This window comes from Pygocentrus nattereri, chromosome 28, assembly GCF_015220715.1.
Source record: "Pygocentrus nattereri isolate fPygNat1 chromosome 28, fPygNat1.pri, whole genome shotgun sequence".
Lineage (NCBI taxonomy): Eukaryota > Metazoa > Chordata > Actinopteri > Characiformes > Serrasalmidae > Pygocentrus > Pygocentrus nattereri.
The window spans coordinates 3,050,706-3,194,884 of NC_051238.1; the positions used below are offsets into that span (position 1 = coordinate 3,050,706).

Sequence of the window (144,179 nt, forward strand, 5' to 3'; positions counted from 1 at the left end):
CCTCCCAGGTGGACTCGCCTGTGACACCTCCCAAGGGAGGCGTCCAGGAGGCATCCTAACCAGATGCCCGAACCACCTCAGCTGGCTCCTCTCGACGTGAAGAAGCAGCGGCTCTACTCCGAGTCCCTCCCGGATGACTGAACTTCTCACCCTATCTCTAAGGGAGAGTCCAGACACCCTGCGGAGGAAACTCATTTCAGCCGCTTGTATTCACGATCTCGTTCTTTCGGTCATTACCCAAAGCTCATGACCATAGGTGAGGGTGGGAACGTAGATCGACCGGTAAATCGAGAGCCTTGCCTTATGGCTCAGCTCTTTCTTTACCACAACAGACCGGTAAAGAGGCCGCATCACTGCTGACCCAGCACCAATCCGTCTGTCAATCTCCCGCTCCCTTGTACCATCACTCGTGAACAAGACCCCGAGATACTTGAACTCCTCCACTTGAGGCAAGAGCCTATCCCCGACCCAGAGAGGGCTCTCCACCCTTTTCCGCCTGAGAACCATGGTCTCGGATTTAGAGGTACTGATTCTCATCCCAGCCGCTTCACACTCGGCTGCAAACCGATCCAGCGAAAGCTGAAGTTCGCGGCCTGATGTCCCCAATAGGACCACATCATCTGCAAACAGCAGCGATGTGACCCTGAGGTGACCAAACCGGACACCCTCCATCCCTTGACTGCGCCTAGAAATTCTATCCATAAAAATTATGAATAGAATTGGTGACAAAGGGCAGCCCTGACGGAGTCCAACTCTCACTGGGAAAGAGTCTCATCCACCCCTGGAGCCTTGCCACCAAGGAGCTTCTTAACTACCTTAGCGACTTCGGCCTCAGTAATGGACAAGCCTATTCCCATGTCCCCAGACTCAGCCTCCTCACTGGAGAACGTGTCGGTGGGATTGAGAAGGTCCTCAAAGTATTGAAATTGGAAATATGTAAACAGGATTTTTGCCTTACAGACAGTCAAAGCCTCAAAAATAGTGGTGTTCAAATGACTTCAGCTCACAATGGAAGGCTGCACCTTTGTAATGGTTGCCAAGACGAACATTCGAGGATGTGTCCAGAATTGTTGGAGATCTCCAAATGCACAACAAGGCAGAAGACCAAGCTGAATAAAAGATATAAATTGTTCATGGAAGAAATTCCTTTACAGCTGTCAGAGTACGATAATGCCAGGTGACGTCTACAGAGTGATGAATCGATGGAGGTGAAAATGACTATAAAAACCTAGATTAGTCATGAAATCTGGAGATGTTGAAACGGCTCACTAACAAACTTTTTGGCAAATGAAAACGCACACATGCCAGCAGTCATGGTCCACAACCACCAGGTCCAGTGAACGAACTTTCACTGGACTTTCTGATGAGCCCCTGTCCTCATAAAGGCCGACAGCTTTTAAGGTGGAATGAAAACCGTTCCACTGAAAGCGGCTGTAGTACCAACTTTAAAGTGCTAGCTGCTTTCAGCATAACGTTGGTCAGCACTAACCCAATTGGACAAATCCATTTTTTGCTCTGCTCATCGTCAGCGAGACGCCTTCGAAACTGATATAAGGTTGTTTTTGCTTTGACCCTGAATGCTTAGATTCATTCTTAAAGTTCTTATTGGTGAACTCAGCTATCGGTTTTATTCGTGGAAGAGGCATAACCCAGCAATGGGTACTTCCATTAGAAAAAAACATCAACTTTAATTGTGGTAATTAATCGTCTGATTGCCTGAAGACGTTTGTCTGAGGCTGTGGATTCGGTGGCCATTTGCTCCAATTTTCTATTGTACAGGAGCTGAGAGATAACAGCATTTTCCCAATAGCAAATCCATTTGCTCTGAGAAACGGTGAAATTGTATTTAATGAATAAAACCTGAAGCTTTGCATTGTACATTTGAAGCTTGGAAGATATTCAGGTGACTTATTTTTTACTTTTTACGTTACACTTTTACATTGAATCATTCAGGAAACGCCTCGATTTTCAGCCGAACACTGAATATCACTATTCTGTGTTGACAATGTTGGCAGTATTTCTGCATTCCAACAATAAAGATTATTTACATTTGTGTTTATTCTCACATTTCAGTCACTTTAAGATGTTATTAGCATGTAATGGTGTTTGTTTGTTTTGCCCAGAATGTGAGGCTATCCAATCAAAGTGTAGGAAGCACATTTTAATAGAGGGAATGTCTCTTATACCAAACAACTTTTCAAGCGATTTCACTGCCACAAACAAATTTCCAATGTCAGAATAAAATCATGAGAGTCTTGCTAAAGTTGTGTCGCACTCAGGTCATCTCAATCGTTTACTGTGAGGTGGTCAGGATGGCGGTCTTAGGTCAGTCTTTTTCTCGTCTTGATGCTATAAAACAAGAATCATATTAACTTAAAATCAAAAGTGGCTGTTTTAGCATCTCAGGTTCACTGAACCTGTAACAGTGAAAGCGTTTGGCATGTAAAGATCTGGGGCTGACCTGTAAGATGTGCAGTTACTTTTTGAAAACATTGATGGTTATTTAATAATGCCTCTGCACATTTCCTTACATCGCCCGCAAGCACTCTTGCACCACTGGCGCATCACTATTTGCATGAGCCAAGACCTAAACCTTACAATGTATTAAACATGGTTGATTATATTTCAGCTTCAAGACAACAAAAAGACCCCGTTAAGACAGTCCGTCCTGACCACCTCACACTAAACGATCAAGAGCTCTAGCGAGACTCTCATGGTTTTATTCCGACATTGGATATTTGTCTGCAACAGTGAAATCACAGGGTCAATTCGAGAACATCTATCATGAACCGCTTTGGTCCCATGTGACGAAAACTTTCACAAAAACTTCAATTTCCCAATGTCCCACACAGGCTCTCCCGTACGTGTGTCTGCTCATTGCCATGCTGTTCTTCATCTACGCTATTATTGGGATGCAGGTAACCCCCTCTGGAAACATTTACTGTATTCATTTTATGGAGCAGCTCTTTTGGAGATTTTCTTTTCTCAATGTTTTTGACTGTCTGAAGGTCTTCGGGAATATAAAGCTAAATGAAGAAACTCACATTAATCAACACAACAACTTCAAGACCTTCTTTGGAGCCCTGATGTTACTGTTCAGGTAACACGGCTTTTCTGAAACTCACTCGCTCACCGTGTTGGCCTGCAGGCGTATGTGTACCGATGGACTGTTGAATATTTCAATTTTTTTTAACATCTGTCGAACATTTTCTCAAATATTCAAGTGTTCTATACAACTAAGAACAGCTCAAGGCGTATTTCACTTCAAGCAAATGGAAAAAAATGTGTTCTTGTTGCATTTATTGATACTATTATTATTAGATGATATGAATATTGTAAACAATTAACATATTAATTCATATCATCTTGCACTATTGCCTGTTATATATTTAAACAAATTCGGTGGACTTATTTAAGTAAAATGTAATTCAAATTCTGCAATGTAATGAACAGACGTCACTGAAAAAATAGATGAATTTAATTGCAAGTTAAAACTAAAACCAGGAGTCCAATGTGGCAAACCTGGACAGGTTGCTGACTCTGAGGCAGTGAGCAACAGTGTCTTCAACCATCTGAAAAAATTAATTTTTGTGAACTCTCGTCAGTGAATTTTTAAGGTGTTTAAGCTGCTCAAAACTGCTTTATGTGTGGCAGGTGATCTCAGTTGGTTACAGCGCGGTGCTAATAATGGCAAGGTTGCAGGTTCGATCCCCATACGGGTCACTGCCTTGTTTTTAGGGGCAGTCATGGGCTGGAGGTTAGGGAACCAGCCTTGCGACCGGAAGGTCAACGGTTCGATCCTCTGAGCTGACAGTCTGTAACTGAGGTGCCCTTGAGCAAGACACCTTACCCCCAGCTGCTCCCCAGGGGCTGTGCATAGGGCTGCCCACTGCTCAGGGCAAGTGTGCTCATTGAGCCCTAGTGTGTGTCTTCACTAGTGTGAATGTGGTACTTCACTGCACCCTATGGGTTAGACTGCAAAGGTGAAATTTCCCCATTGTGGCACTAATAAGGGTCACTTCATGTAATGTAATACTAGAGCACATGCTAAACTCTTTGGCTTTAACGGCCAATAATTTAAAAATGTAATCATTTTCTAGCTAGCTGGCTCATCCTCAGTTACTCTCAGTAATAAATGCAGCTGAATACTAACTACTGATGAGCAAACATTTATTCCAGACAGAAAAAGTGGTAAATATGTCGTATTGAGTGGCTTTGATATTTGGAATATTTTAATAGTCAATTTTATTGAATATTATTGAATCTTAGTTACAGCTGTAATCCATTGTTGTCCAGCCTTTGTGTGTATTTATTATGTGGATTTGTGTGTGTAGGAGTGCGACGGGTGAGTCGTGGCAGGAGATCATGCTGTCATGTTTAGGGGGGAAGAAGTGCGAGGCTGACCCCTCTCTGACCCCCACAGCCGAGCCTGAGGGGGGCTGTGGCACTGAATTTGCCTATTTCTATTTCGTCTCCTTCATCTTCTTCAGCTCTTTCCTGGTAAGAGACATGAACATACGTGCTGTCAGTTCCGGCCACGCAAGCTGATTGGTTGAGAAGCGTCTAACTGTGCTGTTATTTCACCACAACATCACATTTTTTTTTCACAAACACTGTCTCTGAGATAATACTTATCTGGAGAAACTGACCAAACTGAGCTGAACCTGATATTGGGTCAGTTTTATGGCTCAGTCTGTACTTCAGAAGGCAAAGCTTACAGCAGACTGAACAGCGAGTGGGTGGAACTCGTTACTCTGACGTAGCAACAAGCTGCTCGTTAAGGAGCTATAATTTGATGAAGGAACCCAACATTAAAATATTAAACGCTGCGTTGACGGCCTGGTTTATTCTTTTCTTACTGTATTTATTTAACTGTTGTCTAAAAGCAGTGGAACATTCAAGGAGTGTGTTATCGCCATTAACATCACAGTTGTGATGATGTATGACGACCAAACCACAGCCACGATGTTATTTCGCCTGAGGCAGATAAATAAATGAGATGCAGGTACGCAGGAGACAGAATATTGATATAGAAATCTTCCAGATAATACACAGTTTGAATAGAAAATGTACAAGATGTGAATCTATATGTGTAAGTATATATTTGCTAGATTTAAGGTGCAGTATGATCAGAATGAGTCTAATGAGGTGTGGATGAGGTGTGGATTGTCCATGGCGATCATCATGATGAGGACTCAGAGGTGCTGTGAAAGGCCTATAGACTGATGCTCCAGCACTACTGGCTGTTCACCAGCCTGATGGCCCAGGGGAAGAAACTGTCTTGGAGCTGGCCGGTTCTGGACTTTATAAGTATACGTGCTCAATATCTATGATTAATTAGGGTCCGTGCCGTCACCTGTATCATCAGGAGGGTGAGGCTCTCAGTTAATCTGCCGCCTAAGCGCAACTAAGTTGCATTTCTCTGAACAGGAGCTTTCACTTAGCTGAGCAACATTTTTTACAGAGTAACTAACTGGTAGCTTAGCTTGCTCTGTTGTTTAAACAACTTGGCTAACACTGCGCATTGCACATTCACAACTGTGCCTATACACACAGATCAGTCCATGTTCTTCTCTCTCTCTCTCTCTCTCTCTCTCTCTCTCTCTCTCTCTCTCTCTCTCTCTCTCTCTCTCTCTCTCTCTCTCTCTCTCTCTCCCTCCCTCCCTCCCTCCCTCCCTCCCTCTTTCTCTCTCTCTCTCTCTCTCTCTCTCTCTCTCTCTCTCCCTCCCTCCCTCCCTCCCTCCCTCTCTCTCTCTCTCCCTCTCTCCCTCTCTCCCCAGATGCTGAATCTGTTTGTTGCTGTTATAATGGATAATTTTGAGTACCTGACACGTGACTCCTCCATTCTGGGTCCCCATCACCTGGATGAATTTGTCCGGATGTGGGGGCAGTATGATCGAGCTGCCTGGTGAGATGTGGGTCTGGACCAAGTTGGCACATTCCTGTTAAAATACAAAACCTCACAGTTTTAACACGCTGAATTCACCTGGGAACCATCACCTTTCTGGGGGTGACACACTATTCTGAGCTTTGTGTTTTTCTTTTGCTAAAAAAGAACATAAATTCCATTGATGAGCAAATATTTTTGGCCCAGTAACTAATGAACATTGTTTTTCTTAAGCTGCTGGATTTTATTTTATTATAATTAATATAAATGCTAAATAAGACCTCTTGAATATGCCAACTTGACTGAATGTACTCCTCTGCAGTGAACAAATGAATGACAGTTCCATAGCTGCGAACTGCACACAGAAATTAAACCCTGTATGTTAGGAAGACGTCACATTTGTTTCACTTGAAAAGGTCGTAAATATGCTTTTTATGCCTTAAATGATGGAATGAATGTTTTTTTTTAGGTACTGGGGCAAAGGTCAGTTGGATTATATCTGTAAAATTACTGTGGCATACAGTCACAGTTTTGGTGTTGTTTGTTTTTAGTTAGCTCCTATTTCTCCAACACTTCTATTCACATAAGTTCATTATGCTATTTTGATTGTTATTGTGATTTATGTACCAGCTCTGCACAGTGTTGTAAAAAAGTGAGAAGTTGGTAAAGAGTCTGTGTAAAGAGTGACAAAAGGGCAAGAAAGTGTTTGAAAATTCATTGGTGCAGTACACTGGTGTCAGAAGTGGGATTGATAGACATTTTGGTGAAGGTAAAAAGCACTTGCATCATCTGGAATGAGAAATTGTGGCACTCCAAGATTGGCCTGTTTAAAGGGGTTTGCCACTGAATAGTACTCCATAGAGATAGCTTTATTGGACATGAGGCAGCCCTGAGAACGCTTCCTAGAATGCATAAATAACCTGTGAATGGAGCAGTTTTTCTTGACGCTCCTGATGCCCTGACAGGCTAGATACCCCTGCCATCTTTTTCTGGTCCAGCTGTGTATAGGCAGGTTAAAATGGCCCATTATAGTAACTCTAGATCAGCCTTACCTTTGCTCAGATTCAGAAGGTTGCCTGGCAAAAATAGCAGAGTCTGGAAGAGATGGCAGTTCAATTTCCTCATGCTCTGGAAGATGGTGCCTTGCTGCCCCAAGTGGATCTGGGCCCAAAGGAAAGAGACACTCCTAGTTATTGACAGCAGCATTGCAACAGTGGTTTGGACGCAGAAAACATAGATCTACACATCAGCAGAGGAGTGATGATCTGCCAGCACCGAGTACTCTGAGAACCGGGAGTCAGTGAGGCAGACAAGGTAGAGAATGTGCTGGGATTGACATACAATGAGGACCCACGTCGTATCTTGGCCAGCTTGGAAACACCCAGGGCCTTTACTTTACCTTTTGGATCTTGATAGTGGAGTATGCTGCTCTGTCAGATATTAGATTGACAATCTCCGTTCTTCAGCCTACAGAAGATCTTGCTCGTGGAAATTCAAAATGCCTGGTCAAGATAGCAGCAGGAGGTGTGAGCTTACCTTGAATGTATGCTCAGTCAGCCACTGAGGGCAAAGAACTCAGCACAAGGCCAACTATGCACAAGGGCCACAGCAACAAACAATATCAGTAGAAGTCGATTCCACCTTAAACTCAGCCAGGAGCAGGGGCATCCTCACCAGAACACTGTCATAGATCAGTTGTGTCTACAGAGCAAGAGAGGATTTACCCTGAACAGCATTTGACAACTCTCATTCATGGGTTTGATGCCCCTTTGTCTTCCATTGGCCAGGAGGGAAACTGTGGAGCAAAAGAGCAAGAATATGGTTGCCACTGAGGTGGTTGAGCATTCAGACTATTTAGGTCTCACCTGTGATTCAAGGAAAAAAGATGGAAGCTATCACTTCTGAAAAACTTCAGAAGTGGTTTTGCTCCGTTGATCTCTGCAGTGCATACTTGCAGGTAGAGGTGTCTCCAGAAGCCTACCCAAATTGACTTTGATCTCAGGACATCCCCCAAAAGTAAATACATGATATCTGGTGATATTGTGGTCAACTCTCCTACCTGAGCTCACTAGAACCTGGGTGAAGTGTTAACAGTAATCTATTGTACATGCCTGATGCAATGCGAGATCATCTTCCTGAGACTGTCTGTGGGATGTCAGCCAAGGTGAAGAGCTTTAGGGGTCTGGAGTCCTAATACCAGAGATTCGTGAAGACCTGCTCAACTGCTGTCAAACTCCTCAGCAAGGAGTGAATAGTCTCCAGTCCTTACCTACCCAGACCCTCACTAATCATTCATCATTGGCATCATTGCCAAACTGAGTAGATAATTTTTATGTTAAGACTGCTCATATGAGGAATACTAGGCGGCTTGCGTCAACAAGTCACTGGAGAGCAACTACAGCATCTCTCTGCATGAGCCACTAATAGTTATAAGGGGCCCTTCACCTATTTTCTTTGGCACATAGTTTCTCTAGAGGACACCCCATGCTTCCTATACCTGGTTGCTTCACCAAATGACCTCAGGCCTCTGCAATATCAGAGCAGAGTACCACTACTGTAGCGAAGACGTTTCAGGTAGAAATGTTTTTTTAGGACAAGATGTCCTAGAGCAGGGTTGCTCAATCCTGGTCCTGGAGATCTACCATCCTGGAGAGTTCAGATCCAACACACCTGGCTCTTTTTGTCAGATGCCCCTGAAGGTCTTTATTACCTGAATAGAGTGTGTTATATTAGGGTTGGAGCTAAACTCCAGGATTGGGCACCCCTTTCCTAGAGGCAATCCATCATGACCATGCAATATTTTGAAGGCAAGGTTTCCCAGGTGGACTTAAGACTGGAGTTATGCAAGACATATATGTTTGTTTCTTTTGCACCCCTTACAGTGGCAGTTTGGGTATAATGGTTTAATTGTTGTTTTCTCATATAACCAGAATAATTGGGATCAGCACCTCCCCCAAGAGCTATGGGCCCCTGTGCCTACCACCAAACCCTTTGTTAGTGACTTTGTTGTAACAGCTTATGAGGGCAGAAGGTAGTGCCAGGATGAAACCTATAAGCATTTTTTGTTTTCTTTTTATTGTTTTCTTTTAATTAGCTTTATTTTACCTCCAGCTTTTCCAGCTGTTCCATTTGAATATAGAATGTCATCTTCATGCTGCAAGTAGCTTAGTAGCTACTTGGAAGCTCAAGTGCTACATTATACTTTGTTTATGTTGTGATAGTTATCATTAGAGAAATAAGTGTTTAAGGTGTTCAGCAGCTAGGTCTGTTCTCCATGTTCATAGTCACTGAAGGCCTGCTCATCTGATTGGTTGATGAAGGAAGTGGAATGTGTCTCGCTCCACTTACTCCATCTTGCCTGACTGTGTGGTTAAACGTTTTAACCAACAGCACTGAACGTGTCTCTCCCATTGAAAATGTTTAGAAAAAATGTGGTCAGCAATAATCATACAGTGTGTACCAAGCCATTGCAACTGACATACAACTTCTGCTATGCAAATGTGTTGGTCTGAAAACAAATATATTGGTTGTGGACAAAGTCTTATGGCAAAGTATAACTTTATTATAGGACATGATTACAGTGCAGGACTTCACTACTATTATCTACCAGTTGCCAAAAAGTTAGCTAACTGAATTAAAGAGCACTTTGTAGCTAGTTAGCATCATTGACTTGCATTAGTTTAACACTCCCTATAGGCTAGCCATCCTCTTATTGTTGTGTAGATGCAGTCTTCCCCAGTCCTTACAGCAGATTCCATGAAGTAGCTAAACATGCATCCACAACATTCTTCAGCCAATGACTGTTTTTGTATGCTCCCACCTTTCCAGACTAAAGACAGATTAACTGATTAATTTATAATTAATTATCAGATTAATTGGGGCTCCCGAGTGGCGCAACCGTCTAAGCGTTGGCCCTATCATCAGGAGATCTCAAGTTCGATCCCTGGTGATGCTACAGCCGTCTGTAGCCGGGAGTCCTAGAGAGCATGACTGGCTTCTCTCTCTCTGGGTGGGAAGGATGGCCCCCCTCTCCCAGCGTTTGGCTGTCCCGTGACGTTGTGTGAGCAGCAGTTAAAAAAAAAATGCGGTGGCTGGTTTCACAGGTCAGGTTAGCCTTCGCCCTCCTAGCATTGGTAGTATTGTGTGATCTGGGGAGTCCTAACTAGTGGGTGGAATTGGAGACGACTAAATCGGAGAGAAGATTGGGTCAAAATAAAAAAAAAAAAATCAGATTTATTGGCTGCTGAAGCTAAAATTGAAGGAATGAGTATTTGAATCTATTGACAAATCCCTCCATCGCACAGTCTGTTCAGTGATGTCCAGGTTGTGCCTCTGTGACAGCTAACAGCCTGTGTTTCCTCTTCCAGTGGAAGGATACACTATAAGGAGATGTACAAAGTAGTGCGCACTATATCGCCCCCTCTGGGCTTTGGGAAGAATTGCCCCTACAGGGTGGCATGCAAGGTTTGGCTCACCCACAGTTTACCCCACAACTTACTTCCCGTCCTCTTTTCATTCTTTCTGATTGCTTTTGGAAAACCCCCATCCCCACGCTCTACCCACCTACCCCGCCCCCACCCCCCCACCCTTCGGCCAAAGACAAAGTCAAAGCCTCCAGGCACGCAGTGCATGTCCTATTGGCCTTGGCCTCTTCAGTACTGAGGGACTGGGGCAGTTACTGAGTCTGTGGATCTGAGGTTTATATCATGCATGGCTGTAGAAGAGCTCCCTGTGTGATTAAATACTTTAACCACAGTGTTGTTTGTTTTCTCTATTGGTACGATTTCAAGCCTCTACATAAACCCCAAATCCTAGAAGCTGCCTCCTCTCTTTGGCCGTCCTAGTGATTTCTCTCCTCTGATGTTTCTATGCTGAAGGGGCATAGAAAGAGCTTAAGCTGGGTTTTCCTCTGTTACATCCTTTCCTTTTCAATCTGTTCTTCCTTGTGACCTGAGACACATAAAAATGACGTGCCTCTTTTTTCCCCCTTTGTCTTTGTTTTCTTGCTTCTCTCCATATTGTTCCTTTCCTTTCCTCGTGGAAATGCTTCCTCCTGTTGCTCCTCCCCTCCTTCATCACATTGCCCTCGGTGATGCCCCCCACTCAGTGGCCGTATTCACTACACTGATATGTACGAGATGCTGACCTACATGTCTCCGCCGCTTGGCCTGGGCAAGAAATGCCCCTCCAAAGTGGCTTATAAGGTAGTCTGAAGTGTGATATACTACTCCATCACGCTAAAGGCCTGTCCTTGGCTCCGTTTACAGCAGATGCGCACTTTCCATTGCATTAGCAAGGCTGTGATTACAGTCTGGTTGCAGTCCTGATCCAGAGTGCACTGATACCTGCTGTAAAATGAGACCAAACGAGCAAGAAATTCATATATTGTGTTAACGTGGTGGTTGTTCATCATCTCAATTACATAGTATTATTTAATCTGGGCATATTTCTGTGTTCATTTTTGGAATGTTTGTTAGCAGCGTGTACTTGCGTATGATGCTAGGACCTGTTCCCTCAGCTTAAAAACAGCTAACCTTAATATTAGATCATATTACAGCTTGTGGGAGGTAGATTCAGTGATGTCGATCCTCACCATCATCTCTCCGCCATCCTTCTGCATCCTGCTGTCTGCTATACTGTTAAGCTGCGGTCACACCTTACTGTGGTTGAAATTGTACTCAAGTAGAAGTGGACGTAGGGAAGAACGGGGCGCAACCTATCACATCTCGTTTTTAGTTAGTCTTTAAAAATATTTGACCCGAAATGTTTTTATACAAGCAACATGAACATCTCTGAAACAAACAAACAAGCTTTTTTCCAGCTCCTGCCGTTCTGTACAGTTCCACCCAAAATGTGGGGAAGTGCTGTGTTACACTTGAGCCCATGGGTGGGTTCACTGTAACAGAGGGTCAGTTTAACACCGGCTAGAAAAGTCTGATCAATCAGTGTAAACAAAGTTAATTCAGCATAATTCTATGTTGTAAGGAATTTTCCAACCAAACTGCATTATATATTATCATCTATAAGACAATCAGCTCAGTCGATAGTTACACACACAACCTGATCATATATGAACGCTGACATGAGACTGAGTGTCAAACAATGACAGATTTATTGTTTAATAGCAAAATAAAAACATCAAACATCAGTAAAACTACAGCTTTACCAACTGATGATGTCAATCTCATTAATAAACGTATTTAAAACCATTTACATTTATGGCATTTGGCATTACAATTTGACCATTTTTTACACAGGTAGGCAAAGGCCGTGTTAGGAGTCTTGCCCAAGGACTCTTATTGGTGTAGTGTAGGGCGCTGACCCAGGCAGGGGAGTGAACCCCAGTCTCCAGAGTAGAAGGCAGAGGTGTTACCCACTACACTAACCAACCAAACTGAAATGCTAACGTGAAAGACACTAATAAAGTAGAAGTTTCTCTTTTTCAGCTTAAATTCTGTGTAAACATGGAACAAAAAGACAAAATGTGCTTTTTTTAGTCTTTGTTTATTAAAGGTGTCTGAGCTGTAACGCTGTGTAATAACTAACCCTACTGTACGGAGGCTGAACTTAAGCCCAGCTGCACGTGCTGTGAGCTTGTCAGCTGCTTAAAATGATGCTATGCTGTAGGAAACAAGATGGTGATTACAGTAATATAAGGTCAGATTTTGTTATTTATACAAACAGCTCAGTAACCAAAAAACTTTTATTGAAAAAAATGACTTACATGCCCTAAAAACACTTTTTGGCTCAGATCTCTTTAAAACGCTGACGAATCATTCTGAATTTTGGTGGGAGGCCACGGCTTGGAACTGCAATAATGTGGCCAGAAGCTCACACTGCTTGACCTTCTGTAACAACCAAAAAAGCCAGTGTTAATTTCTGCCCCTTGTTAGGTTGTTCCCCATGCTCCCCTACTTTCTACCCTGCCCTCTCGTTTTCTGCTGGCTCACACTTCCAACACTTAAGAATTTGTGGAGTTTAAAGTTCACTAGTGAAAATTAGTTGGAAGCAAGTCTCTCTTTTGTGTGTTCCCACATCCTTTCCATTAAAATTGGGTTTTTCATAATTGCAAGTTTAATTCTGGTGTCTGACCACAGCTTTGAAGTGACATGTTCAAATACAGTGGCCTGCTTTGTTTGGACGTGTCCACCTTTGCAGTGCTCTCATGGTGTCTAGTGCAGCCTTGCAGATGAAGTCCCCCTGCTGTATGTCTTCTGTGAGCATGAGTGTGTGCTTCTGTCTCCATGGTGACCTGCTGTTCTCTGTCTCCGTGGTCACCTGCTGTTCTCTGTCTCTGTGGTGACCTGCTATCCTCTGTCTCCGTGGTGACCTGCTGTTCTCTGTCTCCGTGGTGATGTGCCCATATTTAGAGGCTGATTCTGATGAACATGCCAGTGGATGAAGAGATGACGGTGCACTTCACCTCCACCCTCATGGCCCTGATTCGCACGGCGCTGGAGATCAAAATCGCTCGAGGTTAGAACTTTTCTTTCATGCTTTTTTTGGTGAGAGCTTGTTTGATAAGATTAAGGAGTCCAGAACACGCACGGAAAAACAAGTGTTAGCCCCATCAGTCCTATCAAATTAATAATATAAACATTATCAATATACACACACACCTTCCAAGCCACTTATCTGTCTGGGCCATGGGGGGTTCTGGAGCCTATCCCAGCAGCCACTGGGTGGAAGGTAGAATACACCCAGGACAGGTCGCCAGTCCATTGCAGGGCAGATAGACAGACATATACATTCATGAGGTGACAGCGCTACGCCACCATGCTGCCCAATATTATCAATAAAAAAAGCTAAAAAAATCTTTACACTATAGGACATTTACAAGTATTGCACATGGAAAATTGCACAACAAGTCCTGCTCATGAGGTATGATTATATTTTACGTGAGTATGGTGATGAAATTCAGTTTCGTTATCCATGTCCAGGAGTCACTTAATTGACATAAAATGTTCAGAAGAACAAAGGAACATTCAGCACACAGAGGAGAACATCTGAAACTTTTGCTTTCAGAAATAAACTGGCTTTACAAGATGTTCAGTGCAGACATTCATACACTATATTGCCAAAAGTGTTCAGTCACCCATCCAAATCATTGAATTCAGGTGCTCCAGTCACTTCCATGGCCACAGGTGTATAAAGCCGAGCCCCTAGGCCTGCAGACTGCTTCTACAGACATTAGTGAAAGAATGGGTCGCTCTCAGGAGCTCAGTGAATTCCAGCGTGGTACCGTGATCGGACGCCACCTGTGCAGCAAGTCCAGTCGTGAAATTTCCTCCCTACTAAATATTCCACAGTCCACTGTCAGTGGGATTATAACAAAGTGGAAGCGATTGGGAACGACAGCAGCTCAGCCACGAAGTGGTCGGCCACGTAAAATGACAGAGCGGTCAGCGGATGCTGAGGGTCATAGTGCGCAGAGGTCACCGACTTTCTGCAGAGTCAATCACTACAGACCTCCAAACTTCATGTGGCCTTCAGATCAGCTCAAGAACAGCGTAGAGAGCTTCATGGAATGGGTTTCCATGGCTGAGCAGCTGCATCCAAGCCTTACATCACCAAGCGCAATGCAAAGCGTGGAATGCAGTGGTGTAAAGCGCTGTGGTGTGGGGTTGTTTTTCAGGAGTTGGGCTCGGCCCCTTAGTTCCAGTAAAAGGAACTCTTAAAGCTTCAGCACCAAGAGATTTTGGACAATTTCACGCTCCCAACTTTGTGGGAACAGTTTGGGGACGGCCCCTTCCTGCTCCAACATGACTGACCACCAGTGCACAAAGCAGGTCCATAAAGACACGGATGAGCCAGTCTGGTGTGGAAGAACTTGACTGGCCTGCACAGAGTCCTGACCTCAACCCCATAGAACACCTTTGGGATGAATCAGAGTGGAGACTGTGAGCCAGGCCTTCTCGTCCAACATCAGTGTCTGACCTCACAAATGTGCTTCTGGAAGAACGGTCAGAAATTCCCATGAACACTCCTAACCCTTGTGGAAAGCCTTCCCAGAAGAGCTGAAGCTGTTGTAGCTGCAAAGGGTGGGCCGACATCATACTAAACCCTATGGATTAAGAATGGGATGTCACTCAAGTTCATATGTGTGTGAAGGCAGACGACCGAATACTTTTGCCAATATAATGTATTTGAGAACTGACACAAATGCACAAAGGTCATATCAAAGCAGAAGGTTCTCACTTCATTATGAGGACATTATTGCAAAGGAAACTACCCATTCTGGTAAACTAATGCTAAAGCACTAGACACTAGAGCGAGTCAGAGCTGTGTTAGGTGCTGAGGACTCGTCATCTTGTAAGATCTCTCCACAAACTTTAACAAAACAGTATAAAAAAATGATGCGTTTAATGCATTAATATTCATATCGGAGGAGGCTTGTACTCGCCTTCTTCCTCCCAGCTTTGGTAGCATCGTATGATAGAGGGAACTTGTGGGAACTGGAAAAGTTTTTAAGAACACTGGGGGGAAAATTAAACACAAAATTGTAATCTGTGAATGAGCATATTTAGAAGTTAAATATGTCCTATAATTAATTATTGGAGAAATTTTGTATTGGTGCTGTTTTGTACATTCTGAGCCAAGTCCTAACTGTATCTGTACGTTATGCAGGCGGTGAGGACAGGGGTCAGATGGACATTGAACTTCAGAAGGAAATCAGCATCATCTGGCCTCACCTGTCCCAAAAATCACTGGACCTGCTTGTGCCCATTCACAAAGGTGAGAGGTCAGGAACCTGAACGTGAGCCTGAGGAGCAGGTTTCAGTCACAAGACTTTATTCTTGCAGTGGCCACAAAATTAGTTTTTATTCTGTATGGGGTTCCTGGTAGTTACTGTTTGAAAATCTTTAATAGCATCGCGGTTAACACGAAACGTAAGAGACCAGGGCATGAATCTCCATTCAGGTAGGAACGCCAGTGAAAGCGTCTGCCAAGTCTGCAAATGTAACGTTTACCAACATCATATCATTCAGTATGCAGTCCGTTCCTGTTCACAGGAGAAACCGTTTCTGCCTGTATGTAAAAAGAAAAAAAGGAAAGATTATTAAATATGAGACGCATGTAAAATACAGTGTCTTTTAAGAGGAGGAATAAAACATAAGGGTTGTTTGTGTCTCTCCTGCAGCCAGTGATATGACTATAGGGAAAATCTATGCAGCCATGATGATCATGGACTACTACAAACAGAGCAAAGCCAAGAAGCTCCGGCAGCAGCTGGAAGAGCAGGTGGGGTTACATATCTCACACACACACACACACACACACACACACACACACACACACACACACTATCCATATATATATATATATATATATATATATTGCTGTTGTCAAAACAAAACCTTTCATCTCTTGTTGATTTTCAGTTTTTGACATAATATGAAAATACATGTTGGCTTTTGTATTGTGTGTAAATTTCATGAATGATGGACCAAAATAAACAGCCAAAAATGACTTAGAAAAAATTCTGGTTCCATTGACTAACATTAAAAGTAAAGTATGTTTGGTCCTTCTCCTGTAAAGTTACCATTTTCGAGATACAAGGTTTTGTTCCAACAGCAGTGTTACAAGATATATATATATATATGTGTGTGTGTGTGTGTGTGTGTGTGTGTGTGTGTGTGTGTGTGTGTGTGTGTGTGTGTGAGTGAGTGTGTGTGTGTGTGTATATACACACACAAACACAGTGTTAGTGGTACATAAGAATCATCGGTATTCTCAGTGCTGTATTAGTAGTACATAAGTATTATCTGTGATATGTTAATGCCATATTAGCATTGTCAGTGTTATATTAGTGATGAGTGTTGTAATAGCGTTAGTTTGTTATTATTAGTGTTACATATTATTGCATTAGTATTATCAGTGTTGCATTAGTGTTATAGCAATATTATATAGTCCATTAGTGTTGTTAATGTTGTATTAGTCTTATTATCAGTGTATTTGTGTTATTTCTATGTTACTCGTGTTGTCCCTGTGTTATCTTTATCTGTTATTTCAGTGTTACACATGTATTTCAGGGTTTTTTCCATTGTGTCTTTTTCCTGTAGAAACACGCGCCGATGTTCCAGAGGATGGATGCTTCCTCGCTGCCGCAGGAGATCCTCTCCAGTGCTAAGGCTCTGCCGTTCCTCGCACACAGCGCAGGATCTGCACTGTAATTACCTGCCAAGCTAGCCTGTAAACTTACATATCACTGTGTGAACGCTTCAAAGCCTCCTTTGTGATTTTCTAAACGTGTTATTGAGCTCATTCAAAGCTCGGCTCAGATCAGTATAGTTAACTCTGTGACTGACGTGATTTACGTTCTTATTTATGCGAATCTTCTGGATCTAAACAGTAATTTGGGAAACAAAATAGAAGTCAGATGTACCAGCGGCGTTGAGAAGTCACGTGATTAGCCGAGAACAATGGAGTACACGGCCTTAAAGGGTTAAGATGCGTGTACATGGCATGTGTTTTCTGTGCAGGACGAGAGGAGGTTTTGTAGCTCTGAGTCCCATCTCCCCTCAGGAGCTCTTCATGCAGCCCCCGAGTCCGGAGCTCGAGGAGGAAAACTACCGTCTTCAGTACCACCCACAGCAAGACACGGTACCACACACCCACACACCACACCTCCGTCCCCCAGTCTGTGACCATTACGCTCATAATACTGTGTCCTCTACAGTTATTACCTTCAGTTCATCTGAACAGAGAACGCTAAATAAACACACAAATATTGTTTACAAACTGTTAATAAGCACAGTTACACACACACACACACACACACATAGATATATAGGTGTGTGTGTGTGTGTGTGTGTGTGTGTGTGTGTGTGTGTGGTCTCCATTTTTCAGTTTTTGACCTAATTTGAAAATGCCTGTTACCGTTTACATTGTATGTTAATTTCATGATAAATAGAGCAAAATAAATGGGCCAAAATGATTTGGAAAAATTCTGGATCCACTGACTTACATTAAAAGTTATTTATATATATGCATATCGCTGTTGTCAATAGACAGATGTGCACGCATTGTTATTAAATAGTATTTAAATTTAATATTTTTATTTGTTTGTTTATTCATTTAGTGTGTGTCATAACACATTCATTAAAAACCTCCAACTAATTGTAGATTAAGACAATTTAATGAGATGCAATCTAACAGGGTAGATATTGTCTATGAACTGTTAATAAGCACATCTACATACTGTATATTAACATAACTAACTACTACATAGATAGATAGATAGATAGATAGATAGATAGATAGATAGATAGATAGATAGATAGATAGATAGATAGGGGAAAAAAGTATTTAGTCAGTCACCAATTGTGCAAGTTCTCCCACTTAAAAAGATGAGAGAGGCCTGTAATTGACATCATAGTTATACCTCAACTATGAGAGACAAAATGAGGAAAAAAAATTCAGAAAATCACATCGTCTGATTTTTAAAGAATTTATTTGCAAATAATGGTGGAAAATAAGTATTTGGTCAATAACAAAAGTTCATCTCAATACTTTGTTATATATCCTTTGTTGGCAATGACAGAGGTCAAACGTTTTCTGTAAGTCTTTACAAGGTTGGCACACACCGTTGCTGGTATGTTGGCCCATTCCTCCATGCAGAGCAGTGATGTTTTGGGGCTGTCGGCGGGCAACACGGACTTCCACCTCCCTCCAAAGGTTTTCTATGGGGTTGAGATCTGGAGACTGGCTAGGCCACTCCAGGACCTTGAAATGGTCCTTACGAAGCCACTCCTTTGTTGCCCTGGCAGTGTGCTAGGGATCATTGTCATGCTGAAAGACCCAGCCACGTTTCATCTTCAATGCCCTTGCCGATGGAAGGAGGTTTGCACTCAAGATCTCACAAATCATGGCCCCATTCATTCTTTCATGTGCACGGACTAGTCGTCCTGGTCCCTTTGCAGAGAAACAGCCCCAAAACCTGATGTTGCCACCCCCATGCTTCACAGTTGGTCTGGTGTTCTTTGGATGCAACTCAGCATTCACTCTCCTCCAAACACCACGAGTTGAGTTTGTACCAAACAGTTCTACTTTGATTTCATCTGACCATATGACATTCTCCAAATACTCTTCCGGAACATCCAAATGCTCTCTAGCAAACTTCAGACCGGATATGTACTGGCTTAAGCAGGGGGACACGTCTGGCACTGCAAGATCTGAGTCCCTGGCAGCGTAGTGTGTTACTGACAGTAGCCTTTGTAACGTTGGTCCCAGCTCTCTGCAGGTCATTCATCAGGTCCCCCCTTGTGGTTCTGGGATTTCTGCTCACTGTTCTTGTGATCATTTTGACCCCACGGGCTGAGATCTTGCGTGGAGCCCCTGATCGAGGCAGATTAGCAGTGGTCTTGTAGGTCTTCCATTTTCGGATTATTGCTCCCACAGTAGATTTCTTCACACCAAGCTGCTTGCCTATTGCAGATTCAGTCTTCCCAGCCTGGTGCAGGTCTACAGTCTTGTTTCTGGTGTCCTTCAACAGCTCTTTGGTCTTCACCATAGTGGAGTTTGGAGTCTGACTGTTTGAGGCTGTGGACAGGTGTCTTTTATACAGATAACGAGGTCAAACAGGTGCCATTAATACAGGTAATGAGTGGAGGACAGAGGAGCCTCTTAAAGAAGAAGTTACAGGACTGTGACAGCCAGAAATCTTGCTTGTTTGTAGGTGACCAAATACTTATTTTCCACTATTATTTGCAAATAAATTCTTTAAAAATCAGACGATGTGATTTCCTGGATTTTTTTTTCCTTGTTTTGTCTCTCATAGTTGAGGTCTACCTATGATGTCAATTACAGGCTCTCTCATCTTTTTAAGTGGGAGAACTTGCACAATTGGTGACAGACAGACAGACAGACAGACAGACAGACAGACAGACAGACAGACAGACAGACCAATAATATTGTAACAATCTCAAAATGAGGAGCACTAGATATATCGGCTGTTTAAATTGATTTTATTGGTGAGGACAGTTGAAGTGTAGTGGCCGCCTAAAATAAAGTGTCCCTGTCCAGAGATTTGAGGCTGTTGCTGCTAGCAGGTTGTCTGTTTTTCCCTTCTTCATTCCCTTCTTCATGATGTCAAGCTGTCAGATCTGTCAGAAGCTGCATTGTGAGTTTTCTGTTTATTGTTTATTTGTAATGACAGCTCTTTGTCAAAAAAAAGTCATTCCAAGCTCTGAAGTTTCACCACTACTCCTGATTTGTGTCAAACGCTGGCATCGAAAGAAGGCCGTACTTCAGAGACTCTCGGAGCATTTTACACACGAGCGCAAAGAGTGAAGAGCTGGAGTGAGTGCTTAAGAAACGGAAGGTCCAAAAAGGCTTTACAGCTCAGCGCATTCACTGGGAGCTGAAACAGCCCTCTTTATATGACTTCAGCTCTGTGCTCCAAACTCATCTGCTCTCTCAGGATGTTTTGCTGTTGGGGTTTGTTGTAGCGGTCATTACATGTCATCACACATTACATCATTAAAAAGCAGCTTCAGGAGGAGAAGTGCAGTATGCAACTGAGACGATTCCTTCAGTTGTGAAGGAAAAGCCACTGTTTACAGAAAGTGTGATACAGACTCTCAGACCACAAGATACGAACCAAAGGAAAAGGTCTTGAAAACCTTTTATTAAGTTGCTCTTAATAAAACAGCTTTTTAATTTGGGATTAATTTTATGTATTATTTTTATGTATAAAACTTTTTAAAATACAATGTGTTTTTTATTTTTTATTTTAATGTATTAAAACACTTTTTATACATGTAAAATGTCTAAGGGCGCCACAAGTTCAGGGAACAGCCCTTGGGCTGATTAGGCCCAACCTAGCACACCTGTGGGCTCCTCTACGTAAGGCTGTGGCAAACAGCAGCCCTTTGTCACACCTTTGTAGAGGGGTGACCAGTACGGTACTTAGCCCAGGTGGGTATTTAAACAGAAAGAAAAGAAAAGAAAAGTGGGCTGGAAAAATGAGAGTTGTCCCAAAACTACTTGAAAGCCGAAAAGATGGCTTCAACAAGAAACGACTCCTAGCCATTCAAAGGGTGTTTGCTCCACATAGAGCAAACAGGTGAAACACAAAGCTGACCTTCCTCTCAGAATCAGAGAGGAAGTGTTTTTTGTTTACTGATTATCTTTTATTTCACTTTTCTATCTCAGCCCTTGTTTGAGCAAGCTGCTGTCAGCGTCCCCTTTGTTTGCCTTTTCGCGCCGTTTTTTATTTCCCATTCGTTGAGGTGTTCTTCCCATTTTTGGGAAAAACAATCAGTACAATCAGTACATCGGTGGCTCAAGCCTGGCTCTGTGTGCCGAATCACCAAATATCACATATCGCATAATTTAAGACCCTTTCTCACCGGTTTTCCTCTCTGCTCTTGGGTCCACCTTCCTGCCATCCCATAACAAAATGCAGTTTAAAGTGTTTTAAAAAGATGTGATAAAATCTCTTTAGGCAGTCGTGGGCTGGAGATTACGGAACCAGCCCTGTGACCGGAAGGTCACCGGTTCAGTCCCCAGAGCTGCTAGTATCTGAGGTGTCATTGAGTAAGACACCTAACCCCCAACTGCTCCCTGGGTGCTGCGGATTGGGCTGCCCACTGCTATGGGCAAGTGTGCCCACTGCCCTCTAGTGTGTATGTTCACTAGAGTGTATGTGGTGTTTCACTGCATGGATGAGTTAAATGTGGAGGTGAAATTTCCCTGTTGTGGGACTAATAAGGGTCACTTAATCTTACTATTCATGATTGTTCCTGATAAGTAATAAAAAATAGGCCCTTTTCACAAGAAGCGGAAATGCGTAAATGCCCTCCGGAGAGTTGCTAACCTCAGAAATACAGGCGCTTACAGCGCAACACTGAAAGGTGTCTCACTTCATCTTTTATCTTTGCCAAGATTCGAGGATGTATCCAGAACTGGAGAACCAAACACACACAACAACGTGGGAGTCCAAGCTAAATAAAGGACATGAATGCTTAACGGAAAAATTCCTTCACAGCTTTGAGTCCAGTAATGTCAGCTAATGTCTACAGAGTGATGAAACGATGGATGGTGAAAATAACTATAACCAAAACAATAGATTAGCCTTGTTAGCTGGAGATGTTGAAACAGCTTGCTAACAATAAACTAGTTGGCAAAGAGCTACACATACATACATGCCAGCAGGGGGCGTGCTGAGTCATCAGGCTCCGAAAAGCCACTGTAGATGTTGTAGATGTTTGCTCATCTCCTGCCGCTGAGCACTCGCTCTCTCAGATTCCGACAGCGTTTGAGGGAGAGAATGAAAACCTCTGAAAGCGGCTGCGGCAGCAACTTAGCACAACCTGCACGTTAATGTTAGGGAGCAGTGCTGAGATCCTGGTTCTTTTACTCTGAATGACAGTTTATTCCCTTATTAACTGCACAAACTCATTTATCCTCTGCACATTGTCAGCTGACCAACCACTGAAAGTGAGATGAGGCTGTTTTCACTTCAGTCTCGAACACTTCAGTGCGCTGGACCCACCCTGCTCATCGTTGTTGTAATTGTCGTTGCTTTAGTGCAAGCCGCTTTGCCCTGCACCGATTCGTCTGGCAGAAAAAATGCAGAAATGTGAAAAGGGCCTATCAAAACAGATATATATATATATATACACTATATAGCCAAAGGCATGTGGGCTCTTAACTAGTATTTGAAGTATTGGAAATGTCCCTTGAATATTGTAAGGAATCTAAAGATCCATAAATAGTGCACTGCAATACTATGGGAGATCTTTCCAATAGGTTTGTCAGATTATGGATAAGAAAACTTTGAAAAATTTAAGCTGACACTTATTATGAACTGTAACCATCATAGTTAATCTGTCAATTAAAATCTAAACTGCTGGAGGGCTTCTGAGCTAAACGTGTGACTTTTAATTTGTTGCAGAACATTTGTTAAATATTCTTCCACGTGGCGGGATGTGGAGGGATGGTTGAAAGGCCCAGAGCTGGTTTCCACTGCATGCGTTCTGCTTATGTTCACTGCTTTCTGCTGCTTTCTTCACTTTCATTTCTGATCTTCTGCCACCTCTGCATTCGGTATATGTATACAGTATATGGTCATCATGGGGTTTAAGCACTGACAGGTTTTTATGGTGAAGGCAGAAACATGAAGATGTGGAAAGGCAGCAGCTCCTGCCTGGCCACCGAGCAGTGTTGTAAAGAGCTCTACAGATTAGAGTACATGCTATGAGTCTGTCCTTAAAGAATTAAGCGGGTACAAAAATCCAAAATGTTGTTTTTTATTGTCCAACCAGTCATCCAACTCAGTCAGCTGCTCCACAGTGATTTGTCAGAGCTGATGGAATCACAGATACATGATGTCGCACTCACTGCAGTCAAAACGATTCCATAATCATCATAACTGTCATAATTGTCAGGTGTCTGTGATGTCACTAGTTTGCAGATGAACCAAATATTTTAAGAATTTATGAAAATGTCCTCATTCCTAAGCTGGCTTTCATTGGTGAAACCTTCATGCAACTAGTTGCATATTGTGAGTTGCATGCGACGTGATTTCCATGCAACTTGATAATTATGCAAAGCAATTAAAAAGCAAAGTTGCCCACAACAAAAGGCATCACCAGTTAGTCAAAAATGTCATGTTTTATCATTCTCACTATAAAACATTTACAAAATGTTTTACCTTTGTATATTTGTAGCATTCTTATTGTCTTAATTTTCAGCTGTCTATCTATATATCTCTTTGTCTATCCATCTATCATTTGTAACTAGCAAAGATACTTTCTGTAAGTAGACAAAAAAATATTTTTGTGAGTCACTCTGGATAAAAGCTTTTGTTAAATGCTGTTAAATGTAAATCACTGCTGTCGGAACAAAAGCTTGTATCTCCATTTTTGTCGATTTTCTGTTTTTGGCATATTTTGAAAATGCATATTGGCCTTTACATTGTGTGTAAATTTTATGAAGGATGGCCCAAAATAAACCACCAAAAATGATTTGGAAAGACGTCTCGTTCCATTGACTTGCATTAAAGTAATGTAGGTTTTTTCCTTCTCCTGTAAAGTTACCATTTTGGAGATACGAGGTTTTGTTCCGACAGCAGTGAAATGTATCTGTGTATCTATATATATATATATATATATATATATATATATATATATATGTGTGTGTTCTGTGTGTATTAGGCCCTTGAACTAAATGTTTTATGTTGTTCCCTCAGAAACAGTAGCACAAGCAGCTGTTCAAACAGCTGTTAACATTAAGATGATGAGTTAAGACATCTGGTTACAGAAATATTAGCGTTGATAAACTAATGCATGTTTGTTGTCTTGCCTCAGGTAACTGGAAAAATAAAAAACAACCTTGTATACGATCAATCAGGAGGATCTGCATCTCTGTTTTAGATTCTTGTCCATTGATTGGGTGAAATCATTTGGAATGTTTGATGTGATCATGTGATGCACTATCAGCACTTCCATTGACCATTTCATGAAACTTGTTGCAGAGACGGTTGCAACCGAGTTGCACAGGAGTTGTAGGGTGCTTTACGGTACATTATGCAACTTGAGGGAAATTATATCATGAAAGTTTCCAGCAACTAAGGTTGCATGAAAGTTCCACCATATAAAGCCAGCCTTAAAATAACATTAGCTACTTTTGGAACTGTAAGAAAAACAAAGCCCGTCTCAGTCTGGACAGTTGCTGTGAGCAGAGGTACGTCTGAGTGCCGGAATCTCTTTGCGTTCTCTCTCTTTTCTTTCTTTTTCGTGTGGACTAGGTTGGTTGGCCTAAGTGGACACTTTTGCATGTTCTTGTGATTTTCGCACTTGCTCTTAGTTGCTTATCCTTTATTGCAAGCTTTGGCCTTCTGTGCTGGTGGTGCTTTTTGTTTTCCGCCCTGCTGTGGTAGACCTGCTTTCCCTTCCCCAACTTTCTTTTACTTCCATCTAATCCTGACTGGGAGTGAGCCTAAAAGTTTCTGACTGCAATCGAGGTTCCAGGTGTACAAGTGGTTGGTATTACAGGGCAGTCTGAATATCTGTGGCCCCCTGCTGGACTCTTACTGTAATGTCATTGCCCATTTTCTTTCTGGTTCAGACTGTCTCCCTCCCTGCCTTTTCTCTCTCTAACTGAATAGGTGCCAGAGCACAGAGACTTTAGCCGCATGCTGCAGGTGCCAGAGAGAGCCGTGTCTATCCGAGCCTCCTCCATGCCTCGGCTGGCTGTAGAGCCACAGGTACTGCGGTCCAGATTGGTCTGTATTAGTCTAGTCTAGCCTACCGACGGCTTCTCTCTCTCTCATTCTGTTCCTGTGTCTGGACCGGCCTGAGTTGGATTTGAAGTTGGAGTGAGGAGAGAAATCGAAGCGTTATAGTCTCTATATAAAAAGCTGAGTCTCCTGAAGTTTGATCTAATGGTGTCTGCAAGATGGACAGTGCCGGTGAGTGGAAATTGTGACCGGAGTCGGGTTATTCAGCAGCTGGGAGAGAGGAGTGCTGTGGTCAGTGTCAGGGATTACTAGGCCATCTGACAAACTGTGTGTTTGTTTGTGTGCGTCTCTGTGTGTTTGTTCATTAAATGGAGATGCAGTCAGTTGGTTTTCTCTGCATATTTACTCTCCGTTTCTTGCGTACATGTTTTGCAGGCGAGCTCAGAGAGCAAGCTTATGAAGCGTTCTTTCTCCACCATTGGCGATCAGTGTGTGAACGGCGTTTGGCAGGAGGAGTTTTCCCTGGAGAGGGTCAGTCCTGACCGGCTGGAGAGACCCAGACAAAGAAGCTTCAGAGGTCAGCCTTCATAGCCCTGCTTTATAAAGGTTTATGTCTGTCCTGTGACAAATTAACTAAATGTGTCTTTATTCCTATGGGGGTTTTTTTAGCCCAGAATCTCTACAAAAGAATAAAATGCACAAAATAGACTTGACTTATAAAGTTTCATTGACATACATGAGTAAAGCCCAAGTCCCATTTCTTCTTTTTACCCCTATCCCTTGTTTTCAAGTGTCACCCCCTGGAAGTGAGCTACAGGGTAGAGGTTGAGATCTTCCCTCTGGGAAATGAGGCCCTCAAATAAAGAGCATCACTTCATTAACAGCTACCAGCGCCGCTCTGTAGGCGACCCTGCCCGTCTGCAGGGACAGCAGAGGAGGGGAAAGTTCAGCTCCTCACTGCTGGGCTTTAGTTACATTTAGGGGGTCATACGCCTTCAAAGAGGGGGGCAGTTATTTATTATCACCCCCCCTAATTCTTCAGTGATATGAAGCTGAATATTCACCAGACTCTCATTCAAATTCCCCGTTCCACCTTAAATGGTGCAGCAAATACATTCTTGTGCTTCAGGCATCAGGACTGGCGGACTATTTAAGGTGGAACAGGAAAATTAGCTAGTCAGTTACCGAGACATTAGCATGCTATTAGCGATTTTTTTTATGCTTGTTATGAAGAGAAAGACCAAAATACACTGAAACCACATTAAACTAAGATAAAACGGCGGTTATCATATTTTTTTTTTTGCAGAGAAAATTCTCACATTTATGGGTTTCTTTGGTCTCTTGTTCTCCATCTCGCCGGTTTCTTCTTTTTCCTCATATCTCTCTGTTTGGAGTCTCTAAAAAACCTCCATTTGGAGAGCCATGTAGCCCCAACCCTTCGCCCTACCCCTCTATCTCAACAAGACTTAGGACACCCCACCTCTAGACGTGAACACGCATTATGCTAAGGGCTCAGTGGTAGGGGCGAGGGGTGAAATGGGGTTGGGCCTAAAAGTCCTATGCAGTGTTTGCCAGGTCTTGTATGTCTTCTCTTGAGTAAACGTGCCTGCAGATGTGCAGCAGAGGTGTGGAGTCTAGTCATATGCCTCGGACTCGAGTCTGACTCGAGTCACGAATCTGAGACTCGACTTTGACTTGAACACCAGTGACTTGGACTTTGACCTCGACTTCAGCCTCACGACTCTGAAAGGCTCGAGACCCAAAGTAGAGGAAACGGGAGAGTCTGACTGCCGACGGGACTCTACACAGTCGATTACTTTAGTTTCCTGCCGTACCCTGATATACAGCAATGTCGACAGATTCTGTCACTGTGCTTGTGTGGGTTTATTTTGTTTCAGAAGACGAGTGAGTTCAAGCTCGCCCCCATAATCTGGAAACACGTGAAGCATCAATAGCATCATTTCATCATAATCCACTGGAATGATCTGTTCTAAGCTGGACTGACTCCACACACCCCGCCTCGCCTCCAGGCTTTTATTCTACTGCTCTGTTTTAAAACATTCGGTTATGAAAAGGAGCAAATACCAACTTTTCACCTGGAGGAACTGATTTAAGCTTCACAATCAGACATTAAACCCACTGCTGGAGCTTTGAGGGAACATTTACATTGTTTGTACCTGGATGAGTGAAAAATGGACCTAAACAGAACCTTCATTTCTAACCATGTAAGTTAGATCTTGTAAAGACTCTCTAGCGTCCTTTCTGCTGACTCTTGGCTCTCTGTCTTGGCTCATGCTGGAGAGAGCCAGCCTTCATGCTGTAAATCCTCTGTCTCTAATTGGCTGCAGCTGACGGCGATCTGGGGGCAGATTTAAATATGTTTAAGGGGTAAATTCTCAGAACGGGCCGCCGGCGAGATGCGTGGTTCGACAGGGTTAATTGAACATAAATAATGTACTAACGTGTGGATGTGTGTGTGTGTGTGTAGGTGTCAGGTCTAACCTGAGGGAGGCAGCAGGGAGAGAGAGGGGGCGATCGAAGGAGAGGAAGCGGCTGCTCTCTCCAGATCCGTCTCGCTGTAACTCGGAGGACCGGAGCCAAACACGAGACACACACACACGCTCACCCAGCCAGGGGAGAACACACACACCACACACACAGGTAAACACTCACCCAACACACAAACTCTGACTCAAAATCGCTGGTTGACATGTAAACAGAGAGGTTCAGAGGGTTTGGTGTGAAATGGTTCAGATGTCTTTACAGTGGTGGTGATGGGAACCAGGCGTCGCCATGACTACAGATATAGACATTTTATTTACCATTCAGAACCACCAGAGAACCTACACGAGTCTTCTGAGTTTATATGGAATGTTGATGGGAAAATAGCGAAAAATCTGGAATAATGTTTTCTTTGGGGACTACTTTCTTTTTCCTCACAGTGCTTTGCATGTATCTCTCTGCCCTGAATGGATTTTTTTAAATGGTAAATTTTATACCTTATGGTAAATTTATTGCAAAATAATGTCTCACATATTGTCATAACTTTCTGTCAGGGAGCTTTTAGAGGCAATAAACTCTTCAGATGGCTGTTTGTAAACAATTCTGTCTCAATAAGATTCTGTAGAACAGAAAATCTTACATCAAACCGTGCTGAAGGACTTTATTACATCTTAACAGTTTAATTCTGCAGTTCTCTTTCGAATATATCATCATACACGGTTCACTGATCAGCGGGTGCCATTTATTTTACACTGCTGCTACTCATTTCTAGTAGATTTTAGTCTCTGACTGTGTCTCTTTTTCTGTTTTTTAGGGTGAATCTTCAGCCAGCCCGCTGCACTCAGACACTGGGACCCCTAGGGGGCGGCGTCAGCTCCCTCAAACGCCTTCTCGGCCCCGCCCACACATCTCCTATTCGCCGTTAGTGTGCCGCGCCCATCCGTCTACAGAGGACGGACAATCACGGACCCAACCCTCAGGAGAAGGGGAGGAGCCTCGGTGGGCAGAGGATCCTCTGCCCCGTGGGGCAGGGCCAGGGGCTATAAGCCACGCCTCCCCTCAGCGCTACATCTCAGAGCCGTACCTGCCGCTGCATGAGGACTTTAACAGCCCGGACTCCAGCTGCCCTGAGGAGACACTCACCTTTGAGGTTGCCATAGCAACCAGCCTGGGCCGCAGCAACGCCATAAGCTCCGCCCCCCAGCTGCGGCACACCTGGCAGGTGCCCAATGGCCATTTCCGCAAGCGTCTGGCGCAGGCGACGGGGGGCACGTCGGGGTGCGAGCTGCTGAGCGACACCGACGAGGACGACCGCTGCTAGAGACGGAAAAAATCTAAAATAGACACTGAGCTGAACGAGCTGGGGTCTGGACTCAAGACTGGACTTCAACTCTGACCCCCGGCCTGACTGACCATGTGTTCAGTGTGTCTGTATATGTGAATGACAGGAGAAACCAGACGTTTCTCCCCTGCGCTGTCCGGCCAGAAACTAAGCAGCAGAGATCATAGTGGCACTCCCAGCTTTGTTTCAGAGCTTTTCCTCACAGTTAGCAGGGCTGTGTCCCGGTGGGCACTGCTGACCACTTGAAAAGTGCTTAAACAAGCTTAGCCAACTATATAAAAATGTCCAGTGTTCTAAGTTCTAACCCATTCATGTCCAGCTACTAAATTTAATATGTTAAGGAAAGAAGAATTCACCCCGTGTTCAATGTGATGCCCGCACTACCATTTGAGAACCAACTTTGTCCTAAGTTGCTTTCAGGGAACCCACTCTTAACTGACGATGACATGATTAACTAGCTAGGTGCCCCTCTATCACACAGTGTTTATGAGCTGGGAGAGTGAAGGCTAGCACACGCTTCCTCTGAGACGAGTGGAGCTCCATCACAACTTTTTAAAGTGCTGCTAATGCAGCATCAGCAGACACCTCAACACGCTTGGAGGAGAACACTAACAGACACCCACATTGACTAGCATAGCACTGAGTGATGGGGGAGCAAGGACTCAGAGGAACAGATGGCTGTGGCAACTTTGGGGATCAAACTCACAACCTCCTGACAATAACGCCAGTGCGTTATTAACGCCAGTGCTTACCATACATTCACATTAGCAGACGACTGAGCAACAGGCAACCAGTCATTTCCAATGGAAATAGCAACAAGTTGCAAGCGAGTCAGCATCAGAGCAACTTTAGCTTTAAAATTTATTTCAGTTTTTGCAATGGTGAAATTATTTTCATACTTTTATTCAAATTTAGATTGTCTGTTGTTCAATTCAGTAGTCTTGAACCACTTCATTTATATTTATATTTAATTTTTGAAGCCTTGTGATTTGAGAATTTTAATGGAATTTTAGTTCAGGCACCCTCAGAGGACATAGACCAATCAGGCATAACATTATGAGCACCTCCTCGTTTCTACACTCATTGTCCACTTTATCAGCTCCACTTACTGTATAGCTGCACTCTGTAGTTCTACAGTTACAGACTGTAGTCCATCTGTTTCTCTGATACTCTGTTACCCTGTTCTTCAGTGGTCAGGACCCCCATGGACCCTCACAGAGCAGGTACTATTTGGGTGGTGGATCATTCTCAGCACTTCCGTAACACTGATGTGGTGGTGGTGTGTTAGTGTGCGTTGTGCTGGTACAAGTGGATCAGATGCAGCAGTGCTGCTGGAGTTTTTAAACAGTGTGTCCACTCACTGTCCACTCTATTACCTTGTCGGTCCACCTTGTAGATGTAAAGTCAGAGACGACAGCTCATCTGCTGCTGCACAGCTTGTGGTGGTCATCCTCTAGTCCTTCATCAGTGGTCACAGGATGCTGCCCACAGGATGCTGCCCACACGATGCTGCCCACAGGACGTTGCTGGCTGGATATTTTTGGTTGGTGGACTATTCTCAGTCCAGCAGCAACACTGAGATGTTTAGAAACACCAGCAGCACTGCTGTGTCTGATCCACTCAGACCAGTGCAACACACACTAACACACTACCACCACATCAGTGTTACTGCAGTGCTGAGAATGACCCACCACCCCAGTAGTACCTGGTCTGTGAGGGTCTATGATGGGGGTCCTGACCACTGAAGAACAGGGTAACAGAGTATCAGAGAAACAGATGGACTACAGTCTGTAACTGTAGAACTACAGAGAGCAGCTATACAGTAAGTGGAGCTGATAAAATGGGCAGTGAGCGTAGAAACAAGAAGGTGGATGTTATGAATGTTATGCTTGTTTGGTGTATGTATCAATATAGTTTCAGATATAGACATGAATGGGTTAACGTAAACTTGTGCAGGTGAAAGATGGGCTATAACAAAAGCCCTTTTTTATCCACAAATCAGTAGAACGCTGTACTCCCTCTGCAGACCCCCAAACACAGAGAAGTGAAAACTTTAAAAATACGAAAATCTCTGATGTCTTTTTCAGTTCTGCAGCTGTTTGGAGGACCACAGAAACTCACTCAGGTGATATAGCTTCTCCAAAGACGTGGAGAAGTTCCCTCAGCTGCAACAGTGTCCAGTGCTGAAAAGAGTATGTCCAGTTCTGAGAGAGTGTGTGTGTGTGTGTGCTGCTTCTCAGTGGTGTGTTGTGGGGTCTGTGGGGAGCAGGTTTTATTTAATATGGTTAATTGACCTTTCCAGGCCCTGCCCACAAGTACGTTCTTTTGTAACTACTATTTTGAGGTTAGACAAGCTTAAGAGAACACTGGTAAAACCCCCATTCAGCCTAACGAGAAACTGTAGAACAGACTCGGTTTATATCACAATACCTACATTTAGAGTCGGTTATTCATTCAGTCTAATGAGAAACTGTAGAACAGACTCGGTTTATATCACAATACCTACATTTAGAGTCGGTTATTCATTCAGTCTAATGAGAAACTGTAGAACGGACTCGGTTTATATCACAATACCTACATTTAGAGTCGGTTATTCATTCAGTCTAATGAGAAACTGTAGAACGGACTCGGTTTATATCACAATACCTACATTTAGAGCCGGTTATTCATTCAGTCTAATGAGAAACTGTAGAACGGACTCGGTTTATATCACAATACCTACATTTAGAGTCGGCTATTCATTCAGCCTAATGAGAAACTGTAGAACAGACTCGGTTTATATCACAATACCTACATTTAGAGTCGGTTATTCATTCAGTCTAATGAGAAACTGTAGAACGGACTCGGTTTATATCACAATACCTACATTTAGAGCCGGTTATTCATTCAGTCTAATGAGAAACTGTAGAACGGACTCGGTTTATATCACAATACCTACATTTAGAGTCGGCTATTCATTCAGCCTAATGAGAAACTGTAGAACAGACTCGGTTTATATCACAATACCTACATTTAGAGCCGGTTATTCATTCAGTCTAATGAGAAACTGTAGAACAGACTCGGTTTATATCACAATACCTACATTTAGAGCCGGTTATTCATTCAGTCTAATGAGAAACTGTAGAACAGACTCGGTTTATATCACAATACCTACATTTAGAGTCGGCTATTCATTCAGTCTAATGAGAAACTGTAGAACGGACTCGGTTTATATCACAATACCTACATTTAGAGTCGGTTATTCATTCAGCCTAATGAGAAACTGTAGAACAGACTCGGTTTATATCACAATACCTACATTTAGAGTCGGTTATTCATTCAGTCTAACGAGAAACTGTAGAACAGACTCGGTTTATATCACAATACCTACATTTAGAGTCGGTTATTCATTCAGTCTAATGAGAAACTGTAGAACAGACTCGGTTTATATCACAATACCTACATTTAGAGTCGGTTATTCATTCAGTCTAACGAGAAACTGTAGAACGGACTCGGTTTATATCACAATACCTACATTTAGAGACGGTTATTCATTCAGCCTAATGAGAAACTGTAGAACGGACTCGGTTTATATCACAATACCTACATTTAGAGACGGTTATTCATTCAGTCTAATGAGAAACTGTAGAACGGACTCGGTTTATATCACAATACCTACATTTAGAGTCGGTTATTCATTCAGTCTAATGAGAAACTGTAGAACGGACTCGGTTTATATCACAATACCTACATTTAGAGTCGGTTATTCATTCAGTCTAATGAGAAACTGTAGAACAGACTCGGTTTATATCACAATACCTACATTTAGAGTCGGTTATTCATTCAGTCTAATGAGAAACTGTAGAACGGACTCGGTTTATATCACAATACCTACATTTAGAGTCGGTTATTCATTCAGCCTAATGAGAAACTGTAGAACGGACTCGGTTTATATCACAATACCTACATTTAGAGACGGTTATTCATTCAGCCTAATGAGAAACTGTAGAACGGACTCGGTTTATATCACAATACCTACATTTAGAGACGGTTATTCATTCAGCCTAATGAGAAACTGTAGAACAGACTCGGTTTATATCACAATACCTACATTTAGAGTCGGTTATTCATTCAGTCTAATGAGAAACTGTAGAACGGACTCGGTTTATATCACAATACCTACATTTAGAGTCGGTTATTCATTCAGCCTAATGAGAAACTGTAGAACGGACTCGGTTTATATCACAATACCTACATTTAGAGTCGGTTATTCATTCAGTCTAATGAGAAACTGTAGAACGGACTCGGTTTATATCACAATACCTACATTTAGAGTCGGTTATTCATTCAGTCTAATGAGAAACTGTAGAACAGACTCGGTTTATATCACAATACCTACATTTAGAGTCGGTTATTCATTCAGCCTAACGAGAAACTGTAGAACAGACTCGGTTTATATCACAATACCTACATTTAGAGCCGGTTATTCATTCAGTCTAACGAGAAACTGTAGAACAGACTCGGTTTATATCACAATACCTACATTTAGAGCCGGTTATTCATTCAGTCTAACGAGAAACTGTAGAACAGACTCGGTTTATATCACAATACCTACATTTAGAGTCGGTTATTCATTCAGTCTAATGAGAAACTGTAGAACAGACTCGGTTTATATCACAATACCTACATTTAGAGCCGGTTATTCATTCAGTCTAATGAGAAACTGTAGAACAGACTCGGTTTATATCACAATACCTACATTTAGAGTCGGTTATTCATTCAGTCTAATGAGAAACTGTAGAACAGACTCGGTTTATATCACAATACCTACATTTATGATATTGAAAACGAAAATCAACAATGGAATCATCTGTTAATTATCTGGAATTATTGTCAACGTAATCAATAATGTTATCCACATGAACGTCCAGTCAACATACAAAATAAACGTCACTTAAACTTAATACTGCAAATTGTACATATTTCAACAGAAACGGAGTTGAGAGTGGGTAGCTACCAAACAACGAATATGTGGGTGGAGCATAGAGAGGTCAATCGATGATCAAGTCGCTAGAGAGGTTTGGTAAAACACCCCTTTAACTACAGATGTAACTTTGCTTGCTGGGAATCATGTGCTGCACAGTGCATGATAATCTGCCCTTGAACAAAGTGAAGCAGAAGACTTTAAACTTATTTTATGTACTGAAAAGTCTACAAGCCATGTTCTGCTGTAAATAAGATAAATTGTCTTAAACATGCGCTATCTTTTGTGAAAATCTCAATCTATCTTTATACATGTAATAGCGTCTTTATACAAGGAATGCCAAGCAGGTATTTCTAAGAGGTGTAATGGTTCATATGCATGGTAAAATCACCAGTGTTGAATCTTGCCGTATTCATGTGAGTCCAATATAACCCTGCATGGCGAGTGAGAGCAACACTGCTGGTTCTACTGCGTCCTCCTCCAGCTTGCGTTCAGTTGCGCTCATTTTTTCCTAATTTCTCTTCCCGAAGTTCTGGGCATGACGAGATGTTTTCCTTCCGTCTCCATCTGTGCCGTGGTAGAATAATGCTGAAGATGCCTCAGTGCCCTAATTCTGGACTTCTGGGATCTTAATGTAGTCTCTGGCTGTTACATGACATGGTGGCCGTTAGAGGAGATGGTGAGTGTTATACGCACTGGAGGGTTTTCAGCAAAAAAATGCAGGGGGTTCTACGTCTTCAGAGTTGGGTAGGATTGTAAGTTGTAGGCAAAACAAAAATTGAAGTGAAGTATGATGGCTGAAGTATCATCTTCAGCCGCTGATAGGAGAGTTTGTCTTATAATAGTTTGCAACAAAGTGCCATGTACAATTTTCCCCAGCGTTTTTCATGTTGTGTTAGAATCAGGTGCTGTGAGGGAGACATGTAATACTAGTTTAAATTTTCTGTAATATTAGGCTTAAGCACTGTAGGAAGTAGGCCTCAGATCAGCCTCCCCGCTGCCCAACTGTAGGCCATGTTTTGATGTCCATTTCAGTTGCAAAAGGAAGAAAACAAAAATATTATGTAGGGTAAAAGATTTCCGAATGAATTACTATTGAATCACTTCCCCCCGAAGGCAAATTTCTGATGTTGTGTTGTACCTTGTTCCCATGGTGTGCCTCGGGCGTATTCAGTACATGTTCTGTGGGGCCACTACTGTGTGAAATGTGAAATTTACAAAGGTTCCTGTCGCACCTGATACTGTGGTATAGAAAAGCTAATTGGCTTAAGAATACATAGGACGTGTATGAATAAAAGAAGAGTTGCCAAATGTGTTGAACAATTTGTACTACCAGGTTGATGTGTGTCTAGCAATTTTTCAACTGTATTGTGAAGCGATTCTGTTTTGAATTTTTGCACTTAAAACCCATCAAATCATTATTGCTATTTAATAAAACAACTCAGGCTTCCCTGACATTTTGTAGTTTTTCAAATGCTTGAAAAACCAATAACATCTGTTTGCATTCAGCTTTTGCTTTTTAAGTGATCATAAACTTGTCACCTTGTCTGTAGAGCAGTGGTCACCAGCTCTCCCCCTGCTGAGTTTAGTTCTAACCTGCATCTGGGATGCTTTGCTTATTTTCCTAAAACTACTGCCTCTTATTCAGCAAATTAAGGACTTCAAGGTGAGGCAGACTGTGGTTGGAGCTAGATTTCTCAGGAGGGTAGATCTCCAGGACGAGGGTAATCTCGATTTCTATAACTTCTAGAAATTAAGAGGGGGATTGTATGTACTGTGTGGGTGTCCAGCATCAGCTTTGTAGAAAAGGTTAAAAGAATGTTCAACATGAACATCATCAGAAGCCATGATATGAGAATTCACTTGCTTAATGCGGCCAAAACTGAGCTTTTCCACCATCAAACTAAACCCAAACTCTAATCTGAGTTTGGAAAGCCCACAGGAAGAAGGTACGTCTCTGCTTGTGAAGACAGGAGATTATGCAGGAAAATCTGGTGGAGAAGATGCAGGAATTCTGTTTTATAATGTGCATTAGAATTGTTCCATTCTTCTGAATCTTCTTCTTTTATTAAAGACTCATCTGAGGTTACACTGTGTGCATTTATGGGAAATCACTTTTTAAACAATCATGTAGGAGACAGAAGCCTCCACCTGCAAGGGATTTATAATGTAGTGTTCCACAGTCTTTGAGTAAAAGTGGGAGCACTGCCTTTAGGAAAGACAAAGATGGTTTTCGTCAGGCCGAGGAAAAGCCTTTGGATGTGCAGAGGTTGTTCTCGAGAACAGACAGGAGTCTAAGACATAAGAAGGAATTATATTCTTCTAGGCAAAGTTTCCTTAATGATTTGGAAAAAAATTGAAGATATTGCAGCCACTGGTTAGCTCACAGCCAAGCTCCCTGGTGTGCACCTGCACGTTCCCTGCCCATGGCCACTTAGGTTTCTTAGGCTTCCAGCTGAGGATGCTGCACTGCCTCAGTGCTCTATGCTGCATGCCTCAGACTTTGCCCTTCTTTACCCTGCTTTATAACCTTCAAACAAAAGGGTTCTCCCTGAAGATTAAACCTCTGTTGTGCCTCCTGGGATCCATGTATTAATTACACAAGACCCAGCTGTTCAGGTCTTGCCCCTTCGTGATCCAGGCCTGCTGCTCAAGGTTACTTTACTTAGAGTTCCCTGTGACGTCTGCTTGTTTCGTATGTGACCTCCAACATTTATACCCTAACGTACGTGAAATCGACCTTACAGTGTTTACAGCCTTCTACCCAATGACCACTGGGATAGGCTCCCACACCCACTCCATGACCCAGGAGGATAAGTGGCTCAGAAGATGGATAGATGGATAGTAAGTGAAATTATGCATCACACTTTTTGCACAATGCACACCTTAGATGCTGTTCTTGATTTCCTGTAGTAACCATTCCAAAGCCATTCAAGCCTCACCTTTTGGAGCCCCTTTGGGTCTGTCCTAACATACCCTTCATGCAGATCCAGCCCATTAGACCTTCATAGTAGATCTAGCTTCTTGTTCCCTGTGACTGCGTCTTCCAGTCCCTGTCATGGTCCCTGTCACTCTCATTGTTTTTTTGTCCATCTCTCTTTTTGCCTCTGATCTGGTCTCCGTCTCTGTCCTAGTCCCAGTTCCTGAGGCTGTATCTATGCCCAGTCCTGTTATCATGTTTTGGTGGATCTGGCCCATTGAGTCTAATTCCTATTGCCTGTCTCTGTATCTGACTCTGTCCCTGTCCAAGTGCAAGTCCCAGTCACTGTCTCTTGGTCCAAATCCTTGGTCAATGGATAATGTTTCTGTCTCTGTCCCCCTTCATGTCACTGTCTATGTCTCTGTCCTGGTCCTTGTCTCTGCTGCTGTTATCTCTGTACTGCTGTCAGTGTCCCAGACCTTGTTCCTCTTGCTGTCTTAGTTCCAGTCCTTGCCATTGTCTTTGTCCCAGTTCTGGTATTGTCTGTCCTGGTCCCTGTAGGTCCTGGTTACTGTGGTTTAACCTTTCACAGTCTTAGTCCTGCTCCCACTGGCTGTTTCTGTCCCCACTCCTATCACTTGTCCTGATCCTTGTCCCTTTCACTGTTTCACTAGCGCAAGACACGGTGAGACGGACGGAACATGCAGAAAACCCTTTTTACGGCACTCGGCTCATTCTCATGTGCCACTGCAAGCTTCCTATAGCTCAACTGAGCCTTGGGAGCAGCCAAGTGGGATCTTTCTCTGCTTGTTTCTCCAGGTTGTTGCCGCAGTCTGTTCCTGCCATTGTGGATGCCGCCTGAGTTCCTCATCCTGTGGCTGCTATCCGCGGCACACCTGTTCCCGTGGCCCTCGCCTCCGGACCCACCGCCTGTCACCACACCTCCGGCCCGACACCTGGGCCTCCTGTTCTGCCTGTGTCTGCTTCTGTGTCCCCTTTTTTCTGTTCCTGTTTTTGCCCTCCTCCTGGTTCCTGGTATTGTTTTGTTCCCTACTGTTGGGTCTGTGCCCGTGCCTGTTCCTGTTGTGGTTCCTGTCTCTCCTTCTGTTTCTGTCCTGGTGTCTGTTTCTGTGTCCATTTCTGTGCCTGTCTGTTTTGGTTCTGGTTCCCTTGTCTTTTGCATGGTCTGTGTTGCATTCTTGTTTTCCTCGTCCTGTTGTGCCTTCTGTCATCCCTCATTCTGTGTCGTTTTCTGTTGTGCCTCCTCGTCCTCCCTCCTGGCCCTTATTTCATCCTTGATCTGTTCATGTTTCCTTTGTTCCCTGTTCTGCACTAGTTTCCTCTTCTACTTCTGTTTTTATTCCTGTGCCTTTGGCTCCTGTTCTGCATTATCCTCCTGCCTGTGCTCTGGTGTCTGTGTCTGTGCCTTCGGCTCCTGTTCCGTGTTCTCTATTTCTGTGTCTGTGCCTTCGGCTCCTGTGGTTCCATGCTCTCCCGTGTCTACTGGTTGTCCTGCCTTGTCTCCTGTCTTGGTCTCTGCTCCTCTGTCTTTGTCTGCCCTGTTTCCTATGCCTGTTCCTTCTTCTGTTCCTCGTGCCCTGTGTCCTGTCCCTGTCCCTGTCTAGTTCTGTCTCTGATTTTGGTCCCTTGTGTTTGCTTTTTTTTTTTTTTGGTACGTTTGGGGGAGGGTACTGTCACGATTGGCCCATCCTCCATGTGCTTTTGTTTACCTTTTGTTTTGGTCTGGTCCATGTGTTTCTTTGTTTTTCTTTCTGGTCCTGCCCCCCTTGCTTCAGGACCCTGCCCTTGATTGTATCCACCGGTGTTCATCACCTGTGTCTTATTAAGCCCCTCGTTGACTCTGCATTTAAGCCCTGTGTTTTTCCCTAGTTGTTTGCTGGTCTTTATATTGTTTAATATATTGTTTGGATTGTTTGAAGTGTATTGTTTGGAGTTCTGTGTTTCTGTTCATCGTATCTGTTCCCCGTTCTCTACGTGTTGGCTCTGTGACCCTGGACTGTCTTGACCCTGATTTTGGATTTGCCGATAATAAATCTCACTTCTCTCAGCATTTGCTTCTGCCTCCTCAATGCTTCCCAACGTTACACCAGGTCTCTGTCTCCATCCTAGTTCCAGCTGCTGTCTTAGTTCCAGTCCCAGTCCATGACCAAGTACCCATTCCTGTCTCTGTCCCAGTCACTGGTATGCCACTGTCTCAGTCCCAGTCCCTGTATCAGGGCAGGACCAATCCAGCTCCAGCTCCTCTTCAGGGGATTCTGTTTCCACTTCTTAGGAGCTGCATGTTGGAGTTCTGACAGGTAAATTTGGCTCCTCCCTTTTCAGGTTCTACTCCTGCCATGGCTTCATTCTTTATCCCTTGCTCTTTCCTCCCAGTCTCTGCTAAATAACAAACAAACTAAAATTTCTACTTTAATCACAGCAGTATAAGGGTCCAGCTGGCCCCGCCTCATGCCAGCAGAGGGTGAAGGCTGCGAGGAACCATGGACTAATCAGGCTAACTGGACACACCTGTGGCTTTCCCTACATAAAGCTGTGGCAAACGGCAGTGTTGGTCACACCTTTGTAGAGGGGTGACTGATATGGTACGTAGTTCCAGAACAGAACAAACTGCCCCAAAACCACAAAGAGGGCTCAGAAGAGAGTAATTGCCCCCAAATTATTCACAAAAGGGAAAAAAATTAAAAATACAAAATTGGTCTAAGAGCAAGCAAGTGAAGGGAAGCATAAAGCCTTCCTGTCATAATCACATCTTTTGTGTTCTCGTTATCTTTTTTTCCATTCTAACTCAGCCTTTTTGTTCTACATTCCTGCCTTTTTCATTCTCCCTTCCTTGAAGGGCTTCACCCAAGGTTGCTTCTGCATCCTGGTGGCGCAGCGGTAACATCACGGACCGTCGATCTGTACAGCAGCGGTTCAGACCCCACTCGGGGACACACTATTTTTCTACATCTAGCACACACACTCTTGCCCCCATCTGTGTCTAGTTTTATTTTATTTTTTTTGCTGGGTTTCAGTTCAGCACTTGGGTCCGCCGTCCCGTAACAAGCAGCCCTTTGCAGGGTTTGGTGAGCCCTAATTTAAGGTGTGGGTTGAACTGATCTTTTTTTTTCTGCTCAAAATGGCATTAAATCTTATGACAGGACAGGGATTCCTCATACCACAATAGGTCATGCTTTTTTCCATTTTTTTACCATGGTTTATGTTTTCTTCCTCCTTGAGTTGATAAAATGTTCGACTTAAGCGAATAACTGCCACTGAAAACGTGTACTTTTTCACAAGATTGCAGCTTAAAAAGTGGGTGGTGAGCATGCAAATACTACACTGTTAGAAATAAATACTGTGCAGGGTTCGTCAAGGTAAAACAGTGTAAATGTTCCCTCAAAGGTACAGCAGTGGTTTAAGGTCTGATTGTGAACCTCAAATAAGTTTTTCCAGGCGAAAAGTACATAATTTCATCTTTTCATAGCCTAATATTTTAAAACAGAACAATATAACAAAAAGCCAGGTGGCGAGACGGGGTGAGTGAAGTCAGTACAGCTTAGAACATATAATTTCAGTGGATTACGGTTGTTATGTTCCCTGACCAAAGGTACTGAGATGTACCCTTGAGGGTTCCACCCCAGTCACAGTTTAATACCTTTATTTCTGAGAGTGTAATTCACTAGAATATGCATCATTTTCTACATTATCATTAAGTGTTGCTAAAACCTTGAGAAATCAATGACAAGTGCACCCTTCAAAAAATACGGCTCTTCAAGGATTCTTTAGAATTAAAATGATTTCTATATAAAACCGTGAACACACAAACAACTCTTTGCATGATTAAAATGTTCTATATATTGTAAAGGGACACATTCTCCAGCATATTCTCCATCAATCCAAAGAACAAAATCATTTTCTTCACTGAAGAACCCTTGAGGAACCCCCGTTTTTAAGGTTGTGCTCATCTATTGTGTCACTTTGCTTGGTTGTGGCGTTCAAGGCCCTTGCTAGCGTACTAATGTATGAAACCTTTTCCCTTTTTCCTGCTACAAAAAGAGGTGCAATAAGCATGGGTTTCACATTTAGGGTGATGCATGATGTGCTTTCAAGCTACCCTGTAAAACTGGCCAGATTTCTTGCAGTTCAGACATTGTGCTCTGCTGTCTGAATGTACCTTTACACCTGGTAGATGCCAGTTGTCTCATGCTGTCAGGTTTCTGGTAAATTTTTTGCTAGCTTGTGAAGTGTTTACAATTCATCACACACGCTTTGCCCAAATTTCTCTGGTTTGTATTCAGTTAATTTTGTTTTTTTTATTAGGAAAAACCTGGAATGATTGACTTTGCCTTTCTTCTTAATGTTTGTTGGATATCACGCCTTTGGGTGTGTAAGTTTGTTGGTTACACTTTGTGGTGATCTTGTATATTTGCAGCTTTTCAATTGTGTGTTTCTTTCTGGCACAGGATTAAATGCAGTGTCTTGTTCACACTGTTATTTGGGCCTGATTGGTGTGTCAGGTGGAGATTCACAAACATTCTTACAATCGCGGTTTGAAATTAGCTAAAAAGTAGCTAAAAAGTGGGCACTACACTTTCTGGAAAAGTAGCTAAATTGTACCTAGCTACAAATTTTGGGAAAGCAGCTACAAAGTAGCTAACTATAAATTTTTCAGTAGCCATCCCAGCCCTGAGAATAGCGTACAACAGAAACACTAAAAGAACATCAAACTGTGCAGGACAGGTGAAGCCTCCAGGGTTGGAGCTGGAGAACACTCAGGTGAAGCTTCATTGTGCAGTGTGATTTATTACCAACACTGTCCGTCTGAAATTCCAAGGTGGTCCAGCGTGACCTGGATTCATAGACCCACCACTGTGGTTTCAGTCTCTTTGTCAGGGGACTTCTGATATTTATTTTTTAAGTAAATCACAGCCAAATAGGTTATGATGAAACACAAGGCAAGGATTCAAACAGGGATTGATTTGCGTGAGCAAAGTGGTTCTAAAGTGCACAAGCAACTGATCATAACACGAGCACAGAGCAGGCCTCCTGTCAAACGTTCCCCTTAAACCCATGAGCAAGCATGTCAAGCACATCTTGTAAAAGAGCAGTATTCACCAGAAGCCACTGAATCCAGTTTATAGAGTTACTCAGATGAATCTGACGAACACTCTTAGAAATAAAGGTGTGGAGAAAGTTTTTAGAGCAGTGCCACAGAAGAACCCACTTTGGTTTCAATGGCTGTTTCCATGAAGTACTATTTCAGTGAATTAGATGTGCAGAACCGTTTCAGAGATGAAAGAACCTCCACAACATGCCATGACGGTCCTACGTCAGTGTTAACTAACCAAAACCCAACATCTGCTAAACGTCACAGCGCTAAAGCCCTTCTGATGTGGGGTCCAGACGACTTTAGGCCTGGGTATTCTGTGGGATGTCATTTGTGGTGTTGGGTAAACAAAATCCAATGTCTGTCAAAACGTCTCATAACAACTTCATATACATTCATATGCTGTTCAAAAATAATGCATTAATATAAACATAAATATGCTTCAAATATGTCATACCAAGAAACTGTGAGGTTACAGCTCTTTAATAAATTTGTCTAAAGTATCTTCCTGTTGTTTGACACACATTCACACAAGCACAGGATACGGATTTTGGGCGACAGCACTGCAGAACAACAGAGCGGCCTGTTTTGACTGACTGGTCACTCCAAATTCAAGAGGCAAAATAGTGGCAGGTGATTGGGTGAGGAGGACGAGAAGGGCGGGGCACCTTTAGAAAAACGGCAGACAAGATTCAAACCGAGGCAGACGGAGACAAACCAGGTGAGCATTAAGTGATGATAATTGATTTGTATTGTGCAGAAATGCACACTGGACTGAAGTTTAGTTGAGCTAATAAGCTGCAAGGTTAAACTGGCCAACCTGAAGAAGCCAGGCTTCTGTAGCAGCTAATGCTGCCAGATGTGGTTTATGAGGAGCCTGGCCGCTTCCTATTCTCCCCATTATATCAAAAACAGGACTGCTTAACAACAGAAGGCGCCCATAAGGGAGTCCTCAATGCAATGGAGTGAATGCAGCTCAACAGCTAAAAACGGAGGGTCAAAATAGTTTCTAATCTCCCAGAACTTTCCTTTAGTTTCAGAAAGCAGAAGGATGTATTTCACTAAAGATACAAAGAAATCTTGCCTATATTTTTCCTTTTTGCTACAGCAAACGACATTGATCATAAGAAGCGGGCTTTGCTGCTAGAGGGTGATGATTGATCGGCGAGTGGAGCAGCTCTTTGGCTGTTCCTGCTCACCGACGTGATGAACGTACATGAGGTGCCGTTTTAAACTCCTATAGCTTGAGTTTAAAAGCTCTTAAAAATATAACAGCAGTGTTAAAGTGTTTATGCTGTTCTGTGTTCAGGAAATCACTGCATTCTTTTACATTAAAAATGTTTCAGCATTTATAAACTATGATTTTGCTCAAATGCTCCATATCAACCCATTCATTTTGGGCTCGGACGAGAGCGACCTCTAGCGTTTGAGAAACCCAGAAGACATGGCAGAGAGAGCATTTTCTGGTGGTTGGGATAGTGTAGTGGTTGATGCCTCTGCCTTCTAGACTGTAGACTGGAGACTGGGGTTCAATCCCCTTACACTGTACCAATAGGAGTCCTTGGGCAAGACTCCTGACACCACCTTGGCCTCCCTGTGTAAAATGATCCAATTTTAAGTCGCTCTGGATAAGATTGTTTGCCAGATGCCATAAATGTACTTCCAATAATTCTCCTCTCTACAAGTTCTCTGTGCTATTGTCAAATTAGCTTGTGAGGCCTAGCTGGCATCCTGTATTGGAGAATTGGAGGAAAACTGGATCTGGGATGCTGGGATGCGGGTTTGCGGCGGGAAGGTGGTTCATTTGGATGAAGCGCAGACGGGCACGTTGTTTGATCGTCAGTTTTTAAAAGGGACTGTCGTGCCTGCATCGCTTGACTCGGTTTATCTACTGACCAGTAGGAAGCTAACCTACTGTTTATTTAGCCTCTGTCCATCAGAGCTCCTCTCTCTCTCAGCAGGCCAGGCTATTTCTCAGAGCATGTTTGCAGGGCATGTTTATGTCTCAGGGACAAGGGTCTGTGTATCTGTTACTCATTCAAGTTTCAATTCAAATCTAGTATTAAAAATGGGAAAATGGTTCAGAAACAGCTTTTTTCATATTTTCACAAATAAATCATAAAATTAAACTAAAAATTGAAGAAAAAAGGGTCGTGTTTTATTTATCCATATTTAAAACCAACTTAAAGTGAAAATAAACATTCAGAGGGCATGTGTGGTCAGAGACGCTCAGAAATCGGGCAGTAAAAATGTATAAAAGCAGGAAAGATCGGGCATGAATGTTGATAAGATAGGCCAAGTCCTGGCATGGTGGGAGACTCTATGACGTTTTTATGGCTGTTTGAATATCTGATGTAGCTAACCCATCAGTAAAAATGTCAGAGAGCGACGTCAAGACAAAATTGGCTTTACTAAAATTCAATGTCTGTCCAACGTCAAAGTGTGATGTCGAGCTGTTGTTGGCTTTTGACATCAGCTTGCTTTTCTGTTTTTTTTGTTTTTTTTTTATTTAAATTATTCTTTTTTCTTTAGGTGACATTTTCAAAAAGGTGTCAAAGCAGCCACGGCGTGGTGGCAGAGCGGCTGTTCCACTCATCACAGCAGTCCAACGTCAAATTGAAATCCCGTGACTGCTGGGCGATAACGTGCCCAGTTAGTGGAAGTACAATGTACGTGTTTCTAATAAAGAAAGAAAAAAAAAAAAAAAAAAGTCTGCCCATTCTCCTCTGACCTCTCATATCAACAAGGCATTTTCGTCCACTCAACTGCCGCTCACTGGATATTTACTCTTTTTCGGACCGTCCTCTGTAAACCCTAGAGATGGTTGTGTGTGAAAAAAATAAAGGGAACACTTAAACAACACAATATAACTCCAAGTAAATCAAACTTCTGTGAAATCAAACTGTCCACTTAGGAAGCAACACTGACAATCAGTTTCACAGCTGTTGTGTAAATGGAACAGACAACAGGTGGAAATTATTGGCAATTAGCAAGACACACTCAATAAAGGAGTGGTTCTGCAGGTGGGACCACAGACCACTTCTCAGCACCTTTCTGCTTTCTGGCTGATGTTTTGGTCACTTTTGAATGTTGGTGCTGCTTTCACAGTCGTGGTAGCAGGAGACGGACTCTACAGCCCACACAAGTGGCTCAGGTAGTGCAGCTCATCCAGGATGGCACATCAATGCGAGCTGTGGCAAGAAGGTTTGCTGTGTCTGTCAGCGAGGTGTCCAGAGGCTGGAGGCGCTACCAGGAGACAGGCCAGTACACCAGGAGACGTGGAGGAGGCCGTAGGAGGGCAACAACCCAGCAGCAGGACCGCTACCTCCGCCTTTGTGCAAAGAGGAACAGGAGGAGCTGCCAGAGCCCTGCAGAATGACCTCCAGCAGGCCACAAATGTGCATGTGTCTGCACAAACGGTTAGAAACCGACTCCATGAGGATGGTATGAGGGCCCGACGTCCACAGATGGGGGTTGTGCTCACAGCCCAACACCGTGCAGGACGCTTGGCATTTGCCAGAGAACACCAGGATTGGCAAATTCACCACTGGCGCCCTGTGATCTTCACAGATGAAAGCAGGTTCACACTGAGCACATGTGACAGACGTGACGGAGTCTGGAGACGCCGTGGAGAGCAATCTGCTGCCTGCAGCATCCTTCAGCATGACCGGTTTGGCAGTGGGTCAGTAATGGTGTGGGGTGGCATTTCTTTGGAGGGGCCGCACAGCCCTCATGTGCTCGCCAGAGGTAGCCTGACTGCCATTAGGTACCGAGATGAGATCCTCAGACCACTTGTGAGACCGTATGCTGGTGCGGTTGGCCCTGGGTTCCTCCTAATGCAGGACAGTGCTAGACCTCATGTGGCTGGAGTGTCAGCAGTTCCTGCAAGATGAAGGCATTGAAGCTATGGACTGGCCCGCCCGTTCCCCAGATCTGAATCCGATTTAGCACATCTGGGACATCATGTCTCGCTCCATCCACAAACGCCACGTTGCACCACAGACTGTCCAGGAGTTGGCGGATGCTTTAGTCCAGGTCTGGGAGGAGATCCCTCAGAAGACCATCCGCCACCTCATCAGGAACCTGCCCAGGTGTTGTAGGGAGGTCATACAGGGACGTGGAGGCCACACACAATACTGAGCCTCATTTTGACTTGTTTTAAGGACATTACACCAAAGTTGGATCAGCCTGTCGTGTTTTTCCACTTTAATTTTGTGTGTGACTCCAAATCCAGGCCTCCACTGGTTAATAAATTTGATTTCCATTGATGATTTTTGTGTGATTTTGTTGTCAGCACATTCAACTTTGTACAGAACAAAGTATTCAATGAGAATTTCATTCACTCAGATCTAGGATGTGTTATTTGAGTGTTCCCTTTATTTTTTTGAGCAGTGTACATAGGTATGTAAAGTTTGGGTGGCCCTGGTAAAATTACATATTGTCCATATTCTAATTTATGCTAATATATATTTCAGTGTTCATTTTATATATATATCAGTGTTCATTCCATATATATCAAGGTTCATTAAATATTTCCTGTTTGGCTTGCCATAATATATATATATATAATATATTTAAAATGATAAATAATTATATCATAAGTACTTTCTATATACGCTCACTGGCCACTTTATTGCTAGTAAAAGGTTGGAACTCCTTTTGCCTTCAGAACTGTCTTAATTCTTCGTGTCAGACTTTCGACAAGGTGTTGGAAACGTTCCTCAGAGATTCTGGTTGGTTATTTGAGTTCCTGTTGCCTTTCTATCATCTGGAACCAGTCTGCCCATTCTCCTCTGACCTCTCACACCAACAAGGCATTTTCGTCCACACAACTGACCGCTCACTGGATATTTCCTCTTTTTTGGACCGTTCTCTGTAAACCCTAGAGATGGATGTGCGTGAAAATCCCAGTAGATCAGCAGTTTCTGAAATACTCAGACCAGCCCGTCTGGCACCAACAACCACGCCACGTTCAAAGTCCCTTAAATCCCCTTTCTTCCCCGTTCTGATGCTCGGTCTGCACTTCAGCAAGTCGTCTTGACCACCTCTACATGCCTAAATGCAGTGAGTTGCAGCCGTGTGATTGGCTGATTAGCTGTTTGTGTTAACAAGCAATTGGTGTACCTAATAAAGTGGCAGGTGAGGGTATTTACTTCACTGTGTATAGAGTGATCCTATCATCAGTCTAGGCCTCTGTGATGATGTCATAATGCCTCCGCCCCTCGACCTCTCTGTACATATATATAGGGCTACGCCCATTATGACATCATCGAAAAGATAAAAGGCCAGCGCAACCGGAGCGGGAGCCATAACTCACTTTGCACTTGTAGAGAGCAGTAGCGCATGCTCCAAGTGAGACAACAACAATCAGAAGAAGAAGGAGAAGAAGAAGTGAGTAAAAAAGAATCCGAAAAAGAACTGTGAAAGAAGAACCTTCATCGTCTGTGAAGGAGAAAGAAAAGATGGACACTCGGGCTTTCCAAAGTGCTCCATACTACCAGCAGGAGAGGGCCAAGACATTTTTTCGGAGGGTGGAGATGATTCGGGCTAAACTGGTCAAGGAAGTAGATTACCAGCTCGAACAACGGCACAAGAGAAGCGATGAAGTTGTAATTAATGTGGAGGAGGACGAGGGAAGCGAGACCTCTCAAGAAAGCACCACCGTCGCTGTCTATGTCAGCCGATGGGAACGACTGAAGAGGAGAGTTTTAAACTTCCCTCCAATGAGCGTTTATGCGGGCCGGATCCTTGAAAACCAGCATTTTAACAGGTTGATCATTTGTTTCATCATGCTGAATACTGTGTTGCTGGGGGTCCAGGCAGAGATCTCCGACAAGCCTGACATGTCTTTGGCTAATGAGGTGCTCAACGGCATTAACTGGGTTGTGGTAGCCGTCTTCTACCTGGAGATCGCGCTGAAATGGATGGTGGGCTTCTGGCAGTTTTGGAAAAACGCCTGGAACATCTTTGATTTCATCTTCACCTTGCTCTCAGTCCTCCCTGAGATCATCATGTCTTTCAGCACCGATAACGCCCACGCCACTGGGGCAGTTAAGGTCATCCGCACCTTTCGAGTCCTTCGTGCGCTGAAGATCACAGCCAAATTCACGCAGGTTAGACTCACCCTGCTGGCCATAACAAAATCTGTTATGGATCTGGTTCCTGTCTTTCTGCTTCTGTTCATGCTGATGTACGTCTATGCTGTGACGGGCATGACGCTCTTCAAAGAACAAACTCAGTACGACGCGGAGAACCTCACCTACGGCAAAAGTTTCGACGGCATAAGCAACTCCTTCAGCACCATCTTTATATTGCTCACCATCGATCACTGGTACTCCCTGCTGGAGGAAGGATGGAAGGTCCCAGGGCTGAACAAAGTTGCCTGTGGTGCCTTCGTGATCAGCTGGATCATCCTTGGTGCCTTCATTTTCCGCAATCTTTTTGTGGGCTTCATGGTGAGCAACTTTAAAACCATCAGGAGTGACTTTGCGAAAGAGGTTCAGTCGATTGAGAAACGGCAGAAAGTGGATTTGTTCAAGGCTGAAGTCATAAACAGGACAATGAGCCAAACGAGCGTCCAGGTGGAGACTTCAGCGTCCAGCTCCCTTTGCTCCCCAGACGAGACATATGAAGACTGGGAGAGCAAAGTGTTGCAGTATTTGGATGCCATCAAGGAGCAGGAAGAGGATGAGCAGGAGGTGGTCTGGCCCAGGGACACCCTCTTCAGGTACTATGAGCTGATGGAGGCGCTACAGCGCAACCTGGAAGAGAAGAAGAGGCTGCATCATCTAAAAGGTAAGTCCTGTGTGAATTGTGGGAATTGTAGTGCAGTTGTAGTTTCTAGCGTAGATGTTTAGAGGTGGGATGCTAAGGTGTTAGAAATGAAGGTCACTGATCTCTGTTTTTCTCTGTCTTCCAGTTCAGGCACTACTTAACCTGAGTGACATGTAGTGCCCTAAGCAGCCTGACGTGTCCCTCCAGCTGGAGCTACAGCGCAACCAAAAGGTGAGGACACAGCTGCAGCACACACGAGTCTAAGCCCCATCCTAATTGAGGCTGGAACACACAAATACAGATTACAGCGGTGATGATGATGCACCTTTGGCTTATCGTCAACCAATGAAATATGCATATGCAACATCAACAGCTATATTTATATTTATAGCTCTATTTAACTCACTTTACTCTCTACTGGCTTTTTGCTCCCCTCTACAGGACAGCCGTGATGTCACCCAGCTCCCAGATATCGAGCAGGTGTTCTGGCCCGGGGGCACCCTCTTCAGAGACTGTGAGCTGATGAAGAAGCTACAGCACAACCTGAAGTAGAAGAGGCTGCATCATCTAAAAGGTAAGTCCTGCGTGAATTGTGGGAATTGTAGTGCAGTTGTAGTTCATAGCGTAGATGTTTAGAGGTGGGATGCTAAAGCGTTAGAAATAAGTGGGCAGTGAGGGGTTTACGCTCTTCATGTGTCCGAGTTTCTGCATCATGCAGGTTGAAAGTGAGCTCTAACCAGAGTCTTTACAATGTCTGCAGATGCTGCTGATGCACCTGGCAATGAACGAGAGGACCTGGCAGAGGAGGGGATGAAGAGCTTTACCTGCTGCGGAACCCTTTCCAAAAAGGTTCTACATAGAACCATCTTCTTCAATAAAATGCCCATAAAGAACCGTCTATTTGAAGTGTGTCATTTGCAAACTGAACCAGGTTGAATGTGGACTTATTGTCATGTGCTGTGCTGGTGAATAAATGTGTGATTAAGATGTTAATGTGGGTAAAATTGCTTTATGATAACAAATATATTGTCCTGAGGTGAAGACGTCCTGCAATAAAGGGTAAGGACTGTTGAAAGTGAGGTAAATGTAATTTTGGATGCTTTAGAACATATTTTGATAATGATGCTCCAGAATTAATGAACTTCTTCTAAAGTCTTACGCCAACGTCACCTTGACCTTCAATACAGACATAAAATTAGTGAGTCATGGAACCCAAAAACCTGCCCAACGCCAGAGTTTTAACCCTCACAAAACATAAAATTCTACCATCGACAGGCAGACGTTGACATGTTGTCGGCTCTAATTCTACTGTGTATTTCTGTAAGTTGTAGAATTGTACACCCAGCACAGGATTCATTCAGGAAATGCTGGTTTTAGTGTATAACACTATAGCAGACTATAGAACAGTCAGGGGTGGGAGTAGTTAAGTAGCGTGCTGCTTTTTTTGCCTACAGCTTTTTATTTAGCTATAGTGAAAATTTTCACTACAGTCTTGCTACAGGCTTCAGTCAGTCTGAGCCAAATGAACCACAGAGCGCGGTAGTTCACTGGGCTGGTGGCGACTGTGCAAACCTGACTGAGCCGCAGACAGTTCCAGCGAAGGGGCACACGCTCGCCCCACGTGCTCATCACCCCTTACTAGTAAGCTTAGCTCAGGGGTCCCAACCGAAATGTGAAGAAGAGCCGTTTTGTCCTTTCAGCACAAATCAAACCACCTTGGGAGCCGAAACGTTTTCTGTTCGTTTTATGTTTTACGGTCTTGGCTGTAAGTGTATCTCAGTGTGAGCTGATGATGTAGTACAGGCTGAAAATATAAACCCAAACTCAGACTTACTTTGCTCTGATCACACAGCCTTTCATGTGTTATTCATTTAAATAAGATCATTCGAGAAGCTTGTTGGTCCAAAAGAAGTGGCCTCTGTTCCATCTCTAGTTCTTTTGTTGAGTTCTCCACAGGCTTCAACTTTGTTTGACCGACTCAGCGGAAGCGTCTTGGTGAAGCGCAGGCTGTGTGTGTGGGTGTTTGTGTGGGTGTGTGACCCAGAGAAGAGCCTCCTCACACTCTTTACCGTAACTTGGATGCTCTTGTGGCCGCCCTGCCACATTCCTCACTTGAGCAACAGGGCACTCACAGACACCCATATTCTCATGGAAAAGTCTGGATTTCCTGATGAGGAGCGATGATTCCAGGTAGAACTCAAGGTGAGTGTGAGTCATTGAGCCAAATATTTGCCCAGGCTCGTTCTTATTTTAACCCCTGCCACGTCCTTTTCAGCTCACGTTCTCTGACTACATCACCAGCTTCCTTGCTTTTCTGCTGGAGTTGAAAGAAGAGATACAGGGTGTGGAAACACTAACGTTTCTTGCTGGTTCTTGTCTCTAAAAATGAAAAAAAAAAAACCCCAGCAAGAATCATGTAAATTAACACTGCCCTTCTGGGGTATTGTTCACATCACAGAAAACTGGCATCATCTTGTCTCTTAAAACTGGATCATTTTTTTACTACAGCCCTTACAATCAGCTTTGAACATCCACATTACACTCCACAGGGTTTAACTTGCTGCTGCCAGTTTTCTGCGGAGTGGCTGTATTTATCCTGTGTGCTCTTGTGAGGCCGAGACATGAAGGCCTCTCTTCATCTCGGCCCACATGAGTGTCAAAATCTGCAGGATGACGCTGTTTCTCCAGAACATTCAAGAAAAACCTCTCCTCCCACCTCTGCCTTCATATGAAGCTCATAAAAGCATTGAGGACGGACTCAAAATACCTTCAGAGCTCTGAACTCTCAACCAAGGGAACTAGAAGGCGGACGTTTGTTTTCTGAGAGTGTCCTCAGTTGTTGGATCGTGTTCTGCAGTGGATGTATTTCTAGTGGGGGTTTGATGGTTGTGCCAGCGGGGGTTTCATGCTGGGATACCTGTGCCATGGCCAGAGAGTGTGCGGGACTGCGCAGAAGCAGCGTTTCTCCAGTTAGGGATTGCTTTTAGCACCATTTAAGCCATATTTCTGTCCCGAAGCTTCAGTGCTGCCATGCAAGGCTCCGGCTCTCTCATCAAACTGCTGTGTTGTGTAGTAAGTGGCTTTTTCCTTTTGCACAAGATCAATGTCCCTTCAAGGGCTTGTTCAGATGATGCCAAAAATACTTTGATGAATGGCTCTAAACCTTTTGTGTTATTTAACTGGAATGTACTGCCTTATTCGGTCCAGCCCAAAGAGTTTACGAACTTCAGTAGTGTTTCTCCCACGGTTAGAGTTTGATCAAGTCAAGACTGTATATGAACTTTTGTAAAGTGTCTAATGAAGTGTCAGCGAGTCAGTGTGAAGTGTTTTGTGCTGGGTGTGGTCTTATAGCACCACTGTACTTACATTTGCTTTTGGAGAACCAACTTTAGGCCTTCCTTAAATTTGGCTTAGATTTAGGGTTTTGGCTTAGATTTGGCTTTTGGCAGCTACCTTAGCCTAATTTACTGCATCTGCAAGCACAGGTGAAGGAGTTTCTGAGCTGAGCTGTGGTTTCCTGCATCCTTCTGTGGATTTTTACATGGTGTAACCCCACCCCTTTACACCATGCCAAAAGATCCTTTTACATCTGCATGGGAGACATTCACAGCAAGGCAAACGGGCATTCAACCCGAGTATCGAGCCAATGAAAGCCGTAAAACAGGCGTCTAAAGTTGAGGCTTAGGCTGAGTAAAGTTTGCATGGGATCAGCCTTGATGTGCGTGATGTAACGTGTTACTTTATAATTCATAATCTCAGCTCCATATGGAAAATAAATATCTGGACATATTTGTTTAGATTTGAAATACAGAAAAATCAAATACTTTACAATTTACGCTGAAATGGATTCCAAACATTAAAATGTATTTCAGAATATGTTGCCACATTAGCCAAAAATTGTCGCTGCATCATTTCAACACACCAGCTCTCCTTTACATCGCGTGACCATTTCGTGATGAATGGATCAATAGAAATGCTACAAAATCACGTGAAATAAAGCTCTTTACATTAACCTACATTGAAAGGTAAGAGTGATTTTGCCCTCTCCTGTAAAGTTACTATTTTGGCGATACATGTTTTTCTTTGGTGAGGATTCAGAGAGGATATTTATAGGGAAATATTATACATAGAAAGGTACAGTACAGAAATAAATGTGAATGAGTTTACAGCCAAAATCCTGTCTAATGCACTTTACTGTTTGATACCTCTTGAAGTGAATTCACATTCCAGTATGTTCATTTTAAATATGATCAGATGATCCTTGAGGTGTTGATCCTCTGTGAAAATGCAGTTGTGATCTGATATCTGTCGCTGTCCAGTGAAAAACATGTATCTCTATTTTTTGCGTTATTTTTACTTTTCTGCATCATTTGTGCATCGACAGCTCAGTAGCCGTCTTTACATTGTGTGAAAACTTCACGATGATTGGACCAATAGAAATGCTCCAAAATTGCTTTGAATAAAAACTTTTTCCAGTGACTTACATTGAAAGTCATTTTTTTGCTCTCTCCTGTAAACGTACTATTTTTGGCGATATTTGTTTTTCGCTAGACAGCAATTTCTTGTTTATTTGAAGTACATTTTGTATGAGTGTCTTACTGTAGACACACATGCTTAATGTGAAGTCAGTACCATTCATTCAGTTTATGTATAATATCTGTAACCTTTGTTTAAACTACATATAATTGAAAAGCATACAATAACAACATTTTTGACCATATTTAACCAGGAATTTATTTGATTAACACATTTAGAGTATATTTTTTTTTTCCATATGGGGCCCAAGATTGTGTCAGCACGGAAGCTAACACAAAGGCCTAACTCCTGCCCGGTAAACTGCCCAGCCCTATTTGAGCTTGGGCTACAGTAGATCTTCAGACTGAGTGTGAAATGTAAACACAGGGTTAGGGGCTATGAAGGTGCAGTTTGTCTCGAGCTTTCTTGCTGTTTATGTAACAGCTCCTGAAAGCAAAGGCCGTCTGTGGACATTCGAATGCTGCCCGCTGTGTAAATTTGAATGAATTAATAATGACAAGGCAAAAATAAAGGCCCTCATGAATGTAAATTCACACCTACCACCACAGATACAACACCAGGGACGCGGGAAGGTGTTATGAGTTGGGGGTGTTGAAAATGTGGTTGTTCATGGATTCTTTAGTAAAGAGAATGATTCCATGAAGAACCATAAACACTCATGAAACCCTTTGCATGATTTAAGGGTTTTTCCATCAAGAATGTGCTGTAGACGGTTCTATATAGAACCTTTTTTTTGAAAGGTGTTCTATACAACACCAAAAAGGGTCCTTCTACTGTTATGATGTCAATCCTGTAACAATAGAAGAACCCTTCTGGTGCTACATAGGACCCTTTTTTTTCAGAGATTCTATATAGAACCATCTACAGCGCATTCTCCATCAGTCTGAAGAACTCTATCATGATGCAAAGAGCCCTTTAATCATATGTGTTCATGGTTCTATCCGTAACTATTCTCTTTACTGAAGAAGCCGTGTTGTTAAAGGTGTAAGATACCAAAGAGACCAAAAAAAGATGCTTTTGCACAGTTATTGTTGTTTGTTGAATGTGACACGTTGGAAAAAACTAACAAAATATAAAATGTGGCCTGTGAAACAGTTCTGATGTGTTAACTGTTAAACTGTCAGTGTGTTAAACTCAGCAAATAAATAGAAACGTGAATAGGACACTGGCAGGAACAAGGGATGAGAAAACGACACATAGAAGAGTGCGGGTCAATACGGCTATGGATTAGGGCTTGAGGATTTGCCCTGAGTGAGTACATGTAGTTTGATGGGTGTCGGGCTAAGAAGTAATAAATGGGAGAAAATGAATGGGAGAAATGAGGGGTCGATATCTTGAAAACTGTGGGAAGAGTTAATCGACAAAAAAACGGCAGAAAAATAGAAGAAGGAGAAGAATAGAAATGAGATAACAAGCTTGTCAAAGCTGGTTTATGCTGGTCTAGTGCTGGCCTGGTGCTGGTTTAGCTGGTCCAGCATACTAGCATCCAAAACATAACCTAAGCTGGTGAGATGAGCCTGGCTGGTCTATGCTGGAGTGTCTAGCAGGGTCATTGGTTCATTTCACAGAAAAGCTCCCCAACAGAGAAGCAGCACTCCTGACTCACAGGTGGCGAGAATCCAGTAGTGCGTAGCCAGTCTGTGTAGTGCAGATACAGCCACACCCCACTACCCCAAACCAGCACCAGTAAACTGCGACATGTAGGAATAAAACACTGTAGTGTCTAAAATATAACAGTTTAACAGCACAGTACAACAAAGTGTCTTGACATTTTCCTGAGTGTTTCTTTTAAGTAGACTGGAAGAAATGCATGTGTCATTTTTCGTAAAAATCATACAAGCACGATTTGGCGTTGATGTCCTGTATTTAAAATAAAGGGCTCCCTAAAATCGAAATAAAGCGTAGCTTGGCTTTTTAACGTAAAAGGTTTTGTAAAAGACCACAAAAATGTGCCGTAAAAGGCAAAAAAAACAGAAAACTGCAGTTACAAAATGTGGCCAACGTTCTTCTCCAATCTGTTGTGGCAGCATTTCGCTCAGTGCCACTTTCTCTTCAATATAAGTGTCAAATTCTGTGCATATGTTGAAACTGAAAGCTGAGAAACACAGTGAAACAGTACTGATCAGTTTAGCCCCTCAAACGAAAAACCACACATGAACCATTCCATCTTTTCTTGGATCATCGGTTATTTCGTTTTCTATTTTCCTTTGCAAAACCTTTTCCGTTAAAAAGCCGGGCTTTATTTAGATTTTAGTGACCCCTTTATCTTAGATACAGCGTATCAAGCAATGCTGGATCATGCTTGCATGAGAGTGGTTGGAGTAAAATCACGCGTGAGGAGAAGGAGGAGTCGAGCCTCCTCAAGGTTTATTTATGTAGCACTTTTTACAGCAGGTGTTGTCACAAAGCAGCTTTATAGAAAAATCCGGGTCTGAGCCCCCAGGAGTGTCACCAATGGAGACAGTGGCAAGGGGAAACTCCCTAAGAGCAAGAGGAAGAAACACTGAGAGGAACCAAGACTCAGAAGGGCGAACCCACCCTCTTCTGGACCACTCCGGATAGAAAACAGGATTAGTATAAAGTATTAGAATACAAAACAGGGAAAACGGGAGCATAAAGGGACGCTGCTACTGCCACTTATGAACTTGTTTAGAGGCCGGGGGGTTCTTTACATTTGAAAGGGTTTAGCTATTAATCTTATTAGCTCATTTTTAGGAAGAGGGTCTTTGTGAACTCATTGTTTTCTGATGATTCTCTAAATGTTTTCTGATAGGGCATCTTGCAGCAGATGACCTCAGTGACCTCTGTTTCTTCTGCTGCTGAGAGCCACTGTGAGGATTTCGGCTGTGTTCAGGTGCGGAAACAGTGCTGTACTCAGCTGCAGGAGGAATATTCATCTGGAATTGATTGTTGATGCGCTACATGTCCAAAAGTATTTAGACATCCCTTTACTCAGATACTTTAAGGTGACCCTTTGCTGACACAGGTGTTCAATTTGCTCGCACTCATCTTGTATAATCTCCATCGAAAAGCATTGACCAATAGAGTGGGGCGCTCTGGAGGGGGTCACAACCCAAATGTTAAGAGGAGCCGTTTTGTCCTTTCAATAAAAATCTAACCTCCTTAGGAGCCAAAACATTTTATGGCAAGTTTACCATCTTACCCTCTCTTTAAATCTGTCTCAGTATGTGCTGATGTTCTAGTACAGGATGAAAATATAAACGAAAACACAGACTTTAAGCTTCAGCTCAGCTCTAGCCGCTTTTCTCGCATCTCCAGCAGGACACTTTTCCTGAAAAGTGTAATATTTTCTTGTGAAATGTCTCACAACTTGTCTGAATTTTTACATTCCACCTTAAAAGGTGCCAGAATGCAACTGCTGCGCCATTTAAGGTGGAACTAGAAAATTCAAATGACAAGCTGGAGAACAAGAAGCGGCTTCATCTTCACGACTTCTTAGTGTTTCAGTGTCTCATTGCAGATTAAACGTATCAGGAAACCAGCTGGAGTGATTTATAAACGCAAATCAGTCCATTTATCTCTCAATTATTGATCCATCTTAAATCTCTCTCTGCTGTTTCGTGAGCTACTAGCTGGTCGAGACTGTTGTCTGTGTTGCTATGGAGACCAGTAACTTCAGCGTTTAAGATCATTTATTGTTTAACTGTGTTGAACAATCAGCAGAGCTTTATTTTACTGTAAAGGAGGATTATTTTTATTATTACCTACAAATCTAATTCAGCTGTGGAGCCACGACAGGGCAGTAAAAGAATTGCCGCCCAAGGTTATCAGGCCCAATGCCAAGCATGGGCTAGAGAGGTATAAAGGGCTGTGGAGTGATCCAGAACTGACCATTCACACATTAGTACCTAACCTCACTAATGCTCACTCAAATTCTAGTGAAATCCAACATCTCGTGTAAAGCCTCCCCAGGAGAGTAGAGGCTGTTACTGCAGCAAAGGGGGACAAACACACTATTAAGAAAATGCTGGATGAGCAGGTGTCTACAAACTTTTGGACATTTAACAGCGAGAAAGGCTGTGCTCAGTTACTGAATGGCTGATGTTTTCCTTCAGGAGGATCCAGTGATGGAAGGATGGAGTGGAGCTCTGACAGAAGAAAGACAGCTGAGCGGTGAAGCTGCAGAGCCACACACAGTCAAGACCGACCAGCTGAACTCAGAAGGTGTGTTGTTGACTTTCAAACCGCTGACTCTGAGTCTGTGATCCAAACACAACCTGCACAAACAGCACAGAACCACAGACAGGTAACGCCACGAATGTCAACACAAAGCTGTGTTTGCTGTTGCTACAAAATGCTCTAAGAAAGAAAGTTTGTTCTACAGAAGCTGCCACTCTGCTGGGTTTCTTCAGCTGAGCTTTACATCAGTGAATGAACCCAACAGAGGCTTAAACCATGAACAGGTATATGCTCTGCTCATTTGGTTAGTTTCTGTTCATTATTGGTGAATTGCTAGTCACCTCTACTCACTTGTGCATTTCTGTTCACTGCTGTTTATTTCTGTGCATTTCTGTTCATTTCTGTTTATTTCTGTTCATTTCTGTTCATTGCTTTTCATTTCTGTTCATTTCTGTTCACTGCTGTTTATTTCTGTTCATTTCTGTTCATTGCTTTTCATTTCTGTTCATTTCTGTTCACTGCTGTTTATTTCTGTTCATTTCTGTTCACTGCTGTTTATTTCTGTTTATTTCTGTTCATTTCTGTTCATTTCTGTTCACTGCTGTTTATTTCTGCTCATTTCTGTTCATTTCTGTTCACTGCTCTTTATTTCTGTTCATTTCTGTTCATTTCTGTTCACTGCTGTTCATTTCTGTTCACTGCTGTTTATTTCTGTTCATTTCTGTTCACTGCTGTTTATTTCTGTTCATTTCTGTCCACTGCTCTTTATTTCTGTTCATTTCTGTTCACTGCTGTTTATTTCTGTTCATTTCTGTTCACTGCTCTTTATTTCTGTTCATTTCTGTTCATTTCTGTCCACTGCTGTTTATTTCTGTTCATTTCTGTTCACTGCTCTTTATTTCTGTTCATTTCTGTTCACTGCTGTTTATTTCTGTGCATTTCTGTTCACTGCTGTTTATTTCTGTTCATTTCTGTTCACTGCTGTTTATTTCTGTTCATTTCTGTTCACTGCTCTTTATTTCTGTTCATTTCTGTTCATTTCTGTCCACTGCTGTTTATTTCTGTTCATTTCTGTTCATTTCTGTCCACTGCTGTTTATTTCTGTTCATTTCTGTTCACTGCTCTTTATTTCTGTTCATTTCTGTCCACTGCTGTTTATTTCTGTTCATTTCTGTTCACTGCTCTTTATTTCTGTTCATTTCTGTTCACTGCTCTTTATTTCTGTTCATTTCTGTTCATTTCTGTCCACTGCTGTTTATTTCTGTTCATTTCTGTTCACTGCTCTTTATTTCTGTTCATTTCTGTTCATTTCTGTCCACTGCTGTTTATTTCTGTTCATTTCTGTCCACTGCTGTTCATTTCTGTTCATTTCTGTTCACTGCTGTTCACTGCAATTCAGAATCAGAATCACTTTACACATACAAGGAATATGTGTTGGTGAGTCCTACACGTATGACATGTAATACACTAAACAGAACAAACAAGCACAGACTATGAACAGGTATTGGAAGAGTAAAATTAAATATAATAAATACAATGTGGAATAAAGAACAATAAAAAAAACAGCCAGGAAATGTGCAGCTTCACAAAAGTGAGTGCCCCTCACATTTCTGCAGATATTTTATTCTCTATTCAGGGGACGACACTGTAGAAATGAACCTTGTGTATATCTTAAAGTGGTCAGAATTGCTGCTCTCCACAAAGACACCTAGGCTATAAGAAGACCGTTAACACCCTGAAACTGAGCTACACCACGGTGGCTGAGGTCATACAGGGGTTTTCCAGGACAGGTTCCACTCGGAAAAGGCCTCACCAGGGTTGACCAAATACGCTGACCACACGCTACACAATGCATCAACTTGGCCTGCGTGGCCGTCGTCCCAGAAGGAAACCTCTTCTGAAGCTGATGCACAAGAAAGCCCGGAAACAGTTTGCTGAAGACATGCAGTCCAAGAACATGGACTACTGGAATCATGTCCTGTGGTCTGACAATACCAAGATGAATTTGTTTGGCTCTGATGGTGTCCAGCATGTGTGATGGCGCCCTGGTGAGAAGTATCAAGACAACTGTCTCTTGCTTACAGTCAAGCATGGTGGTGGTAGCATCAGGTCTGAAGACATACTTGGCCAGTCCATCGCCTTTACCTTCAGCAAGTGAGTCATCATCTTGGAGGTGTGTTCGGGGTCATTATCGAGTTGGAAAACTGCCATGAAGCGCAGTTTCCGAAGGCAGGGGATCATCCTCTGCTTCAGAACGTCACAGAAGATGTTGGAATTCATGTTTCCCTCAATGAACTGCTGCTCCCCAGTGCCGGCAGCACTCATGCAGCTCCAGACCATGATGCTACCACCACCATGCTTGACTGTAGGCAAGAGACAGTTGTCTTGGTACTTCTCACCAGGGCGCCATCACACATACTGGACACCATCAGAGCCAAACAAATTCATCTAGGTCTTGTCAGACCACAGGACATGATTCCAGTAGTCCATGTTCTTGGACTGCATGTCTTCAGCAAACTGTTTCCGGGCTTTCTTGTGCGTCAGCTTCAGAAGAGGCTTCCTTCTGGGACGACGGCCACGCAGGCCAAGTTGATGCATTGTGTAGCGTGTGGTCAGCGTATTTGGTCAACCCTGGCGAGGCCTTTTCCGAGTGGAACCTGTCCTGGAAAACCGCTGTATGACCTCAGCCACCGTGGTGTAGCTCAGTTTCAGGGTGTTAACGGTCTTCTTATAGCCTAGGTGTCTTTGTGGAGAGTAGCAATTCTATTTCTCAGAGTTCTTCACCATGAGGTGCTATGTTGAATATCCAGTGGTCAGTGTGAGTGAATTGTAACCAAAACACAAAATTTAACAGCCCTGCTCCCCATTCACACCTGGAACCCTGTAACTCTAACAAGTCACACAACACCAGGGAGGGACAACGACACAATTTGGCACACATGTTGACTGTGAGGTGGACTCAATGTTGTGTTGCCAGCTATTTAGACATTAATAAGTAATGCACACTGACCACTATAAGATATACCCAAGGTTCATTTCTATAGTGTGAAGTGTGAAGGGTGTACTCACTTTTGTGAGATACTGTATATATGAGGTGTGTGGGTATTTATACTTATACAGATATAAATGTCTGTATGTTCAATTCTGTTCACTGCTGTTTATTTCTGTTAAAAATGCAGTTTTTAATTCTTGGCTTTTACAGGCAGGATTTTTCTTCAATATTTCAAAATTAATATCAAGAATGTGGAAGGAAAACTCTTGACTGTCTGGTCATTCAGTACTATTTTGTTTCTGGTTGCTCACTTGGGATCAACTACACGTTTTGGAATAAGACAACCAAGAGATGGTTCACTCTCAGCAATAAAGGTACTAAACTGTCACTGGGGTGGGACCCTCAAGGCTCCATCTCAGTACCTTTAGTCAGGGATCATAACTGAACCATAATCCACTGAAATGATGTGTTCTAAGCTGGACTGACTCCACACACCCCGCCTCGCCTCCAGGCTTTTACTCTACTGTTCTGTTTTAAAACATTCGGTTATGAAAAGGAACAAATACCAACTTTTCACCTGGAAAAATGGATTTAAGGTTCACAATCAGAGCTTAAAACCACTGTAGAACCTCTGAGGGAACATTTACATTGTTTGTACCTTGATGAACAAAAATTAACCTGAACAGAACCTTCATTAATAACTGTGTTGAGTCATTTTCCATATCATGGAAAACCTTGCATTTTTTACATAAGAGTTTGATGTAGCTTCACTCCCCAGTCCATGCAGTCCATATATGGAAACTAAACTGCAAAAATAGCCTGTTTTGTATTTGTTGTTTTTATGGTGTCACAAAAACCTATTCACTTACATGTATACACCTGTTTGGCCTATAGAAGCTTGACCCCTCCCATTCAGCCTACAGCAGCTTAGTCCCGTTAATTAATGATCAGATGAAATTGACCAGTCAAATTGTACTTCTGGGTAACGTTTCATCTCCCTAAGCAGTCCTGGAACAATAAGATAATAAAATAAAAGAAAGTGAACTTATAGTGAACATGAGTCAGGCTCCAGCACAGAGAAGGACAAATGGCAAGTAATAAACAATCCTGACCATGTAGAGCTGCTGTTTTTCTCTCTCACAGCGCCCCCTATAGGCCTGGCTGGAGCTGAGGAAGGCAGCAGGGCCAAATCAATGGAGACAATCATCTTCAGTCCAGCAGGACCCACACTGACTGCTCCCACACCTGCAGGAGAGACCAAGACTGTTAGCAGGGCAAACATTACATCACCAGCACCAAAGAGCAGCCATGAGCCTGAAGTCACAGAGGTCAAAGGTCCAAACGAGGAGAAACTCTTTGTTAACCCCAAAATGTCCAGCAGCACTGCAGGCTCAGAAGAAGAAAAAGAAGGAGGTGCTGATCTGAAGGAACCCTCAGCAGCTGTGATTGAAACCAGCTCTGGTAGCACTTTGGTTAGTAAAGTAAAGCCAGCAGAGGAGTTCAACCGGCAAGAAAGACCCCAACCAGAAGAGGAGAACAGCAGAGAGAAAGACGGAGAACTAGAGAGTGAAAGAGAGGATCCAGAGGACAGTGTTGTTCCTCATGAAGATGTCAGTCATGGAGCAGAACCGGAGCAGAAGTCTCCTGAGGTTTGTGGATCAGAGCCGGATGCGCATGATCCAAACACAACCTGCACAAGCAGCACAGACCCACAGACAGGTAACGCCACGAATGTCAACACAAAGCTGTGTTTGCTTCTTTCTAAGAAGGAAAGTTTGTTCTACAGAAGCTGCCACTCTGCTGGGTTTCTTCAGCTGAGCTTACACAGCTTTACATCAGTGAATGAACCCAACAGAGGCTTAAACTCTTACAGGCTGATAAGGTCCTGTAGGCTGGCTGTAGGTGACATGCAGCCTTTCTAGATAACACGTGACTGCAGCTCATTTCTGCTCACTGCTGTTCATTGCTGTTCATTTCATCTTTTTACTGTTCGCTGCTGTTCATTTCATTGCTGTTAATTTCATATCATTGCTGTTTATTTCATTTAATTGCTATTAATTTCGTGTCATTGCTGTTCATTTCATTTTTTTTACTGTTCACTGCTGTTCATTGCTGTTCATTTCATTTCTTTGCTATTCCTTTCATCTTTTTACTGTTCATTGCTGTTCATTTCATATCATTGCTGTTTATTTCATTTCATTGCTATTCATTTCGTGTCATTGCTGTTCATTTCATTTTTTTTTTTACTGTTCATTGCTGTTCATGTCATTTCATTGCTGTTCATTTCATTACTGTTCACTGCCAAACATTGCTGGTCACATCCATTCATTTCTTTTCATTGCTGCTCATTTTTGTTCATTTATGCTCGCTGCTGTTCACTGCTGTTCAGTTCTAATATTTTCTGTTCCCAGTTGTTCAATGCTGGGTTTTGCTGTTCATTTCTAGTTATTGCTGTTCATTGCTCCCCATTTCTGGTTATTCTATTTTGCTGCTGTCGCATTTTGCATCACATATATGCGTTTCTGGATGCTGTTAGACACTTTAGTTCATTTCTGGTCACTGCTGTTCATTTCTGTTTTTTTTTTTTTCAGCTTCCCTTCCACCCAGATCCATCCAGAGAGAGAAAGGACGCTCAGAGAGAGCTGGACCCAGAGGACCAAGGGTACAGAAGACCACACAGAAACACCGAACACACAACACATAAACACACAGATTAGACAGGCACAGAATAAACACTCCAGATAGACATGCAGATTAAACATATACAGGATAAATACACATATTTAACATATACACTTTTTAAAAAGATGGTTCTTCAGGGGTTCTTTAGTAAAGAAAACAGTTCTGTAAAGATCCATGAATGCTCGGAGCATGATTAAAGATGATTAAGGAAGGCGCAAAGAACACTGTAAGCATGCAAAGGGTTCTTTGAGTGTTCATGGTCCTATACCATCAAGAGTTTTCTTTACTGAAGAACCAACTTTTTAAGAGGATTTACACCCAGATTCAATGTACAGATTAAACATAATGAGAATAAACATGCAGATTATATCGATATTATATATATATATATATATATATATATATATAGCGGTTGGAGGAAAAGCTTACATCTCCATTTTTGTTGTTTTTCAGTTTTTGACAAAAAGTGAAAATACCTGTTTCCCTTTATATTGGGTGATGAATGGACCAAAAGAAATGGCCTATAATGACTTGGAAAAACACCTGGTTCCATTGACTTACATTAAAAGTAGAGTATGTTTTTTCCTTCTCCTGTAAAGTTACAGCGATATGCAGATTAAACCCACACCTTTAAAAAAACTCTGAATAGACCTATGCAGAGTAAACTCACAGGTTAGCCATGCACTGATTAAACAAACTGCTTTAACATACAGAACTAGAAAAGTGTATTTACTGAAGAAAATGCAGAGTGATTCCGCAACTGAACCTTGTTGCTGGGCAATTGGCAAAGTGTTTCTAGGCAGTTGCAATGGCATGAGAGGTGTGAACTGAGTCGTTGTTAGAAGGCTGTTGTAAAAAATGAATGGGAGTCTATGGGAGGAACAAGGGATGAAAAAACGACGCATAGAGGAGTACGGGCCAGGGTGGCTGTGCAGTAGAGTTTGAGGATCTGCCCTGAGTGAGGACATGCAGTTTGGTGGCTATTGAGCAAAGAAATAATTGGACTTGTGGGGGGGCAAAATGAATGGGAGTCTAGGGGAGAAATGACGGATGAGGGAAAAAATGACACAGATGAGTGTGGGTCAGAATAACATGCTCAGAGGCCTGGCCTGAGATAATATCTCAGTCTTTTGGTTGAGCAGAAGTACAGAAGACATAGGTACAATTTTTTGCCTCATTCATTCCTATGGGAAAAAATGTTATTCAACAAAGTACAAAAACGGTATGTCAAATCAAAAAGCTGTATACAGGCCCACCATTCATAATCAGACTGAACGATCTGGGGTTGGCACAATGTCTATCTCTGTGGGACAAAAATCAGTAATAAACATGCTGTTTATATGCAGATTAAAATGACAAATTAAAAATCTCGCTGCTGTCTGAAGAAAACAGTTTTTCAGTTTTTCACATAATTTCAAAATGCCTATTGGTCTTTACATTATATGTAAATTTCATGAAGAATGGACCAAAAGAAACGGCCCAAAATGACTTGGAAAAAAATTCTGGTTCCATTGACATTACATTAAAAGTAAAATAGGTTTTTTCCTTCTCCTGTAAAGTTACCCTGATGGAGATACGAGGTTTTCTTCTGACAAAAGCGACATACTAAACAAAGAGACTTAATATACAAGAATAAATGCAGATTTAACACACAGCCACACATCAGCATGGCTTGAGTTCAGCGTTCAAATGCTTTTTTTTATTGTGATATTTTTATTGTGATTTTTTTTTGTGTGTGATCTTTTTTAAGCTGATCTCAACTTATCAACAGAAAGCTCACTCAAAAGTGTTTCATCGAGTTCAGATGATCACAGTGTGTGCTGGCAATCATGCTGCTAGTTGTTTCCACTGTTTTATCCAACGCAGAGAAGATGTTTTCCGTTATTTTGTAGAAAAGTCCAGCTTTCCTCCTCGCTCTTGCCTTGAAACGCTCACTCGCACAGTCATTAGAGGCTTACGACATCTCTGAGCCTCGGTGGAAAATTGAGTTTGCGAGGATCTTATTCAATTAGGACTGAAAGAGAGGAGAGGAGGGGTCATTTAGCACCACTGAAAGAGCCTTATGAATTACAGCTGACTCACTGTGTGACACTGAGAGAGAAAGATTGCGCAGAAAACAGGAAAGGGATTATACGAGTCATTTCATGAAGCCACCTTCATCTCAGAGAAGGTGGGGTGCTGGGTTTTTGCTTTAGTGAACTCTTTGTGAGCGCTTGCGCCATCCTGTGGACAGAAAAAGCACTGAAGACACTGAACTGGAGGTTTTGCGTGGGCCTTTTACCCCTCTGTTGCACAATGTTGCCTCAGGGCAACTGATTTTTTCACTTTCCTCCAATCATTTTCCCCATTTTTCAATAACATTGCACATATTTAAAGACAACAATTGGTTTAACAATAAAGAGAAGGGTTTGAGGGAGTCAATAAAATGCATGGACTTTTTGAACATTGAGTCGCAATTTTTTTGTCATGAGAATTTTCACAAATATATTTGTTGCCTAGAAGCAACACTGGAATGGATTTAGTCAGTCACAAGCCAGGTGTCACCACTTAAGGAAACATGGCTTTATATTGTTTCTTCCCATTGGCGCACATTCCAAAAGTAACTCTGCACACATTATTTCTTTTAAATGTTTTTGAATTTAATAAATCAAGGATAGTTTCATGGAAGAAAAGTGTTTGAATTTTTTAAAATTGCTTTTGTAATGTGTGTAGTACAGTCAAAACAGCCATTAAGTACAAGTTATTAAATATTTACCAACAATTCTCACATTTACTATTATTTAATATGTCTGCTTTCAGTTTCTCCATCAAATCCTCACAGCAGTGTTCCAACATCAGTACCTGACCTCACTTCCCTTCATTCCAGCTTCCGTTCTTCTCAGGAGCCTCACTTTCAGCTCCTCAGAGAATCTGCAGACACGCCTCCAAAGCTCAGTCTGAGAAGCTGGTTGATGATTTTCTGAACTAATCAAACCCAAACAGTGGTGCTGAGGTCTGGACTCTGGGGTGGTCAGTCCATCGTCCAGCTTCTTTGTTTGGTGTGTCCGTCTCCTTTTCTCAGTGAGGTTCTTCTTGATCAGCTACACGTCCTTTCAGACCCACAGCGCTGAATGGTCTTCTCACAGTGGACGGATGGACAGAAACACCTGTGGATGTTTTCAGATCTGAAGCAACTTGATGTTCTCCTCTCTCTCAGAGATCAAAGCTTTCAGCGCTGTTTATCTGATGGAGGCAGTTTTGGTGGCTACCAGCTCTTCCAGGTGGTTGTTAGGAGACACAGTTTCTCTGTAGCTTTTAATCCGTTTTAAAACTCCAGTTTTGGAAACTCCTGTTTTTTTCTGTTTTTACACAATTCACTTTCACTTTCTTCTTTCCTATGCAAGTGAATTTACTTATATTTGGCCACCTCATAAATATCTCTTCGGTGGCACGGTGGCGTGGTGGGTAGCGCTGTCGCCTCACAGCGAGGAGGGCCTGGGTTCGATTCCCTGGCCGGGCGACCGGGGTCCTCTCTGTGTGGAGTTTGCATGTTCTCCCCGTGTCTGCGTGGGTTTCCTCTGGGTTCTCCGGTTTCCTCCCACAGTCCAAAGACATGCAGTCAGGCCAATTGGACGTGTTAAATTGCCCCTAGGTGTGAGTGACTGTCTGTGTCTGTCTGTCTGCCCTGCGATGGACTGGCGACCTGTCCAGGGTGTATCCTGCCTCCCGCCCGAAGACTGCTGGGATAGGCTCCAGCACCTCCCGCGACACTGACAGAGAAGCGGCTTAGAAAATGGATGGATGGATGGAAGTGAAACTGATTTTTTTCATTCCAACATAAGCATTTAGAAAGATTGACCTTTTAGTATGTCTTAATTTTTTGCATAGTTCACTGTGTGAGATGTAAACAGTGATTCAGAGGGTCTGGTGTGAATTGGTTCAGACGTCTTTACAGTGCTGGTGATGGGAACCAGCCGTCGCCATGACTACAACACAGATACAGACACTTTATTTACCATCCAGAACCACCAGAGAACCAACACGAGTCTTCTGAGTTCATATGGAATGTTGATGATGGGAAAATAGTGGAAAATCTGGAGTAATAAGTTTTCTTTGGGGACTATTTTGCCTCACAGCGCCCTGCATGTACCACCAGAATAAAAAAATGTTTTATGCTGTAATCTAATCATAAAATTATCAAAAAAACAGCATCTCGGTCATCAGGCAGTGAGTTCATAACTGTTTGATGAATTATTGTGATATTATAAATGAATTATTTACACTTCTACATGAGGATAAAGCCACCAACACTATTAAATTACCAACAAGAGTACCATGTAAACGAAACCTGTATGTTTACATTTTCATAGAATGAGTGTTTTTGCTATTGTTTTTACTCTACAGAGACAAATATGAGTGGCTTGATTCCTCACATGATTTTTTGCAATCTAAGACATGTTTTGAGTGAGCAGTGCAGAAATGTTTCATGTTAGCCAATACATTAAGCTAACCATCAAGCAAGGCAGCTAATTAGCCATGTTAGACACTGGAGTAAAGTGACTAACGGGCATCTTAATTGTTCGTGGCAGTTCCAACTGTTTCAGTGTGGAAGTGGGTGGGTGTGCATTAGAAAAGCACCCTAAATGATCACACTTTCACATATTTTAACTTAATAGCTAAAATAAGTCAATTAATAGTTTATAATAATCAACTATTTGTTTTCCTCTCTATTCTTACAGGGGCATCAAGGACCATCTGGTTTGCCAGGACTTCCTGGACCAAAAGGAGACAAAGTATGTGTCCTTTTATACTCAAAATATTAATATAATCTATGATATATACATACCCACCCACCCACACACACACACACCCACCCACACACAACAACACACCAGTTACTTCCGGCCACGTGAGCTGATTGGTTGAGAAGCGTTCTAGTTGTGCTGTTGTTTCACCATAACATCACAGGTTTTTCACAAACACTGTCTCACTCTGCTGAGACGCCATTGCTAAGCAACGACTCTGACAGCTGTAGGAGACGCTCGAGCCATTTGAACGTTTTTACTTCTCACTTTGCCCCAAACAGAAAACGGACACTGTTAAGACCACATCTGACCGACAGCCGATTTGGTCCGACTCTGAAGACGAGACGACACTGAATTCCCAAACCGTCGTCACCACTGAGCAGCTTTTCAGTCGGCAGCTGTGACAGAAGAACAGCTGAACAACCTGGAATCAGCCAGAAATGAACCCAACACCATTCGCCAAACTAAACGGGCTGTAAGAAGCTTTACAGACCGGCTGGAACAAAACAACATTAATACTGATCTGGAGAAACTGACCAAACTGAGCTGAACCTGATATTGGGTCAGTTTTATGGTTCAGTCTGATTTGGTCCGTCTCTGAAGATCAGACACGTCTGGCGAATGGTGTTGGGTTCATTTCTGGCTGATTCCAGGTTGTTCAGCTGTTCTTCTGTCACAGCTGCCGACTGAAAAGCTGCTCAGTGGAGACGACAGTTTGGGAATTTAGTGTAAAGAGCTGGAGAACGAACTGCTGGCTGAGCAGCGAGTGGGCGGAGCTCGTTACTCTGACGTAGCAACAAGCTGCTGGTTAAGGAGCTTTAATTTGGTGAAGGAGCTGAACATTAAGACATATTAAACGCCGCGTTCACGGCCAGTTTATTAACTTCTTACTGTATTTATTTAACTGCTGTATTAAAGCAGTAGAACACTCGAGGAGGGAGTTATCACCAATAACATCACGGCTGTGATGATCTACGGCCACCAGATCACAGCCGGGATGTTATTTCACATTAACACTCCCTCTCGGCTTCGATTGCCTAATTATATATATGTATTGTTATATTTCTGTCAAATTGGAACAGCTGAGTGAAGGCTTGGTCTCATTTTTCACAGGGCTATCCTGGAGTCATGGGTCAGACTGGAGTCACTGGCTATAGAGGCCCAATTGGACCCCCTGGGATGCCAGCAATCATAGTGTGGAAGACATCTGAGGAGGAGTGGCAAGCTTTTAAGGTGAGGTAGAAGACCTGAAGACCACGCTTTCACACTTGACCCAAGTACTTGAGCCGGCAACCCAGGACAGATTCTGGGCTGGTTTGGGGGAGGGGCTCATTATCGCTGGTATGCTTTCACACACAAGGATTCCATGTGAACCAAGGATCGATCGTGCAATTCACTTTCCTTCTTGTAGATTTGCATAATAGTAGAAGATCGCTTCATCCATTTGCTGCTTTTATTGTTTTTCCTTGGAAGAGTTGAGTTTTTGTAAGTTGTGGCCATTTGCACTTGATGGTCTTCTTCACTTCATATATCTATGAGGCGTTCCGTGTCCTCTGCTTTCCACAACTCCCCGCCATTGCGTTACTTGAAAAGGGAAGTGACACAATAAATCAAAGCAGTCACATTACAAAATGAACCGATGATGCAACCTTACATGCGGCACCAGGAATGCATAGCTTCCACACGTGCAGTAGACCACACCAGAGTTTGCCATAAGCAAGCCCCAGACCACTGATTTCAGGAGGACCAGAGATTCGTTCTCTGGACCATTCCTCGACCATTCCTGGACTTGAAAACAACTTTCACACTTGACCAAACGTACGGAACTCTCAGAGAAAGCGGTCCAGGGTCTGGAAAAAAACTCCAGTGTGAAAAACATTTCTAACCTTCTGTGTCACAAAATAAGTCCTTATCTGACAGTGTCTGTTTTATAAAGCAACCTTTTATGAATTAACCAGATATAATTTCATGAAATAACTTTTTATTTCACACCTCCAGAAAAACAAATTCTACAAAAAGCTTGTGTCGTCATGGCCGGTGAGTAGTGCAGTATTATTTACCCCTGTTTCCAAAGAAGTTGGGATGCTGTGCAAGATGTAAATAAAAACAAAATGCAATGATGTACAAATAAACTCAACCCTATATTTAATTGGAAAAATACAAATATAACATGTCAAATGCTGGGACTGATAAATTCTATGGTTTATTGAAAAATATATGCCCCTTTTGAATTTGATGCCAACAATACATTTCACAAAAGCTGGAACAGGGAGTGAGAGTGAGGGGGTTTACCGCTGTGCTACATCACCTCTTCTTTCTCGGGAAATGAGGAGACGCTGCTGTAGTTCTGAGAGTGAAGTGTTTTCCTGTTCTTATTTGATACAGCTGCTCATCAGTTCAGGGTCTCTTGATTTCTCGTTTATTTCTTGTTGCAATACGTGCAGAATGTGGTTTGACAACATTGAAATAATCAAGGCCTTTCCTAAAAAATATGTCATCTGAATGCAGCATATGTTGCTCCAAAATCTCATCCTGCGTTAATGATGCTTTCACAGATGTGGCATGTGCACTAATGCACCGGCATACATTCACAAATGCCAGCTTTTGAACTGTGAACTACTAACAAGCCGGATGGTCGGTCTCTTGTTTAGCCTGAAGGACACAGTGTCCATGATTTTATTTTATAAGACCACAGGACAATTTTCCACTTTTCCTCAGTCCATTTTAAATGAGCTCAGGCCCAGAGAAGGTGGCAGCGTTTCTGGATCCTGTTTATATTTGGGTTCTTCTTTGTGTTTTAGAGTTTAACAGCGTTTGTGGATACAGTGATGAACTGTGTTCACAGACAGTGGTTTTCAGAAGTGTTTCTGAGCCCATGCAGTGATTTCCACTACAGAATCATGTCTGTTTTTAATGCAGTGCTGCCTGAGAGCCCAAAGATCACGGCCAGCAGATACTGGCTTTTGGCCTCGTCCCTCACAGACAGAGATTTCTCCAGATTCTCTGAGTCTTTTAATGATATTATGTACCATAGATAATGAGCTTTTTGCTATTTTACATTGAAAACAATATTCTCGAATTGTTGCACTTTTTGTCCATATAGTCCTTCACAGAATGGTGAACTCCCCTTATTTACTTCTGAAAGACTCTCTGAGATGCTCTATTTGTATATGATCATGTTTTTTTATCTGTTGCCAGTTAACCTAATTAGTTTTTGTACCCGTTTTGTACCAGCTGCTCCTGTCCCAACTTTTCTGAAATGTATTGCTGGCATCAAATTCAAAATGGGCATATATTTTTCAAAAAAACATCAAATATCTCACTTTCAACATTTGATTTGTTCTTTTTGTTCTACTTTCAATTAATTATAAGGTTTAAATGATTTGCACATTCTGTTTTTATTTACATTTTGCGCAGTGTCCCAGTTTAATTAATACCTTTTGTATAGAACACCAAAAAGGGTTCTGCTATTGTATCCAAGCTTGACACTGTAACAATAGCAGGACCCTTTTTGGTGCTGTACAGAACCATCTTCAAAAATGATCTATATAGAACAACATACAACAGATTCTTCACCATTCTGAAGAACCATTTCACCCATGCAAAGAAACATTTAAGCATGCAAATGGTTCTTTGAGTGTTCATGGTTCTATATAGTACCAATGTCTTTATTAAACCACCTTGAAGAACCATTTTTTTGAGAGTGTAGTGACTAATCTTAATGTTACCTACTTGGCCAATGAGTTAAAACTCTTTGTGCATTCATTTTGAGACAAAATCAAATCAAATAATAAAAATTCACAAGCAGAATATTGAGTCCAAAATATGTTGCAAATGCAAATAATTATAGTTAAACCAAACTTAATTTATCAAAAAGTTCACCACTCATTTTTCTCATTATGATATAAATGTATTACTCATTTTGCCAGGTTTTGCAAATTCTTGCAGTTTTTACAATATTGTTGATACATTGTTTGCGTCTAGAATCGTTCTTTCACTTCTGACATTTCATGCATTTCTGCATATGACATAATACTTGTCATTCTTCTGAAATTGTTATTGTAACACATGTTTATGGGTCCTGTATAAAAGGACATAACTGTGGTATTGGCCGTTGATTAACTTCGTTTGTTTTGTTTTTTTTGTTTTGTTTTTAACTTGTATTTATTGAAGTATTTAGCCATTCAAACAAGTCACATGAAACACCTTATCCTATATACACTGCTCAAAAAAATAAAGGGAGCACTTAAACAACACAATATAACTCCAAGTAAATCAAACTTCTGTGAAATCAAACTGTCCACTTAGGAAGCAACACTGACAATCAATTTCACAGCTGTTATGCAAATGGAACAGACAACAGGTGGAAATTATTGGCAATTAGCAAGACACACTCAATAAAGGAGTGGTTCTGCAGGTGGGGACCACAGGCCACTTCTCAGTAGCTTTCTGCTTTCTGGCTGATGTTTTGGTCACTTTTGAATGTTGGTGGTACATGGTGGTAGCAGGAGACGGAAGGTTTGCTGTGTCTGTCAGCGTAGTGTCCAGAGGCTGGAGGTGCTACCAGGAGACAGGCCAGTACACCAGGAGACGTGGAGGAGGCCGTAGGAGGGCAACAACCCAGCAGCAGGACCGCTACCTCTGCCTTTGTGCAAGGAGGAACAGGAGGAGCACTGCCAGAGCCCTGCAGAATGACCTCCAGCAGGCCACAAATGTGCATGTGTCTGCACAAACGGTTAGAAACCGGCTCCATGAGGATGGTATGAGGGCCCGACGTCCACAGATGGGTTCCTCCTGGGTTCCTCCTAATGCAGGACAATGCTAGACCTCATGTGGCTGGAGTGTGTCAGCAGTTCCTGCAAGATGAAGGCATTGAAGCTATGGACCGGCCCGCCCGTTCCCCAGACCTGAATCCGATTGAGCACATCTGGGACATCATGTCTCGCACCATCCACCAACGCCACGTTGCACCACAGACTGTCCAGGAGTTGGCAGATGCTTTAGTCCAGGTCTGGGAGGAGATCCCTCAGGAGACCATCCGCCACCTCATCAGGAACCTGCCCAGGCGTTGTAGGGAGGTCATACAGGCACATGGAGGCCACACACACAATACTGAGCCTCATTTTGACTTGTTTTAAGGACATCACATCAAAGTTGGATCAGCCTGTCGTGTGTTTTTCCACTTTAATTTTGTGTGTGACTCCAAATCCAGGCCTCCACTGGTTAATAAATTTGATTTCCATTGATGATTTTTGTGTGATTTTGTTGTCAGCACATTCGACTTTGTACAGAACAAAGTACTCAATGAGAATTTCATTCATTCAGATCTAGGATGTGTTATTTGAGTGTTCCCTTGAGTGTTTTTTTGAGCAGTGTGTATGTATATATATATATATATATATATATATATATATATATATATATATATATATATATACACACACACACATCACTGCATCACTAGCACACCTCCTATCTCCATTTTTTTGTCGTTTTTCAGTTTTTTTCATAATTTGAAAATGCCTGTTACTCTTTACGTTATATATAAATTTCATGATGAATGGACGAAAACAAACGGCCCAAAATTACTTGGAAAAAATTCTGGTTCCAGTGACCTCCATTAAAAGTAAAGTAGGTTTTTCCTTCTCCTGTAAAGTTACCATTTTGGCGATACAAGGTTTTGTTCCGACAACAGTGATATGTATGTATGTGTGTGTGTGTGCGCGTGTGCGTGTGTGTGTGTACATGTACATATACGTACATATAAATTTTATAAATTTATTCTTTATATTTTTGCTTTGGAATGTCAGGGTACTGAGTCGATATTTACTTCCTCCTTAAATTTCATTTATTGAATGTTTTTCCTTTTTCAAAAATATTCTCAGACAAATTAAGTCATAATTCTTGGCTTATTTCTGTAGAGAGTGAAAGGTCCAGCAGGACCAAATGGGCTGCCAGGAGATCCTGGACCACCTGTAAGTGAACACACACAGTGATTTCAAGTGTCGGATTTCCATTTATGAGCCTTTTCAGAAATGATGCGCCAGCTGAGATTGTGTAGATTGTCATCTGTCTGTTGGTCTTTGTTTGTAGGGGCCTCCTGGAATTCCAGGGAAACAGGGCAGAAAAGGAGAGTCGGGGGCAACGGTGGGCATCCCTGCACACTGCACACATACTGCACACAGTCTAATGCTTAACCCTCACCATAACTCTCTAATAGATGCACACACTCTTCTAGCTTCAGTTTATAGTTTCTCTGCTTCAGTGAATCATGTCTTCTCTTTTTAATGCAAATGAAAGGCTGACCTCAGAATTGACCAAATACAAGCATTAGTTCTGGCACCGCCTCAAGCAGATGCATGCTATAGTATCTCACAAACCAACTTGGACTTTGTTCTTCTTTGTATATTTTCACTGTATTTTTTGTACTATAGTGTTGTGTGTATATTGCCATAAGTGGAAATGGAGTCAATTAGGACAGTTTTGCTGAGTTTTTGTATCACTTCCAGCACATTTTCATTCACACAAGGTGGCTGTTATCAGTGGTAGACAAAGTACACAAACCATGTACTTGAGTTAAAGTAGAGACCCCCAAGGTAAATATTACTCCAGTAACAGTAGTTACTGTTAAGTTCCTCCCTTTAGACCTCTATTTGACCAGAAACTGGACTTAGGTGTGGAATAGAAGACTTCTCTCATAGACCTTACCTGACTCCTCTCATCAAAGGCAATGTAAAGCCTCTCACCAACAAACTTGGAGATCTTGATGCTGACTGAAACATTCTGCACCACAAAGCACTCGTGAAAAGGAGCTACAGGAGATGTTCTTTTCGTGAACAATAGATGATGCAACCCAAGACACATAATTGTCAAAGCACAGGTTTGGAATTGTCCTGGCTATTGGAATATAAGCCTCTTGTCCTGCAGGAGTTTTCTTACACCATCGATTTGGTCGTGTATTTTTTTAATTTGACACCACTAATGTGGTTGGATTCATACACACTCTACCTGTTTTCTCAGTATGTGGAATGTAACAGTAAATCTGCTGCTCTCCTTCTGCTGGGCAGATCAGGCCGCAGACTGGTTTATCTCACTCCCGCCAGACTCTGACTGGTTTTAGGGAGACACATTAGGATTTGCTTTGGACATTAAGGGATTTATCCAGTGTCTTCAGGATTCTGTCAACTTCTCTATGCATAATAAGACTCCTTAAAGGTCCCGCTGGACGAAAAGAAGAGGGTCTTCAGCTCTGGTGATAAGGAGGATATCAAACGGTTCCAGTTAGAGCTTAAGAAGAAACTTAAGAAGAAGGGACAAGCTGTATCCGAACAATGTGATGGAGGTGTGAAGTGGATTCAGGGCCATCTGTTGCTACAACCAGTCTAGAAATCAGGGGCCATAGTACAGAAAATTCTTAAGTCTGAGATCATATCTTATCTGCTTTGTTGTCATGGCAACTTCAATTAAGACTGAATTTAGGACAGAAGCCATTACAGAACAACAGTTCTTAAGTCTGTAATCTTATCTTATTTCCAGATAAGAGAACGGTTTCACAGAAACATCTTAAATTGCCAAAATAGAAGTGACAAGCAGCACTATAAGTAGCATAATGACGCCTCATTTATCTACATTGAAAACGGTGCTTTGACTTGTGTTTTTGACCTGTTTTTCCCACTTTGTACTATAATATTATAATACTTTATACTAACACTGTTTGCTATCTGGTGTTGACCAGAGGAGGATGGGTTCCCCTTCTCAGTGTTGGTTCCTCTCAAGGTTTCTTCCTCCTGCTCTGAGGGAGTTTTTCCTTGCCACTGTCTTCATTGGTGATGCTCATGGGGGCTCGGACCCGGATTTTCTTTCTGTAAAGTTGCTTTGTGCCAAACACCTGTTGTAAAAATTGCTACATAAATAAACTTTGCGTGGTTGCTTTTTGGATGGCACAGTGACGTGGTGGGCACCGCAAGAAGGGCCTGGGTTAGATTCCCCCGGCGACCAGGGTCTTTTCTTTGTGGAGTCTGTGGTGGTGAATAATGGGGAGACAGAGCTGAATGTGTGTCTATTTATTAGGAGGAGTAACATTAGCGCGCTCGGCTAAAGCGTTTGGGAAGTGGAGACTGAAACTGGAGAGTGGCGATGCTCTGATAAACACCACAAAGTTTATCATGCTTTAGTTTTACTTGCCTTTCTTTACACCAGTAATAGCAGCTAACATTGGCTATCTGGCTAACTAACTTGATTACAGGTTTACATTTCAGCTGTAAGATATGAAACTTAAATTAAGATAAGATTTGCTTCTGTAATACAAATTTATGAAAAATCCTTTCTTGGCCTGTCAAATCCCAGACAGCAGACGGTTTTGGGCCGATTCTGGCTTTCCTATGTGTGTGTTGGTTGACTGCCAGGTAGAGGTTAGGCATGTGGGCCAGAATAGGTCCAGGTCCTGGACAGCTTTATCCTGTTTTGTCTCGTGTCTACATTTGTGTGACAATTCTGGTGTGAATGCTGTGGACCACTGATGTAGTTGGACCAGATTGGGGTCAGATTTAGGCCATAACCTTTAATTCTTCTCACTTTACAATGTGTGGGCCAGATCTGGGTTGAGGACCCAGCCATATATTGGGCCAGAACAAAACAAGAATATGACAAATTTTGCTAGCTGTGATCTTAAGACAAAAAGATAGGACCTGATGATTACAGGGAGCTTGGACAGGGCTAACCAGGTTAATCTATTCAATCAGAAGTTTTTTGGCAATTTCCCTGGTGCTTTAGGAGCTGCTATCAGGCTCCACAGTGTCTCTTTCCAGCATGTTTCTCATCTACAGACTGTCAGATAATCAATAGCCATAGAAAATAGCAATTCACAAAGCATGAATCATTGAATCACACTGATTGTGTTGCGCATGCCATTGAATGTGAATGATTTTGTCTTTTTGTCTCTTGCACCAATGTCTTTGTGCTTATTGATTTGTCCTTTGGCCAGGTTGTGTTAGATGGAGTACAACCTGTTGCTCTGTTGGTTGGAGGGGCTGTTTGAAGGATAGCTACATGGTGTGAAAGAGGAGGCAAGGTTTTAAAACCAGAATCCACTGGAATCTGCACTGAAACTGGAGCGCCTTTGAATGACTTTGTGCTTAAGGCAGAACTAATGGAGCACTGCTGGTGACATCCCATATAAATTAAAATATTGTGTGGCCACGACTTAGTAAGGCGTGGTAATGAGATAATTAAGTAATGGCCATGACTTAGTAAGGTGTAGAAACAAAGCCCTAATGTGTGGCCACATCTTAGTAAGGCTTGGTAATGAGATAATGAAGTGGTGGCCATGACTTGGTAAGGTGTAGGAACAAGGTCCTAATGTGTGGCCACTACTTAGTAAGGTGTGGGAATGAAATAATGAAACCTTAACCACAGCTTAATAAGGCATAATCTTTTTCCAACAACTTACTAAGTCATGGCCACATCTTAATTATCTTGTTCCCATGCCTTATTAAGCATTATTTTTATTTGTACGGGATGGGACAAGCAAGGCTCCATAATAATGCTCAGCGTATTTTGGACTTTTTTTTACACAACACTCTTCAAAAAGATGGTTCTTCAAGGGTTCTTTAGTAAAAGAAATGGTTTTATACAGAACCATGAACACTCAAAGAAATATGAAAGTTTCTTTGCATCTTGAATAGTTCTTCAGACTGATGGAGAATGTGCTGTAGATGGTTCTGTAGAGCAACCAAAAGAGTGCTTCTATTATTACGATGCCAGTTCTTCAATAGAATAATTTTTCAAAAAGGTTCTGCATAGAACCATCTGTAGCGCTTTCAGGCACGTTTTCTATCAATCTGGGAAGACATAAAGCAAAGAACCCTTTAATCAGGCAAAAGCTTCTTTGAGTGTTCATAGTTTTATATAGAACCATTTTTGTTCCTTAAGAGTCCTTGAAGAACCATCATTTTTAATATAGACACTGTAGACAGTGCAGAAATAGGCTACTAAATTATAGAGCACTTCATTTCTTATAGCAGTCAGTCAATATGCAGGGTATCCAGGTAATCATCAGGAAGGCTGAATTTTATAGTTCTCGGTTTTTGGAATGGTTCTTTAAAGAAGGGAACCTTAAGTGGTTCTTCTGTGGCAGTAATTCTCAGTTCTGGTCCTGTACCACTGTGCTTCACGTTTCACAGCTTCCTCTCTGCTCCGAGCTCACGTGATCCAACTAATTAATAAGCCCTTCCAGAGTTGAGCTCGGTGTGTAAGTAACACTAGAACATGCAGGGCAGTGGTACTCCAGAACCAGAACTGAAAACCACAGCAGGCGCCTTCAGTAGGAAAACCTTTGAATGGGAGAGACAGTATCATGAAGGGTATTATAGTAAACTGATGATTTTGAGCAGGACTGTCCAGCTCCACTCTTGGTGGGCTTTAGTCCAGCACAATTTATTGTTTCACCTGACTCTACTTAGCTAGAGGTGCACAACTCCGGTTCTGGAGGGCTGGTGTCCAGCACAGTTTGGAGGTTTACCACCTCAAATGTACCCACTTAACCTGGCAATTAACAGATAAATGTAATCAGGTGTGTTGGAGCAAGTAGCTAAATCACCAAACAGGACTGGAGCTGTGCACCCCTGAACTTAGCAGTTGATAACCACATGTAGTTGAAAGGTTAGAGCAGGTTATTAGTCAAAAGTCCAGCTCCCTAGTATCAGAATTCGACTCCCGGATGTGCAGTCTCTCCTGTTATGTACAAAAAAGAACACGTCTGTTTCAAATGGTGTAACCATCACTGCATACGTCCATGTATCCTTCACATTTGAATGTCACGCAATACGTCCACTAGGGGGCAGTCCAGAGTAAAAAGTTTCTGACAACAACAAACATTACATTGTAATATTGTACCAACCAGAGTTGGTGTAAATAATACACTGGCTCTGTACCAACTACGAGGCAGTGCTGTACACTGTAGTGTCTGTGAGGCCAGTAAATACTTTGTGACGTGTTTCACTTATATTACCGATGAAGGAAATTTGTATTATGTACTATTGGCTACACTGTCCCCACGGCTTCCGGTGGTTCTGCTCCGTTCCGTTTGTATCCGTAAGCTTTTAAAGAACATGAACAAATATAGACAAAATGAATGCAGAGTACAGACGGAAGGCTCCATCCATATCCGTATTTAACGTTGAGCATAAATGAGCCTTAATCTTGACTGGAGTAGCCTTCATTTCCTGTGTTTTCTGCCTGTCTGTGTAGGGGAGAGTAGGTCCTGCAGGGTTACCCGGTCCACCAGGGAGACCAGGACAAGATGGTACCCCAGGGCAGAACGGTGAAATGGGCCAGCCAGGACCCAAAGGGGAAGATGTATGTCCACTTTACCTGACACACCATCTGATTTTTGCTAAAACTGTCAGCCACTTTAAAAATTCTGTTAACATGTTTATTAATTTGTTTGACACTGTAAACACATTTTTACAAACACAGTTTGACCTTTCCACTTCTGTAGAAGTGCAAGCTAAAGCCAAGCCTCAGTGTGCTGTATGATGTCTGTGATTGTTGTGCTCTTTTTAAATACAGTTTGTAAATGATTTTTAAAGTGATACACAATATTGACAAAAGTATTCGGTCGTCTCCCTTCACACGAATATGAAATTGAGTGACATCAAATTCTTAATCCATAGGGTTTAATATGATGTCCGCTCACCCTTTGCAGCTATAACAGCTTCAGCTCTTCTGTGAAGGCTTTCCACAAGGGTTAGGAGTGTTTATGGAATTTTTTTGGCCGTTCTTCCAGAAGCGCATTTGTGAGGTCAGACACTGATGTTGGACGAGAAGGCCTGGCTCACAGTCTCCACTCTAATTCATCCCAAAGGGGTTCTATGGGGTTGAGGTCAGGACTCTGTGCAGGCCAGTCAAGTTCTTCTACACCAAACTGGCTCATCCATGTCTTTATGGACCTGCTTTGTGCACTGGTGTGCAGTCACGTTGGAACAGGAAGGGGCCGTCCCCAAACTGTTCCCACAAAGATGGGAGCATGAAATTGTCCAAAATCTCTTGGTGCTGAAGCTTTAAGAGTTCCTTTCACTGGAACTAAGGGGCCGAGCCCAACTGCTGAAAAACAACCCCACACCATGATCCCCCCTCCACCAAACTTTACACTCGGCACAATGCAGTCAGCCAAGTACCGTCTCCTGGTAACCGCTAAACCCAGACTCATCCATCGGATTGCCAGACGGAAAAGTGTGATGCATGATGCATTCCACACTTTGCATTGCATTCGGTGATATAAGGCTTGGATGCAGCTCCTCGGCCATGGAAACCCATTCCATGAAGCTCTCTACGCTGTTCTTGAGCTGATCTGAAGGCCACATGAAGTTTGGAGGTCTGTAGTGATTGACTCTGCAGAAAGTCGGTGACCTCTGCGCACTATGCCCCTCAGCATCCGCTGACCGCTCTGTCATTTTACGTGGCCGACCACTTCGTGGCTGAGTTGCTGTCGTTCCCAATCCCTTCCACTTTGTTATAATCCCACTGACAGTGGACTGTGGAATATTTAGTAGTGAGGAAATTTCACGACTGGACTTGCTGCACAGGTGGCGTCCGATCACGGTACCACGCTGGAATTCACTGAGCTCCTGAGAGCGACCCATTCTTTCACTAATGTCTGTAGAAGCAGTCTGCAGGCCTAGGGGCTCGGCTTTATACACCTGTGGCCATGGAAGTGACTGGAACACCTGAAGTCAATGGTTTGGATGGGTGAATAAAAGTGAATACTTTTGGAAATATAGTGTATCTTTAGCAGCTTTGGCATACTATGCTCATGGGAAAATAATAGATAAATCAATAAGCAGCCAACTAACAAAACCGGCACCTTGGTATAAAGCCAGTTCCCCTTGAAATCTTCATTATAGCAAGAATCCATGAGCTGTATGAATATGAGTAAGAGTCTACAATCCACAGTCAATCAGGAATTGACTGTATATGTGTTACATATGATATACACTATATGGACAAAAGTATTGGGGCACCCCTTCTAATTATTGAGTTCAGGTGTTTCAACCACACCCATTACTACCCGGTGGATAAAATTAAACACATAGCCTTAAAGTCTCAATAGACAAACACTGGCACTTCATCAAAATGTGCACTGCCAAGTGTCAGATGGAGTGGTATAAAGCGCTACCACTGGACTCTGGAGCAGTGGAAACCTATTCTGTGGAACCTATTCTCTAACTGTCAGTCTGATGAACAAGTCTGCGTTTGGCGATTGCCAGGAGAACGTTACCTGCCTGACTGCAGTGTACCAGCTGTAAAGTTTGGTGGAGGAGGGATAATGATATGAGGTCGTTTTTCAGGGCTTGGCCTAGAACCCTTAGTTCCAGTGAAAGGAACTTTTAATGGATCAGCACCAAGACATTTTGGACAATTCTATGCTTCCAACTTTGTGGGAACAGTTTGTGGAAGAGCCTTTCAGGTTCCAGCATGACTGAGCACCAATGCACAAAGCAACTCCATAAAGGCATGACTGGGTGAGTTTGGTGTGGAAGAACTTGACTGACTCTCACAGAGCCCTGACCTCAACCCCATCCAACACCTTTGGGATGAAGTAGAATGGAGATTGTGAGCTGGGCTCTCTGGTCCAACATAAAAGGCTTACCTCACAAATGCTCTTCTGGGTGAATGAGCAGGAATTCCCACAGACACTCTCCGGCATCTTGTAGAAGCTTCTCAGAAGAATGAAAGCTGTCAGAGCTGCAAAGGGGGACCAACTCCATATTAATGCCTATGGACTTAGAATGTGATGTCATAAAAGCTCCTATAAGTGTAATGTGTAGGTGCCCCAATACTTCTGTCCATATAGTACTTCTGTCCATACACTCAGTGACTGTATATATTTGTGCAGCCACTGTTGCGCTCACTGGATATTGGTGATAAAAATTGTCTTCACACAATGAAAATAATATTTTTGGATTCCTCAAAGGAATAAATACATTCTGATTGATGATCATATAGCTATAACAAAATACACTGATTTTTAAATGGGCTTCATTTTTACACACATGAGAATAAGAAAGGCTTAGATGTAACTAAAATGCAAAACTCTGAGATCTCTGGGCGCAACTGTCTTCACATTTCTGTCTATGTACGCATTCCTACAGGGCCCACAGGGATACAGAGGAGAGCAGGGCAGCAAAGGGGAGCTGGGTGAGTGGGTAAGAAAGACCAGGGCTTCTTTATGAATCAGAGTTAGGAGAACAGACAGTATTATGGCTCTTTGTGTGCATGTAATTGAGGCCTAAGGTGTGTGTTTTGGGGGCTTTCCTTCTGAAAGAAGATCAAAAAGCTGTGCTATACAAAATTCTTCAAAGAGGTGTCTATTGCTCTCAGGGTTATGCTGGAGAAGCAGGACCTCAAGGAGTCAAAGGCAGGAAAGGAGAGAAGGTAGCCTTAATCTTATTCATGTTCACTGTAACCGTAAATAAGCTCTGTTGCAATTTGTTTCTGACTTAATGCTTGTTTTTGTTTTGTTTTTTTCTTGTAGGGAAACAAAGGACATGTTGGCCTGATTGGAATGACTGGATTTATTGTATGTGTCTGTTGACAGCACTTATATGTTCTTTTACATGAGATTATCACACTTGTTCTGCACCCTGTAATATGCTTTATGGTAGGTGTCAGACTCGGTTCCTGGCAGGTCACAGCTCTGTAGAGATTAGATTCTCTCTGTTTATACACTCTGAATTTAGCTCACAAAGGTCTTGCTAATTAGCTGATGAGTTTAATCAGTTATGTTTGATAAGGTAGACTGTTAAATCGGGGGTGTCCAGTCTTGTTTTCAATGTGCCAGTGTAGCTGCAGGTTTTCATTCCAGTCAAGCAGGAGCATCCTTGACTCCTTTTCCTTAGTCAGTGCTTCTTGGTCTTGCTACAACTGCCTTTTGTGGTTAAAACTGACTGTAGTCCATCTGTTTCTCTGATACTCTGTTACCCTGTTCTTCAGTGGTCAGGACCCCCATGGACCCTCACAGAGCAGGTACTATTTGGGTGGTGGATCATTCTCAGCACAGCAGTAACAATGACGTGGTGGTGGTGCGTTACTGTGTGTTGTGCTGGTCAGAGTGGATCAGACACAGCAGTGCTGCTGGAGTTTTTAAACACTGTGTCCACTCACTGTCCACTCTATTAGACACTCCTACCTTGTCGGTCCACCTTGTAGATGTAAAGTCAGAGACGACAGCTCATCTGCTGCTGCACAGTTTGTGTTGGTCATCCTCTAGTCCTTCATCAGTGGTCACAGGACGCTGCCCACAGGATGCTGCCCACAGGATGCTGCCCACAGGACGCTGCCCACAGGACGCTGCCCACAGGACGCTGCCGGTTGGATGTTTTTGGTTGGTGGACTATTCTTAGTCCAGTCCAGTGACACTGAGGTGTGTAAAACTCACTCAGACCAGCACAACACACACTAACACACCACCACCACGTCAGTGTTACTGCAGTGCTGAGAATGACCCACCACCCAAATAGTACCTGCTCTGTGAGGGTCCGTGGGGTCCTGACCACTGAAGAACAGGGTTAAAGGGGGGCCAAAAGTTTATAGACACCTGCTCATCCAGTATTAATAGGGAGTTTGATCCCAGAAGTAAAAACCTCTACTCTTGATATTAGATGCTGGAACATTGCCATGAGAATTTGAATTACGTGAGGTCAGGTACCGATGTTGAATGATTAATTTTGGATCCGTAACACAACTCATCCCAAAAGTATTGGATGGAGCTCCATCACTCCACAGAATGCAGTTCCACTGCTCCATGGTAAACTTGTGTGCATCTGCTTCAAAGCATCTCAGTCTATTGATCAGTGAATTCTGTGGAGTTTATACAAGCTTCATATGTGCCATTGAGTGCCTGTGCCAGGAATAGGAGCATCTTTAAGTAGCTGAGTAGCTGAAGAACTGTCTACCTACAGACAACAGTGTTTGAAGGTAAAGATATCAAGATTTTATTCAATCTTTCTTTAGCTAAAAGAATTTTTGCATTCATGTAGGGACCGCTTGGACCTAGAGGACAGCGAGGGTTTATGGGACCACCTGGTTTTCCTGTATGTTACCTTTTAACGGTCTCTCTAAAAACATAGTGATTGAAACAGTTTTTCATTTCTCCAATAAAAGCTGATGTGTTCCTCAGGGAGAGCCAGGAGGGCCGGGGTTTGCAGGACCTCCAGGTCCAACAGTATGTCACAAACACACAGATGGAATCATGTTTCTATTTTGCTATACATTAAGGGAGTTTAACATTTGAACTGGGCTTACAGGGGCGTGCAGGACCTAGAGGGGCAAAAGGAGTGACTGGCATCAAAGGACCCCCAGTAAGAGCTCTCAAAGATTATTCCTACTCATATATTACTATTTCTTACTGTAAGTTATGGCAGTAAAGCTTTTTCTCTCTACAGGGGCAGCCTGGTGAGAGTGGAATGAAAGGACCAGCTGGCAAACAGGTGAACATCACAAACAGACGATGTTGTTGGGACATGATTAGCTGTCATCTTGTCATAATGTTTCCTAATTATGAAGTACTATCTCAGGGCCTGTGACTTCTGTGCATTACACAGTGTTAAGGTTTATCTGTGATCTGTATCGATGTGTTACGTGATTTAATGTTAGTTTCAACCTTGTTACTGTTGGGACCAAAAGCTATTCCCTTCACGCCCAGGCCTCTAATATAATATCATTAATAAAAAAGACGTCTTTTAATACTGGCTACAAACTTACACTAACAATTGTTTTAAGTCTAAGTTCTCAAAAGATGTTCTCAAAAAGGAAAGCGTCTTCAGATGCTGAGTTTTTGGAAAGAGGGGAAAAGGCTTCTTCTTTATTTCAGCATCAGGTGGCTGAGCTGCACAAATACAGTGTTCCAAACAACGGTTTATACCATTTATCTGGGGTAGTTTGATGCCTTATTTCTCAAATTGTGGTATTAGGTCATTCTCTAATAGGTGCATCTCTTCGTCCATCAATTTGGGCATCGCATTATGAGCTCACTCCTAAAAACTGGTTTCAACCAGTTTTTAACAGTCTACTCTACCTTTGAAGGTCAACTTGCCACTTTCTTAACTGGGTTAGTAGGTACACACAGGCCTGTCTGTCAACCCAGGGGCTTTCCAGTGTCTAAACCCTCCTATGCAGACAGACTAAGGCTGGGCCCTTTGTGACAGAATTAATATTCTCTGTTATCCAGAACTGCCTGTTTGGTTATTGATTACAATATCTAATCTGAAAACTGATTAAGGTAATATTTATTCAAAAGCTTTGTCATCACATACCACTCAGCTCCACAACCACAGACACCCAGGCTGAGGGCTGTCGTTATTCTTCTTGTTACTCTGGCTACTGCAACCTCATCCAGATTCACCCAGCTATCTGACCTCAGCAGTCTTAGTGTAGGCTCGACACCCCCAATCTTAAGACCTCTAGCTTCTACACTTCTTGAATGCCTCTGAGTGCTTCCGCCTTTCTATACCTTTGGCCGGTCTGTGTCCAAACCCCAGAATGTTCAGAAGCAGAGAAATTTAACTCACCTCATTTTGGGCTGTTAGTTTACTTAACATAGCAAATTTTGAATGTATTGAATGTATTGCCGCACAATTTAACCAAGCTACATGAACGACTGTAGCTCCATGGATCCTCTCAGTCAAAATCATGAGGTAAGCAGATGACACTACAGTCATTGATCTCATCCGTGATGGTGAGGAGTCTGCTTACAGATGGGAGGTTGACCAGGAGGTCCTCTGGAGCAGCCTAAACAACCTGGTGCTGAATACAGTGAAAACAGTCCCTCCAACCCTGCCAGCACTCACCATCCTGGACAGAACTGTGGTGACAATAGAGTCCTGCAAGTTTCCGGGCACAACAATCACTAGGTACCTAAATTAGGACAGCAACATCAGCTTCATCATCAAGAAAGCTCAGCAGAGGAAAAGGCATCCTCACCTCGTTTACTGTGGCAACTCAGTAGGCACCCAGATTTTCAAAAAGGCCAATGCCCTCAAATCCCTTATCATCACATCCTTCACAAACCTTTGATATTCTATTCCTTTCCTTACTGCGCCACCTCCAGCTCAAACATCCAGTTGTTCTGCCATCACACCTTTTTATGCTTCTAAGCTCATTGGGTATGGTCTTCTCAGGTATAGCACTCATGCATCTGGGCACAATCTCAAATAATTACCCCATGGCCATAAAGTAAAAACTACTGATTGAACTTTGAAGATGCCTTTTAATACCTAATGCAAATGTGCAGATGTTTGGATGACCAGGTATAAATATGCCCTGATTAAAGTTGCATTTAATACCTGCTGTAAAGTTTAAATGCTCTGGTGTGTTACAGGGGGAACCAGGTCCTGACGGCATTGCTGGCTTTCCTGGAGATCGTGGCCTGCAGGTATTTTATATATTCCTTGACAGCAGAGTAAGTTCTAGTTTTAACCATTTTAATTAACTCTGTCACCCTGGACTATATGTTTTGAGTCTGGTTGTGTATGTCTAGAAAGATAATGAAGTAGCTGATTATTGAGGGTTAGGAGAAAAGCTCTCTAAGTAATCATCCTTTACTACTTGGTAAACACTCAGGTTGACAGTATTGGTTTATGTTAACTACACCGATAAGGCAAAACATTATGAGCACCTCCTTGTTTCTATGCTTATTGGCCACTTTATCAGCTCCACTTACTGTATAGCTGCACTCTGTAGTTCTACAGTTACAGACTGTAGTCCATCTGTTTCTCTGATACTCTGTTACCCTGTTCTTCAGTGGTCAGGACCCCCCATGGACCCTCACAAAGCAGGTACTGTTTGGGTGGTGGATCATTCTCAGCACTGCAGTAACACTGACGTGGTGGTGGTGTGTTAGTGTGTGTTGCGCTGGTCACAGTGTCATTGCTGGACTGAAAATCATCCACCAACCAAAAATATCCTGCCAACAGCGTCCTGTGGGCAGCGTCCTGTGGGCAGCGTCCTGTGACCACTGATGAAGGACTAGAGGATGACCAACACAAACTGTGCAGTAGCAGATGAGCTGTCGTCTCTGACTTTACATCTACAAGGTGGACCGACGAGGTAGGAGTGTCTAATAGAGTGGACAGTGAGTGGACAGTGAGTGGACACAGTGTTTAAAAACTCCAGCAGCACTGCTGTCTGATCCACTCATACCAGCACAACACACACCTCCTCCACCACCACGTCAGTGTCACTACAGTGCTGGGAATGAACCACCACCCAAATAGTACCTGCTCTGTGAGGGTCCATGGGGGTCCTGACCACTGAAGAACAGGGTAACAGAGTATCAGAGAAACAGATGGACTACAGTCTGTAACTGTAGAACTACAGAGACCAGCTATACAGTAAGTGGAGCTGATAAAGTGGACACTGAGTGTAGAAACAAGGAGGTGCTCGTAATGTTATGCCTGATTGGGGTGTATCAGTGGGTAGAGAAGTTAAATATTAACTTCTTGATTTTTGTTTGTCTGTTTCTTTTAGGGGAAACCAGGGAAAGATGGGCCACCAGGTCCCAAAGGAGATGATGTATGTGTTTTTGCTTGATACTGATTCTAAAGTATAGCTACAGCAGATTTGTCAAAAATGAGCTCTACTGTTGTCAGAACCATTGTCCTGAATCAAACCATTCAGATGATGAACAGAAGACTTGTTGTATTTCATTTTAACAGGGAGAAAGTGGAATTGAAGGGGAAATAGGGGAGCCTGGTCTACCAGGACCTGCAGTAAGTCTTTACTGTGTTGCTTCTCAAGAGGGGTTTACATATTGATTGTGTATTTTTAATATCTTTATGAAATCGCAGTCTTGCAAAGTGGTTTGAATGTTATTTTAGGGTACCACTGGAAAGCCAGGAAAACCTGGACCCTCAGGTGATCCAGTAAGATTACCTAAACTAGTCCCTTTAAATTTTACTTATGCATGTTTAGTTTAGCTTATAGAAAAATGTTTCATATTAGAACAATTATGCTGTCTTTCTGTTCCTGTGCTCCTGCATCTATTTTGTTTAGGGTATTAAAGCACAACAAGGCGAGAAAGGTGAACCTGGTCCCAAAGGAGATAAAGTGAGTTTTTGAGGCTATTTCTGAAGAATCATTCTAAACCTTACACCTAAAATTACTTTTTCAAGATACAAAGCAACATGGAAAGTAAGATTACTGCCTGGGTAGTTCTGAAAGAATCTAGATGTCATCATTGGAGGCTTGTCGCTGTGTTTTACAAGGGTCCTCTTGGTCCTCCTGGTAAACGTGGATTTAGAGGTCGAGGGGGTCATTCTGGTGTTCAAGGAGAAAACGGCCCAATTGGACCTGCTGGGCCACCAGGACCTCAGGTTAGCTTGGCTTTCCCATTCTTTAGTTTGTCACTTTCTTTAAATGAGCCTCCTAAAAGCCACTGTAATTGCATGTATTTCTTTAGGGCTTGGAAGGAAGCACCGGAGAGCAGGGGAAACAAGGCAAGGATGGACTAAAGGTAATAAAAGTGCTCTAGGGCATGGGTTCACAACACTGTGCTAGATAGTTGAAACATTTCCCTGGCTCACACACCAGATCCAGGTCATGAAAATGTGATGATCAATGATTAGAGGTGTTTTGGGCAGGGAATAGTTAAGACTATGCTTGACAGTGGGTCCCCAGGACTGTAGTTGAGAACCACTGCTCTAGAGAAAGCTTTCTATTCACATACAAATGTGTAGAAAATGTTTTCAATAACATTAACGCCACTGTCTTCAGGGAGATCGAGGCCCTCTTGGGATACCTGGAGTTCCTGGACCTAAAGGTGACAAGGTACACATGAAGAAAACTTGTTTGCTAATGTTTCAACAGACTGTATTTGGAGGTATCCCTTAAAATAATATTAGACAAGACATAGAAACTGCATAGCTTGTTGTAAAATATTGATAATGTCTTTTACTTTTTCTTTAATTTAAAAGGGTCGCACTGGACAGAGTGGATTCTCTGGTTTTCCAGGACCTTTGGTAAGATGACATTTGCAATGAAAAAGTCAAGATATCAAGATAATTTATATTTCTAGTAATGGTTCTCATGCTCATTCTAGGGGCAAATGGGAAAACCAGGAGAGCGAGGACCCGAAGGAGATCCTGGTATTAAGGTTCCAGTGTACATAAGACTATCTAATTTTGTTGATAAAAGCATTTTAGAGAGCTTGAAATGCTTGATGTGGCATATTTTAACATTAAATTAATTACTCCAATGCTCCTAAGGAAGTTTGAACCTCATTATTATATGATTATTCTGCTTCAGTACAATTAATGATATTTGTTCAAGGATGTGACATTTCTGGATTTGTCTAAAATGTTCTAGTTTGGGTTTGCAGGGTAGTCTGGGGCTCCCAGGAGTAGCTGGATCTAAAGGCCTTAAGGTATAGTACTGTCCCTTTTATGATTTGTTTTTTGTTTTGTTTTGTTTTTTCATTGCCGAATCTTCCCAAACCAGTCTTCCAGTAATAGGAACATCTTAACCTCCATTTCAGTCTTATAGCAGGGGGACATTGTAACCCCTATCCCAGTCTTTCAGTAGCAGGGACATCATAAACCCTAACCCCCACATCCAACAGAAGGGACATCCTAAGCCTAAACCAGTCATTCAACAGTAGAGATGTGCTAACCCCCCAATCCAGTCCTCCAAGAAAAGGGACAGTGTAACCAAAACTGGTCATCTAATAATAGTGACTTGCTAACCTCCTTTCCAGTTTTTCAGCAAGCACATTTTAACCCCTGATGTAATAGGATGCTAAGATCACTAATGTGAAACACTGACCACAGGAATATAAACTTCCCTAGCATTGGGCTGTGGAGCAGTGGAATTGTACTCTCTTTAGTGATGAAGCACTATCCAATACCTTTGGCACAAGTTGAACTGTCATTTATGCTTGAGAAAAGTCTGGCTTGCAAGACTGCACAACCACCTAATTCACTCCTTAAACAACAGGGACAGTACAACTCCTAATCCAGCCCTTCAACCGTAGGGACATCCCAGTCCCTAACCTACCCCCCATCAGAAGACTCATTATCATTTCTAACCCAGGTACAAGAACAAGCCTAGTTCTCAAATAGCAGAGATACCCCAACCTCTAACCCAGTCCTCCAACAGAAAGATCATCAAAAACCTTAACCCAGTATTCAAAAGACAAGGACAATCTAATCCAAACCCAGTTCTCATGGAACAGGCTCATCCTGACCCTTAACTCTCTGGGGTCCATGAGCTCACCCACACATCAAATTCAATGCTTGTACATGCAGAAATACAGCACAGAGGTACAGTTCAAACATTTGCTCAATCTTTTTATGAGATCATACGTGACTCACATCTGGAGTTATGAGGCTATGAAGAGGGGTTGAGAAACATGTCAACAATCGACTCTCAAAAATGACTAAGGACTGATCCATCACACCGGAAACCCTTATTCTTCATTCAGTCCACATCAGCGAGAGTAAAAATCCATTAGTATTTTAGTGAAGTACGTGTACTTGAGTGCATGTAACTAGTAAAGTTCTTAGCATGACATGAAAGGCAATTTTAGTCAGTGGCCTAATTGCATTTCGTCACTCAGCCAGCCGCTTTTTTTGTTGTTGTTTTTTTTTTTTTTTTGGAGGTGTGGTGCATCCCCTGTCACAGAGACATGAGGCTAAGCCAGCTTAAAAGATCTAATTTTATATTTATCTTTATTTAGGGCCTACTAGGTTTTCCAGGCAGTCGAGGGCTGGACGGCATTCATGGAGCCCCTGTAAGTAAGCTACATATTGAAGATTCTCTGGTGAATAAGGGCATCGTACTGTAGAAGCTAAGTAAAGTTCCACTGCTTTTCAGGGACCAACAGGACCACCAGGACCCAATGGAGAAGCTGGTCCTTCAGGTGCAAAAGTAAATAACAGACATTGTTCGTGTAGAAAAGTTGACAATTTCTTTTTCATGAGACATTCACAATAAAATATCAGGCCGTAATGATTGAGGATTGTGCTTAATTAATTCTACAATGTTCTAGGTTTATATGCCACACCTTTTGTCTGTTTGTCCAAGCAGGGTTTACATGGAAAGCCTGGTGATCCTGGTGCCCAGGGTCCTGTGGGAAAAAGAGTGAGGATTTTATTCACCATTATCCTTTTATGAATACCAATGTAATTCTTAACAAAGCTGAATTTCACTAATATGATGCTGGATTTGAAAATATTATGCATGAAAAGTGCCAACTATTTATTTTTAGGGGGATCCTGGAATTAGGGGACTTACTGGTGAACCTGGAATGCCTGGAGTAAAGGTAAATATTGCCATAAAAACAATGTTAAAGTACTTTAATATTGTCAGCTGTGCCTGAATCTCTTTCTAGAGACTTGCCTCTTGTAGTTTTGCTCCAGCCATGATTTGACATATCTGGTGCTTGTTCCTGAATATTGCGATTATCTGGGCCTTATAACAGAAACATCTGTACTCATCTGTCAAATATTAAAATGTCAGTTAGGATCTTACTTAGGACATTAGCTGTTCTAGAATAACATGTCCAAACTCATAACATAACATACCTCTGGATAGAAAAAGAGTGTTACAAAACCATCATAACTTGCCAAACTATCCTACATACTGTCATAACTTTTTAGACAAATGGTAACGTATATTCTAAGCTTCCATCGTTACCTTTAGCTTGTTTTACTGAAGACTGAATGTAATGCTTCCTTCATATGTAGTTGTAACTGGTAGTATAAGTTTACTTACATTTATTCACATTATAAAAAGAAGTTTCACTTGTAAGAGAGAGGGTTTTTTTTTTGCATCAGTTCATAAATATGAGTCGACCTCAACTGAGTAGCTTAGGATTTCCAAACGTGAGATACAATAGTATAGGAAATTTCTATACTACAAACTTATATAAAATCATTTTTAAAAGTAATCCAGATGTTTGGGCCCAAACTGTTGAATCCTTTTTCAGCAAAACATCAGCTTGCTGCTTGATTTGCAACTAGTTTTCTGCACTCTTGTGTTGCAGCACATGTTTAAGGTCAAAATGTACTCCTTAGTAGCTTTAGGTTAAAGCTGACATGTGGGCAAACGTGTTTTCCTCAGGGCATCAAAGGCAGAGAAGGAACAAAGGGGCTTCCTGGCAGCCCAGGACAGAAGGTTAGCAGTGCATAGTTTTTCCTACTTTTTTCTGGAGATATTATGATACTTCATGTTGAGAAGTTCATTAACCTTATTTTTTCACAGAATATCTAGTCTTTGTGGGTCAGAGTTCAGTATGTTGCTGTCTTAAACATCTGGTTGGCACACACTAATGGAGTTTAATCAGATGCATTTTTGCAGGGAAATGTGAGCTGGACTGTGGTCCTACTGGAGCTGGCCATCCTGGCCTGAGGGAATGCATTAGCACAATACACATATTTTAGATCTCACTTATGAATTTGTGTCTTACCAGGGCTGTCATATGAGTAACAGGGTTCACATAAATCTTAAAGTGAAAATCAAGTGGATCAAGCGCTGCTCTGTCTGATCCACTCATACCAGCACAACACACACTAACACACCACCAGCAGATCAGTGCTACTGCAGTGCTGAGAATGACCCAAACCCCTAAATAGTACCTGCTCTGTGAGGGTCCATGGGGGTCCTGACCACTGAAGAACAGGGTAACAGAGTATCAGAGAATCAGATGGACTACAGTCTGTAACTGTAGAACTACAGAGTGCAAGTGGCCATAATGTTATGCCTGATTGGTGTATAACAGATATACAGCCAATGACTGTATATACTGTATGATGTATATCTGATATACACTCAATGTGAATGTGTCATAATGCATTATTATTGTTAACTTTGACAGCCCTAGCTCATGCAGCTATTCTTCATTACATACTGTGTATTTAACCATTTATCTGTGTCTTCATATGTGTTCCATACCTCACATGTTCCTGCAGGGTATTCAAGGCCCAGAAGGTCCTAAAGGGAAACCTGGTCATCCAGTAAGTTCTGAATTTAATTTAGTTCTAGTTCATCAAAATTGTTTATTGCTCATATATATTTCCACCTAGAAGGAATCAGATTTTTACCAAAATCTGCGCTGATTAAATTAAAACACAGCTGTTTCACCCTAGAGCTTTTCATACATGATACAGTAAACTGTGCCCACCAGGACAGAATTAATTGATTTAATAGGTATTCATCTCTGTAACAGTGACATTTGCTCTCCGCAGGGGCCCAGAGGCGTTTTGGGACAGAATGGTTACCGAGGACCACCTGTAAGAATTCATTGAACACTCTACTCTTAATTATTCGATTATGTTCCAATCCATGTTAATGTTTACACTGTTTCACAGGGTATAGAAGGAAACATAGGTCCATGGGGTGAGACTGGAAGTCAGGGGCCACCAGGAGACCCAGGGCCCCAAGGGTCAGCAGGGCCCATGGGGGTGCACGGTTACCCTGTGCGGTTTATTTATTAATTTGATTTCCTGTGATTCATAGATCTGGGAAAACGTCCTGTCATTGCATCAGTGCTTATGTCATTATATCTTTCATTTCCTCATTCAGGGTAAGGATGGACCATCAGGAGCTACTGGACTTCAAGGAGACAAAGGTGACAAGGTCAGTTAATCATATCTCATTTGGCTCTGTTCACCTGCCTTAGGTGTCTTCCCCATGTTATGGTCCTACATGATAAATTCACAAACACATTCATAACGTTAAAATGCATTCATAAGCATAATAAACATGGCTATAAACATTTATAAAAATGCATTACATGTTATAGCCATGCTTATTATGCATTATTAATTGTTAACATAATGCATTATAATGACTGTTCATAACACGTTATAAGAGCTCATAAGCTGTATTAGTCTGCTCTAAGTAAAGTGAAGCGTTCTGGACTAAAGCCTCCTCCAGGGTTAAGAGTGAAGTATTTACTGAAGGATTTACTGAAACACTAAAACACAATAAAGCTCATTACAGGCTTCAGATGTCAGAGTTTAAACTAGAGCTGCCGTCAGAGTTTCACCCAATGTGGGAAAGTCAATGTGCACCACTGTTAATGTGGCACTCACTTAACACTGCATATCTCGAAAATGCCGCTCTAACAGCACCAGTGGTGAGAAGTAAAATATAGTAAATAAACTTTATATTTATCTTCACGCTCTCCAAGCTGGGACGTATTTGGCACTGACATAATAACTTGTTATTAACACTACTCGTAACGCATTATGTTAGCAATTCATAATGTATAATTAACGCCATTATAAAGTGTAATTCAGTGTAATTCATTTTTATAAAGATTTATGACCATGTTTATAATGCCTTATGAATGCATTACATGTTATAAATGTGTTTATAGACCCGAATGTTCCTAGTCACGTACTAACGCACACACGCACACACGCACACACACACACACACACACACACACACACACACACAAATATATATGACAGGTACTATAAATAGCTACAGCTTAATTCATTCTCTGAGGGTACAAATATTATAATTTCTGTTTTCTTTTTTATGTTTTAAATGTTGTACATGTTTCTTCTTTTTTTCCCTTTATTTCCACTTGTAACTTTTGTTTGTTTGTTTGTATGTTTGCAGTTTTTTGTCCTCCCTCTACATGGAGAAATTTGTAATAGCAGTAATAAGGGGAGGGGGGGGGGTGGCGGAGGGAAAAAAATGTGTTTTATAGATGCTTAAAAATGCGACATTCATAGAAAGTGTTACTGTGTTTTCATTTTATGCAGGGGTTTAAAGGGGTTGCTGGATTGAGGGGAGTTGCTGGTGTCGATGGTGAGGAGGTAGATTATTTATACTGTGTTGATACCATTGGTGAAGTTGTGCAATGTTCCCGTGCTCATATATAATATTAGAAAGGACTTAGCCTTAATTGGGGCATGAAATTAAGAGTTTCCTTACTTCCACTGATGTTCAGAGTCATGTTATTTTAGGGCAGAATGGGAGAGAATGGACCGGTTGGGCCTGCAGGACTTAAAGGACTGTCTGTAAGTTTTCATTATTTGATTTGTTTTCCAGTGTCATCTTAACCCCTTGGAACTGTAACTCAGTTACTAAGATGTGACCCTCAAAAAAAAAAAAATAGCTTCTTAAACCCTGCCCGTCTGCAGGGACAGCAGAGGAGGGGAAAGTTCAGCTCCTCACTGCTGGGCTTTAGTTACATTTAGGGATCAAACGCCTTCAAAGAGGGGGGCAGTTATTTATTATCACCCCCCCTAATTCTTCAGTGATGTGAAGCTAAAGTCAGAGATTCTCCAGATTCTTGTTCGAATTTCCCCGTTCCACCTTAAATGGTGCAGCAGTTACATTCTTGCTCTTCAGACATCAGAAACGCTGGACTATTTAAGGTGGAACGGGAAAGTTAGCTAGCTGGCCACTTTATTAGGTACTTTATTAGGTAGGTTGGACCCCCTTTTACCTTCAGAACTGTCTTAATTCTTCATGGCACACTTTCAACAAGGTGTTGGAAACGTTCCTCAGAGATTTTGGTTGGTTATTTGAGTTCCTGTTGTCTTTCTATCATCTGGAACCAGTCTGCCCGTTCTCCTCTGACCTCTCACATCAACAAGGCATTTTCGTCCACACAACTGACCGCTCACTGGATGTTTCCTCTTTTTCGGACCGTTCTCTGTAAACCCTAGAGATGGTTGTGTGTGAAAATCCCAGTAGATCAGCAGTTTCTGAAATACTCAGACCAGCCCGTCTGGCACCAACAACCACGCCACGTTCAAAGCCACTTAAATCCCCTTTCTTCCCCGTTCTGATGCTCGGTCTGCACTTCAGCAAGTTGTCTTGACCACCTCTACACACCTAAATGCACTGAGTTGTGGCCGTGTGATTGGCTGATTAGCTGTTTGTGTTAACATGCAACTGAACCTGTACTGTACCTAATAAAGTGGCCGGTGAGTGTATTAGTGATTTTTATGCCTTTGACGAAGAAAACAACCTTAATACACAACATTAAACAGCATTACACTAAGAAAAAAACAGAAAATTATTATATTTGTTTGTTTCTTTGGTCTCTTGTTCAGCCATCGTGCCAGTTTGTCTGTTTTTCTCGTATCTCTCTGTTTGGAGTCTCTGAAAAACCTCCGTTTGGAGGGCCATGTAGCCCCAACACTTCACCCTCTATCTCAACAAGAATTGGGACACCCTACCCCTAAACGTGAACACGCAAAACAGAGGGGTAGGGCTGAGTGGTATGGGCGAGGGGTGAAATGGGATTGGGCCTTAGTTCAGTTAATCCTATTTCATTGTTTGGCCTTAAAAAGGAACAGATTACTGACACTACTTTTTCTAAACTGGGCTATGTTTTGTAGGGTGAGAAGGGAAGTCCTGGACCACCGGGTGTTCATGGACCAAAAGGAGTCAGCGGAGCCAGAGGCGTTAAGGGCCCTCCAGGAATAAAGGGTTCTGCTGGACAAGAAGTGTGTAGGACTTTCGACAGAAAGTACAGTAGTACATTCAAAAGTTCTGTACAGTACTGTCCAGTATTTCACTGCAGTGCATGAATGTTTCTAACTAGCTTTAGGTCTTAGAGCAAGGGCTTAGGTTTAAGAGGAGTGGTATCTGAAAAGGGGTGGCTTTATGGGTTTAAGTTTGGGGTTAGAGTTAAGCTGAGATACAAGTGAATGTGTTGGTGTTTTAGGGACAGAGTGGCTCTCCCGGACAGAAAGGACACCCTGGACCTCCTGGAGAAAAAGTGAGTTTTAAACCTTCACACCCACATTAGTTCTAATAAGGAAGCCAATTTATTTGTCTCCTACAATAATCTGTGTGTGTGTGTACAGGGTCAGCCTGGGACCAGAGGCCGTTCGGGTCTGGCAGGAAAATATGGTCCAGGGGGCAACATCGGGGCAGGGGGAGAAAAAGGTGCCAAAGGTGAAAATGGACTTACTGTGAGTGACCACACTTTATGCTATACATTATACACTGTCCACTAAACAGTTGACTACATATTACTCTCTGTGCACTATACGTTATGCATGCACACTATACCTTGCGCAGTGGCCACAATACACCATGTACAGTCCACTATGCATAATGCACTTACTGTTCACTATACATTACCCACTGTGTACACTATGCATCATGCACTGTACATTATACATTACCTGTGTAATTGGTGTAGTAAAGCTCTATACATTATGCATTCTTCACTATACATTACCCCCTGTACACCCCTGTATATATTACCTACTATTCTCTGAACCTTACAATCTGCTGTCATACACTGTCCAATATACATAATATTTCCAAAAGTTTTCACTCACCAATCCAATTAATTGAGTTCAGGTGTTCTAGTCACTTCCATGGCCACAGGTGTATAAAGCCGAGCCCCTAGGCCTGCAGACTGCTTCTACAGACATTAGTGAAAGAATGGGTCGCTCTCAGGAGCTCAGTGAATTCCAGCGTGGTACCGTGATCGGACGCCACCTGTGCAACAAGTCCAGTCGTGAAATTTCCTCCCTACTAAATATTCCACAGTCCACTGTCAGTGGGATTATAACAAAGTGGAAGTGATTGTGAACGACAGCAACTCAGCCACGAAGTGGTCGGCCACGTAAAATGACAGAGCGGTCAGTGGATGCTGAGGGGCATAGTGCACAGAGGTCACCAACTTTCTGCAGAGTCAATCACTACAGACCTCCGAACTTCATGTGGCCTTCAGATCAGCTCAAGAACAGCGTAGAGAGCTTCATGGAATGGGTTTCCATGGCCGAGCAGCTGCATCCAAGCCTTACATCACCAAGCGCAATGCAAAGCGTGGAATGCAGTGGAGTAAAGTGCCGCCACTGGACACTAGAGCAGTGGAGACGAGTTCTGTGGAGTGACCAATCACGCTTCTCCATCTCTCTGGGAATCCGATGGAGGAGTCTGAATTTGGTGGTTGCCAGGAGACGGTGCTTGTCTGACTGCATTGTGCCGAGTGTAAAGTTTGGTGGAGGGGGGATCATGGTGTGGGTTGTTTTTCAGGAGTTGGGCTCGGCCCCTTAGTTCCAGTGAAAGGAACTCTTAAAGCTTCAGCACCAAGAGATTTTGGACAATTTCCTGCTCCCAACTTTGTGGGAACAGTTTGGGGACGGCCCCTTCCTGCTCCAACATGACTGACCACCAGTGCACAAAGCAGGTCCATAAAGACGTGGATGAGCCAGTTTGGTTTGGAAGAACTTGACTGGCCTGCACAGAGTCCTGACCTCAACCCGATAGAACACCTTTGGGATGAATTAGAGTGGAGACTGTGAGCCAGGCCTTCTCGTCCAACATCAGTGTCTGACCTCACAAATGTGCTTCTGGAAGAACGGTCAGAAATTCCCATAAACACTCCTAACCCTTGTGGAAAGCCTTCCCAGAAGAGCTGAAGCTGTTATAGCTGCAAAGGGTGGGCTGACTTCATATTAAACCCTATGGATTAAGAATGGGTTGTCGCTCAAGTTCATAGGCATGTGAAGGCAGACGACTGAATACTTTTGGCAATATAGAGTACATCGTGCTCTTTGCACTGTACATTACACACTGTGCACTATTATTATACGCTGCCCACTATACAATACACGCTCTCCAATATACTTTACATGCTGTCCTGAATACATTACACACTGTTTGCAGTCCACTATGCATTACACAGTGTGCACTATACAGTGCACGCTGTCCAATATACGCACCACATTACACACTTACCACTACAATTTTGCTTTACATTATGGCCTGTGCATCATACATTAAACACTGTCTACCATACATTATTCACTACTGATTATACACAGTGTCCACATTACCTTACAGAGCTTTTACTGATTAAAACATCCTATTCCATCATTTCACACATAAACACAGAAATGTTTCAACTAATATCTTTTCAGGGAGAGCCAGGACTTCTGGGGCCTCCTGGTCCGGAAGGTCCGGCAGGACTGAGCGTGAGTTTTTAAGCCTTTTTGTAAGTTTGAGGCTTCAAATCTTTCCTCGATTCATATTACAAACCACATCTGTAATGTAGGGTTTACCGGGAAACAGAGGCTTTGCTGGAGAAACTGGACGTCCTGGACCAAAGGTAAGTTTTGTTTTTGTAATCAAAGCCCGTTTTATCAGTGCTTTCACATTGCCATTCAGGAGACAGCATGTAGCATGCACACTTAAAGTAGATGGTTCTTCAAGTGTTCTTTAGTTCTATTTAGAACCATAAGTTCCGTATAGAACCATATCATGCTTAAATGGTTCTTTGCATGGCGATTTTTGAACTCTTGAAGAACCATCCTTTTTAAGTGTGTGCAGTTAACCCAAACTGGCTGATGTCTCTGATAGGGAGATGCTGGAGAGAGAGGGCAGCCTGGGGCTCGTGGGGAGAGAGGATCAATGGTACACACTTTCATCTCTAAAGAACCACATACACTTACTTTCTTAAAGTTAATCAAAAATGGTTTTAATCTTACTTTTGCAATCATTTGCTTTCCTAACAGGGCTTTAGAGGCCACAAAGGAACTAAAGAAGAGCCTGGAGAAAGTGGTGAAAAGGTAGGTTCTGACAGATGTGCCGGTTCCTTGTAAAGATTCATGCTGCTGTGGCAGATTTAATGCATTTTCTTGTTCCCAGCTTGTCCCAGAGTCCACTTTTGGATTACTGGGTCCACTTAAAAGTGCATTGGTCAAGATTCAAGATACAATTGTACACTCATCAGGTGGATGCTTTGTTAGCTCCCTTTTGCCCTGTTCTTCAGTTGTCAGGACCCTCACAGAGCAGGTACTATTGGGGTGGTGTTGCGCAGAGCTGCTGGAGTTTTTAAACACCGCAGTGTCGCTGCTGGACTGAGAATAGTCCACCAACCAAAAATATCCAGCCGACAGCATCCTGTGACCACTGATGAAGGACTAGAGGATGACCAACACAAACTGTGCAGCAGCAGATGAGCTGTCGTCTCTGACTTTACATCTACAAGGTGGACCGACAAGGTAGGAGTGTCTAATAGAGTGGACAGTGAGTGGACACAGTGTTTAACAACTCCAGCAGCACTGCTGTGTCTGATCCACTCAGACCAGCACCACACACACTAACACACCACCACCATGTCAGTGTTACTGCAGTGCTGAGAATGATCCACCACTCAAATAGTACCTGCTCTGTGAGGGTCCATGGGGGTCCTGACCACTGAAGAACAGGGTAACAGAGTATCAGAGAAACAGATGGACTACAGTCTGTAACTGTAGAACTACAGAGTGCAGCTATACAGTAAGTGGAGCTGATGATAGACAGTGAATGTAGAAACAAGGAGGTGGTCAGAACGTTACGCCTGATCAGTGAATGTAGGTCTAATACAACTGGAAGTGTCTTACTCTTTGGATTTGCTTCGCATTCCCTCCCACCAAGACAAAGCATGTATGCATTATCCATAGAGTTCATTCAGAGTTTGTCAGCATTATCTATGACTTTTTGGTATTTCTTTTACAAGATATTATTATATTTGAGATACTTGTCAGAGAGGTTCAGAGCGGTTTGGTGTGAAATGGTTCAGGTGTCTTTACAGTGGTGGTGATGGCCACCAGGCGTCGCCATGACTACAACACAGATATACACAACACAGACATTTTATTTACCATCCAGAACCACCAGAGAACCTACACAAGTCTTCTGAGTTTATATGGAATGTTGATGATGGTGAAACTGTGATGAATCCAAAATAACAACACCCTGCATGTACCTCTACGCCATGAATAAATATATTAAAAATAGTTTTATTTACTATACATGCTGTAGGCAGCTTCAGACAGCATATTCATATCCGTTTCATGTAGGAGCTTTCTGTGAGGAGCTTTTAGAGGTGGACGTCTGGTTCCTATCACCACCACTGTGAACAGTTCTGACTCAGTAAGTTTCTTTGGCCTGACAATGTCCATTTGGGCTCAATCCCATTTGAGCCCTACCACTGAGCCCTTAGCCCTCTGTTTCGCATGTTCACATCTAGGGGTGGGGTGTCCCAATTCTTGTTGAGATAGAGGGGTGGGGTGAAGTGTCGGGGCTACATGACCCTCCAAACGGAGGTTTTTCAGAGACTCCAAATGGAGAGATATGAGAAAAAAAGAAAAGCTGGCAAGATGGAGAGCAAGAAACCAAAGAAACCCACAAATGTGAGAATTTTCTCTGTTAAAAACTTACGATGACCACTGTTTTATCTTAGTTTAATAGGGTGCTAGTGTCTCATTTCCCGTTCCACCTTAAATAGTCCAACAGTTCTGACGCCTGAAGCACCGGAATGTAACTGCTGCACCATTTAAGGTGGAACAGGAAAATTCGAACGAGAAGCTGGAGAATCTCTGACTTCAGCTTCATATCACTGAAGAATTAGTGGGGGGTTGATAATAAATAATTGCCCCCTCTTTGAAGGCGTATGATCCCTAATATGTAACTAAAGCCCAGCAGTGAGGAGCTGAACTTTCCCCTCCTCTGCTGTCCCTGCAGACGGGCAGGGTCGCCTACAGAGCAGCGCTGGTAGCTGTTAATGAAGTGATGCTCTTTTTATTTGAGGGTCTCATTTCAGAGGCAAGATCTCAACCACTGCCCTGCAACTCAGTTCCAAGGGGTGACACTTGAAAACGTAACTGTAACTTGGTGATATTACACCATCATCTAGTGATCTATATCTTCTGGCTCAGCTGATGTCGAGTTATGACGCTGAATAACATATAAAAATAATGCAGCATAATCACCATAACATGGCCAGTATCACAGAACAATTTGTCAGAAAGATCAGCGCCTCAAGTTTGAACCTTGTCGATATCAAGTAGCTGTGAGAAAGTCTGTGGCTAAATGGTTAAACAAGTCACATGACCTTTTCTGCTTCTGTGGCTCTAGGGGTCAGTGGGGCCTCCAGGATCTAAGGGTCCTCCTGGAGAGAAAGGTAGACGAGGAGCTGCTGGACCTCCAGGGGACCTAGGAAATAAAGGTCAGCTAGGGCCAAAGGTAAGTCACCAGTTCTATTTATTTATTTAGTTAGTTAGTTTGGTAGTTAGCTTGTTAGTTATTTCATTAGTTCTTTAGTTATTTCGTTAGTTCTTTAGTTATTTCGTTAGTTCTTTAGTCAGTTAGTTAGTTATTTTGTTCATTAGTTAGTTCGTTAGTTCATTAGTTCTTTAGTTAGTTAGTTATTTCGTTAGTTCTTTAGTTATTTCGTTAGTTCTTTAGTCAGTTAGTTAGTTATTTTGTTCATTAGTTAGTTCGTTAGTTCATTAGTTCTTTAGTTAGTTAGTTATTTCGTTAGTTCTTTAGTTATTTCGTTAGTTCTTTAGTCAGTTAGTTAGTTATTTTGTTCATTAGTTAGTTCGTTAGTTCATTAGTTCTTTAGTTAGTTAGTTATTTCGTTAGTTCTTTAATTATTTTGTTACTTCTTTAGTTAGTTTGTTAGTTATTTAGTTAGTTTGTTAGTTAGTTTGTTAGTAGTTAGTTCCTCAGTTAGTTAGTTTGTTAATTTCTTAGTTAGTTAATTCATTAGTTCATTAGTTTGTTAGTCTGTTTGTTCATTCGTTACTTAGTTAGTTCATTATTTCCTTAGTTTGTTAGTTAGTTAGTTTGTTAGTTCATTTGTTAGTTCATTAGTTTGTTAGTCTGTTCGTTCATTAGTTAGTTACTTAGTTCATTATTTCCGTAGTTCATTAGTTAGTTCATTAGTTTGTTTGTTCCTTAGTTAGTTCGTTCATTAGTTCATTTGTTATTTCATTAGATAGTATGTTTGTTCATTAGTTAGTTAGTTTATTTCCTTAGTTAGTTAGTTCATTAGTTCGTTAGTTAGTTTGTTATTTCCTTAGTTCATTAGTTAGTTCATTAGTTTGTTCATTCCTTAGTTAGTTAGTTAGTTAGTTAGTCAGTCAGTCAGTCAGTCAGTCAGTCAGTCAGTCAGTCAGTCAGTCAGTCAGTCATTTGCCTTTGCAGAAAATCAGGAAAACTGTAGTGAAAGGCTTTTGATCACAGAGGAGTGTTTGAGGGAATCAGTGTTTGTGTTTCTCACTAAGGGCAAGAATGGCTTTCCTGGGAAAAAAGGCAACACAGGCATGGCTGGAAAAACAGTGAGTTAAATTTGATCATCATTCATTCTTTATTTCCTTATTACATGTTAAATATTTCCTTAGTGCTCTTTGAATGTAATTCTCAATACTTATTTGATCTCCTAAAGAGCAACAGGAATACATCATCGTTAGATTATCTGTTCTAAAGACATTAGAACTATTATTGTTATTATCCTTTCTTTCCTGAAGGGAGCTCAAGGCCCAAAAGGAAAACGAGGCCCTCCTGGGGAACCAGGAAAACCTGTAAGTATCCATGTCAGAATTGCCAATTCAGAACATCAATTCAAAGCCTTACACATTATCTGATTAAAGAGATGGCATATACTTCATAATTCTGCTTAATTTTGCTTAATTTCAGGGACTTGGTGGCACGGATGGTTTGCTTGGAGTTGTTGGCAATGAAGGATATCCAGTGAGTTAATTTGTAGATTAGGCTTTATTGGCTTTATTGACTCTTCCCCATCACATTTATCACATTTTATCTGCAACCCCAGTCAGGAGTTTTGTTGTAGCTACATGGGAAAAGATCAACACAAATGGAAGTGCATTTAAAAGCGAATTTAAGAAGATAGAGAATTGAGAAAATGTCCTCAATGACCCCAGAGGGTTAACCAAAGTCTTTCATTGTAAAAAACCTGGCCTAGACCCCTCAACAAATAACATAATATTTCCAACCCCACCAGCCTCAAAAAATTCTATTTTATTCCCTCTCTCCCATTTATTTCTTACTTATTATTTAATACCCTAGAATGCATCATCACCAATAAGCAATCCGCCAGTGTTATAATTTATTTGATCTTCTCCAGTCAATTATTAAAACTAGCGTGGTCAGAGCTGTCAGTGTTCTTCTTGCATCTGCAGATCCTATTCAATCTCAGTGTAGCATTTGATCAATTGGATCACTCTTTTATTTAGTATTCTCTTTGTTAGATTTCTGAACAGGGGGTTCCTCAAGGCTCAGTCCTGAGACGATTGCTGTTCTTCTGTATACGCCCTCTCAGCCAAATTAGATGACGCCGTGGTATGTGCATGCATAAAATACATCCATCAGGCTAAAGAAGTTTAACTAAGCGCCTGATAAATTTACAGAGTCATATCCATAGCAGGCAGTGGTTAGAGATTGGGGCCTGAGTTTGATTTGTGGCTGGCTTAACTAATGCTATGGTCAATTTCCATCAAAAATGGTACTATATAGCACCAAAAAGAGCTCCACTATTGTAATGAGTTAAAGAACCCTTTTTGCTAAGACTGTAGTAACTCATCAGTAGTGATATGACTGGGGGCAGTCGTGGGCTGGAGGTTAGGAAACCGGCTCTGTCACCAGAAGGAAGAGGTCACCAGTTCGATCCCCAGCGCCGACAGTCCATGACTGAGGTGTCCTTGAGCAAGACACCTAAACCCTAACTGCTCCCCAGGTGCTGTGATTAGGGCTGCCCACCGCTCCGGGCAAGTGTGTTCACTGCCCCCTAGTGTGCTCACTGGTGTATATGTGATGTTTCACTTCATGGATGGGTTAAATGCGGAGGTGAAATTTCGCCATTTGTGGGACTAATAAGGGTCACTTAACGTACTCATCAATATCCATTTACAGGGTGGTCCTGGACATAGAGGACCCCCAGGAAGACCTGGACAGCCTGGCAGTCCAGTGAGTGGGTGAATGTTTTTAAAGCTAATTGTCCAAAATAGATAAATATTTTATTTATTGTGTAATGTATAAAACTAATGCGCAGGGCCCTGCTGGAGCTCCTGGGATACAGGGAAAGCAGGGAGTGCCTGGACCCAAGGTACACAAACATGCCACATGCAAATTAAGCATTTGTAATTATGTCAGCCAAAGTTTCATCGTGTGTGAACTTTCTCTGCAGGGTTCCTCTGGAGACACAGGAGAACCTGGCCCTCCAGGGCCAGTCGGACCAAAGGTAGATTGTAATGAAAGCTGAGAACATAATCATAACTAAATCAAAACTTATTTCATACATACAGCAAATTCAGATTGTGTGTCATTTTTAATGTAGGGCATTCCTGGTCTTAGAGGTGAGAAAGGAAGCACTGGTCCTCTAGGGCCAAAGGTACCATCTGCTTTTCTTCAGCAAATCTAAAGCTTATTTGATTGCAGTATTGAATCCACTCTGTAGGTTGACAGTTTATTGTCAAATCGCTTTGTATTCAGGGATTTCCTGGTACTAGTGGCATGCAGGGATGTGTTGGACCACAAGGACAGAAGGTATTTGTTTATCATTAAGCATGTCATATGCTTCGCTGCTGGCTTTACTAAGGTTTACTTTCAATGTCAATCTCTTTTGGAAGGGGAAACAAGGTGTGTTAGGACCTGTGGGCCCACCAGGGCCAAAAGGAGAACAGGTAATCAAACTTATGCACTGTTGTGAGTAGCAATTAGGATGCTTTCTGCATTTCTCAGTTGTTTTTGCTGTTTCAGGGTGATGTGGGCTTCCGTGGGCCTCCAGGCTGGCCAGGATTCCCCGGTGTTCCTGTGAGTCACTTGGTGAAATAAGCAGTCTCGTTCATTTTCAGCATGATTGAACTGGTCTAATAAAAGTCCTGTTTTTCCTTCACAGGGTCTTTTTGGAAAGAAGGTTAGCGTGGTCCCACTAAGGAGGAGGTTTTTCCTTTTATTTTGCTTTAAAATAATCTTGATAATCAGTTTTGTGTTTCTACCAATGAAACACAATATGGACCACAAAATGTTAGTTGAGTGTACATGACTGGACAACAAGTGCAACACTGCAGACCCATATGGAGTGTTGTTGGTTCACTGCTTGTACCCGATTTCCAGTAAATGTAGTGATGTTAGACATGAATCCTACATTACACAAACTACTGTACATTATCTGCTGTGGCCATGGGTGTGAGGTCAGAAGCCCTTCATTTATTTCCTTTCCAGTCCATTTGTCAGGAGATATTTGTGAGATTAGATATAAGACAGTCCACTTGCATAAGAAAAGTGAGAAAGGAATTTCCAAAACTGATTATAAGCTACAGAGAAAATGAGACCGATTACAGATTCAGTCTGAGGTGTTTATATGAACACTCTGTTCAAAACTCTGTTTCCTCAATCTGATGAAAATCTTCATTTACATGTGCCACTACAAATAATCTGATCCAAAATGACGCACATGTGTGGAGAACCACTTAACATTAAACATTACCATGACAGCAAACATCACGGGAAGTCCAGTCCGAGTGAGATGAGTTTCCAGTTGGCCTGCTTGAGTTTTCAATTGCTTAAATTGAAATTGAATTAATTAAAATGATGTCAGACTCAGGAAAATATCCTTCACATGTCCTTATTAAAGTAGGCTGAGAGGAAGACGTCGTGTTCTGAGACACATAAGCTGGACCACCGCTGTCTTTTATGAGTTTATGAATTCTCTGTTTTCACTATGACGTGATGCACATGCACAAAACGTACTTACATGTTCTGATAGGGAATGTAATCAGATACAGGCATTTACACGGATATTATGCTTCTATTTAACGGATTACAGGATTACCCACTTCGTTCAATCGGATAGAAACTGTATTGCAAATGGCTTCAATCAGACTAGACTATTCCAATTGAGGTGTTTTCATGTATGTATTCTATTCCGATTGAGCCATTAGTTGGATTATTAACAGATTATTAGGCTGCATGTAAATGTTGATACTGAAAAATAGAAAAATTGTACTTAATGGCATTTTGACTGGAAATTAAATAAATGACAGGTTGTCTCTGACTGTTTCACAGCACTGTATCAGTTCTGCAGAAAGTCCTTAATGCTGATCTAAACTTCATCACCTTAAACAGGGAATGAAGGGCGTTGGAGGATTACCTGGACCAAAGGGGGAGAGAGGAAAGAAAGGAGAACCGGTATGCAGGACAATCTGTTTGAGACAAACTCATAGTAAAAGTTAATAGGACTTCAATGTAATTGACATTTTGCTGATGGTGTACCGATCCCATCATGTTCTGTTAAGGGGAAACCTGGTGCTCCTGGCTCACGGAAACCACTACAACACATTCTACCAATGAAACACAAAAGTGGATCACAAAAAGTTAGTATGCGCTCAATCAAAGAAATGTGGTCCGTCACTGATGTTTAGGTTGGATTCACACTTGTCGAATCCTTTCCCCCCTTCAGAAAACCAAGGTAAAGTCTTTGAGAACGCTCAGAACTCGGAGCTCTGTTGAGTCTGTTGAGGGAAGTCCATTAGAGCAGATCGGCTGGCCTCAGGGAACCATGGACAGCCCCGCCACCACCTGCAGAGAGTTAGGGCTTATTTATCCCCACTTCACTGATGGTAAGTGTGAAAGTTTCCTTAAAAACAGACATGAATATACCTACACTTTGGACAGGAGGCCTGGTCGGTGGACACCATTTAGGCAAGATCGTGGAAAATTTTGTAGAAGACTTTAAAGGGGTTTTTGATGTCACAGTGAAGCAAACACATCTTTTTTTCAGTCTGTTTCTTATGCTGCTTTGTCCTGCATGGCACCAGCTTGACTTGACTTGGCTCAGCTCGACTCGACCAGCTTCTTTGTTTTGTACTGTATATATAGCACCCCCTCAGTGTAGCTTGTCATCATAGTGACGCCAAATGAAACTGCCAAGACATGAAAGAGATATTTTATTCAGAAAAGGTTGAAGGCAGAGAGACAAAAGACAGTTGAAAAACCAGGATAGTTAGGGGAAAACAGCATCGGAGTTCAGACGATTCTGCTTGCTACGCAAAAAAGTTGCGACGGGGGCCTGTTTACCGCTGTGTTTTATCACCTCTTTTAACAGCACTCTCTAAGTGTTTGGGAGCTGAGGATACACTGCTGTAGTTTTGAAAGTGAAATGTTTCCTGGTCTTGTTTGATACAGGATTTCAGCTGCTCATCAATTTGGGTTTGTCATTATTTTTCTTTTCATTATGTGCCAAATGTCCTCAGTGGTGACAGGTCTGGACTGCAGGCAGGTCAGTTTAGCACCTGGACTCTTAATACGGAGCAATGCTGCTGTAGACCGTGCAGAATGTGTTTTGACACTGTCTTGCTGAAATAATCAAGACCTTCCCTGAAAAAGACGTCGTCTGGACGGCAGCAGATGTTGCCAAAACATGTATATATCATTCAGCATTAATGATACCATCACAGATGTGCAGGTCACTCATGCCATGTGCACTAATGTCCTCCTAAACCATCATGAATACTGGCTTTTGAACTGTGCACTGATAACAAGCCAAGTGGTCTTTAGCCCAGAAGACACAGTGTCCATGATTTCCAAAACAAATTGAATTTAGTCCCATTTGTCTCTGTGTTTGCACACTGTGAAATTAGACCTCTGCATTTAACCCCTCCATGCAGTGAAACACCCACATACATGCACACTAGTGAACGCTAGGGGGCAGTGAGCAAACTTGCCCGGAGCAGTGGGCAACCCTGTCCATGGCGCCCAATGAGGGGTTAGGGGCCTTCCTCAAGGGCACTTTAGTCATGGACTGTCAGCCAAGGTGATCGAACCGGCGACCTTTCGGTCACAGAGCTGGTTCCCTAACCTCCAGCCCACGACTCTCCCCCATGTTGATTCATCAGACCACAGGTCACTTTTCCACTTCCCCTGAGTCCATTTTAAATGAGCTCAGGCCCAGAGAAGGTGGCAGCGTTTCTGGATCCTGTTTATATCTGGTTTCTTCTTTGTGTTTTAGAGGTTAACAGCGTTTGTGGATGCAGTGATGAACTGTGTTCACAGACAATAGTTTACAGAAGTGTTTCTGAGCCCATGCAGTGATTTCCACTACAGAATCATGTCTGTTTTTAATGCAGTGCTGCCTGAGGCCCCAAAGATCACGGCCAGCAGATACTGGCTTTCAGCCTCGTCCCTCACAGACAGAGATTTCTCCAGATTCTCTGAGTCTTTAATGATATTCTGTACCGTAGACGATGAAAAGCAGAAGCTCTTTGCTGTTTTATGTTGAGTGACGTTGTTCTTGAATTATTGCACTTTTTGATGGTGCAGTCTTTCACAGAGTGGTGACCCCCCTCCACCTCATTTCTGAAAGACTCCGCCTCTCTGAGATGCTCTTTTACACCCAATCAAGTTACTGACCTGTTGCCAATCAACTACCAGGTGTTTCAAGTTCAAAACGAGCAAATATTTTTCAGAAAACAAAAGGACTCAGTTTCAACATTTGATGTTGTCTTTGTGCTTTTTCAATGAAACCTAGAGTTTAAATGTTTCGCACATTCATTGCATTTTATTTTTCTTTACAGTTTGCACAGCGTCCCAACTTTTTTTGGAAACTTGCTTATACACTTTGACTTGTATGTATTAGATAATAATCATTATTAATAAACCATAATTAATGATTCTATTTCTACAATTCTGCTTATTTATTGGTTCATTTGTATGTCAGTCAATGGTTAATCATTCAAATGGAAGCATTTTCTAATGCATGTATAACTATTAACAAAATTATTAACAATCATTAGCAAACAGTTAGATAATTAAAAGTCAGTGTTTATTCATTTTAGTAGAACTTCTCTCCATGTTCATCATTCTGGACACATCTAGCATTCATACATTTCTGTTTGTACTGATTTGTACTGATTGAAACCTGTAAGAATATATTATTAGAATCCGTTATTAGAATATTTAGATATTAGGTCAGAATCCTTTAATGCAGGAAACGCAGGAAAAACAGAGCCGATGATAAATTAAGTACCTTTATTTAAATTGGCTGGGTTCCAGACACTTATTTGTATGTTTATTGATGAGTTTCTTAATGAAGCTTGAGCCTTTAGGCGTGTCAGTTGTTGTGCACTTCACATTTGCTATTTCTGTGGAAATCAATATTGTGATTGGAATATTTTATCTGCATGTTGGGAATGGCCTCTTATTTATATGTACTTCCTGCCTGTCCTCGCAGGCCCTTATTATGTGGACCCTAATCAGGGCTGTCCCTTCGATGCCCTGCGTGTGTTCTGCAACTTCAGTGCTGGAGGCCTCACCTGTGTCTCACCTGTCCACTCACAGGTAAGAGAGAGAGTGCACTGCTGCACAGAGACATACCCACCAGTCAATCAATGACTGACCACAAGGGGGCTCCATATCAACACCTTCTCTTTTCTGTTGCAGACTGCACCATGCATACACCGATCAGACATAACATACTGACCACCTCCTTGTTTCTTCACTCACTGTCCACTTTATCAGCTCCACTTACTGTATAGCTGCACTCTGTAGTTCTACAGTTACAGACTGTAGTCCATCTGTTTCTCTGATACTCTGTTACCCTGTTCTTCAGTGGTCAGGACCCCCATGGACCCTCACAGAGCAGGTACTATTTGGGTGGTGGGTCAAATACAAACTACAGGAACTACAAAGTGCTCCTATACAGTAAGTGGAGCTGATAAAGTGGACAATAAGCAAAGAAACAAGGAGGCGGTCAGAATGTTGTGCCTGATCAGTGTATAATAATAATAATAAGAAGAAGAAGCAGAAGAACAGTAATGCTGTATATATGAAACTATTGTATATGAGGTATATATGTGAAGACACCTGCCCCGCTTCATTTACTGGCCATTTTACACAGGAATAATGAAAAATAAGATCCTGCAAATACTAATCACCCCGAGTTTGTAAGCGTATGCTTCAGTGTTTATGTTTTGCAGATGCTTTCGTTTCTACATACACAGTTTTTAAGACTTCCTTTCTGAGACTCCAGAGGAATTTTCCACTTTTCACCAAACATGTTGACAATTATTCCCGACCTTTTGCAACTTGCGACCCACACAGCTGACCACAAAAGCTTCAGCGGCCCACAAGAACATTTAACTGGTACTAAATGTAATTAAATATGGTCCAGTAATCCATGTAGCTTACCAAATTTCACTCAACTGTATAACTGCACAGCATAATAAACAGCAGAAAATTCCGAAATTGGTCTATTTGTAGCCATTTGTTCACGATGGATGAATTCCAAAGTGATTAGAAAGAGGAATGTTTTCCACTGACTTGAGCTGAATAAACTGTATGACCTTGTCTAGCTGGTGTATCTGGACTCTGACTGTTTAGGTATTTATCATGTTTTATTTTTTCAAACGTTAATATTTGTCAGGTGTAAAATGACTGCTTTGGTTAAATCTTTCTAAATTATTTTGTGATGTCTTGCATGAAGAACAAAACATGCTGGTGGCCTCCTAGCAGTACCACAGCAGCCCACTGGGGGGCCACAGCCCAAGCACAACCCCTGCATTGGAAAAACACAGTCACCGAAATATCGCTTGCAGCTTTTCTGTTACGATGTTATGATGCTGGAGATCACTCGTATATATGAAACCATGCTTATGTGCCTCTGATTGTTCTAGATTGAGGGAGAATGGCCTGCAGTGAAGGGAAAGAACACGAAATGGTTCAGCGAAATTCAGAATGGCTTCAAGGTAAAAACACCCACTCTGATGCTTAGAATAGTGGCCCTTATTAGTCCCACAACAGGGAAATATCACCTCCTCACTGCATCCGTGAAGTGAAACACCACATACACACTAGGGAGCAGTGAGCACTCTTGCCCCGAGCGGTGGGCAGCCCTATCCACAGTGCCCAGGGAGCAGTTGGGGGTTAGGTGTCTTGCTCAAGGGCACATCAGTCGGCCGAGGGGATCAAACCGACCTCCTTCCGGTCACAGGGCTGGTTCCCTGACCTCCAGCCCATGACATTTTCTACATACAGTGACACTGAGGTCTTTAAAACTCCAGCAGCACTGCTGCGTCTGATTCACTCACACCAGCACAACACAGACCGCTCTGTGAGGGTCCATGGGGGTCCTGACCCTTGAAGAACAGGGTATACAGAGAAACAGATGGACTACAGTCTGTAACTGTAGAACTACAGAGTGAAACTATATGGTCAGTGGAGCTGATAAAGTGGACAGTGGGTGTAGAAACAAGGAGCTGGGTTTAATGTTGTGAGTGATCAGTATATGTACAATGTAAATATCAGTCAGTTATGAAATATATTCTGTGGTTTTCTTCATCGCTGTGTTCCAAATATGACGTGGTATCAGCTTCACAGGCTTTACTGTTATGCTGCTGTTTGTTGTTTATTGCTGAATATTCATTAGTTTTGTAATAGAGGCGCTTTAATGACGGGACTGCTCTGTGTCCCAGTTTGAATATGCAGGTCTTGACGTTGTCCAGCTGAGGTTTCTGCGTTTACACACTAACTCTGCCTCTCAGCGGATGACCATATCCTGTCCTGCCAGTGCCAACCTGAGAGCCCGTCTGACAAACACGGCCAGCGTGATTCACCTCCTGGGAGACTCAGCCAGTGAGATCGGATCTGCACACGCCAGCATATCAACACATGGCTGTGAGGTAATGTTTAAACAGCCTCAGTGTCCATTCAGTATGATTTACTCAATAGACGTTCAGCTGCGCATTCACACCACTGCACACAATGTGGCATTCAGTCCACTCTGAGTCTCCGCTGACTCTTTTCTCTCCTCTGTTTCTCCACTGAACCTTTTCTGTCTCTTCTGTTTCTCTACTGACTCTTTTCTGTTTCCTCTGTTTCTCCACTGAACCTTTTCTGTCTCTTCTGTTTCTCTACTGACTCTTTTCTGTTTCCTCTGTTTCTCCACTGAACCTTTTCTGTCTCTTCTGTTTCTCTACTGACTCTTTTCTGTTTCCTCTATTTCTCCACTGAACCTTTTCTGTCTCTTCTGTTTCTCTACTGACTCTTTTCTGTTTCCTCTGTTTCTCCACTGAACCTTTTCTGTCTCTTCTGTTTCTCTACTGACTCTTTTCTGTTTCCTCTATTTCTCCACTGAACCTTTTCTGTCTCTTGTTTCTCCACTGAACCTTTTCTGTCTCTTGTTTCTCCACTGAACCTTTTCTGTCTCTTGTTTCTCCACTGAACCTTTTCTGTCTCTTGTTTCTCCACTGAAACTTTTCTGTCTCTTCTGTTTCTCTACTGACTCTTTTCTGTTTCCTCTGTTTCTCCACTGACTCTTTTCTGTCTCCTCTGTTTCTCCACTGACTCTTTTCTGTCTCTTCTGTTTCTCCACTGAACCTTTTCTGTCTCTTCGGTTTCTCTACTGACTCTTTTCTGTCTCTTCGGTTTCTCCACTGACTCTTTTCTGTCTCTTCTCTTTCTCCACTGACTCTTTTCTGTCTCTTCTGTTTCTCCACTGAACCTTTTCTGTCTCTTCTGTTTCTCCATTGACTCTTTTCTGTCTCTTCTCTGTTTTTCTACTCTGAAGGTGTTGTTCTGCTCTGTTAATATGAAGGTTTTGCTATCAGGAAAGTTTTATTGTGTAATAAAGTTAATAAAGTTAATATGTACAGTTCGGAGTTTCTCACCTGTTTCACTGTTTGACAGGTGCAGGTGCAGGTGAGAGTGATAGGAAGTTCTGAAATGGAGCTGCTGCCAATCAGAGACTTCCGCATGGTGGGCGGCAACAAAAGCTGGGAGAAAAACCTCAGAGCAGAGCTTGGACCGCTGTGCTTTTTATAGCATTCTCCGCACTCCCACTGAGAGACAGGACTTCAGGGAAAATCTGACATTCCTGTAGAGTTTATTCCTCGTATAGTTGCTTGACTGTTTAATATTTTACTGAACATTGATTGATTTAATCTATTCTGTGTTTTCTGCCTCTTCTGTTTTCTCTGACTCTTTTCTGCCTCTTCTGTGTCTCCATTCACTCTTATCTGCCACTTCTGTGTCTTCACTCACTCTTATCTGCCACTTCTGTGTCTCCGCTCACTCTTATCTGCCTCTTCTGTGTCTCCGCTCACTCTTATCTGCCTCTTCTGTGTCTCCGCTCACTCTTATCTGCCACTTCTGTGTCTCCGCTCACTCTTATCTGCCTCTTCTGTGTCTCCACTCACTCTTATCTGCCACTTCTGTGTCTTCGCTCACTCTTATCTGCCTCTTCTGTGTCTCCGCTCACTCTTATCTGCCTCTTCTGTGTCTCCTCTCACTCTTATCTGCCTCTTCTGTGTCTCCACTCACTCTTATCTGCCACTTCTGTGTCTCCACTCACTCTTATCTGCCTCTTCTGTGTCTCCGCTCACTCTTATCTGCCTCTTCTGTGTCTCCGCTCACTCTTATCTGCCACTTCTGTGTCTCCACTCACTCTTATCTGCCTCTTCTGTGTCTCCACTCACTCTTATCTGCCTCTTCTGTTTTCTCTGACTCTTTTCTGCCTCTTCTGTGTCTCCACTCACTCTTATCTGCCACTTCTGTGTCTTCACTCACTCTTATCTGCCACTTCTGTGTCTCCGCTCACTCTTATCTGCCTCTTCTGTGTCTCCGCTCACTCTTATCTGCCACTTCTGTGTCTCCACTCACTCTTATCTGCCTCTTCTGTGTCTCCACTCACTCTTATCTGTCTCTTCTGTGTCTCCACTCACTCTTATCTGCCACTTCTGTGTCTTCGCTCACTCTTATCTGCCTCTTCTGTGTCTCCGCTCACTCTTATCTGCCTCTTCTGTGTCTCCTCTCACTCTTATCTGCCACTTCTGTGTCTTCACTCACTCTTTTCTGCTTCTTCTGTGTCTCCGCTCACTCTTATCTGCCTCTTCTGTGTCTCCGCTCACTCTTATCTGCCTCTTCTGTGTCTCCTCTCACTCTTATCTGCCACTTCTGTGTCTTCACTCACTCTTTTCTGCTTCTTCTGTGTCTCCACTCACTCTTATCTGCCTCTTCTGTGTCTCCGCTCACTCTTATCTGCCTCTTCTGTGTCTCCGCTCACTCTTATCTGCCTCTTCTGTTTTCTCTGTTGACTCTTACCTGCCTCTTCTGTGTCTCGGCTCACTCTTATCTGCCACTTCTGTGTCTCTGCTCACTCTTATCTGCCTCTTCTGTGTCTCCGCTCACTTTTCTGCTTCTTTTGTGTCTCCGCTCACTCTTATTTGCCACTCCCGTGTCTCCACTTACTCTTTTCTGCCTCTTCTGCATCTCCCCTGACTCTTTTCTCTCTTCTGTTTCTTTGCTGTCTCTTTCTCTCTTGTTTCTCTGCTGGCTCTTTTCTGCCTCTTCTGTGTCTCCCCTGACTCTTTTCTCTCTTCTGTGTCTCCACTGACTCTTTTCTCTATTGTTTCTTTGCTGACTCTATTCCCTCTTCTGTTTTTCTGCTGACTCTTTTTTGACTCTTCGTTGTCTCCCCTGACTCTTTTCTCTCTTGTGTGTCCCCCCTGACCCTTTTTTGCCTCTTCTGTGTCTCCCCTGGCTCTTTTCTCTCTTGTGTGTCTCCCCTGACTCTTTTCTCTCTTCTGTGTCTCCCCTGACCCTTAGTCAGGGACTAAGCTCAAAGGCTTAGTTCCAGTGTGGCTTCTTCTTCATGCTGCAAAAGGCCACAAGGTGGCGTAAGACAAGATCAGAGCGAAACCTGTTTCGTGTAGTTTCTCTTGGAGAATACAGTTCGTCTCGTTGATGATTTAAAGTGAACGTGTACTTTGCGTTTATGGTGGAGTTCATTACTGAAGCATTACAGAAGCAGTTACTCAGCCTGTTATCAGCTTGTTGGTGTAATTTTTAAATGTTTATATATGAGTTTCTTTGTTTTTGTGTATTCATCCAAAAAGAGTTATTTGCTGGTTTTGAATTGTAACATTTTTCTATCAAAGGTTTGATTAAAAATGGATTAAAAATTTTTTGCAAGTCTGAAAAAAATATATTTTTCTGTGAATAAAATAAACCAAACGGGCTGGGAGTCGAATTTTACCCTTTTTTTAAAGAAAGCTGTGATGTAGAAGTGATTTATGTAATAAACATAAATATACTGCAAAACTCAATAAAGCTCAGATGACAATTTATAAAGAGAATATATACTGTGAATACTAGCAGTGACAGTTCCCTAACCCCAAAATCAACAGCGTCTTCTCTGCTCAAACACAGATAGATAGATAGACAGATAGATAGACAGATAGATAGATAGATAGATAGATAGATAGATAGATAGATAGATAGATAGATAGATAGATAGATAGATAGACAGATAGATAGACAGATAGATAGATAGATAGATAGATAGATAGATAGATAGATAGATAGATAGATAGATAGATAGACAGACAGACAAATAGACAGATAGACAGACAGACAAATAGACAGATAGACAGACAGACAGATAGATAGGTACATAGATCGACAGACAGATAGACGACTGATAGACTGATGGACAGACAGAGAGACAGATAGATAGATAGATAGATAAACAGACAGACAGATAGGCAGACAGAAAAATAGATAGATAGATAAACAGACAGACAGAAAAATAGACAGATAGACAAACAGAAAGGCAGATAGATAGATAGATAGATAGATAGATAGATAGATAGATAGATAGATAGATAGATAGATAGATAGACAGACAGACAGACAGACAGACAGATAGATAGATAGATAGATAGATAGATAGATAGATAGATAGATAGATAGATAGATAAACAGACAGACAGATAGGCAGACAGAAAAATAGATAGATAAACAGACAGACAGAAAAATAGACAGATAGACAAACAGAAAGGCAGATAGATAGATAGATAGATAGACAGATAGATAGATAGATAGATAGATAGATAGACAGACAGACAGACAGACAGACAGACAGATAGATAGATAGATAGATAGATAAACAGACAGACAGATAGGCAGACAGAAAAATAGATAGATAGATAAACAGACAGACAGAAAAATAGACAGATAGACAAACAGAAAGGCAGATAGATAGACAGATAGATAGATAGATAGATAGATAGATAGATAGATAGATAGATAGACAGACAGACAGACAGACAGACAGATAGATAGATAGATAGATAGATAGATAGATAGATAGATAGATAGATAGATAGACAGACAGACTGCTCTTGGATGGTATAAATATACTTGATTAAAAATGTAATAATAAACATATTCAAAATATTCTTCAACAAAGAAACACAACGTTCCCTGGAGTGAATTCTATTGGATGCTCTTCACTGAGGATGTCACATGGAAAGGGGCGTGGCTTCTGCCTCATTAATGCTGTATTTCCAATAAGATCAAAGAAATGCATTTCAAAGATTGGCATAAGACAAGCCCTGTGAACCGAATTAGTTGATATGAATAGCTTTTGCTCCTTCTGTGGATCTGCTGGTGAAACCTTGACTCGCCTGTTCTTTCAGTGTGAGAGAACGAAGGACTTCTGAGCTTTATTCCCTTAATCTCACAGATCTTATCTGTTACTACAATAACTTTCCTAACGCTTCTTGGGTATATTGTCATTTTTTTTTTCGTTCTGCTTGCTAAATTCTTTGTTCACAGACAGAGGTTTTCAAATTCCCAGCTGAGATTTCTTTGCTTTTTTTTAGGGAAATCCATCCTCCTACTTTCTAAAGCTGAAGAAAAGTTCTGCGTAAGTGATTAGAAACTATTTTAACTGTTAGTTTTTAGCCGTTGAGCTCCGTTCCCTCCCATTCATTGAGGACTCGCTCGCCGATGCCCTCTGCTGTTTAGCCCTCCTGTTTTTTAATATAACGAGGGAAATAAGAAGTGGCCAGGCTCCTCATGAACTGGCTCTGACTGTATTCCCAAACAAGGAAGCTACTGTAGCTTTCATCACCGTGGGCCAAGTTCTGTGACATGTTTAGCTACAGGATGCAAGAGATTTCTGTGACATAAACGCAAACCGATATTAACGCAAACCAAAACTTTTATATGTAAAGTCTATTTGATCGAAATCATTTAATCTCTCTTTTTAGCTTATGGTAGCCTAGCAGGCCTCAGTTGCTAATTAGCTAGCCTACCGTTAGCAATTAGAAGAACACCGGCTTCATATGAATAGCAACCTTCAAGGCTAGCTCGGCTAGCTATGTTAGCGATCTGCCAAACAGCGTCATTCTAGTTTCATGGCGATTTTTGAAGCAGTGCTTTGGATAAAATCCACCTTTCACTGCACAATCAAAACGCAGCTCCTAGCTAACTTGTATGTTAGCATCGCGGTTATGCTGCAGGCTGTCTAGTTTGGTTAGCAGTAGTTTCTAGCCAGCATAGCTAGCTTAATATAAACAGTCTAAATTCATACTATATAAAAAAGTCCTTTTTCTTTTGGAAAGAGAACGTTACAGAAATCACTGGCGTGTTGTAGAAAGACGCAGAGAGACAGCTTGATGTGCAGACTGCAGTGAAAACAAGGCTAACCCACACATACAGCTATATACAGTACTATTTGGGTGGTGGGTCATTCTCAGCACTGAGGTAACACTGACGTGCTGGTGGTGTGTTAGTGTGTGTTGTGCTGGTCTGAGTGGATCAGACACAGCAGTGCTGCTGGAGTTTTTAAACACCTCAGTGTCTCTGCTGGACTGAGAATAGTCCACCAACCAAAAATATCCAGTCAACAGCGTCCTGTGACCACTGATGAAGGACTAGAGGACGACCAGCACAAACTGTGCAGCAGCAGATGAGCTGTCGTCTCTGACCTTACATCTACAAGGTGGACCGACAAGGTAGGAGTGTCTAATAGAGTGGACAGTGAGTGGACACAAAACTCCAGCAGCACTGCTGTGTCTGATCCACTCAGACCAGCGCAACACACACTAACACACCACCACCATGTCAGTGTGGCTGTCAGTGCTGCCACCCAAATAGTACCTGCTCTGTGAGGGTCCATAGGGGTCCTGGCCACTGAAGAACAGGGTGCACCTCTGTAGTAAGTGGAGCTGATAAAATCACTGGCTGTGGATGCTGTGATGTGAATCCAGCTGAAGAGATGGTGCTGTTGTCTGTTTGATTTCTGAAATACAGGACTGGTGGAATTCTACATCCTTTGCCAACTGTTACCACACTTGGAACGTTGTTATTCATGACTGGCCGTATTACTACATCTATCGGGACTTCCTCTGGGTAAGTTTGCTTAAAATACGAAACTCTTCACGTTGTGTCTAATGAGTACTGATGATCTCTGTTAAGCTGTAGGTACTTTCTGGCCCATACAATCTGTGGTTAACTGTATTTTTCACCCAGTATGCCAGTCAGATCTGAATTTTAGTCTTTATTCAGAGTATTCCGAGGAAATAAGATCATAAAATCACACCGCCACCATTCTTGATGGGCAACTTGTTCATTGGGGAGCACAGTGGCAGCTTGATATAACAAAGCCAAAACTGATCCAGCACTGTTTTACAAAATACTTAGTATTTTTAAAGTGTATTAAAGAGGTTTATTTGATTGATTTATAATTTAGTGATATACACTTGTATTGGGACACCTACACATTACACCTAGGAGCTTTTATGACATCACATTCTAAGTCCATATAGTCCCCCTCTGCAGCTCTAACAGCTTCCATTCTTCTGGGAAGCTTCCTACAAGATTTTGCTCATTCACCCAGAAGAGCATTTGCGAGATCAGACACTGATACTGGACCAGACGGCCTGGCTCTCAATCTTTGTTCTAGCTCATCCCAAAGGTGCTGGATGAGGTAAGGGCTCTGTGAGGACCAGTCAAGCTCTTCCACACCGAACTCACCTAGTCATGGCTTTATAAATCTTGCTTTGTGCACTGGTGCTCAGTCATGTTGGAACAGGAAAGGTTCTTCCACAAACTGTTCCTACAAGTTGGAAGTGTACAATTGTCCAAAATATCTTGGTTCTGCTGAAGCATTAAGATTTCCCTTCACTGGAACTAAAGCTTCTAGAGCAACCCCTGAAAAACAGCCCCATATATATCATTATCCCTCCTCCACCAAACTTTACAGTTGGTACAGTGCAGTCAGACAGGTAACGTTCTCCTGGCATTCGCCAAACCCAGACTCTATGGTGTATTAGATTTAATTTGTTGCTATAGCGATGAAAGCTAAACTGCTGAGAACTCCCACTGCAATATCATTTATGCTTCCCAAACTGCATATTAGCACACTAAATAGTATGTAAAAAAAGTGCATATAACAGTAGAAGTGCACTTTTTAGTGTAGTAGGTGAAATATAGAAGTGTGTGTTTTGAGACACAGTGTTAGATCAGCCGTACCAGCTATGTCTTCACACAGGGGGCAGTGAACACACTTTCCTGGAGCGGTGGGCAGCCCTATCCGCAGCACCAGGGGAGCAGGTGGGGGTTAGGTGTCTTGCTCAAGGACACCTCAGCCATGTACTGTCAGCTCTAAGGATTGAACTGGCGATCTTCTGGTCATAGGGCCGGTTCCCTAACCTCCAGCCCATGACTTCCCCGAAGAATTGACCCCGACATGATTATTGAGGTGAGCTGACCTTAGCTTGTTATTCTGAGCTTCTTATTTATAATTCCTTCTTCTTTTAAGTCACCTCAGTGTAACTGCAGCACCATTGAACCTCTTCAACTCCTTGGAACCAGCGGTGGCTTTCGGGAGTAAATTGTAAGCATACGGCAATATGTGTGATCGTAAAACACACTTTCTGTTCATTTGAGGGGAACTTTTACAGTAAATAAATAAATAAACATTTGCATTAATTTCATGCAGTTACTGAATAATTTGCCCTTGCCAATTTGGTCATGTCAATTCCGATGGACAAACCAAAATATACCCTGGAGAATAAGAGGTTAAGATGGAACGGAAAATTCAAATGAGAAGCTGGAGAATAAGATGTCTTGTTTGAGTGTATGAGTTTATTATTGAAGAGCTTTGGTAGCCACTTTTATTAGATTTTGGAGTGTGTTCTACAGATCCAGTCCACCAATCTCACAAATTTTCTCCTAGATGTGTTTTCTGGAGACTGCCCCTAAAGAGTCCATGTTTCTCGTGGTCATAACTAATAAGTCCCACAATTATTGATAAGTAAAGCACCATATAGTGAACACACACACTAGGGGGCAGTGAGCACACTTGCCCAGAGCTGTGGGCAGCCCTATCCACAGCACCCAGGGAGCAGTTGGGGGTTAGGTGTCTTGCTCAAGGACACCTCAGTCACAGGCTGTCAGCACTGGAGATCAAACTGGCAACCTTCTGGTCACAGGGCCAGTTCCCTAACCTACAGCCCACGACTGTCCCAAAAAAACAATAGGGTTAACAATAAAGGGAAGTCAATAAAACACTTATACCTGATCATGTCTTATTGTGCACATTTAAACCTCTTTTTCAACATTCAGTAACAAAAAAATTGCTATGAGAATTTGCAGAAAAATATTTGTTGCCTAGAAGCAACACTGTGTGACAATGGAATGGATTTAGCCAGTCACAAGCCAGGTGTCACCACATAAGGGAATACAGCTCTATATAGTTTCTTGCCATTGGTGCACAATGCAACATACACTATTCTATCAAAAGTTTTCACTCACCCATCCAAATCATTGAATTCAGGCATTCCAGTCACTTCCATGGTCACAGCAGTATTATACCAAGCCCCTAGGCCTGCAGACTGCTTCTACAGACATTAGTGAAAGAATGGGTCGCTCTCAGGAGCTCAGTGAATTCCAGTGTGGTACCGTGATCGGACGCCACCTGTGCAGAGCGGGGTCAGCGGATGCTGAGGGGCATAGTGTGCAGAGGTCGCCATTTTTCTGCAGAGTCAATCACTACAGACCTCCAAACTTCATGTGGCCTTCAGATTAGCTCAAGAACAGCGTAGAGAGCTTCATGGAATGGGTTTCCATGGCCGAGCAGCTGCATCCAAGCCTTACATCACCAAGTGCAATGCAGCTCTGGAGTCACCAATCACGCTTCTCCATCTGGAAATCTGATGGGTGAGTCTGGGTTTGGCGGTTGCCAGGAGACGGTACTTGTCTGACCACAATGTGCCAAGTGTAAAGTTTGGTAGAGGGGGGATTATGGTGTGGGGATGTTTTTCAGGAGTTGGCTCCTGACTGGCCTGCACAGAGTCCTAACCTCAACGAAATAGAACACCTTGGGGATGAATTAGAGTGGAGACTGTGAGCCAGGCCTTCTCATCCAACATCAGTGTCTGACCTCACAAATGTGCTTCTGGAAGAACGGTCAGAAATTCCCATAAACACACTCCTAGGCCTTGTGGAAAGCCTTCCCAGAAGAGTTGAAGCTGTTATAACTGCAAAGGGTGGGCCGACATCATATTAAACCCTATGGATTAAGAATGGGATGTCACTCAAGTTCATATGCATGTGAAGTCAGACGGGCAAATACTTTTGGAAATATAGTGTATCTCTGTGCTGTCCACTCACAGTTAATAAGATACCACTGAAGATGAAGGTGGTTCTTCAAGAGTTCCTTGGTTAAGACAATGGTTTTATATTGAAACATGAACACTCAAGGAACCATTTGCATGCTTATCTTTGCATGGTGAAGTGTACAACCCCAATTCCAGTGAAGTTGGGACGTTGTGTAAAACAAATAAAAACAGAATACGATGATTTGCAAATTCTTTTCAACCTGTATTCAATTGAATACACTACAAAGACGAGATATTTAATATTCAAACGGATAAACTTTGTTGTGTTTTGAAAATATTCACTTATTTTGAATTTGATGCCTACAAGACGTTCCAAAAATGCCAACTTCATTGGAATTGGGGTTGTATATGGTTCTACAGAGCACCTAAAAGGGATCTGCTACTGTTGCAAGGTCAAGCTTGTAACAATAGAGGAACCCTTTTTCACCATGCAAAGAACCATCTAATCCTGCAAATGGTTCCTTTAGTGTTCATGGTTCTATATAGAACCATTGTCTTTATCAAGGAACACTTGAAGAACCATTTTTTAAATACATTAAAGGTAAAAACAAGCAATACAGTGGGAGATCCATCCATTTTCTAAGCCACTTCTCCCTCAGGGTCACGGGGGGGTGCTGGAGCTTATCCCAGCGGTCATCAGGTGGAAGGCAGGATACACCCTGGACAGGTCGCCAGTCCATCACAGGGCAGACAGACAGACCCCGAGCTGTGCTGGTCACATGTTGACCACTAGGTGGCAGCACTTCACTTCTGTGATTTAAGTCCTGAAAGAGCAAATAACTTTTGTATTTAATGATGAATTCCCAGTTCAGAGTAACAATGAAATTACTGCATAATTCAGTGTTTGAGGTGTAAACACAGTCTTTACAGTGGTGGTGATAGGAACCGGGGGTCACCATAACTACAACACAAATATAGACATTTTATTTACTATCCAGAACCACCAGAGAACCTACACAAGTCTTCTGAGTTAATATGGAATGTTGATGATGGGAAAACAGTGGAAAGTTTTCTGGGGGGGGGGGGGCTATTTTGACTCACAACACTCTGTATGTATCCCTCTACTGTAAATGGATTTTAAAGATAGGTTTTAGGCACAAAATCTTCTCAAAACTACCATAAAACAGCATCTCAGTCTCCAGGCAGTGAATTCAGAGCCATCTCATGTAGGAACTTTCTGTGAGGAGCTTTTAGAGGTGGACGTCTGGTTCCTATCACCACCCCTGTGAACGGTTCTGACTCAGTAAGTTTCTCTAAAACGGAGCGTTTCACACCAAACTGCTCTGAACAACTGCTTGCAAATCAGTGGAACTGCCCCTTAAATTAGAACCTTTATTTATATATATCAATCTAAAGAAACATTTAAGCATATATGGAACTTATTCTAAAACCAACCACAACCTTTACTAAGGAGCTCTTGAAGAATCACCTTTTTTAAGGGTGCAGGAAGTCTGTTTGGACGTCCAAAACCCTGTTTAAGAGTACTGAACACATAAACTTGAGAACGTGTGCGTGGATATCTTTGTCATACCTGGATGTTAGTCTTATTTTTCATCTTGAGGAAACAAAATCAAGTTGACGTGGCTGAAACACAGGAGGCAACATTGGGCCTTGGCGATATCCGGCTGTTCACTGCTAACTTCAATGAAGAAATAGAGAACCTGGGCTTAGCTACACTGTTAAAAAGTTCCTCAAGGGTTCTCTAGCAAAGAAAATGGTTCTATATATAGAACCACAAACACTCATGTAAGGGGTTCTTTGCATCATGAAAGACTTTTTCAGAAACCTTTATGATAAGAGTTCTGTATAGCACTTAAAAGGGTTCTTCTATTGTTATGACATCAAGCTTATAACCATGGAAGAACGCTTTTGTGTGCTATATAGAAGTATTTTCAAAAAGGTCCTGTACAGAACCAGCTGCAGCACATTCTCCATCACTCAGAAGAACCATTTCACCATGCAAAGAACCATGTAATCGTGCATCTCCTGTGTACGGTCCTGTTCAGGCCTACCCAGATTCCCAATGGGATTCAGATCTGGGCCTTTCCAAAACGTTGATCTTCTTCTGGCGAAGCCATTCTTTTGTTGATTTGGAGGTTTGCTGGGGGTTATTGTGCTGAAAGGTGAAATTCCTCTTCATCCTCAGCTTTTTATCAGAAGCCGAAAGGTTTCGTAGCAAAATTGACTGATATTTGGAGGTGTTCTTAATTGCCTCCACCTTGACTAAAGCCCCCTTTCCAGCTGCAGAAAAACAGCCCCAGAGCATGAAGCTGCCTCCTGCATGCTTCACTGTGGGTATGGTGTTCTTTTGGTAATGCGCAGTGTTGGCTTTGCACCAAGGTCCTTTATAGAACCACCTGCAGCACATTCTCCATCACCCAGAAGAACCATTTCACATGCAACAGGTTCTTTAAGTGCTCATGGTTCTACACAGAACCATTTTCTTCAAGAGCCCTTGAAGAAACATCTTTTTCTAAGAGTGTATTTTCAGCTACCTTAGCCTCGTAGCTCCAGTGTTAAAACTTTAGAGGCCAAGCTTATCTGGGCTGATCGACCTCCGGTTCTGGAGGGCCGGTGTCCAGCACAGTTTGGAGACCCCCCCCAAAAAGTCACCCACTAAATCTGGCAATTAAAGTGTAATCAAGTGTGTTGGAGCAGGTAAATCACCAAACTGTGCTGGACACCAGCCCTCCAGGACCAGAGCTGTGAACCCCTGGAGGTTTTGGTAAGAGAGGAGCTTTGTGTACATTTGTCCTCCCACCAAACTATCACAGTAGCTCTGAAACACACCTTAGACCCGGTCTGTGCTCTGCTACTGCAACCACAAGCTGCACAACCCACTTCACTGATTTCACTGATGCAACTGTTGAGTAAGAAAACCTCAGAGAGTCAGAGAGGCCTTCAAAGCTGAGTCTTCAAACTGCAGCTCTCAGTCTGCAAACCATTCTCACAAGGAACGTCCAGTAACTGCAGATACCAGCCTTTCATTTAAAAGACTCATGAAAACCAGCTTGTAGACACATCTCCAGCGTTTCTTCTGAAATGAAGGTGGTAATAGTGAGTCTGTGCTGCAGTAACAGCCTCTACTGTCCTAGAAAGGCTTTACACTAGATGGAACATTGCTGTGTGGATTTGATTGAGCTTTAGTGAGGTCAGGTACTTATGTTGGTTGTTCAATTTGGGATCATAAACTCATTCCAAAGGTAGTGGATGGAGCTCCGTCACTCCAGAGAACACAGCTCCACTGCTCCACAGCCCAATGCTGGGAGGGTTTATACCCCTCTAGCCCACACTTGGCATTGGAGACCTCAGGATGCTTGGCTGCTCCAAATTGTCCCCTTATTTTCAAATCTTTCAATACTAAACACAGATGGACCTTATTATTACTTATAGGTACTTTTGTATAATCATACATACATACACCAATCAGGCATAACACAATGACCGCCTCCTTGTTTCTACACTCACTGTCCACTTTATCAGCTCCACTTACTGTATAGCTGCACTCTGTAGTTCTACAGTTACAGACTGTAGTCCATCTGTTTCTCTGATACTCTGTTACCCTGTTCTTCAGTGGTCAGGACCCCCATGGACCCCCACAGAGCAGGTACTGTTTGGGTGGTGGGTCATTCTCAGCACTGCAGTAACGCTGACGTGGTGGTGGTGTGTTAGTGTGTGTTGTGCTGGTCTGAGTGGATCAGACACAGCAGTGCTGCTGGAGTTTTAAACACTGTGTCCACTCACTGTCCACTCTATTAGACACTCCTACCTTGTCGGTCCACCTTGCAGATGTAAAGTCAGAGACGACAGCTCATCTGCTGCTGCACAGTTTGTGGTGGTCATCCTCTAGTCCTTCATCAGTGGTCACAGGACGCTGCCCACAGGACGCTGCCCACAGGACGCTGCCCACAGGACGCTGCTGGCTGGATATTTCTGGTTGGCGAACGATTCTTAGTCCAGCAGTGACACTGTGATCCACTCGTACCAGCACAACACACACTAACACACCACCACCACGTCAGTGTTACTGCAGTGCTGAGAATGATCCACCACCCAAATAGTACCTGCTCTGTGAGGGTCCATGGGGGTCCTGACCACTGAAGAACAGGGTAACAGAGTATCAGAGAAACAGATGGACTACAGTCTGTAACTGTAGAACTACAAAGTGCAGCTATACAGTAAGTGGAGCTGATAAATATATCATATATACACATTAACACACATGACACATGTAAATCTAGGAACTCGGAAACACCACAGCGCGCACACACACACACACACACACACACACACACACACACACACACACACACATCTGCCCGTGCGCGTGCATGTGTGTGTTAGCTCCGCCCCCTTCCCCTCCCCCGCGCGCTGTAAACACAATGACGCGTTGAGCACACGCAGCTGAAATCCAGGCGCTTCAAAGCTTCACCCTTCATATGCAAGCTCACCAACACGGGGGTCGACAGGACATTTTTCCCGAGAAAGACGAGCAGAGCGGACCGCGGTCGGACAGATGGCCAGAAAGAGCGCCGTTCCTCCGTCCTACTACGGTGAGTGTCACGCGCAGTGCCATTCAGTCCGCTGAGCTCGCGCTAATGAAGTTTCTCTCCACTCCGTCCACAAACACACCGACGCGTCTGCCTCGGCCCGCGGCCACGCGCCGTCCGGTGGTCCGGTGGTCCGGTCACCGTCTCACATTTTTCCCTTTGTTCCTAGAGGTCAGTGTTGGGGCTCGAGCGGCTGCTGCTGGTCAGAGAGGAACAAAGCCGCTCCGAGCGTCTCTGCGCTCAACTAGCTCAACCATTTAAAGGGAAACGGCGCGTTTCAGCCCGAGCTGCGCGCGCTGCCCCGCTGCCCTGCTGCCCGGGGGGCTTTTCTCCTACGCCCCCCCCCCCCCCCCCCCCGGGGGTCTTTGTGCTTTTGCCCGGGTGCAGATCCCACCAAGCGACGTGGTCTACAACTTTAACTGGGTCCCCAGTGCCCTCGCGCCTGGCCTCGCCTGGCCCTTTTGTTTTGCTAGGGTTCTTCAGTAAAGGTAATGGTTCTATCTGGAACCAGCAGTTCTGTATAGAAGCATTTCATGCATAACTGGTTCTCTGCGTGGTGAAATGGTTCTCCATATTGATGGAGAATGTGTTGTATATGCTTCTATAGAGAACTTGTTTGAAAATGGTTCTCTGTAGCACCAAAAAGGGTTCTGCTGTTGTTATGATGTTAAGATTGTGACAGTAGAAGACGTTTTTTGGTGCTAGATAGAACCATTTCATGGTGAAATTGTACTTCAGAGTGATGGAGAATGTGTTGTATGTGGCTCTGTAGAACATGTTTGAAAATGGTTCTCTGTAGCACCAAAAAGGGTTCTGCTTTTGCGGTGATGTCAAGATTGTAACAATACAAGAACCCTTTTTGGTGCTAGATAGAACCATTTCATGGTGAAATTGTACTTCTGACAGAGGGAGAGTGTGTTGTACACGATTCTATATATAACTTGTTTGACAATGGTTCTATCTAGCACCAAAAAGGGTTCTGCTGTTATGATCTTAAGCTTGTAACAGTAGAAGACGGTTTTTGGTGCTAGATAGAACCGTTTTGTGGTTAAATGCTTCTTTAGATTGATGGAGAAAGTGTTTTTTATGTTCCTGTGTAGAACTTGTTTGAAAATGGTTTTCTGTAGCACCAAAAAGGGTTCTATGTTTGTTATGATGTCTTCATTGTAAAAAATAGAAGAACCCTTTTTGGTGCTAGATAGAACCATTCATAGTGAAATAGTTGTTCAAACTGATGGAGAATGTGTTGTATATGGTTCTGTATATAACTTGTTTGAAAAGGGTTCCAAAACAGGTTCTGCTGTTGTTGTGATGCTAAGTTTGTAACAACAGAAGAACCATTTCCAAGAATGTTTTAAATCTAGCCACGTTCTCCATCAATCTGAAGAACCATTTTGCCATGTGATGTGTTCATGGTTCTATATAGAACCATTGTCTTTACTGAAGAACCCTTGAAGAAGCATACGTGTGGTCAGGTGCTGATGTTGGATGGTCAGTTCTGGATCATAAACTCATCCCAAAGGTATTGGATGGAGCTCCATCACTCCAGGGAACCCAGTTCCACTGCTCCATTGCCCAGTGCTGGGGGGGCCGTATACCCCTCCAGCCCACACCTGGCCCTGGACATGGTGACCTTAGGCTCACGCTTGGCTGCTCCAGAGTGTCCCATTCTCTTGGTCAGTGTTTTCTATGGAGAAACACAAGCTGTGAACTGAGCTCCACCTTAAAGCAGCCGAATTCGCTCCGTGTATTTTTCTCATGTTACGCAGTCTGGCTAATTATAAGAAGCAGCCTCTTTCCAAAGGACTGCAGCAGCCATCTGGCCACGCCAACGCAGCTGAAGCGTCCAAAATAGAGCCGTCCTAGTGTGGGTTCCTACGGGCGAGAGGCTATTTCTGTTGTTTTCTTATTGTTTATTTATTTATTTGGCCTATTTGTTGCTGGTGTGAGAGTCAGAGCTCCTGCTTGGGAGCAGTTGAAGGACGCGAGTCGCTCATTAGGTCCGTCGCGGATCATTTAAGAACATAAGTTAGAAGTTTAGAAGTTCCCTTGACTTCTCTGGTTTTACTGCAGACGTGACTTTTTGACGTGTGAACTCCTCTTGGGATGAAGGTGGGGACGGAACCTATAAAAAACCCTTAAACAAGATCCACACAGCTCATTATTCCAGCAGCTCAAAGTGACCAATCTCGTTCCACCTTAAATAGTCCGGCAGTCCTGACCATTTAAGGTGGAACAGGAAAATTTGAATGAGAATCTGGAGAATATCCGACTTCAGCTTCACATCACTGAAGAAATGATGACCCCCTAAATGTAACTAAAGCCCAGCAGTGAGGAGCTGAACTTTACCCTCCTCTGCCGTCCCTGCAGACGGGCCGGGGCGCCCACAGAGCGTTCCGGTGCATCAGGCTGCTGGACTATTTAAGGTGGAATGTGAATTCAGCTAAAGTGTCAAAGCCGAGACCTTTGGTGTTTGATCGTGCATGTTCATGTACTAGTATTAGTGCTCTTGTGACCAGCATGAGGAACAACCTTCAGGAGATGTTTTACATGCTACTGTTCATTTCATCTCATTTAAAATATGTTTATAAACTACAAACCCACAGGACTGAATCCAAGATCGATGAGAAGATGAGCCTTCACGCTTTAATCAGACCACTAAGCACTGAAAGATGTTTAAAATGGCCTGAAACGAGCTGATGAAGTGAATCAGATGGGTTTGACGGGTGGGCGTGGTGGAGGTTGATATGACTCACCGTTAATGATCTCTACACTTTGTCATTCGTGATGCTTCGCGGTTCCTTTTGCACTTTGTTCACGTTTCCTGTGTGAAAGAGCAGCGTTTCTTGATTAGAACAGACTTCATCACTTATAAGTGAACAGCTGTGTCCACTGGGCGGAGTTTATAATTAGCACTGTACCCACACGTCGTGCTGAGGAAAGGGTGGAGTGGCTGGACTGTTTGGCCAAAGACCAACAGGACGAAAGAAGAAGCTGTTCTCATTGTTTACAACAAAGTACTGGCATCGCTTTGAGTCCTCAGACTCGGAGTGTGTTATTTACTATTAGTACGTATCGGAAAGAACCACTTTTCAAGGAAAATGTGCAGCTCTCCGGTAAAGGATGGAGGAGAATAGCACAGATATCATGATGCTTGAAGGCAGGATACACAGTATGCATCATAAGATTACCTTTTTTCTGAAATTTGATGATCTGGACCAATGCAGAAGCAAACGTTTAGAGGTGGCATCACAAACTATGAGCAGAATGATTTTATTTAACGTTTTTTATCGCTGCCGTCAGAACAAAACCTGTATCTCCATTTTTGTCGTGTTTCAGTTTTTGACATAATTTAAAAATGCCCATCATTCTTTACATTGTGTGTAAAGTTCATGATGAAAGGTCCAACAGAAATGACCCAAAATTACTTGGAAAGATGTCTGGTTCCATTGACTTACATTGAAAGTAACATGTTTTTTCCCTTCTCCTGTAAAGTTCTCGTGCAGTTTAAATAGTGAGATAAACGGATGATAAGTCAGTACTCATGGGAAACTAATCTGTGATGCTGTGATGTTACATGGTTTTCAACACTTTTAGAAATTAAGGTTCTGTTTGGGTGCGTTTTTCACTCATCAAGGTACAAACAGTGTAGATGTTCCCTCAAAGCTCCAGCAGTGGTTTTAAGGTCTGATTGTGAAGCTTAAATCAGTTTCTCCAGGTGAAAAGTTGGTATTTGTTCCTTTTCATAACCGAATGATTTAAAACAGAAAAAAAAATTTCACAGTGACACACTGTGGCCAAATCAGGCAGTTGGGCGGAGATGATCAACAAGCAGTGCGTCCCGACCCAAACGAACTCAGAACGCTGTGGTTTCAGCCAAATAGACAATGAGTGCGTTTACATGCACTCAATAATCTGATCACTGCAGAAAATGAGATTTTCAGTCATCTGATCAACACTTTTACATGCTCTTGAGTAATCAGATAATGGGGAAACTCCGGGTCTACATGAGTCGGACAGTAATCAGATAATGGGGAGACTCCGGGTCTACATGAGTCGGACAGTAATCAGATAATGGGGAGACTCCGGGTCTACATGAGTCGGACAGTAATCAGATAATGGGGAAACTCCGGGTCTACATGAGTCGGACAGTAATCAGATAATGGGGAGACTCCGGGTCTACATGAGTTAGACAGTAATCAGATAATGGGGAGACTCCAGGTCTACATGAGTTAGACAGTAATCAGATAATGGGGAGACTCCAGGTCTACATGAGTCGGACAGTAATCAGATAATGGGGAGACTCCGGGTCTACATGAGTTAGACAGTAATCAGATAATGGGGAGACTCCAGGTCTACATGAGTTAGACAGTAATCAGATAATGGGGAGACTCCAGGTCTACATGAGTCGGACAGTAATCAGATAATGGGGAGACTCCGGGTCTACATGAGTCAGACAGTAATCAGATAATGGGGAAACTCCGGGTCTACATGAGTCAGACAGTAATCAGATAATGGGGAAACTCCGGGTCTACACGAGTCAGACAGTAATCAGATAATGGGGAAACTCCAGGTCTACATGAGTCAGACAGTAATCAGATAATGGGGAGACTCCAGGTCTACATGAGTCAGACAGTAATCAGATAATGGGGAGACTCCGGGTCTACATGAGTCAGACAGTAATCAGATAATGGGGAGACTCCGGGTCTACATGAGTCAGACAGTAATCAGATAATGGGGAGACTCCGGGTCTACATGAGTCAGACAGTAATCAGATAATGGGGAGACTCCGGGTCTACATGAGTCGGACAGTAATCAGATATCTGCTTTACAACCAGCCGATAAACTCACAGAAGAAGACGTGGCAAACATAGTGTAAAACTCAAACTTCATACTGCAGCCTTTTTTTTAAGTGTTGTGCATCTTTTCCTGAAAATATGAACACACATCATCTAGAAGATGAAGAGTATTTAAATCCTTTGGTTTCAGCGCCGCTCCAGCAGTGTTTTGCTGCATCTCATGACATCCACCGTCTGATCTAGCGCATGCTCAGACTGAGAAGTCCGAAAGAAATCAGAGTAAGAGTTCGCATGCACTGAGGAATCAGATTACTGAGCTCAAATCCAGCCTCTTTATCAGACTTCTTAATCAGACTTCTTAATCAGACTTCTTAATCAGACTTCTTAATCAGACTTCTAGATGGGAGAGTGGTGTTTACATGACCATTTGAATAATCGGACAACTGCAGAAATCTGATTATGATCGGGTTATTGAGTGCATGTATGCGCACTCATTGTTTTGCTCCGAAGCGTCGTTTTCATTTAAATTTCGTTTTCATTTCATTTTCAAGTAATGCTGCCATATAATTGCATATAGACTCAGTATATTTCCATATCCGGACTGTTTGGAAACTTGAAAGGCCCATTTCCTACATTAGCCTTGTTGTATTTTTTTCACAGAGGTCCAGTTTATAACATTTGTTTAGGTTAATGTGCCAAAAACAGTCATCACACACACACACACCACCGCCGTTTGAGGTTTTCAAGCACAGACTGAAGACCGTCTCTTTATACAGCACTTAAGTGAGCGCTGAGTTAAGTATTGATTGTAATATATTGTACTGCACTTATTAAACTGTGCTGTTTAACTCTGTTCCTTTCTCTCTGGGTATCAACATGGGCTTTTGTTTCTGTCAGTATCTGAGCTCAGGACCGTCTTTCTCTCTAACCTGTTGGTAACTAGTAAAGATCCTTTCTCTAGACAGACAGAGCTCTTTCTGGTAGTCACTCTGGATAAGAGCGTCTCCTACATGCTGTAAATGTAAATGCTTATCTTTCTGAATTGCAGTGGGAGCTGGAACCTATTCCAGCAGTCACTGGGCGGAAGGCAGGCTGCAGCTTGGACAGGTCGCCAATCCGTCGCAGGGCAGACAGACAGACAGACAGACAGACAGACATACAGTCGCACACACCTCGAGGCAATTTAGCATATCCAGTTGGCCTGACTGCATGTCTTCAGACTGTGGGAGGAAACCGGAGCACCCAGAGGAAACTCCTAGACCAGTCAACTTAAATCATAATTAATGTTCACCTGACCGTTTTATAACCTCTCTTTAACCCTTGGAATTAAACGGGCTGTTTTTGTTCCTGTCCCTTTAAGACTGACCTCTCTTCTGATTGGCTGCCCTGGTATTGTGCCCATTTAAATAGCGATCCAGGCTGAAGAACTCCTTGCAACTTTGATAGGAGTAGATGGAGCTAAACCGCTGTAGGCTGAGTAGATAGAAGTATATAGGCGTGTTGTTTTTTTTCACACCATCACAAAAACAATGAATTCCAAATGGGATATTTTTGCAGCTTGGTTTCCATATGAGTGCTGGAGAGGGAAGGGTACTGAAACTTTAGTAATGTTTACCTACCACATCATGCTGCATACTGCGTCTGTTTTATTTTAAAAGTCGAGGAAATTTTTTTTTTGCCGTGGTATTGGCCCTTTAATGATGCTTTCATACCCCTTCAGAATCTGAATTTCATAGAACTGAGAAAAAGTCAGTTCTCCCAGATATGGGCCCTTTAAGCTTCAGGTGACAGGCCCAATAGAGACCAGCTCCTGCGATGCTGGGCTGGCGGTGTGAGTAATGAGTTCTTAACCGCTCGGTAAAGACACTGTAGCAGCTCATAAAGCTCCGTTTGGCTGCTCGGAGCTCAGAGTGCTGAGCTCAGCATGTCGTTAATTAAGGAGTTTGTGGCGTGGTCAGCGCAGTGCTCCGAGTTGATTCACACAGAGGTGGAGATCTTAAGCGGGCTGGAGTTTCGCCTGAGAGATTCAGCACCGCAGTCACTGTTCAAGGGGAATTCCATCAGTTTTTCAAAATATCTGCATATCTAAGTGGTAAACAGAGTGTTTCGGTGGGAAATGGTTCAGATGTCTTTACAGTGGAAGTGATAGGAACCAGGGGTCACCATGACTACAGCACAGATTACAAAGAACAGTTACACAACACTACATGATAACTAGAGAGTGGAAGTTCGCGAATAAGCTTTAAGTTAAGCTAATTACGTTCAAACGTTAAAATGGTGGAAGACTACTGATGGGTGCTAAAGTGGTTGCTGTAGTATCTAAGGTGTTATGTAAGGTGTTGCTGTGGTGTCCCAGGTATTTGCTAAGGTGTTGCCAGGTGGTTCCTACGCTATTAAATCAACTGCCTCCTTAAATTTACTGATACCTTAAATACAGTGCCACCTTAAATTCACTGAAAACAAAGGGGTTTTTTTCTTTTTTTTCTTTAGCTTCTATACCTCTGTACCATGAATGGATAAAAAAGGCCGAGATCTAATCACAAAACAATCGTAGAACAAGGCATTCATAACCGTTTCATGTAATAACTTTCTGTGAGGGACCTTTAGAGGTGGACGTCTGGTTCCTATCACATTTTAACCATTTAATTTTGCAGAAATCTGAAAATCTAAAATAAAAATCACAGGAATTTCCTTGGGTTGCTGCAGGACAGTGTCACTGCTGGGCCGTTTAATGAAAATGTTGTCATGACATGAGACTGATATCAGAACGTTTGAATTCACTGTATAACCGATTAGGACTCGGATCAGTTTATCGCTAATTTGTCGTTGGGTATGCATGAGCGTTCTGCACTCAAACAGAGTTTACTTCTCCCCTCAGCTTAATATCTTAATCACGCCTAACCTGTTCAAAAACTCTGAACTGACTATGATTAAGCTACTGCTGCGTGTTTGCTCTGAATATAGCCTTTTTTGTTAGTGTCTCAGGCTATTACTGTGCTAAATGCAGTCAAATAATGTTTTTGTAATTTTCCTGGTGTCCATGCTTACAAACTAACATTTCACCATGCGAAGGTTTTCGCACTTTGGACCTTGTGTGTTTTTACAGTTCAGGGGCCGCTTTACAGAAACGTCCTGTCTTTTTGTCTTCAGATGTGGTGAGATCAAGAAGATTTTTCACAAACTCGTATGACAGAAACAAGTTTGGTCTTACTTTAGGAATCTTACATCATCTTAAGTTAGGAAACCTAGACGGCAATCAACTGACCATACGTGCAGCTGAAACATAAACACATAATCAAAATAATCCGTCTTCTTAGCCAGACCGCTAACTACCCTAGTTGAAAGAGGATATTGGACCACTATGGGCCCTCTGATGGCAAAGCTGGTGGTCCACTGGTGTTTTGCTCAGCAGTTTCCCGGCGGCCGACCGTTGTTTAAGCCAAGTAATGGACAAAATTCCACTTATCATCTCTCGTTTTCCTCCAACAGTCCAATTTACTTACTTTTCCTTCCTTCCTTTCTTTAGTTCTACTTTGTAAATTAGTTTTCTTTTTCTCTCAGTATTTTTAAAATCTGTTTGAGGAGAACCAGCGACCGATATATATGCTTGCTATCTGGGTGCTGGTAGGTAGACAGATAGACAGATGCATAGATAGATAGACATCTAGGTAGACAGACTTGACAGACTGACCTACTGATTGACTCACTTACTGTCTGACTCACTCACTCACTCACTCACTCACTCACTCACTCACTCATTCACTCATTCACTCATTCACTCATTCACTCATTCACTCACTCACTCACTCACTCACTCACTCACTCACTCACTCACGCTCCCAAAGGGAAATTGCACTGTTTCAGTAGCAACACATATAATTTCACATAAACTACACTATGCAGAAAATAAAAAGTAGAAATAGAAATGAGCATAAGCTAAATTATAAGAGAATAGACATAAAGCATATCTATTTGCATACGAGACAGATTTGTTGTATTAACATGACAGCAGGCACTTGGTATGAGGTCATCTAAAAGCACAGTGAGTTTAGAAGTAACTAGTAGTAGCAGCAGTGTTACAGTGTGAAGTGCACAGTGAGAGTCATTACAGTAGCAGTTCTGATATAGTGCATGGTGAATATTAACAGGAGAGATGATACAGTGCTGTAGTTCAGACAGCAGGAGATCAGTACCGTGTCTGCAGTGAGGAGACTTGCTGTAGAGCCGTATAGTAGTGGGTAAGAAAGATCTCACGCGGCTGTTTAACGCGACGCAGTCGGCACTGAATGAGCTTCAGTGTGAGGGTGTGAGGTGTTGTCCAAGAATTACTGATGTAAAAAGGTCAAACAAAACTTAAGTGTGATAAACTGTAAGTAGTGAATACTGTGAGAGTGCCATTTGCTGTTTATCAAAGTTTCGCTGCTCTCTGTTTCAGTCTCCATTTCCCAAATGCTTTAGCCGACGCTAAACGCGCTAACGTTACTCCTGCTAATAAAAAGACACGCGTTCAGCTCCGTCTCCTCATTATTCACCACCATCATTGTAATATTTCATCAACATTAACACATGAACATAATCAGAGGGCGGTGGAGTCGGCAGCGTCTGAGATTTTTTAAAAAACGCAGTTAGAAAAGAAAAACGTCTCCCAGTGAAAGCCGCGTTTTACAGTAGAAATAAATGGAGCTCATTATGCTGGTAGTGAACTACGCTGCCTGACTCAGCCGCCTAAAAACCATAGAAACGGACCTTAAACAGACGTTAGGACCCTGTTGGGCTTCATCTTAAAGTTAGGACAGGATTTAGGAGGTTTAGTCTTGTTAGGATGTTTGTGTGATGCTGTTTTCTGATCTGGAGTTAATGATGAGATTATGAAGGTGGGAGCTGTTATTCTGGAATAGACACTGAACTAAATTCAGTCCGTACTGAATTCGTCATGGTGACTTAACAGATGAGAGTTCTGACTTAAGAAGTTTCCATCATGTGGCCACAGGAGAAAAAAGTCAGTAATGTCACGTGACTGAATCACTGCATCATCAGCACAAACTAACGAGCAGAACGAGCTTCGCTGAGAAGATCATTAACTCTGATCAGGTTCAACACTGCTGCCATGGTAACGCTGAATGATGGGGAAAAAAGCACATGAATTCCGATCTGAGTGTCACATGGCCACAAATCGGATACGTAACTGATCTAGGACCACATATGAAAGTGGCTCAGGTCGGATTTGAAATGGTCAGATTTGTGTCCACACAGCCCTGAAAACACCAGATCTGAGTCACATCAGGGCATAAAAATCAGATTTGTGCCACTTTAACCAGGTAATGTGAACGTAGACTTAGTGTTCTCCTCCAAGCGTGTTGAGCTCCAATGATGTTGTGTTAGCGGCAGTTTGAAGTGATGTGGTGGAGCTTTATGTGTCTCGGAGGAAGGGTGTGCTAAAATTCATCTCTCAGCTTAGCATCGTGTGATAGAGGGAGACCCAGCTAGTGGCATCATGAGGCTTAATAAGGGCATTATAATGCCCCCAATACTGGGTCACCACAGTCCTGTATGTGTGCCGTGTGGTGTCTGCGCTGAGATAATCAATCTGTTTCATTTCATAACTTGGAGCTCAGACTCGCTGACCCCCTGCAGAGCTGGACACCAGCCTTCCAGCTTTAATACAGCCCAGTTTTAACCATCAGGGCCAGAGCCGGTCAGAGAACAGAGCCGCTCTTACAGCTGGTGGGAGAAGCTAAATGACACTGAGGTTGATTTATTGAACGGCTAATGGCTCATACAGGATCTGCAATGCACTTCAGCTTGCAGTTCAGCTCTGATTCCATCCCTGACTTTACAGAAGATTCGCAACGAGACACAGACCTCCGAACAGAACAGCGGTAATCAGAAACACACTACAGCTACGTAGGTCTGAGGAAAGAGACTTTACTCTGGAGGAGTGTTAAACGAGAGAGAGGGAGAGAAAGAGAGTGAGAGAGGAAGGACAGGGAGGTACAGACAGTGAAAGAAAAAGAGACAAAGGAAAAAAAGACAAACTAAACAAGAAAACGAGAGGAAGGTCCAGGTGATAAGGAGAGTGAGAGGGAAAAAGGAGAGGGCGAGAGGGAGGGAGGGAGAGAGGGAGGGAGGGAGGGAGGGAGGGAGAGAGGGAGGGAGGGAGGGAGAGAGGGAGGGAGAGAGGGAGGGAGGGAGGGAGGGAGGGAGAGAGGGAGGGAGGGAGGGAGAGAGGGAGGGAGGGAGGGAGGGAGAGAGGGAGAGAGGGAGGGAGGGAGAGAGGGAGGGAGAGAGGGAGGGAGAGAGGGAGGGAGAGAGGGAGAGAGGGAGGGAGAGAGGGAGGGAGGGAGGGAGGGAGGGAGGGAGGGAGGGAGAGAGGGAGGGAGAGAGGGAGGGAGGGAGAGAGGGAGGGAGAGAGGGAGGGAGGGAGGGAGAGAGGGAGGGAGGGAGGGAGAGAGGGAGGGAGGGAGGGAGAGAGGGAGGGAGGGAGGGAGGGAGGGAAAAATCCTTTATATTTTTGCTGTTTTTGTGTTTCATTCTGATAAAAAACACTCAGAAGTGCAGACTCGACCTGCGCCAACCAGAATGTAAAGTAGTCTTTATGTAACTAAGCGATTGATTATGTAATTATGTATGTTTTATTAATTTCAGAGCAGTAAGATCTCCAGGCATGTGAGGGTTATCTGAAGGCATCAGATCAGGATCTCATGAAGAACCTTCAGCAGGTGATTTCTGAGCACAGATGATCCTAATGCCCTGCAGCTCAGAGAGCAGCGCAGTTGGAAATGATGTCACTGATTAAGAGAGCAGGCTGCTGATGATAGTCGAGGAGGTTTGCCTGGGCATGTAATTGAAATCCAACACCCCCACCCCCCACCCCACACCCCCGCACCCTCAACACGACCCAACTGGGCCCAGCTGGTTCTGCTAAACCTTGAACTCGAACTTGTTTCTTGCAACACTATAAATACATCACTGTAAAATTACAGTCAATTACAGGCCACTAGTTGCATCATTTTCACAGTTAAAAAAAACCAGCTGTAGATTCTGCGGTACAGTAATAAGCTTTTATTAAAATATAGTAATCTCACGCATTTTCCATAACCGCTGTAAGAATATAGGTAGTTATACACCGATCAGGCATAACGTTCTGACCACCTCCTTGGCTCTGACTTTACATCTACAAGGTGGACCGATGAGGTAGGAGTGTCTAATAGAGTGGACAGTGAGTGGACAGTGGTTCCATTGATGAACATTAAAAGTAAAGTAAATTTTTCCTACTTGTTATTTTGGAGGTACATAGTTTTGTTGAAAAATCTGCTGTAATACGTTAATAAAGCAACACCTGAATCATCAGAATGACTAGGCAGCTAAAGCAGCTCACGTTAGCCTGTTTTGTGTGTCGTTATCTGTACCCGTATAACTCAGGATGTCTTGATACTGACACTGTGCTCATTTCTTTGTACTATACCTAATAGACATTCACAGATCTATCCGATACCAGCTGATCACATGTTCAGCGCTGATAAACAAATGACTCAAGGTGGACGTGAGCGAGTGTTTGACCACTCGCTAGTCACTTTAAACACATAAAGGTTATGACAGAAGTGGTCAACGTGTTGTATCCCGACCTGGAACATCAGTTCAGATTGTGAAAAGTTGTTGGAAGGGGAAAATCGGGATTAAATTGTGTAGCATACACCCCTCTTAAGTCATTTAAAATCTCAGAACTTGGCAACCGCAGCCCCTATTTCTTTTTTTTTTTTTTACAAGCCCTTGTCCACTTGGCCTCATCCTTCCCAGCTCCATCTTAAGGCCTGGTTCGTTACTTTATTAGCTGAAGTAAAGGGCGGTAGATGAGCTCTGATAATATAATCAAGAAATTGATGCCGATCGTTTTTCTTATTTCAAGAAAGATTGTTTGAAAGACATTAGGTTTGAATCAGTGAAACGATCTGCCAGGGGAATAAGACACTCGTCAGGTGAAATGACTTGAAGACGAGTGCAGTAAGTCTAGAAATAAGTTACACAATCATAATATTCAGACAACAATCTCATAATTAGACATATTGGCCAGATTTAAGGTGTTTTCATTTGCTAAGATATCATTTTTGCAGTGCACTGTTTGTCTATGCAAGCCGTGTCGCTCCAGCGCTCCACTACTGAAGCAAAAGTTCAGATACTAAACACATCTGGGCTGGTCGGCTGCATTTTCACTGTAACATCTGTTTTTTCACTGTACTGTTCCTTTAATTCAGAACACATGTTCTGTATAACTGTATAACCGCTCGCCGCGTGGTTTATACGGCAGAAGGCCTCTTGGCTCGTTTTTCTGTCTTACCGATTGGCTTTCTGTGCTTTCCTCTGAGCCGTCTTTGTGTGTGCGAGTCAATAACAATAGCGGATTATGCTAAATCTTCTTGCGCTCGGCGTGTGAAACACACAATGGTGTCGTCTCCTCCCGTTGCCACACATTGGACGATGCGCTCTGCAAGTTGTCTGGATTTAGTAAATGGACCCCACAGCACATACAAGCCATTCAAAGCATAACAAAGGCCTGCCAAGCCCGCTGCTGACTCTGTTTAAAAGAGTCGTTTCACACAATAACGCCACACTGGTGCGGGGCGGGAGGCTGGTGGGTGGTGGTGGTTAAAGGGCCCATATCATGGAAAACCAGGTTTCTCACAGTTTCTAAAATGTGTGCTACATACAGTATGTGCCCATTTTAACACAATAATATTAATAATATGTTTAATTTGAATTTCATGACTTCAAGGTTACTGATTACAGACAAGGAACAATAATGGTAACACTTTATTGTAGGATCCTGTTCATAAGGCTGCATAAGCTTGTCATGACAACTGACATAGCCATACATAAATGTTTATAAATACTTGTTTCAAAAGGCATCATTTGCTGTAACACTGTAATTTGCCCATTTTGATCAAAGTTAGCTAAAGCAGCCTTGATGACAGATGATGCCTGTTGGAATAAGCCCTTATAAAGTGTTGTCAGTTATCATAAGCTTATGTAGGTGTAATGTAGTCTTATGAACTGAACCCTACAGTAAAGTGGTACCAAAATAAAAGCAATATAAAATATAAAGGTCCATATACAAAAAAAAAAAATCAACGTTCAGTGGATCGTATATATTTTCAGTGTGTAACTGTGTTTATAACGCTGGATTTCTCTGGATTTGAAGTGCAGAGTTGTTTTTAGCTGTTATTTTTATTTTTTTAGGATAAATCTGACTCAGGCCAGCAGGAAGCGTGAGGTGTGATAGCTGAGGAGGAGTGAAAGCTGATAAAACTTGTCCACCCAGAAGACGCATGACTTGTAAAAGAGGACGAGTTTCCACCTCCTCCAATCTGTTCATCTATCACTCGCTGTCACGTCTGTCTATCCGTCTGTCCGTCGGACTGACTGATCGTTTTTCTGTTTTTTTTTTTTTTAATCTGCTGCCCTTTTTGCGTGTCTATCAACTCATCTGTCACCTGTCTATCAGGACATCTGTCCATGTTCCTGCCAAAAAGTTTTTGACAGGCTTAGAGCTTTTAGGTCCAATGAACATTCTCTGGTTTAGAGCTATAAGAGTAAAGGACAGGCTAAGTCTTAGAGCATTTAGGTCCAATGAACAGTCTCTGGTTTAGAGCTATAAAAGTAAAGGACAGGCTAAGTCTTAGAGCATTTAGGTCCAACGTACGCTCTCTGGTTTAGAGTAATGTTTGTAACGTAGGCGTATAAGTTTAAGTATACACACTAGTGAGCACACTTGCCCTGAGTGGTGGGCAGCCCTATCCATGGCGCCTGAGGAGCAGCTGGGGTTGAGGTGTCTTGCTCAAGGACACCTCAGTCATATACTGTAGGCACTGGGGATCGAACCGGCAGCGTTCCAATCACAGGGCCGGTTCCCTAACCTCCAGCCCACCACTGCCCTAGGTGTCAGTGTTGAGTCTTAGAGCCTTTAGGTCCAGTAGAAAGTCCTTAATGCTGTTAACTGTGGTGGAGAACAAATGTTACCAATCCAAAAACTAAAGAAACAGATGTTCATGAGCCCCAGTTATCAGCAAAAGCACAGTTTTGTTGCGACTGAAGCCTGACCTTCTGTGGTTGTTTCACTCAGGACTTGACAGCTGAGAGTTTTCCTGAGATAAGAGGCAGAGACAAAGTGATAGAAAAGGAAAAATAGACCGAGTGAGTGAAAGCTGTTTATTGCACCTGCACTCGTTCTTAAAGCTGCTTTTCCGAATGGAGAGTTGATGAAAGAAACCTGTGTTTCACAGCAGGACCGTAGCACAGCTCACTCAGTGTGTGGGTGTGTGAGCGAGAAGGACGGGAGTGAATGAAAGAATTCTTGTTCTGTAAGGGAGTGTACCATGTTCTAGGTCATGCTGCTCGGAAACAAGTTGAATTTAGCTTCAAGTACAGTAAAGGCTTTATTATAAATATGTAGAGGCTGCAGTTTAATCAAAGAAGCGCATGGCCGTTTGCAGGAGTGCACTATTGAGTACAGAGAGCTCCTACTTCGTGGCGTCATGGGAGCTATGAAGCTAATGTAGCTGCAAGTAGTGGAAGCTTATGGCCCACCAATTAGCATCGTGCTAACTGCATACCTAAATCTTGCCGAGTGGTTAAGGAATCTCAGACTAATAGCTCTTTAGTCTTACTGTAAAACTCATATACAAAAGGTGAAACATGCAGTTGTGTGCAAATGTTTGGCCAAATTACAATTTTCATTAACTCGTTAAGCCTTAATTGATTTGTTAGGGCTGGTTAGGCAGGCCCAGTGCAGTTGTAAGGAATTGTCAGGTGATGAATTCCAGAGCATAATAAATTCTCTGGCTCTAGCAGTCTTGCAATAGACTCAGTAACCATGAGCTCCTCCACGCAGCTTGCTGAGGATCTGATAATAACTCTAACTGATGCCTACAAAGGGGAGATAGCTTTAAAGCACCTCCAGCTCACAGTTTCCGCTGTCTGAAACGTCATTAACAGGAACTGCGGAAGGCAAGACAAGATCTGCACCACCACATGGCAGCAAAGAACTTGAAGGTTTTTCTCATCCAGGAGTGGTGGTGCACTGTTTTACTGTGCAGCATTGCTTGCACAAACATGATCTGCATCCGAAGGAAAATCTCAACAGTGACCTCATCACAAAGTCAGCATTTGCAGAAATATCTAATTAAACTAGAGGCATTTTGGAGCCTAGTACTGTGGACTCTGTAACTTCGTAAACTGAAAAGTGTGTTTTCAAGAAAAAGGAGCAGCGTTTGATGAAAAGAACACCTTTCCAGCTGTTAAGCAAAGGAGGGATTTGTTATGCTTTGGTGTTGTGTGGCAGAAGAAGCATAGCACAAGTAGAGGGAAGAATGAATTCCACTAAATATCAGCAAATTCTGGAAGCAAGTGCGGAGCGGTCTGACTAGCCTGAAACTGCTTCTATAACAGGGCACTAATTCAAAACATACGTCATACGACAAAACATAAGTCCACCACAGTCTACTTCAAGGAACCAAGCTGAAGTTTTGAAAATCAGATTATAGATGGTCTAAGAACACGGCAGAACTAGGAGCATCTGCAAGGAAGAGTGAGTGAAGAATGGAAGGAAATCTAATATAAAGTAAATTTGCATTAAAATTTCAATGCTGTCGGGAGAAAACCTTGCATCGCCAAAATGGTAACTTTACAGGAGAAGGAAAAATACTACTTTACTTTTGAAACTAACTAAATAAATAAATAAAGGGGAAGGCCCGTCTCTGTTAGTAGACTGTTCAATGTCAGTTATAGATTTAATGTTATCTGTATAGTTCAGAATTGGTCCCCAAATAGTTAAGAATTTGTTCCTGGAGTAAATATTTTATTTTTTCCAAATGTATGAATTGCATCAGGTCACTAAGCCGCACAGATGCTTCTGGAGGGTGTTTTGATTGCTGTGACTTTTCCTAACAGATATGTCAGATATGGCGGCTAATGGGTTAGGCTGAAGATCCATATTAAGAGACTCTGATAAGAGGTGAAAAATCGAAAGCCAGTAGGTGGCTAAAGCTGGGCAAGACCAGAACATATGGGTCAGATTGGCTGGGGTATTACGAAATCTATCACAATTGGTGTCGTCATTAGAATATATTTTAGCTAGTCTTGCCTTAGACAAATATGCATGATGTAGCACTTTAAATTGTATTATACCTAATTTGGCACAAGAGGTACTACTATTAACTCTTTGTAGAGCACAGTTCCAAGACTCTTCTTCAATGTTTCTACCTAAATCCTTCTCCCGATCAGTCTTAATTTTGGTCAAGGTCACATTTTTAATAAAGGTTATAATGTCAGTTAGGCTTGAAATTAGCCCTTTTGAAAAAGGGGAGGTTTCTAATATATCGTCCAATACTGAATTTTGGGGTAGGTTAGGAAAGTTAGTATCTAAATTTCGCAAAAAGTGCCGGACTTGAAAATAGCAAAAGATATCAGATCGGCGAAGATTACATTTTACTGATGGCTCATCAAAGCTTGGAAATACCTTGTCTGCACCAAGTAGAAGATGCAGAATCTAGTTTAGCTGGAGAAAATAAGTGATTTGTGCATGTAGGGCTTATATGAAGAAAACGTTTGAACCCAAAGTGCTCCCTGAATTGATTCCATATTTTAAGTGTATTGATAACAACTGGGTAATTGGTAAAGGCTGAAGCAAGCAGGGGGAGACCAGAGGTGACCAGGGCCTTGAGAGACGTTGAAATACAAGAAATAGCCTCAAGGTGGCACAAGTCAGTGTCTGGGGCATGGAG

General features: G+C 42.6%; 3 protein-coding genes across 12 annotated transcripts in view; all 3 read left to right on the forward strand.

Moving 5' to 3' along the window:
- LOC108411859 (voltage-dependent R-type calcium channel subunit alpha-1E) overlaps positions 1 to 30,011 on the forward strand; it is a 296,188-nt gene extending 266,177 nt beyond the window's left edge. For 4 of the 6 annotated variants that reach the window (XM_037535799.1, XM_037535797.1, XM_037535801.1 and 1 more), the window contains 14 exons: positions 2,853 to 2,918; positions 3,009 to 3,100; positions 4,335 to 4,500; positions 5,781 to 5,908; positions 10,995 to 11,091; positions 13,258 to 13,363; positions 15,515 to 15,622; positions 16,029 to 16,129; positions 16,951 to 17,057; positions 17,371 to 17,491; positions 25,002 to 25,100; positions 25,509 to 25,650; positions 27,562 to 27,734; positions 28,390 to 30,011. In XM_037535799.1, the coding sequence (XP_037391696.1) occupies positions 2,853 to 2,918; positions 3,009 to 3,100; positions 4,335 to 4,500; positions 5,781 to 5,908; positions 10,995 to 11,091; positions 13,258 to 13,363; positions 15,515 to 15,622; positions 16,029 to 16,129; positions 16,951 to 17,057; positions 17,371 to 17,491; positions 25,002 to 25,100; positions 25,509 to 25,650; positions 27,562 to 27,734; positions 28,390 to 28,896 (2,013 nt within the window). In that variant the 3' untranslated portion in view covers positions 28,897 to 30,011. Of the gene's footprint in view, positions 1 to 2,852; positions 2,919 to 3,008; positions 3,101 to 4,334; positions 4,501 to 5,780; positions 5,909 to 10,254; positions 10,352 to 10,994; positions 11,092 to 13,257; positions 13,364 to 15,514; positions 15,623 to 16,028; positions 16,130 to 16,950; positions 17,058 to 17,370; positions 17,492 to 25,001; positions 25,101 to 25,508; positions 25,651 to 27,561; positions 27,735 to 28,389 lie in introns of all 6 variants that reach the window. The other 2 variants (XM_037535798.1, XM_037535800.1) reach the window with 2 other exon arrangements.
- A 21,607-nt stretch (positions 30,012 to 51,618) lies between these two features.
- Positions 51,619 to 115,485, forward strand: si:dkey-21p1.3 (collagen alpha-1(I) chain). Of its 2 annotated transcripts, XM_037535710.1 has the most exons (66): positions 51,619 to 51,756; positions 55,994 to 56,074; positions 57,297 to 57,405; positions 61,496 to 62,071; positions 62,944 to 63,014; positions 67,753 to 67,806; positions 68,932 to 69,051; positions 73,740 to 73,793; positions 73,912 to 73,965; positions 79,066 to 79,173; positions 81,969 to 82,022; positions 82,198 to 82,251; positions 82,352 to 82,396; positions 83,856 to 83,909; positions 83,996 to 84,040; positions 84,123 to 84,176; positions 84,261 to 84,305; positions 86,195 to 86,248; positions 87,343 to 87,387; positions 87,531 to 87,584; positions 87,693 to 87,737; positions 87,868 to 87,921; positions 88,080 to 88,187; positions 88,274 to 88,327; positions 88,588 to 88,641; positions 88,788 to 88,832; positions 88,913 to 88,966; positions 89,192 to 89,236; positions 90,548 to 90,601; positions 90,685 to 90,738; positions 90,895 to 90,951; positions 91,079 to 91,132; positions 91,933 to 91,986; positions 92,781 to 92,825; positions 93,057 to 93,101; positions 93,180 to 93,287; positions 93,394 to 93,447; positions 94,590 to 94,643; positions 94,794 to 94,847; positions 96,180 to 96,287; positions 96,509 to 96,562; positions 96,651 to 96,758; positions 98,724 to 98,777; positions 98,858 to 98,911; positions 99,163 to 99,216; positions 99,318 to 99,371; positions 101,704 to 101,811; positions 102,858 to 102,911; positions 103,101 to 103,154; positions 103,270 to 103,323; positions 104,503 to 104,556; positions 104,642 to 104,695; positions 104,777 to 104,830; positions 104,927 to 104,980; positions 105,082 to 105,135; positions 105,219 to 105,272; positions 105,349 to 105,402; positions 105,488 to 105,505; positions 106,717 to 106,779; positions 106,887 to 106,964; positions 107,051 to 107,210; positions 109,820 to 109,926; positions 111,261 to 111,332; positions 112,059 to 112,265; positions 113,272 to 113,283; positions 115,189 to 115,485. In XM_037535710.1, the coding sequence occupies exons 1-66, from the start codon at positions 51,715 to 51,717 to the stop codon at positions 115,261 to 115,263; spliced, it is 4,791 nt and encodes a 1,596-aa protein (XP_037391607.1). In that variant the 5' UTR covers positions 51,619 to 51,714; the 3' UTR covers positions 115,264 to 115,485. The 2 variants fall into 2 exon arrangements, with proteins under 2 accessions (XP_037391607.1, XP_037391608.1); XM_037535711.1 differs by lacking the exons at positions 51,619 to 51,756; positions 55,994 to 56,074; positions 57,297 to 57,405; ... (2 more) ...; positions 67,753 to 67,806; positions 68,932 to 69,051 and having other exon boundaries at positions 73,703 to 73,793; positions 81,969 to 82,014; positions 113,272 to 115,485.
- A 10,996-nt stretch (positions 115,486 to 126,481) lies between these two features.
- LOC108412671 (choline transporter-like protein 5-B) overlaps positions 126,482 to 144,179 on the forward strand; it is an 87,311-nt gene continuing 69,613 nt past the window's right edge. For all 4 annotated transcript variants that reach the window (XM_017684798.2, XM_017684800.2, XM_037535909.1 and 1 more), the window contains exon 1: positions 126,482 to 126,607. In XM_017684798.2, the coding sequence (XP_017540287.1) occupies positions 126,571 to 126,607 (37 nt within the window). In that variant the 5' untranslated portion in view covers positions 126,482 to 126,570. The remainder of the gene's footprint in view (positions 126,608 to 144,179) is intronic.

Excerpts from the sequence above, each read along its gene's own strand:
- si:dkey-21p1.3 (XM_037535710.1), top strand. The coding sequence starts at position 51,715 with ATGCAAGGCTCCGGCTCTCTCATCAAACTGCTGTGTTGTGTA. Across the intron at positions 56,075-57,296 it reads AGGATTTCGGCTGTGTTCAG|GAGGATCCAGTGATGGAAGG; the intron begins GTGCGGAAACAG and ends GTTTTCCTTCAG. Across the intron at positions 104,696-104,776 it reads AGGGAGTGCCTGGACCCAAG|GGTTCCTCTGGAGACACAGG; the intron begins GTACACAAACAT and ends CTTTCTCTGCAG.